We start from the raw sequence: 122,746 nt of genomic DNA, 5'->3' as shown, positions 1-122,746 counted from the left end.
TATAGTGCTGCCTCCAACACAAAAGATGGGCTTATAATGTCAAACACAGTTAACGCAACTACTTAAACATATGCAATGTCATTTCCTTTGTTGTAATCTCATTACTGTTTGGAGGTGTTTTATAATCAGTAGTGAAACAAGTTGACTTGCCTTCAAGCTTTTGATATTTTATGTTTCTTACCTGATCATTTTTTTACCATTTTCATTTAGATTTGATTAACTACTTACACTTTTCCAATTATTTATTTGTGGGTAATGCTGCTTCAACAGTCGCAACCTGCATTGAAATAGTAATTTTAACACAGTAAGACCTTAGTAACATTGAAGAGGTTAAGATAGGGTCTGAGTTTCTGAATGCAATTAAGATCTTTTCTTATGTCTATTTCCCCGGTGCCCCAAATTGGTGTTTTTTTTAACCATGATGCTTTGCTTGAAGCTCCTACTCACACAAGAGGGTGGTGGGTATAGGGAACAAATTGCTAGAGGAAGTAGTTGAAGCATGTACTATAACAGCATTTAAAAGACACTTGGACAGGTACATGGATAGGAAAGGTTTAGAGGGATATGGGCCAAATGCAGGCGAGCTAAAATGGGATATCTTGGTCAGCATGGACTAGTTGGGCCGAAGGGCCTGTTTCCATGCTGTATGACTCTAAGCACTCCAGCAGCCTGATCACTGAGGCACACATTAAATTTATCACGGTAATGTGACCGAAACAAAACACTAGATCATAGTTTGAACTAATGCCGGAACTAACATGAGTAAACCACAAAGTGCTGGAGGAATTTAGTGGGCCAGGCAGATCTGTGGAGGGAATGGACAGGCGATGTTTCAGGTTGAGACCATTCATCAGACTGACTCAGACCATCAGAGGTCCCAACCTGGAATGTTGCCTGTCCATTCCCTCCCCAGATGCTGCCTGACCCGTTGAGTTCCTCCAACACTTTGCGATTCTCAGATTCCAGTATCGGCAGTTCCTTGTTACTCCTGTCTATAATGTGGTTTGCAGCTGCCTCCTGAGATCTCAATGCCAAATATTCAACTGGAAAACACAAGGATTGCAGAGCTCCTATAATTGTGACTGCCAGCCAACAGTGGCTTTGTAGACCCAGAGACTCCAATGTATATCAACAATGCCAGAAACTGGCTTTGCATGCTGACTGAAATCATTAGGTCCCATTCCTTTGCCAAAACATTATGAGATGTGCCAGCATAGATCCCAACCAAAAATATTTGATTGAATTTTGCTGCTGGAAGAATTTGATTCGGAAATGGACAGAAATGTGATTTGCCCGAGGTTAAAGTGATTCTCATCCAACTTCTGAGCGTGCAGTCTTTTCAAACTGAGATATTCAGGCCATCCATTTAAAAGGGTCTTCTGAACAGCAGTATCTTGTTTCACAGTAACCAGCAGTGCTGTTGCTTGGTTGGTTACATTCCCCTCTTTTGACCCCTAAATGGAGCAAGCCACAGGCTGCCATAAACTGTTTTACAGTCAACACTCTTGAGGCATTCTCCAATATAATGCAGGAAATTTGGCAGTCAATTTGCATTATTCAACATGCCACATAAATCAATGTATTAGTAAGCAGATTTTCTGTGTTTATCAATCTTTTGAAGGATCAAGATTGACCACTGAATTGAATGAAGTTCCTTGCTTCTCTTTGAAATAATGCTTTGGTTCTTTTGTGTCTCTCTTGAGGAGAAGAGGGGCTTCGATGCACATCTTAGCTAAACGTCAACACCTCTTTCCCATTTCAGGCTTAATAACATGCTCAATAACATGCTCAAAGATCAGGAATATCGAGGTAGGCATGTTCTTGTCCAGTAAAGACTCCTCACTGTTGGTTGTGTTGTAGGATAACATATCTACCATATAGGGATTTATGAAAGAGCTCTCAGAAAGTTTAAGAAACTACAAGAAATGTTTGGCTGATCAAACAGTCTCTTCAAATCTTGGTGCTCTAGTTCAAAATTATTCATTATTATTATTAAATGCATTATTATTAACCTGGACCTTCTATTATTGAAGTTATTGCATTTAATTTCAAATTCTCTCAATTTAATACTTTTTCATTTAGTTTTACATGACAGGGTGATTACATAATATTTTTGAAAAGGAAATGTTCCAATTGCTGTCCCAACTGAAAATTAACAGTCATCCTAATACTTCAGCTAGCACTTCTCTAAACTGACGTACTCTACCTCCACACTTATAAGATTAATTCAAAGGCCCACCTTGGATCACATGGGAATTCAGCCACACAAAAGCTCTGCTGAAACATTGGGCATGGGCTTGTCAGATTTGGACATGCAGGGAATGGTTCAGATCCTATCAGGATTTCCAACCCCAAAATCATTTGCATAATTTCAAGTCAGGTCAAGGCTTAACCTACCCACTTTCTCTTCAGCAACTGTTTGAATATTCCATGTTTAATTAGCCGACATGGTCAATGCACAATTCCCTGAACTGTTCTTTCCTTTAAGTTTATTTAATATTACTTTTAAAAATTGTTTACCCTATGACTCTAAAAACAAAACAGTTAAGAGTTACCAAAACCTGCTGAATAAGGTGGAAGTACATGCTTACGGGAATATTGCTAAAGTTGAGGTCACTATTGCAGAATTTTGGCTGTTCAATTAGATTGAACTTCAAGGATGGTAATATTTTTGTACTTTTTGAGCTCAAGAACTTTCCAACTTCACTTAATTTTTGGTACAAAATGGATACAAATATTGCATTTGCCATAGATGTTTCCCCCAAATCAGTATAGTTCCAAATTAGGAAGGTATGTTAAAAAAAAAACTGAACTGAAATCCCGTTTTACACTTTTGCCAGAAGTTAAAATTATGCCTAATAAGGTTAATGCTTGGCTATCCGATGCATTCTGGACATGACAGGAGCCAGTTAATCAGATATGCTGGTTAGCCTAATATTGGCCTGCACCCTCACTCATCGCTGTTTCACAATCAGCTCAGGTGCCCCCTTAGCACACTCAGCACAGTCCCGATGTCAGAAATGCTGGGATCTGGAGCATACCAGTTAGCAAAGTGCCAGGTTACTGCCAAATCTGATGCAATTGCTAGCACTTTCCATTCTTATAAAACATTTGTTGCAGATCTCTGCTGCTGATTGATTTATCTCTGCCAATATCATTGACGGGAAAAAAACAACCCATTCTCTTTCGTACCGCCTCAGGGACTAATGCTTACTTCCCATCATTCAGCCTGCAGATCTTAACACACATTCTTCAGCTAAAAGGTTTGAATTTCTTCTTCTCTATTGATCCAGTTCTCTGCAGTACATTTAGAGCACTCCACTTGGTAATGGTGAATTAGAGAATAGCAACAAACGACAAGGGACAAATTATATAGCATTGATATATGGAAACAGGACATATAATCCAACCAGTACATTTTGGAGACACAAGTAACTGCAGATGCTAGAATCTTGAGTGAAACACATAGTTCTGGAGTGGTCAAGCGGCATCTCTGGAGGCCTTGGATCAGGGTTCTTCTTCAGACTCTGGAGAATGTTTTCGACCCAAAATGTCACCTTTTAGTTTAGTTTAGAGTAACAGCTTGGAAACTTGCCCTTTGGCCCACGGAGTCCACACCAACCATCGATCACCCGATACACATTAGGGACGATTTACAGAGGCCAATTAACCTGCACATCTTTGAAATGTGGGAGGAAACAGGAAAAACCTATGCGGTCACAGAGGGAATGTACAAACTCCGTACAGGCAGCACCGGTAGTCAGGATCAAACCCAGGTCTCTGATGCTGTAAGGCAGCAACTCTACTGCTGTGCCACCATGCCGACCTAAACATGTCCTCCACAAATGCTGCCTGACCTGCTAAGTTTCACCAATACATTTTGGTGTACATTGCCCACACAAGCAACATTTCCTTGTCCATTGTTGTTCACATATTATTTTATCTTCCTTCCTTTCACTCCCCTATGCAAATTATTTATATGCATCCACATTTGTTTCTGTTAAATAGACGCAATTTTAGTATGAGCAATTAAGAACTCTGTGAACATATTGCAACGCTTAATTTATAGCACATTGAAAATTCCCCCCAAAAATCATTGTTTTCATCACCAACTCCAGTAATGAATTCCAACACATCACAACTCTCTAATCAAAATAGCACTCCATTATCCTCCCAGACCATAACTACAGTACTTGCATTTGATTTTGTACCTGTGACCCTTTGTTACAGGCCTTATTAGTTATGGGGGGGCTACTTGTCTTTATCTGTAACAGCACTATGGAATAAAATTATACTCACCACAATCAGCTGACCAAATAAAAAAATAATCATCTTGTTTGTAATCTTTCTTCCTTGTGATTCTTTATGGTTTCTTATTCCAAACAGCACCCTGACAAATTTACACTTTGCTCTCTTCTTTGACATTAATATTCTTCCAACAGTCAGAGCATAAACTGATACCTAATGGCTTTGTCCAAAATGAATGAATGAATAAGTTTATTGGCCAAGTATGTGCATATACAAGGAATGTGCCTTGGTGGTCCGCTCACAAATCACCATTACAGCAAGACCTTGACTTTAAAACTAGGAGCTTCATTAGATTACATGATGCCCTTATATCGCAGGTCCTGCTTCGAACCAAAGAGCAAATCCATCTGCTTTACCGCACCCCCTAGTTGTGTCTGCTTTAAAGTCAGAGTTGTCCCTATTAATAGTATCCTTGGACCCTTGAAAAACAAAGACCTAAAACCTAGCTGAAAGCAAAACATGGTCCTGGTCCTGATAGCACAGGGAGGGGGGAGGGAGGGGGGAGGGAGGAGGGAGGGAGGGGAAGAGGGGAGGGGGAGGGGGAGGATGGAGGGGAGAGGGAGGGAGGGAGGGAGGGAGGGAGGGAGGGAGGGAGGGAGGGAGGGAGGGAGGGAGGGAGGGAGGGAGGGAGGGAGGGAGGGAGGGAGGGAGGGAGGGAGGGAGGGAGGGAGGGAGGGAGGGAGACGAGGGAGGGAGACGAGGGAGGGAGACGAGGGAGGGGGAGGGGAGGAGGGAGGGGGGAGGGGAGGGGGAGGGGAGGAGGGAGGGGGAGGGAGGGTCGGGAGGGGGGAGAGGGTAGGGGGAGTGGGGGAGGAGAGGGTGCTGCACCAATGCAGGAGAGGTTTCGGCCCACCGGGACCACTTGGTCTAGTTGAGTCCTAAAGGTAAAATTATAGAATGATTGAACATTCATGACACTGATGGAGGCCATCTGTGCTCTTGTATCAGTGAAAAATATATTTTCTAGACTAATCCCACCTTCCAACACTTATCTGTAGCTCTGCAGGACACGTACACCACACTTACACCAAAGTATTCCTTAAACAGATTGAGGGTTTCTGCCTCTCAGGCAGGGAGTTACGAGTTTTAGGGTAAAATATTTATTTACATTCCCTCAAAATCTACATCCCTTGGATTTTTTGATGCTAAAAGGAATAAAAAGGGGCAAATGAAATTCCTCATAGGTTGCAAAACATACTTAGCTAATAAAGTATGATTATGATTATGATTATGATAAGGTCATTACTGTTTACACTATCTAGGCCCTTCATAATTTAATATACTTCAATGAAGTCTTCCCTGTGACTCCTCAATTCTATGAGAAAAAACACCCTCAAATTTTGCTCTCTTGGTTTTGTCCTATCAATATCCTTGCAAATTTCTTTTGCGCCTTTTCCGGTGCAATTGGATCTGCAGGACACCTTCATTCAGTCTACATGGACTTACAATTGTCAGTCACTCTAATTTTTTATCACTAACTTTCCACTCTAACGTTTACAGTGTTCCAACATAGCTCAATATAATCTCAATATCATAAAATTAGCCCTTCATCTTTTGAATTGGCATATTATTCAACAATTTCAAATAAACAGCATTCAGTCTTGTATCTTGCACCTTCAGCGTTCATTTTCTTCTCTTTCCTTTTCTGTTGCTTCCAATGTCCAAGGTTAAAAACTTTAACCTAGTTTTTAACTTGGAAAAGTTACTACTCTTTTTCTAGTAATGCCCCTCCCAGACAGAGCTTCTGGTTATCCATTAGGATTCCAGCCAGCACCTTCACTAATCAATCACTCTTCATTTTCACCTATCATTGATTTTCTCTCTTGCTCTCTCCTTTCTCCTCTTTCACTACAAATTAAAAAGTCTTGGTTCCAACTTTCTTAGTTCTGATGAAAGGTCAGCTAAAATATTAATGGTTTCCTCTCCCCATACATGATGCCTGATGTGCTGAATATTTCCAATATTTTCTGTTTAATCACAAAAATTTTGCATTTAGAAATATGACTACATTTTTTTCAAGTATCTTACTGGAATTAATGGAAATAAATGATGGGGAGAATACATTTAGCAATGATGTTTTAAGTAATCCTTTTCCTCAGGAGCCATCCATTAGCTATAAAAATAACTATACACACTGAGCAGTTTTTCTTTCTGGAAGAACTCCGTATTAGTCTTGTTGTCTACTTCACAGTAATGCACATTTAATGTTTTTTTTTAAAGTTATTCTTCATATCGTTGCAGATTTACAACATTCAAGGAGGATTTTTGTCATTTAAAAAGTACAAATAATACATATTCTATAGTTAGCAATTAAGCAAACGACATATAATAAAATAGAAATAAAATAGGGCGGCACAGTGACGCAGCAGGTAGAGCTGCTGCATCACAGCGCCAAAGACCTGGGATTGATCCTGACCTTGGGTGCTGTTTGTGTGGAGTTTATATATTCTCCCTGTGACTGCATCGGCTTCCACCAGATGCCCAGATTTGCTCCCTCATCCCAAAGACATGCGGGTTTGTAGGTTAATTGGCCTCTGTAAATTGCCCCTCGTGTGTAGGGACTGGATACAAAAGTGCAATAACATAGAATTGGTGTGAATAGGTGATCAATGGTCAGTGTGGACTCAGTGGGCCATAGGACCTGTTTCTATGCTGCACCTCTAAACAAAATATTCATTTTGCAGTAACAAATGTTTTTTGTCCATTCTTCAGCCCAGCAGATCAAAATCCCACTTAATTGTTGATAACCATATCCACTGTCTGATACCACCTGTTTTCATGTCATGTGCAAACTTACTAACCATTCTTATACAAATCGGTGATTATAGATGACAAATAGCAATGGACCAAGCACCGATTCCTGGTACATCACTATTCACAGGCTTCTGAGAAACAACCTTCCATCGCCACCTTATGCTTCCGATTACAAAGCAAATTTTACACGCAGTTAGTTCTTTCCGTTTCCCAGAGATCAAAACTTCAAGAACTGCCAATTATCATAATCATAATCATAATCATACTTTATTAGCTAAGTATGTTTTACAACATACGAGGAATTTGATTTGCCATACAATCATGCCAATAAAAAGCAACAAAACACACAAAATACATTTTAACATAAACATCCACCACAGTGACTCCACATTCTTCACTGTGATGGAAGGCGAAAAAAAAAGTTCAATCTCTTCCCTTCTTTGTCCTTTATCGGGGGCCTCGAGCCTTCAGTTGACGGGACGATCTTGGCTCCCGTAGCCGGTGGTCGGGCCCTCCGCGTTGGGGCGATCAAGCTCCTGCATCGGGTGGGATCTCGGCTCCCCCGCGCCGGGCGATCAGACCCCGGGTCGGGACTGGTCGAACCTCCTGCGACTTTGGAGCTTCCCGACATCGGTCTCTCCCAAGACTGTGGGCTCCTCGATGTTGAAATCCGCAGGCCGTGGTTGGAGTGTCGATCCCAGGCAAAGGATCGCAGGCTCTGATGGTAAGTCCATAGCCCCATGGTGGGGCTCAAAGTCAGTCTCGAACAAGGCCTCCAGTTCCATGAAGTTAGCCCGCAGAGCGACCGGAGATACGATCCGGAAAACAATCGCATTTCCGGCAAGGTACGAGATTGAAAAAAGGATTCCCCCGACCGCCTCCCTCACCCCCCACATAAAACAAACCAGAGAACATTAACACAAACATTTTAAAACACACTAAAAATAACAAAAAAGACGAAAAGCCAGACAGACCGTTGGTGAGGCTGCCATCGCCATCGCCACCGGTGCAGAACCTTATCAAAGGTCTTGCTGGTCCATTGACAATGTACAGTACATTCAGAATTGTCAATAGACAATGTACAGTGCATTCAGAAAGTATTCAGACCCCTTCACTTTTTCCACATTTTGGTACGTTACAGCCTTATTTAAAAATGGATTAAATTCTTTTTTTTTATTCATCAATCTATGGGGAGTCGAGTAGGCATATAGGGAGAGGGCAGGAACGGGGTACTGATTGAGAATGATCAGCCATGATCACATTGAATGGTGGTGCTGGCACGAAGGGCCGAATGGCCTACTCCTGCACCTATTGTCTATTGTCTATCTACACACAATACCCCAGAATGAAGAAGCGAAAACAGGTGTTTAGAATTTTTTGCAAAGTAATTAAAAAGAATTAACTGAAATATCACATTACGTAAGTATTCAGACCCTTTGTTATGACACTCAAAATTGAGTTTAGGTTCATCCTGTATCCATTGATTATCCTTGAGATGTTTCTACAACTTGATTGGAGTCCACCAGTGGTAAATTAAATTGATTGGACACGATTTGGAGAGGCACACACCTGTCTATATAAGGCCCCACAGTTGACAGTGCATGTCAGAGCAAAAACCAAGCCATGAAGATGAAGGAATTGTCCGTAGACCTCCGAGACTGGATTGTGTCGAGCTGCAGATCTGGGGAAGGGTATAAAACAATTTCTGCCACATTACAGGTCCCGAAGAGCACAGTGGCCTCCGTCATTCTTAAATGGAAGAACTTTGGAACCACCAGGACTCTTCATAGAGCTGGCCGCCTGGCCAAACTGAGCAATCGGGGAAGAAGGGCCTTGGTCAGGGAGGTGACCAAGAACCCGATGGTCACTCTAATAGAGCTCCAGAGTTCCTCTGTGAAGATGGGAGAACCTTCCAGACGGACAACTATATCTGCAGCACTCCACCAATCAGGCCTTTACGGTAGAGTGGCCAGACAGAAGCCACTCCTCAGTAAAAGGCACATGCCAACCCTCTTGGAGTTTGCCAAAAGGCACCTGAAGGACTCAGACCATGAGAAACAAGATTCTCTGGTCTGATGAAAACAAGATTGAACTCTTTGGCCTGAATGCCAAGCGGCACTGCTCATCTCCTGGCCAATACCATACCTTCGGTGAAGCATGGTAGTGGCAGCATCATGCTGTGGGGATGTTTTTCAGCGGCAGGAATTGGGTGACTAGTCAGGATCAAAGGAAAGATGACCGAAGCAATGTACAGAGAGATCCTTGATGAAAACCTGCTCCACCGTGTTCTGGACCTCAGACTGGGCCGGAGGTTCACCTTCCAACAGGACAACAACCCTAAGCACACAGCCAAGACAATGCAGGAGTACCTTTGCGACAAGTCTGTGAATGTTCTTGAGTTGCCCAGCCAGAGCCTGGACTTGAACCCGATCAAACATCTCTGGAGGGACCTGAAAATAACTGTGCATCGACGCTCCCCATCCAACCTGACAGAGCTTGAGAGGATCTGCAGAGAAAAATGGGAGAAATGACCCAAATACAGGTGTGCCAAGCTTGTAGCGTCATGCTCAAGAAGACTTGAGGCTGTAATCACTGCCAAAGGTGCCTCAACAAAGTACTGAGTAAAGGGTCTGAATACTTATGTAAATGTGATATTTCAGTTATTTTTTCATTACTTTGCAAAAATTTCTAAACACCTGTTTTTGCTTTTTTATTATGGGGTATTGTGTGTAGATTGATGATTAAAAAAAAAGAATTTAATCAATTTTAAATTAAGGCTGTAACGTACCAAAATGTGGAAAAAGTGAAGGGGTCTGAATACTTTCTGAATGCACTGCGTGCAGCTCTGCTCTCTTCAACCCTCTTGGCTACTTCTTCAAATTTGTGAGACATGATCTCCCACTTTGCCAGAAGAATCCAATCACTGTGCAGTTGTTAACGAGAGCAGTCATACATAACAGATGTACAATATGCTATCTAGTTATAAAGCCTTCAGTTATAAAGACAGGATACAGAGGCACCGCCTGTCATCACCATCGACGACTATGAACTCGATGCCATCCATCAGTTCACGTACCTCGGCTCCACCATCACCGACAACCTCTCCTTGGACAGAGATTGACAAGAGGATCGGGAAGGCAGCTACAACTCTCGCTCGCCTCACAATTCGAGTGTGGACCAATCCAAAGTTGACAGTGAAGACAAAGATAGCAGTCTACATCGCCTGTGTCAACAGCACGCTGCTGTACGGCAGTGAGACATGGACTACATATGCCAGACTGGAGAGAAGACTCAACACATTCCACCATAGAAGCATCCACCGTATCCTGGGTATATCCTGGCAAGACAGAGTGTCCAACACCGAGATTCTGTCTCGCGCTGGCCTTCCGAGTATGTACACTCTACTCAGGCAGCGCAGGCTGCGCTGGCTGGGCCATGTCCACCGCACGGAGGATGGCCTTATTCCAAAAGACATCCTCTATGGAGAGCTAACATCTGGGAGGAAAACTATCGGCCGTCCCCAGCTACGTTACAAGGATGTCTGCAAGAGAGATTTGAAGGCGCTCGACATCAATGTGGAGTCCTGGGAGAACCTTGCAGCTGACCGTACGAGGTGGAGAGATACCCTGAACCAACATCTCAAAACGGAGGAAGAGAAACTGATGAACGCAGCAGCAGACAAGCGGGCACGCAGAAAGGAGCGCAGCAACTTCAACAGACCAGAGACCACACACAAATGTGACCTTTGCGACAGAGACTGTCACTCCCGCATTGGTCTCTTCAGCCACAAGCGACGCTGCTCTAGCCGAGGTGTGGAGCAAGCAGCCAACTAGGATGCATCACTCATGGTCAGCCATGACCGAGGGGGCTTAAGAAAGAAGTATAAAGCCTTCAAAGGAACTTTGATCTGTGGGAGAGAATTCGTAAAAGCATGATAGGAATGATTTGAGTAGGTAGAATCTGGATGAATTTTCATTATACACAAATATTTAAAGTTTTTGTAGTACTACTTTGTGTTGACCTATTCCGACACTTTTTGAGTTTTTCATCCACAAAATGCTCTCTGAATTTGCACCCTGGGCACCAAGTGAGCTATACCCAGCAGAGTTCTTACTGTTTGCTTGCTTCTGCAGCAGTTAAAGAACCTCAAGTCTCATTTGGCTGCTATCAATGCGTGCATCTATTCTAAGGCAACTAATTTTCTGTGGGTTTTATCTAGGCCCTTGTTGAAATGGCTGCCTCTCAAAGGCTGGAGAGAATTGACCTCTTGACATTACACTAGTTAGGCTGCACTTGGAGTATTCTGTGCCATGATATAAGTAGGCTGTGAATTGAACTGAAGAGAGTGCAGAGAAGCTTCACCAGGATGTTGTGTGCGGGAAGGAACTGCAGATGCTGGTTTACACTGAAGATAGACACAAAATGCTGGAGTAACTTTGCGGGACAGACAGCATCTCTGGATAGAAGGAATGGGTGACGTTTTGGGTTGAGACCCTTCTTCAGACTCTTCACCAGGATGTTGCTTGGTTTGGAGGACTTTAGATATGGCAAGATATTGGCCAAATTGAGTTTGTTTTCCCTGGAGCGAAGGAGCCTGAGGGGGTGCCCTGATAGAAACATATGATTATGGAAGGCATAGGTAGAGCAGATAGTCAAAATCTTTTTCCTATGTTAGTATTAAAAGCAAGATGGCATAGATTTTAGGTGAGAAGAAAGAATTTTAAAAGAGATCTGCAGGGTGTTTTTTTTTCACATAGCGAGTGGTTGATATCTGGAACTTGGTGGCAAATAGTGGTAGAATCAGGTATAATTACTACATTTAAGAGGCATGTAGTCATTTAAATAGGCAGTGCATTGAAGGATATGCTCGTGACGCATGCATATGAGACATGGTGGGGCAAAGGGCTAATTTCTGTGCTGTTCCCCATTTGGACTCCATGAGAGGGACATTGCATTGACATGCTGTGGGTCTGTGTATATCTAAGTAGCTCAGGACCAAGTATTGGGCAGCGCAATGGTGCAGCTGGTAGAGCTGCTGCCTCACAATGCCACAGATCCGGGTTCAATCCCGACTTTGGGTGCTGTCAGCGTAGAGTTTGCAGGTACTCCATGTGACCATGTGGGTTTCTGTTTGGTGCACTGATTTTCTCCCAAAGACATATGGGTCCGTAGGTTAATTCTATAAATTGCTCCTAATATGGCAGGAGTGGATAAGAAAGTGGGATAACATAGAGCTGGTGTGAACTGGTTGATATGGACTTGGTGGGCCGAAGGGCCTCTAAAGTATCTCTGAACTAAAGTAAGAAGCAGTACTCTTACTTCATGTTTGTAAAGGTTACAAATATTTTAAGCCATTTTTTGAGTACTCTTTGATTAGCATATCTATGTTCATGTTATAAAGCATCTCTCAAGGCACTCTTAAGGCCTTACCCAAGGAAGTGGTACCTGAGGGGTTATAAGAAATCTGGTAGCTTTTCCAAGCTGATACCATCTAATTTGTACCAGGCAACATTGTTCAGATCAGCCTCACCACTGTCTCACCAAAATATCAATTTGTTAATTGTAAAATGTCGCAAGAAGATTCTAAGTGCAAGTTCTTTCTTTAGTAATTGCAATTGAATTGTTTTTGTGGCTTGTAAAATTTATTTATGCCTCAAAATATTAAGATGACTAACCATGCAATTTTCATCCAGGCAATTCACTTTTGGATTTGAACCATAGATAATTGTATTCAAGTTGTATTACTTAAGGCCATATGGATTATAATAATTACAAGTTTGATTATCTGCAGTGTTTAGCAAAGACAGTTAATTTTGTGATCCTCGTGATTTATGTGCTTTGCACACAAATTAAATTTAGTAACATAATATTATTGGTATGATATTCAAAAGAGGCTTTTTTTTTAATCCCTTAATGCCATCTATCAATTCCTCCAAATCAATTAAGGTGGTGTTTTCATATAGGTCTTGGATAATTTTCTAGTTTTATAAATTTGTTAATATTCAGTGACACATTCTAGTTCGTGCTGCTACAACTCTACCAGAACATCAAATAGATTTTGGTACTTTGGGCCGAAGATAGACACAAAAAGCTGGAGTAACTCAGCAGAACAGGCAGCATCTCTGGAGAGAAGGAATGGATAACGTTTCGGGTCAAGACCCTTCTTGAGACTAGTCAGGGGAAAGGGAAACGAGAGATCTCGATGATGATGTAGAAAGATAAAGAACAATGAATTAACGATATGCAACAAAGTAACGATGATAAAGGATCGCAGAAGACCTTCACTCAGTCTGCCTGGATCTACCTAATCTCCTGGATGTTAAACAGTTTAATTCTCCTTCCCATTCCCACACTGACCTTTCTGTCCTAGGCCTCCTCCATTGTCAGAGTGAAGCTAAATGCAAATTGGAGGAACAGCCTCTCATATTTCGCTTGGGCAGCTTACAACCCAGTGATATGAAAATTGATTTCTCTAACTTCAAGTAACCCCGGCATTCCCCCTCTCTGCATCCCTCCCCCACCCAAGTCGCAACAGCTTCTCGTTTTCACCCAAGAAACAGCTGACAATGGCCTGTTTCTTTTATCTTCATTACTTTTTTACATATCTTTCATTCATCGAACTTTATCTCTCTACATCATCGTCTATATCTCTCGTTTCCCTTTCCCCTGACTAGCCTGAAGAAGGGTCTTGACCTGAAACATCACCCATTTCTTCTCTCCAGAGATGCGCCTGTCCCGCTGAGTTACTCCAGCTTTTTGTGCCGATCTTCGGTTTAAACCAGCATCTGCAGTTCCTTCCTATACATTGGTACTTTGGGCCTATAGGGGGAGATGTTTCTAAGGTTTTCAACGATTTGAATTGGCATCATTTGTGACACAAGTCTGCTTTCATTTCTTCAATGCTCTTGATACCTTCAATAAGAAAACAAATCAGAAGGAGCTGCCTGTCTCCCAACTGATCACAGGAAGAGAGAACTACAAGATTTACTTAAACCGAACAGCGGGATAATGAATATGATATAATAGATTTTAATAAGCCATGTCTCGACAATCAAGTAAAAGACCAGAAAAGCCAAAAATAGTAAGATCTGTCGTATTTTTCCTAATGTTTATATAGAGTTTATGCTTGCAAAATTGGAGTAGGAATTGGTTCCTCCACCATCTTCGTATGTTGTTTTGAGTAAGCGTGAAGCCTAAAGTAAATAATAGATATCAAGAGATTATTTCTACAACTAAATAAAATAAAAAAGAATTTCAACAAAGATATTGCTTGCCATAAAAATGTAAAAATATTTATTTTATAGATTAATAGAATGTGAAATACTGTTAAATTCTTAATTGAAGTCCGATGCCTTATATTTCAGAATGGTTTACATTATATACATATTTCAGAATGATTTATATTATATGAATAATGCTCTATTGATTTTTCTAGAGCCTATTTCCGATATTAAAAGCATGGAGTTGCAAAGGAGCTGGTAGGAGCGGTTTGTAATTTTGGATTAAGGAAATATAGAAATAATTGGTGGATTTGCATCAGCTGGACGTATATGATAAAGCTACTTTAATTTGAAAAAAAAATGGATAAACATTTTTTTCATGATAGTAATGTGGCCTTTAGTAGCTCATGCTTATGGAATTGAGACTTGGTTATTCGTTAGTATAAAGGCTATCAAATCTAAAGTCTGCTGCTTTTCTTGAACTTAGAGTGAAAGCTCCCAGTGAAATGTGCTTCACATTTGGAAAACTTCAGTTCTTTATTGAGATTTGATGAAAATGCATAATGACCTCGAGAATATCATACCATTTATTCACATCATAAATAAGGATGTACATTTTTTGCTGCTCTAAATAATATTTTCTTGCAGCTCTAACTGTGCACGGTGCATTTTTTATGATTGGTAAGAATGATACAGCATTAAGTGAAATTAACCATGTCTTCCGAAGTCCAACAGCACAGTATCAAGAAAGAGCAGCCCAATTTTTGTACCAAGCTCAAAGTCACCTTCCTTGTAACATTATCATATCACCTTAAAAAAAACCTTTATTTCCCTAAAATGCATCAACCAAATTTTAAAATGTAATATGTTACACTTATGCTTCCTCGGTTATGCTGGGCTGTAAATTTGTCATCCCCTGTTCTGGGCTTGACTTTCAAGTGTGCACTATGGACTGTAAACTGGCAGAACTTACTAGATGCTAATACATTTCTGTTCCATTGATTTCAGTGGCACTGTATCAAGTTACTTTAATAACAGATGGATTACATGTTCCATTAGATAACTTTCAAGCAGTAAAATGATCAGATTACAGCTAAATATACATTAACCTTTCATTATCTGTGCAGCATCCATGTATCGTGAACCTAAAACCCATCTTAATGAAAATCACTCTAGAGTAAAACATAATCTGGATGCTTAAATGTCTCATAAAATCTCATCTTTTTAGTCTCATGTTTTTCAAAAACTCATTTTAGCATTGATAAGTTTGAAATTTGAGCTGTTCATTGGGTTTCCCACAGTCCACTCCTTGGATTAAACAGATGTGAGAATAATTCCTGTAACAATACAATGCATGTACCTAATTCCAAGTATCAAAGAAATTCATTGCTTTAGACAATAGACAATAAACAATAAACAATAGGTGCAGGAGTAGGCCATTCGGCCCTTCGAGCCAGCACCACCATTCAATGTGATCATGGCTGATCATTCTCAATCAGTACCCCGTTCCTGCCTTCTCCCCATACCCCTGACTCCACTATCCTTAAGAGCTCTATCTAGCTCTCTCTTGAATGCATTCAGAGAATTGGCCTCCACTGCCTTCTGAGGCAGCGAATTCCACAGATTTACAACTCTCTGACTGAAAATGTTTTTCCTCATCTCCGTTCTAAATGGCCTACCCCTTATTCTGGACTCCCCCTGGTTCTGGACTCCCCCAACATTGGGAACATGTTTCCTGACACTAACGTGTCCAACCCCTTAATAATCTTATATGTTTCGATAAGATGCCCTCTCATCCTTCGAAATTCCAGTGTATACAAGCCGAGTCGCTCCAGTCTTTCAACATATGACAGTCCCGCCATTCCAGGAATTAACCTAGTAAACCTACGCTGCACACCCTCAATAGCAAGATTATCCTTCCTCAAATTTGGAGACCAAAACTGCACACAGTACCCCAGGTGCGGTCTCACTAGGACCCTGTACAACTGCAGAAGGACCTCTTTGCTCCTATACTCAACTCCTCTTGTTATGAAGGCCAACATTCCATTAGCTTTCTTCACTGCCTGCTGTACCTGCATGCTTCCTTTCAGTGACAGATGCACTAGGACACCCAGATCTCGTTGTACGTCCCCTTTTCCTAACTTGACACCATTCAGATAATAATCTGCCTTCCTATTCTTACCACCAAAGTGGATAACCTCACACTTATCCACATTAAACTGCATCTGCCATGCATCCGCCCACTCACACAACCTGTCCAAGTCACCCTGCAACCTCATAGCATCTTACTCACAGTTCACACTACCACCCAGCTTTGTATCATCTGCAAATTTGCTAATGGTACTTTTAATCCCTTCATCCAAGTCAATAATGTATATTGTAAATAGCTGCGGTCCCAACACCGAGCCTTGCAGTACCCCACTAGTCACTGCCTGCCATTCTGAAAGGGACCCATTTATCCCCACTCTTTGCTTTCTGTCTGCCAACCAATTTTCTATCCATGTCAGTACCCTACCCGCAATACCATGTGCTCTAATTTTACCCACTAATCTCCTATGTGGAACCTTGTCGAAAGCTTTCTGAAAGTCGAGGTACACCACATCCACCGGCTCTCCCCTGTTTTACATCCAGGATGCCAGTAATGTTCCCAAAACAATGTACTACTTGCAATTAAGTATTAGTTACACATAAGTAAACATCTCTTTAAATGCTAGCCGAAGAAATCGCACCTGCATGGCTAACTGCGGCAGATGTGTGAACTTGCAAGAGATCACTGTGTACACAGTGCTGGAACCACATACATCCATGTAACACAGCTAAACCAGAGAACACTGTTCTGGGAATTTTGCTGTTAAGATCTCAATCTTTATAAGCAGTATTAGGTGGACACATTGCACCACAATAGCACTGGTTACTGATAATCAAACTATTTTCTGGTCAATTATAGTTGTTAAAATTGAGATTGTTAATTGAGATTATCAATGCTCCTATGAGTTTTTGAAAAACAATATGCTAAAAGATGAGATTTTATGAGACATTTAAGCATGCTAATACAACAAATCCATACAATTTACATTTTGAATCATAAAGTTATCTTAGGTATTATCTCAATGGTGTCAGATTAGGTAAAGGGGAAGTAGAAACATAGAAAATAGGTGCAGGAGGAGGCCATTCGGCCCTTCGAGCCAGCACCGCCATTCATTGTGATCATGGCTGATCGTCCCCAATCAATAACCTCTGCCTGCCTTCTCCCCATATTCTTTGATTCCACTAATCCCTAAAGCTCTATCTAACTCTCTCTTAAATCCATCCAGTGATTTGGCTTCCACTGCCCTCTGTGGCAGAGAATTCCACAAATTCACAACTCTCTGGGTGAAAAAGTTTTTTCTCAACTCAGTTTTAAATGGCCTCCCCTTTATTCTAAGACTGTGGCCCCTGGTTCTGGACTCGCCCAACATTGGGAACATTTTTCCTGCATCTAGCTTGTCCAGTCCTTTTATAATTTTATATGTTTCTATAAGATCCCCTCTCATCCTCCTAAACTCCAGTGAATACAAGCCTAGTCTTTTCAATCTTTCCTCATATGTCAGTCCCGCCATCCCAGGGATCAATCTCGTGAACCTACGTTGCACTGCCTCAATTACAAGGATGTCCTTCCTCAAATTAGGAGACCTAAACTGTACACAATACTCCAGATGTGGTCTTACCAAGGCCTTAAACAACTGCAGAAGAACCTCTTTACACCTATACTGGAATTCTCTTGTTGTGAAGGCCAACATTCCATTAGCTATCTTCACTGCCTTCTGTACCTGCACGCCAACTTTCAGTGACTGGTGTGCAAGGACACCCAGGTCTCGCTGCACCTCCCGCTTACCTAACCTAACTCCATTGAGATAATAATCTGCCTCCTTGTTTTTGCCACCAAAGCGGATAACCTCACATTTATCTATATTATACTGCATCTGCCGCGCATCTGCCCACTCACTCAACCTATCCAGGTTACCCTGCAACCTCCTAACATCCTCTTCACAATTTACACTGCCACCCAGCTTTGTGTCATCCACAAACTTGCTAGTGTTGCTTCTAATTCCCTCTTTCAAATCATTAATATATATGGTAAACAGTTGCGGCCCCAACACCGAGCTATGCGGCACTCCACTCGACACTGCCTGCCATTCTGAAAAGGAACCGTTTACTCCTACTCTTTGCTTCCTGTCTGCCAACCAATTTTCTATCCATGTCAACACCCTACCCCCAATACCATGTGCTCTAATTTTAGTCACCAATCTCCCGTGCGGGACCTTATCAAAGGCTTTCTGAAAGTCTAGATACACTACATCCACTGGCTCCCCTTCATCCATTTTACTTGTCACATCCTCAAAACATTCCAGAAGATTAGTCAAGCATGATTTCTCTTTCATAAATCCATGCTGACTTGGACTTATCCTTTTACTGCTATCCAAATGCACCGTTATTACCTCTTTAATAATTGACTCCAGCATCTTTCCCACCACCGAAGTCAGGCTAACTGGTCTGTAATTCCCCGTTTTCTCTCTCGCTCCTTTCTTGAAAAGTGGGATAACATTAGCTATCCTCCAATCCGCAGGAACTGATCCTGAATCTATTGAACATTGGAAAATGATCACCAATGCATCCACTATTTCTAGAGCCACCTCCCTGAGGACCCTGGGATGCAGACCATCAGGCCCAGGGGATTTATCATCCTTCAGTCCCATTAGTCTACCCAATACTATTTCTCGCCTAATGAAAATTTCTTTCAGTTCCTCTACCCCCCTAGATCCTCTGTCCTCGAGTACATCTGGGAGATTGTTTGTGTCTTCCTTAGTGAAGACAGATCCGAAGTACCTGTTCAACTCCTCTGCCATTTCCTTGTTACCCATAATAATTTCACCCGTGTCTGCCTTCAAGGGACCCACATTTGACTTTGCTACTCTTTTTCTCTTAACATATCTAAAGAAGCTTTTACTGTCCTTCTTTATATTCTTGGACAGCTTCCCCTCGTACTTTATCTTTTCAGCCTGTATTGCCCGTTTTGTTACCTTCTGTTGTCCTATGAAAGTTTCCCAATCCTCTGGCTTCCGGCTACTCTTTGCTGTGTTATACACCTTTTCTTTTAGTTTTATTCCATCCCTAACTTCCCTTGTCAGCCACGGTTGCCTCCTACTCCCCTTAGAATCTTTCTTCCTTTTTGGAATGAAATGATCCTGCGTCTTCCGGATTATGCCCAGAAATTCCTGCCATTGCTGTTCCACCATCAATCCGGATAGGATCCCTTCCAGTCTGCCTTGGCCAGCTCCTCTTTCATGCCTTCATAATCCCCTTTGTTCAACTGCAACACTGATTTAACCTTCTCCTTCTCAAATTGCAGATTAATACTAATCATATTATGATCACTACCTCCAAGCGCTTCCTTTACCTCGAGTTCTCTTATCAAATCTGGTTCATTGGACAACACTAAATCCAGAATTGCCTTTTCTCTGGTAGGCTTCATTACAAGCTGCTTTAAGAATCCATCTTGGAGGCACTCTACACTCTCTTTCTTGGGGTCCAGAACCAACCTGATCCAAGAGTCAAAAGTATTTCATTGTCATATGTACTGACAAAGGAACAATGAAATTCTTGCTTGCAGCAGCACAACAGGCCTTGAAGCACAATACACACGGATGATATATAATACACAAAATTTTAATAAATTTAGAACCACAATACCAGTGTAAAAAAAACCAAAGTCTTAAGTACAACCAAAGAAGGTCCATAGAAGTTCATAGTTAAAGGTAGTGTTGTGTAGTATTTAAAGCCTGATGGTTACTGGGAAGAAGATATTCTTCAACCTGTTGGCCGTTGTTTTTGGATTCCATATAGTCAGAGTGGAATAAGAGTGTGGTCAGGGTGGTGTGGCTCTTTGATGATAACCTGTATGGAGATCAATACCTATCATAGCCTGGGCAGATTCTACCACCCTCTGTCCATCACAAGCTATACTTCATCAGTAACAGCACAATGATACAGCATGATCAAGTCAAGTCAAGTCAAGTCAATTTTATTTGTATAGCACATTTAAAAACAACCCACGTTAACCAAAGTGCTGTACATCAGTTCAGGTACTAAGAAATGAACATACAATGGCACACAAACATAACAGTACATACATAAACCGTTCACAGCGCCCCCTCAGAGGGCCTCAAACGTTAGGGAGTAGAAATAGGTTTGTACTAGGGAGTAGAAATAGGTTTTGATCATATACACTTTTCTCAGAAAAATATGGAGTTCAGAAGGATGGTATTTCTTTTGCTTTCCTGTCAGCCTGAAGTTCAAATGCATTGAATAGATCATAGCAGCCATGCAAGATTGTTAAACTTGTGGACCATCCCATTCAAACTGAATCCTGACACTTTAGTAAAATCATACGTTGCCATCAATTGTCAAGATGTCACATTTCAGCAATTGTTTCAACCAACAAGCATTGTCAAAAGTGAAAGAACGTGACTCACAAATACTTTGGCATTCAATAATAACTGACCAAAACGTTTCCCACAAATGAATGGAATTGCAGAAACTGTGATGGAGCCACTTACCAAATTGCCATCCAATCTTCTTCCATAAGACATGTGACTCTAAAAATGCACCGAGGTTTTGTGGCATTCCAGCTGTAGCTGTGGCAGAGGTTTCGTTAAAGGTATGTTGTACTTGCAGTAGCAGCCGCTGACCATTAGAGACATCTAAAGATTGTTATATCTCTTTTGATGCAACCCATAGAGTCATGCACTATGGAAATAGGCCCTTTGGCCCAACTCATCGTTGCTGATCAATACTAAGTCTAAGCTAGCCCCATTTAGCACAAACAGAGAACATAGAACAGTAAGAAGATCAACCACTGTACCTCGGTACATGTGACAATAAACTAACCTGTAAGATGGTGGCCTCTCCCCACAGTCTGCCCCACAGTTGGACTTACAGTTGGACATCTTTGCAATAGCAGATGTACCAAAACAGACAAATCCAATCCCAACTTTCCCCTTACAAGGACATGCATCAAAAGCTTGTCATCAGCACATCTTGTGGTCATATGCTCTTTCACAGATTTCAGGACACATTCCCCTAAAAAACAACAGTTTATAAAATTTCAACACAGCTTGTAGAAAGTAATACATTTTTAAAAAGAAGTTTCAGAACCTGGGTGCTTTACTGTTCTGGCCTTGAGCATTTGATGGCTGACATGAGGTGCCAATTCTTCCCATATCCAGCAAGTAATCCCCTCACCAAAAGCAAAAAAATCTTGGGCCGAATCATGCAATCTATGATCTGCAGCGCCAAAAGGATCTACCAGTATTCAGTCATTTGTACTGAGTTATTAATCTAGGACTTCATGGCTGCCAGACACCCTTGCATTGTTTGTGCAGTAATTGGGTTCCACATCGAGTCCAGCATTACTTTGAAAAACTTACCTCTCCATCCTATGCTGTGCAGATTCTATTTGCTTGAATAGAATTTTTTACTCTGTGAGTTCTCGGCACAGTGGTGCAGCGTGGCATAGTAGAGCAGCTGATAGAGGTGCTGCCTCACAGCACCAGAGACCCGGGTTCGATCCTGGCTTCGGGTGCTTTCTGTGGGGAGTTTGGACGGTCTCCCTGTGATGCATGAGTTTCGTCCTGTTTCCTCCCATATCCCAAAGACGTACGGGTTTGTAGGTTAATTGGCCTTTGTAAATTACCCCTAGTACAGAGGGAGTGACTGTGAAAGCAGGAAAATTTAGAACAGGTGTGAATGGGTGATCGATGGTCGTCGTGGACTCAGTGGCCCAAAGGGCCTGTTTCCCTGCTGTATCTTTCAATCAATCAATCAACAAAGTAATTGCTTTGTTCTTTAATTGTTTTACTTTAGATTATCATTTTTGATGATTTGTAAATGATTTAATGTTTACGTGATTTCATAAATAAAATTAAAATCTTATTAATAACTATTTACAGTAATATTAACAGTTTCTAAATATCTTAACATGATAGGAAAATGGAAAGTATTAAATTCATTAACTTGACGGGAGGCAATTAATGTTCCCCCTCTAGATTTGCCTTTTGCCAAAGCTGACCAAAGGCAAGCTGAGAGCAGTGGTGGCTGGATTCATGCCGCCTGATGCTTAGTAGTTGCAGAGGCCAGGTAGCAACTTTCTGTACACCTCCTGGATCATAATGCCTACTTGTGCATTTATAACAAGTTAATCTGGGTGTGGGAAGATGCTATGCGGCAAGTCCTGGCAATGGGCCATTTCCAGTACAGTTCAGTATTTCAAAATGTATTGAAGAATTGACTGGTAAAATGTGGCATAATCTAAATCATTTACAAAGATAATGAATCGATTGCTTCTACCAAACTGTCACTTTCCTAAAATGCTCTCATTACTCTTCAGGGCATTGAACTTTTTGTACTCACATATGGAACTGTTGTAGCGCAGCTGTGCAAAGACTATGAAAATGACGAGGATATCAATAAAGAGCTCGATGAAATGTGAGTAATATTTATAGCACTGTAAGACATTATTGGAGCAAGATTTTGGGTGTCACCGTGGTGCAGCCGATAGAGATGCTGCCTCGCAAGCCAGATACCCAGGTTTGAACTTGACCTGTGTGGAGTTTGCACGTTCTCCATCTGACCGTGTGGGTTTCCTCCCAGATTCCAAATAGTTATAGTTAATTGCCTCTGTAGGTTGCCAATAGTGTGTAGGGAGTGGATGCAAAAGTAGAATAACATAGAACTAGTGTGAATGGATGATTGATGGTAGCTGGGCCAAAGGGCCTGTTTCCATGCTGCATTTTTCAATTAAAACATTAGATGAAGAATTGCTTAGTATGATGCCAGTATAGTTCCCATGTAAATATGCACCACTTAAATGTCAAAGAAGAATCATAATCATAATCATACTTTATTAGCCAAGTATGTTTTGCAACATACGAGGAATTTAATTTGCCATACAGTCACACTAATAAAAAGCAACAAAACATACAAAATCCATTTAAACATAAATATCCACCACAGGGACTCCTCCATATTCCTCACTGTGATGGAAGGTGAAAAAAAAAGTTCAAGCTTCTTCCCTTCTTTGTTCTCGAGCCTTCCGTTGACGGGACGATCTTGGCTCCCGTAGCCGACAGTCGGGCCCTCCGCATCGGGGTGATCAAGCTTCTGCATCAGGAGGATCTCAGCTCCCCCGCACCGGGCGATCAGACCCCGCGTCAGGGCTGGTCGAACCTCTTGCGACTTTGGAGCTTCCCGACATCAGTTTCTACCCGAGACTGCGAGCTCCTTGATGGTGAAATCCGCTGGCCGCAGTTGGAGCGTCGATCCCAGGCAAAGGATCGCAGTCTCCGATGGTAAATTCATGGCCCTGCGGTAGGGTTCAAAATCAGTCTCAAGCAAGGCTGCCACCTCCATGATGTTAGGCCGCAGAGCGACAGGATATACGATCCGGAAAAAACAAAATCGCATCTCCGGCAAGGTAAGAAATTGAAAACAAAATTCCCATGACCCCCTCCCCCACCCCCCATATAAAACAAACCAGAGAACATTAACACAAACTTTTAAAAACATACTAAAAATACCAAAAAAGATGAAAAGACCAACGGACCGTTGGCGAGGCTGTCATCGCTGACCAAGCCAAGGAATGGCCAAGGAATTGCTCTAATTCCCCTTTACCTCTTTACATTTATTATCTCCCTTCTCCACTCTCAGTCCTGATGCAGAGTCTCAAACTTGAGACATTGACCCTCCTTTTGACTCATTCAGGACAGTCATTATGACACCATATCTTATCAGGAGGGTACTGTCTCAAAATGTCATCCATCCATTTCCCTCCACAGACACTGTCTGACCTGCTACATTCTTCCAGCAGTTTGATTTTTGCTAAGGATTCCAGCATCTGCAGTCTGTTGTGTCTTCCTATCTTAACAGAAACGTCTGTGGGTGTAGTGGTCCAGTATGGTGAATTGGATAATAGTCCAGTGATGTACCTCCAGCATCAATGAGGTCAATTATGTTATCTCCTTCCCTCGCTAGCATCAAAAATCCAAAGGTGTGAATTAAGGAAGCAATTGAATCAAAGTTTCTCATAGCTCCAATCAATCCACAAGACAAATTAGGATGCAGATGATTTGAGAATTTGTTCGTCAAACATTGCTCTAACCTCAAAGCTTCTAAAGTCCTAGCATGAATTATTTTCCAATTTAGTAAAGACTAGACAAAGTGGACCCGTTGGGCCCAAAGCTCTCCTGCATTGGTGCAGCACCCTGTCCTCCCCCCCACTCTCTCCTCAACCCCCCCTCCCCTCTCCCTTCTCTCCCACTCCCCCCTTCCACCCTCCCTCCTCCCTCTTCCTCCCCTCCTTTTAAACTTTAAAATGTGAATAACTGAAAAAATATAACAATTTCAAAACAATTTCAATAAAACTACTTGCATTATCACTAAAGTGACAATGATGAGTAAGGTGCGCCTAAAATTGTTGCGCTATCGTATACCGTTTTGGCTGAAGTTCAGTCACAAACAAGATAACAAACAAGAGTTTTAGTATATAGATGTTTTTCCTGAAATGTGTTCCAAGTTTACTTCTGACTCATTTCCATCTGTGCCTTCTGGATCTACTTTCTACGCACTTGTGGATGGAATAATCACTAATGCAATGTAGGGTAAATTATGGATGGTTCCATTGCAAGACAGAGGTGCAGGTCAGAGAAAGGACTATACCATCATTAGATATTTTTCAAAGCTGAGCTCCATCTGGACAGGATTTCGGACCACTAAATTAACCACGTACCAGTGCATAACACTTTATGCTCTTGGATAGAGTACTCCTCCTGCATTTTATGAGAATTTTTCTTGCAAACTGTACATTAACGTTTCTAAGAACCAGCAAAGACGATTAGTAATAAGTTTGCGAGTAGCTCAAGGAAAATTATTATTCAATAATAAATTATTTGATTGCTTAACAAATTTACTATTGAGATGCTTTATTTTTTTGTGAAATATTTTAACAACAATATTCATTTGACTCATTTTAAGACATTTCAAACACATTGTTATAATTTTGTTTACAGTAAATCATAGATGAAAGCAAGCCACAATTAAACCGTTTCATTTTACATCGGATTTCCTGTGATGAAATAAATTTCCTGCAAGTCATTTATAAAACATCTGTATGATAATGGTAGAGAGAAACATGCAAGACTGATTACCCTGGAGGTGGGAGATTATAGTTCCAGACCACAGTTAAGCTTATTTTCCGTTATTGGCAATGATAACTGCATCAAAGTATTTTGAGTGGCTAATTGGCACAACATAAAACAATTGTTAACGAAAGAATGGAAAGTTGGCTGGGTCTCTGAGGAGAATAAGGCTGGGGTTTGGAAAGGGCAATTTCTTTGTTACAAGCTCCCTTGAGCAGTGTTTGAATATACAGCTGAAATCTTTTCTTCTGAAAAGAGGATTTTAGATTTGTCTCCAAGGAAGACAAGCCTTTTAAAAAAAAGGTATAGATAAGGACTTTTGGCCACTTAATTAGCAAATTCATTAACATTTTAAGAAGACATATTGGCAGGGACCTCTGCCAGCTTAGTCCCAGAAAAGCAACCAATTGTGGGATGGAAATGTGATTTGATGATATTGGGGTATTCCTTCAGCACTGCTCTTCCCAACTTCATGCTGTGAATGTTTAAGTTGCTACTTGTGCATGGCACACGCCAACAACGCAGTGGTGTTTGGTGAGAGGTTTCAAATTGCAGGGAATTCAAACCATATATGTAACAAGCCTTGACCATGGTGTTGAGGTTCAGTGGAATTGTTTTGTGGGCTTGGCAGACTTTAAATGCAACTCCACAACATCAGCACCCAACTCACTCACCCCCACCATTTGAATAGCAACATTAATTCATCAAATTGTGAGACACCCTGATCAAAATAGCAGGGGGAGCATCAAATAGATTGATTTTTTTCAGGCAAAAAAAAATATATAGTTTGCTACTCCTCAATTTCTCATTATATAAACATTCAGAAAATGTAGGGATAGAAATTCAGTCTTACGACATAATTATTGTTGTATAAACAAGGAACTTCAGATGCTTGTTTACAAAAAAAGACACAAAAGTGGTGGAGTTAATCAATAGTATAAGAAAATAACTGCAGATGCTGGTACAAATCGAAGGTATTTATTCACAAAATGCTGGTGTAACTCAGCAGGTCAGGCAGCATCTCGGGAGAGAAGGAATGGGTGACGTTTCGGGTCGAGACCCTTCTTCAGACTGAAGGGTCAGTTCAGTTCAGAAGAAGGGTCTCGACCCGAAACGTCACCCATTCCTTCTCTCCCGAGATGCTGCCTGACCTGCTGAGTTACTCCAGCATTTTGTGAATAAATACTTTTGAGTTAATCAGTAAGTCAGGCAGCATTTCTGGAGAACATAGTGGATAGGCAACATTTTGGGTCAGGACCTTGCCTCTGACTAAAACAGGGTCTTCTTCAGATTAGTTTGGAGAAGAACCCTGACCCCCAATATGGTCCCAAACATTTTCAGCCTGTTACAGTTGAGGATGGTATTGATGATTCATGTTTTGCATTTGTATTTAAGGGCATGACTTGACCTCCCCTAATTAGAAACTGAAGGAAATTGTAGATTATCCAAAATTGTAGAATGCAGAAGCTTTGGGCAGATTGAGAGAAGAAGTGGAGATGTACCACTACACCATCAGTCTACATGGGTTAGCTGACTTCATTAAGTGTTTAGCAGGTAAGAGTCTGGGAATGGGAACTGAAACTATTGGTGGAAATGCTCTGGTTTTGAGACACAGGTAAGAATGGGATGTATTCCTAACACACTATACAGAGAAGATAGATACTTTGGTTAACCATGTCAAATGCTGAGAAATGAGGAAAATAACATTGTTTGCAGACACAGAAAATCCTTAAATTAGGACATTTCAATTATATGGGAGAGACAGAAACTTTCTAAAGATTTTAGACATTAGACAATAGACAATAGACAATAGACAATAGACAATAGACAATAGACAATAGGTGCAGGAGTAGGCCATTCAGCCCTTCGAGCCAGCACCGCCATTCAATGCGATCATGGCTGATCACTCTCAATCAGTACCCCGTTCCTGCCTTCTCCCCATACCCCCTCACTCCGCTATCCTTAAGAGCTCTATCCAGCTCTCTCTTGAAAGCATCCAATGAACTGGCCTCCACTGCCTTCTGAGGCAGAGAATTCCACACCTTCACCACTCTCTGACTGAAAAGGTTCTTCCTCATCTCCGTTCTAAATGGCCTACCCCTTATTCTTAAACTGTGGCCCCTTGTTCTGGACTCCCCCAACATTGGGAACATGTTTCCTGCCTCTAATGTGTCCAATCCCCTAATTATCTTATATGTTTCAATAAGATCCCCCCTCATCCTTTTAAATTCCAGTGTATACAAGCCTCCAAGAGGGCATGAAAGGATGTGAACAGAGAGGTAAGTGCCATTCATTTTAAGACCAGGATTGGAGGTATCTCAATGGCACTTTATTTAGGTACTGGGAGAAGATGGATGACACAGATAAGGAAACAACTCTAAAACAGCAGAGGCAACTGGAAAGACACCAGGAGAGGATGAGTGAGGCAGATAAGGAAACAATTCTGAGCAGCAGAGGCAGCTGAAAAGACACCTTAAAAAAATTGTAAGGAAGTCTTCCTATCAATCACAGTAATTTTGGGGAAGACTGGCAGAAGTATTAGAGAGAGACATGTAAATGAAACTTTCAAAAGTTACTAACACTGATCAAAGAAATTTTGAAGAACATTTTTTTTTTCTGAGGCTGGTACAGGGGGAAATGGGATCAGAAAAGAAATGGAGCTGTGATTGGAGAGGAATAGAAGCAAGTCGTCAGAGTTGGTCTTGTCTCAAATTAAAACTACAGGAAATTTATGCTCCTGCTTAGTAGGTCTGCCAAGTATTCATCAAGGTCTACAGTCAATATACAACAGACAGATGGGATAGGTACATCATGAATGTCTTCTCTGTTTTTTCTGCCTTAACTCAGCTTTTCGTTCCATGTTCTCTCATTTGCTGTTCCAGTATCCAAGCAGTTCATGTCATATCCCTTCCTGTGGTAGTGAGTTCTACATTTTGACCACTACTCGTGCAAAGGAGCATCTCATACTTGTTCTCTTTGTTTTCTTTAAAGGGGGCAAAATATAGGCTCAAGGCTGGTGGAAGATTTTCTAGCTCGCTCAAGCATCACGCAATGCCGTAATTTCCGTGAAACGGCAGATGTCATTGCAAAGGTAGCATTTTATTGCACTTAATAGAAGGAATTTTAACCTTAAACATGGGTGGGTTGGGGCCTCGTGAAATGTTAAGACATTAAAAATCTCAAACCCATGCCCAGCCTATCCTGATGTACTCATTCAGCCTATCCTGATGTACTCATTCAGCCTATCCTGATGTACTCATTCAGCCTATCCTGATGTACTCATTCAGCCTATCCTGATGTACTCATTCAGCCTATCCTGATGTACTCATTCAGCCTATCCTGATGTACTCATTCAGTTTTCCTGATGTACTCATTCAGTTTTCCTGATGTACTCATTCAGCCTATCCTGATGTACTCATTCAGTTTTCCTGATGTACTCATTCAGTTTTAAGGAAAGCAGCAAAGCATGACCAATATCTCTCATGAATTGAGAGCTTTGTGTAAGTTTTATAAGAGTCATACAACACAGAAACAGGCATTTTGCCACACAATGTCCATGCTGACTATCAAGTACTTATCTATACCAATCACACTCAGCAGCATGGACGAGGCTCCATGAATCAGATGTTATCTGAAGGTACCTGCCCAGCCTGGCTTCATAAGCCTGAAACAATTGAAGGGAAAGTTTCTGCCATGTGTAGATGGTAAGCCCCTATCCAATATTGCTTGTGAGCTGGTGTGATCCATGGTTCCGTGCACTAACCTACTTCCCATCCATTTCCACGGTACTTCAAACTGTTCCTCTGTCATGGTATTCCCTGCCTCGCTGATCTCTCGGTGCTGCCCCACACCATGTCCCTGATTCTTCTCCCTCCTTCCCTTCTCTGCTCTTCTCCTAACACGCTTCCTAATAATCTTTCTGATCTTCCTTAACTATTTCATCTTCCTTCTCACCCATCTGATTTCTTCCTCTATTGTAACCCTTCCAATTCCACACTGATATCTCTGGCCTAACAACTGTGCTTCAATCTCTCCACCCCACTGACCTTCCACTCTGACCTCCTCTCTCCAGCCTCTACCCCCAACTCCTATCAACCCCTCACACTGATCTCCCTACTCTTTGCCCTCTAATTCTCAGTCCACCATAACCAACCTGATTGTTGATCCCCTCCTCGTCCTTTCCTGCGTTGCAGTCTATTCACAGTGCATTTGCCGCTCCACCAGTCTTTATTCACAAAATGCTGGAGTAACTCAGCAGGTCAGGCAGCATCTCAGGAGCGAAGGAATGGGTGACGTTTCGGGTCGAGACCCTTCTTCAGACTGAAAGGGTGAAGAAGGGTCTCGACCCGAAACGTCACCCATTTCTTCTCTCCCGAGATGCTGCCTGACCTGCTGAGTTACTCCAGCATTTTGTGAATAAATCGATTTGTACCAGCATCTGCAGTTATTTTCTTATACCACAAGTCTTTATGTTCTGTTTGGCTGCATCAGGTTCTTCCATTAAGTTGGACTTCAGGTTCCCTAATGCAACACATTCCAGTCCTCCCTCCTCGAACCCCCTGACCAGTGACATTGGCCTGTTGCACATCCAAAAAATGCAAGATGTTATAAATCCTGATGTGATACATGGATCAGTTTAAATATTCATGGCTTCTGAATAGCATAAGTATTATTTCAGTCAATAAAGTACATTTGCATTAATAATAAGGCTGCAATTCCTGTACATTGACCATTGCGCAGAATGCCAAGTGAAAGTTCAGAAATGCTAATATCATCCCTTTCTTAGCTGACTGGCAAATCAGATCAGTAATGCTCTCCTAATACCATATTGATTCCATCACAATTTTGCACCTCTCGACCCAAAATTTGTTTTGTGATTCGAATGGGAGTTGTATCTGGTCTTTATCATTCCTTAGGGGCTTGTGAGAAGTAGAGTCAGTACTCATTCCTTCCAAGGTCAGTGAGGCCAGCAACAGAGCAAGTGGGATGGATTTGCCGAGTCAGGAATCCCCACTCCCTTGATTTAGTCAATGTTCAATGCAAGAGATCCTACGCCAAAAGAGAAAAGGCATGCCACCCTTTCTGGACAATAACCTTCCCCACTGAGGTCAGGAAGCAGAAGCCACCCATTCTTCCCAACCCTTGCACGGTGGTGAATTGTCTGCATATTTCAGCCAAGGAGACAGCCACAATAACCGATCTCCAGATTCAGGGACAGTCTCTTCCCAGCTGTTATCAGACAACTGAACCATCCTATCAACAACTAGAGTGGCCCTGAGCGCCTATCTAACTCATTAGTTACCCTCGGACTGTCTTTAATCGGACTTTACTGGACGTTATCTTGCACTAAACGTATTCCCTTTATCATGTATCTGTACACTGTGGATGTCCCGATTGTAATATTGTATAGTCTTTCCGCTTACACGTTAGCACACAACAAAAGCTTATCACTGTACCTCGGTGCATGTGACAATAGACTAAACTAAACTAAAAAGAGACCACCTGCTTCAACACATATAAAGTGCCTTCCTGATGGTCCACCAATCTCATTGACCTCAGTGATAGAAGATTCATGTCTGCATAATCTAGGGGGGGGGGGGGGAGGGGGGCACACCTCCACAGACTCTCCGTGTTTTGTCTTCTAATGTTCCATCTCATTGCTTCCCTTATGAAGGGATTGATTTACTGCTGGAACAGTTTCACAATCTCCAGTGGTAATTCCTTAACTCCCCACAAGAACAGGCTGTGTTGGGAGGATGGACAGCAAATGTTACAAAGCCAAATACCCAATTCTTTCAGCACATAAGAAACAGAATCAGGCCAAATCAGCTTTTCAAGTTTGCCTGTCATAAAGGTCATGGGTGAACGGATCTTGGACTCAACAACACATTTTTGTTCGCTCCCCAATGCTTTTATCCTTTGTACTTCAGGCATCTATGGATTTCTAACTTGAATATGACTCCACCTCCATTGTCCTCTGGGGAGAGACTTCCATGAATCATGAGCCTCTAATCAAAGATATTCCTTCTTTTCTCCATCTTGAAAGGGCAATGCCGAACTCTGAAACCATGCTCCCTAGATCTTGCTCTGCTATCAGCTGCCAACACCATTTATGTTGTACGTTATCAAATGACTTCATGAAATGAATCTACATTACATCTACTGAATTCCTTTCGTGTGCACTCTTTAATGTACCCTCAGAGAAGTCTAGCAAATTTTCCTTTTGTAAAACATTGACTCTGCTTGACTATCATTTGCTTTTCTAAATGTTCTGCTATTTTGTTCCTTATACTGTAATATTTCCAACATCTTCCCAATAGCAGATGTTAGGCTAACTGGCATTTAGTTTCCTGCTCTTTGACCCCCTCCTTTCTTTAATTATGATGTTATGGTTTCCAATCTTCTCCAGAATCCAGACTTTTGGTTGATTGCAGCCACAATCTTTGCTGGCTCTTTCTTTAAGGTCTAAGGATGCATGCAATTAGGTCTGGGGAACTTGTCAGCCTTTAGCTCCATTAGTGCGCTGAAGGCTTTTTTTCCCCCAAGTGATTATTTTGTGCTTCCCTCTACTTGGTCCCTTGATTATGTGTAAACTCTGCAGTTTTTTTTAGTTTTTATACAGTGAACACCAATCCATTTATTAGTACCACACTGGTCTCCTCAGCTAGTTACCAATAATCCTTCAATCTCCCAAATCATTGTCATATACCTTTGGGGAGATGTATTAAATATCTCCTTAAATGTCTACCACTGCTAATTTATCACCTTCCACTTTAATCTATTTCCCAGTCCTACCCTCTCCTTCTACCATTGGAAATGTATGTTAGTACATGAGTTTCAAGCACAAGTTTCTCACCTCAAACTGAATTGAATATTCTAGTATGCTGTGATCACTCTTTCCAAGGGATCGCTTACGATGAAATCATTAATTAATCTTGTCTCATTACAGAAAACCTGTTAGTTCCTCAACATATTGCAAAAAGAACCATCAAGAATACGTGCTACAAACTCTTCTTCAACGATATCCTCTCTATTTTGATTTGTCCAATCTATACGATAATTAAAATTTCCCATGACTATGACAGTATCTTTTATTCAATACTCCATTTTTATTTAAATTATACTCTGCCCTGCAGCAAAGCTACTGTAACAAGTCTCTATATGACTCCCACTAGTGACTTCTTAGTCATTTTCTTATTTCTACCCAAATGGTAGAAATAAGAAAATAAAATGTACAATATAATTTCTCACCATTGAATATTCGGCTCACAGCCTTAGTCATCTATCGGCAATGTTCCTGCAATGTCAAGGCTACCGGATCATTCCCATTTTTTTTCCTGTTTGTGCCATCTACTGATCTGCCTTGTGATGAATATTTCAAACAGTCAGATAAAGATCTTTTAATCATGCTTTAACACTTCCCCCTGCCCTTTCTGCTGGTTCATTGTTATGATTGCACACACTTCTTGGCACATTCTGGTTTCATTATCCGTGGTCATTACAATGGACAATTAACCTCTACGTTCTCTGCTTTCCTAAGTTCACCTTTGCTTGAACCCCTATCTTCTACTAAGCCACATTTCAGTTGAGAGATGACAGAAGAAAGTTCTGCAGAGGAAAAGGGTGCTGACAGCTGCCCATCAGCACCTGGAGCTTTCCAAAGATTAGTGGATTCCTGTTTGACAGAACGAGTATGGTTCTTGTCCGCGTCTTTGGAGTGGCCATTGGCCAGGAACTGGTGGGCGATGGAGTTGGCCGTGACAGGGCAATGCTTTGGGCAGGTACTTCGACCGGTGAGGCGATTGAAGGTCTTCCACGCCACCCTACTGGAGCGTGTGCCTCATCTCTCGCAATTCTTACTAGTTTGGCCTGTATCTGTCTCTGGTCCCACCATAAGATTGACTCTTAATTGCATCCTCACTCAGTTCAAGGGAATTAAGGATGGACAATAAATGTTGGCACTTCCAGCCAAAGTCCACGAATAGTAACTGAATAAATAAGAGAGAGCATTGAGTTCTGTTCCTCGGGATACCTCGGTTATTAATTTATTTACCCCACCCAACAGCGTACCCACCTGTTGTACACTGATTGATATTCAGCTTTGCCACAGTACCACTTATTTTGCGAACACAACTAGTGAAAAAAAAAGGAAGTCCTTTTGCCAAGTATATTCAAGAAAGAGATTGATACATTTTTAGATGTTAAGGAAATCAAGGCAAACTTACTTAATGCAGGAAAGGAAACACTGAGATAATTGATTAGTCATGACCTTACTGCATAGCACAGGAACAGGCCCTTCGGCCCACAATGTTTGTGCCAAACATGGTATCGTTAATTTCCTCTGCCTGCATGTGATCCATATCCCTCCATTCCCTGCGTATCCATGTGTCTGTCGAAAAGCTTCCTAAACACCACCTACATATTTATGTCCACCACCACTCCAGGCGACCACCCCACTCTGTGTAAAAAAAATTGCCCCGCACATCTCCTTTAAATTTGATCTGAAGAAGGGTCTTGACCCGAAACGTCACCGATTCCTTCTCTCCAGACATGCTGCCTGTCCCGCTGAGTTACTCCAGCTTTTTGTGTCTATCTTCCTTTAAATTTTCCCCCTCTGACCTTAAACTTATGTCCCCTGGTCTTTGGCATTTCCACCCTGTAGGAAAAAAAGATTGGCATAGTAATGGAACGTGCACATTGCAGGAGCATTTTTGATATTTATACTCCAAGTTTTTTTGGTTCCCTTAAAACAGACTAATATTTCTGTGTTTTCCGTCATCAGGTTGCTTTCAAGATGTATCTTGGGGTGACCGCGAGAGTGACCTTTTGGACTCTGGCCGGAGATGACTGCTCAATATTCCTGGAGAAGAATCCACTGATGGAATATGCGGAAGTACCCAACAAGCACTCCTGTCTGCTCTACTCCAACATGATCTGTGGGATCCTGCGAGGGGCACTGAAAATGGTACAAGCACCAAGGCAGCACAGAAAAGAGGAGTATAGTTTACACAAGTTTTATTGGTGCACAAATACTTTACAACTTGGAATATTCAAAACACTGATCAGTTTTTATAAGAGAGTTAGATATATACTCAAAGAAGGAAAATGATAACGAGAGATTAGTGTGTAACAAAGGGTAATCTTAAATACATGTTGGCACAGAGGCAATGAATGAATTGTTCGTCCATGTAATGTTGATTCAAATATAGTTCCAAAACAGAAGAAAGGGTTAAATATAAGGTTGGTGTCAGAGGACAGGAATATTGCAAACATAACATTCTTTATTGGAAAATGGGTCAAGATAATTTCAACTGCTGCCAGATAATTTAGATACCAGTGAAGTAGCAGGGGGACGGAATGTGTAGGAAGGAACTGCAGATGCTGGTTTAAACCAAAGAAAGACACAAAATACTGGAGTAACTCAGCAGGACAGGCAGCATCTCTGGTGAGAAGGAATGGGTGATGTTTTGGGTTGAGACCCTTCTTCAGACTGGTTAGGTATAAGGGAAACGAGAGATATAGATAAGGTATTTATTCACAAAATTGTGGAGTAACTCAGCAGGTCAGGCAGCATCTCAGGAGAGAAGGAATGGGTGACGTTTCTGGTCGAGACCCTCCTTCAGACTGAAGTTACTCCAGCAGTTTGTGAATAAATACCTTCGATTTGTACCAGCATCTGCAGTAATTTTCTTACACAGAGATATAGATACTGTAGATTGTAGAGAGGTAAAGAACAATGAATGAAAGATATGCAAAAAAGTAACGATGATAAAGGAAACAGGCCATTGTTGGCTGTTTGTTGGGTGAAACCTAGAAGCTAGTATGACTTGGGTGGAGGAGGGATAGAGAAAGAGAGGAAATGCCGAATTAAAGTGTTCAGCAACCGGGAGATCAGGCAGGTTCAGGTGGGAAATTGGTGAGGTCCGAGTGATAAACACAGACTTCTGAAAGTGCCTTATAATTGTCAGCAAAGTTTTAAACCAAAACAATAAAAGGATCAATGGCAACATGCAGAAGAACTGGGCTTATTGACAAGAAGAAAGAGTCCCGATGAATAGTTTTGTTGGATTGTAGATTAGACAATAGACAATAGACAATAGGTGCAGGAGTAGGCCATTCGGCCCTTCGAGCCAGCACCACCAATCAATGTGATCATGGCTGATTATTCTCAATCAGTACCCCGTTCCTGCCTTCTCCCCATACCCCCTGACTCCGCTATCCTTAAGAGCTCTATCCAGCTCTCTCTTGAATGCATTCAGAGAATTGGCCTCCATTGCCTTCTGAGGCCGTAAATTCCAAAGATTTACAACTCTGACTGAAAAGGTTAGTGGCTTCCTTTGAGTTACAGCTGAGACCACAGGTTTTTTTTTCTAATTTATGACTTAGATATGGATGTATAGGGGATAACTTCAAAATTTGCAGATGCCATAAAACTTGCATTTGCAATAAACAATAAAGAAGATAGTGAGATAGTGAAGATTGTAGATCAAAAAAGCTTTTCACTGTACCTCGGTACACACGACAATAAACTAAACTAAACTGAACTAAACTGGTGGAATGGATGGAATGTGGCAGATGAAATTTAACACAGAAAATTACAACGTCATTTAGTAGAAAGTGTGAGCAGATGGAACATAAAGAGTACAGTTCCCAAGAGACTGCAGGAGCTGAGAGACTTGGGTGTATACACTGATCAGCCAAAACATTATGACCTGATGAGCCAAAACATTATGACCACCTGCCTAATATGCTCTTGGTCCTCCGTGTGCAGCCCCATACGCAGCAGGGTGCGATGCACTGTGTATTGTGACACATTCCTCCTGTGACCACTATTAAAATTTTCTGTGACTTATCCACAGTAGACCTTCTGTCGGTTTGGACCAGGCGGGATAGCCTTCATTGTCCTCGCGCATCGATGATCCTTGGGCGCACAACAACCTGTCACCGGTTTGTGGTTTGTCCCTCCTCGGACCACTATCGGTAGGTACTCACCACTGCTGAACGGGAGCACCCCACAAGCCTTGCCGTTTCAGAGATGCTCTGACCCAGTCAACTGGCCATAACAATTTGGCCCTTGTCAAAGTCGCTCAGGTCTTTAGTCCTGCCCATTTCTCCTGCATCCAACACATCAACTTCAAGATCTGACTGTTCACTTGCTGCCTAATATATCCCACCTCTTGACAGGTGCCATTGTAACAAGATAATCAATGTTATTCACTTTGCCTGTCAGTGGTCATAATGTTTTGGCTGATGTGCGCAAATTATGATGGATAGGATAGGTTGAAAATTGTACTTTATGAAGAGAGACAGAGTAAAAAACTGAGGAAGTTATGATAAACCTCAGCAAAACAATGGGCCACAGCTGGGATACTGTGTCTAGTGCTAATTGCCACACTTTAAGAAAAATGTAAAGGTCTGGGAAAGGTTTTAGGTAAGATTTATTGCAATCATTCCAGGATGTAAATTCTCAACTACAGATTTAAAGATAACTGGGAAAGCAATTCAAGGTGATAAGAGTAAAAACTCCCTTCATGCAGCAAGATTTTAATTTAGAATGTTTTGCCTGACATAATGATGGAGATGAAATGGATAAAGATTTTCAATAGGGAAATAGAACTTGAAAGAACCCAGAACCAGCAATTCTGGGCAGGTCAGTTGTCGAGCATCAGAATTTATCTGAGGGTCAGGGCTCAAGTCCCTGTTTAGGTGCTGGTATGCAGTCGCAAAGTTTATGCCATATTTCAACCCTCATTAAACTTTTATGGTTTCCTCCGGGTGCTCTGGGTTTCCTCCGACATCCACAAAACATGTACAATTGTAGGTTAATTAGCCTCTCCAAATTGTCCCCAGAGCATAGGTAGTAGATGTGAAAGTGGAATACATAGAACGAGTGTGAATGGTGCATAAATTTGGTGGGTTGTATCGTGCAATTCAATCAAGAGAGAGTGGGAGTAGTTCCGTTTCTCTTGCCAAGAGCCACCTTAAAGCCAACTGGCCTCCTTCTAAGATACTAGCATTGTTTGATTGCATGCCAAGTTAGCTAATGCTAATTATAGTTCTTTGAATAGAGGAAAGAAAAATCAACAAGGATTCCCAGTTGTTGTCTTTACCGAATAGCATCTGCTTGAAAGTCCAGGCACGTGAAAATGAAGAGAGAGCAGGATCCTGCGTGGCTGCATTATACTCCATGCTCAAGTTACCAGTTAACATTCACATCCAAGTTTATGTCTGAGAATTAACCAGTCGGATAAAATACTTCATTTTATGTCCTTGAGTAAATGATAGGAATTTCCTTTGACTCTTTGCTCACATTTCCGAGAAACTCAGTGCAATAAGTGCCCAAAACTTAAATGAGTCATAGTTCAAACTCAAAATAAAATTCTGTCTCATTTACTTCACTTTAAATGTATGGAGGAAATTAGTGGGTTGCTGTATGGGTTTTATTTCTAAACATTTCTTAATCTAAGTGATTCAACATTATCAAGCTCAAACAATTTAATTCCTTCTGTCATTTGTTTTCTGGAGAGAATATTTGAGGGATAGCTAAGATTGGCAGATTGCAGTGAAATTCAATGAGATGTCATTCACAGTGCAAGGGGCAAATCCCACATCTGGGACTATTTATGTTCACTTACTCACCAACCATTACAAAGAATGTACAATCTCCTATTCTGATCTGCACAAAAATATAAAGAAAGAAAGGACAATGAAGCCCACTTTCTACAGACCCAGGGGATAGGACTGGCTGTTAATCCAAGGAATAGGAATCACTTAAATAAAATATGGAGATGCATCGACATTACAGATGCTTCAAGATGAAAACATGACCAATATATCCTTACTCTTCTGGGGAAGACGAGGAAGTGTTTATTAGGTCAAGGATTTAAGTTACCAAATGCAGGTAGTCCTGCAATCTGCAAATATTGAATGAAGAACCGTGTTCTCTTTAACCATTAGTGACTGCCAGATCTTTTCTTTTATCCAGGTAATGATTAAAATTATAGCATCCCATTCTTATGACCTGCTCTTGGAAAAATTCAAAATGCCTGTATTTGCATTTTTTGTTGTTGTAAATGTCCTTATATTTGTCTTTTATTCTCTACATGATTTAATATTATTTTTCTTTTTCTGCACTGAACCTGATTTGGCTTTGAATTCACCCAGTCTGGTTTACCTTTCTTCCTGTGTATTCCACATTTTACTTCTCAGTCCTTAAATCTCAATGCTCCCTTACTCTTCCACATTGCTACTTCTCATTGCTCTTGGCTCACACTTCCAACAATTTACAAAGCAAAAAGAAGGTGCCGGAAAATAATTGGCAGGGCATGTGCTGAACTAATCGTCTAGCTTTGTCCCACCCATTGTGTTCTGTTATTTTGTGTGAGATGCTATTAGGTCTGGCATTAGGGCTATTAGGGGAGCACGGTGGTACAGTGGTAGAGTGGCTGTCTTCCAGCGCCAGAGACCCAGGTTCGATCCTGACTACGAGTGCTATCTGTATGGAGTTTGTGTATGGGTGTTCTCTGGGATCTTCGGTTTTCTCCCACACGCCAAAGATGTACAGGTTTTTAAGCGAATTGGCTTAGTAAAAATGGTAAATTATCCCTAGTGCGTGTAGGATAGTGTTAGTGTGCGGGGATTGCTGGTCAGCGCATACTTGGTGGGTCGAAGGGCCTATTTCCACGCTGTATCTCTGAACTGAACTAAACTGATGTGTTGCAGCTAAAGTTCCCAAGTGCTCCTGCTTTGCCACAGTAACTTTGGCAGAAATCACTATTATATGTACAGTACAAGTTTCTGCTGAAGGTCCTGCAGCAAAATGGGAGAATTTTTGCCGAAGAATCTCACCATCACAATATACAAGAAAAACACAACAATCTCTGAGAGCAGTATTTCTGTATTCCCAGGTTCGTCTACAGGTCGATGTCCAACTTCTTCAGGACGCAGGGAAAGATAACAAGATAACTGAAATAAGAATGAGGCTCCTGAGAAGACGCAAAGTGGCTCCTGCTGTTGAGAAACAGAATGAATAGTACTTCAAAGAACCAAACATCTTTCAGATATTTGCCACCGCACTAATTTTGTAATTTGAAATAGATAACAGAGCTGAAGGAAGGTTGCAACAGCAATGGATGAAGAATATTAACCATTATATCCTGATGTGATTCCTGATTTATGATGTAAATAACACAGAAAAATATGTGTTAGGTATTAAAAAGCTTGAGCCATCAATACTGCATGAATTAAAGCATAGTTATTATTAATAGTGCAACCAACAAATCATTATTAATTTGAAATAAATGTTAGTGTGCTTTAATATGATCGTAGGATAACAACATTAACTGAATACCAACAGAATGAATTTAGAGTACTAATATTAAAACGATAGAACTGTAATGCATAGGACTATAATATAAATTTTAAAAACACTTAAAATGTTATTACTGTTTATACTTAATAATCAATAAATGAATCAACTTTAACCAAAAACCATTGTTAATTGTGTTTGCTCAGGGAAGTGGGACACCCTGACAGATGGGTTCCCCTCCCCTTCTAGCTGCCATTGCACCTCAACATTGTTGGACCTTGAAATTGGATACATCCTGATGGACCAGTGATGTGATGTTTTGAGCAGTTAATGGCTTGCCCCTCCCGTACATTGTCTCAGTGAGGTGGACCTCGAGAATGTTGTGCATTGAGAGTTAGACAATGAGGAGCTGTCTGGCACTTGGTCCTCCTTTGCTGTGGAGCTAGGAGCAACTCTCCTGAACTTTCTGTCACCATATTCAAAGACATTTGGTGGCAGCTTAGAAAACATAGAAACAATTAAAATGTGGATTACGGAAATGACCGAGACCTTGCATTTGGAAAAAATAAGGTTTGCCTTAATTGACAAGCCAGATCTATTTTTTTGAAATATGGTCTCCATTTATTGAATTTTTAAAAAAGTAAATGGGTTTGTCACAAAATTAAAATTTAAAACTAAAGTTAAAACTTGAGTTTAAGGTTGGATGTACAACTATACTCATTAACTCCCGGATCTATCCCCATAATCTTTATATTTGTAATTCTCTTTTTTTTTTGCTTTCTCTCTATTAGTTTATAGTCTTTTTTTTCAGTCTCTTTTCATCTTTATTTTTTCTTAAAAAATGTAAAAATTGAAGCTATGTAAGAATTCTATAACCAGTTTGTCATTTATTATTATTTGTACATATGCTTTAAAAAATTAAAAATTAAAAAAATATTAAATTTTTAAAAAAAGAAAACATAGAAACATAGAAAACAGAAAAATAGGTGCAGGAGTAGGCCATTTGGCCCTTCGAGCCAGCACCACCATTCAATATGATTATGGCTGATCATCTAAAATCAGTACTCCATTCCTGCTTTTTCCCACAAACCTTGATTCCTTTTGCCCTAAGAGGTAAATCTAACTCTCTCTTGAAAACATCCAATGAATTGGCCTTCACTGCCATCTGTGACAGAGAATTTCACAGATTCACAGCTCACTGGGTAAAAAAGTTTTTTCTCCACTCAGTCCTAAATGGCCTACCCCTTATTCTTAAACTGTGACACCTGGATCTGGACGCCCCCAACATCTGAAACATTTTCCCTGCATCTAGCTTGTCCAATCCTTTAAGAACCTTATATTTTTCTATAAGATCCCCTCTCATCCTTCTAAATTCCAGTGAATACAAGCCCAGTAGATCCATTTCATCATATGTTATCGACAGCTTCCAGTGTTCTCATCAGGATTGATAGTTAGACTGCCGGCAAACCATGGTTCCAGTCTGCTGTTAGAAACTGCCACTCACAGTATACATCCATATTCTCTTGCAATGGATTCAGGGGATTGGCTGCATTGATCCTCCATATCCAGGAGACATCCTAGGAAGCAGCGTAGGCCGTAAGAAACAAGAGGCATCAAGGCAGATATCCTGACTCCTTGTCCCAAAGGGCTTTCAAGCATTTCATAGTATCAACTATATATGTGAGTCACTTTTTTTTTTAAGGGACAGTTTGATGCTAACTATTTTAAGGTCTCTGATCACATATAAATAATTTTAAAGTAGAAAAAAAATGACATTAACAAAAACACAACCCTTAGAATATTACAAATTAATTAAAGATATAAAGATAAAATAAATTTAAAATCTTACCTGCACCTACTATTTTACTCAGAGTTGGCTAGTGAATGGGATTGCATTATCTGCACCAGAATGGCTGACATATAGCAGAAGGACAAGATGTACATTTGTTCTACAATGCTGGACTCAGTGGAATGGTGGCTGACCATCATCTTGTCTCCAGTTTCAGCTTTTCATTATGCAGATATAAAAATCAGAGAGCTGTTAAACAAGGAGTTTATAAAGGTAAAGTAGGATATAAAGGTGAACAAGATCCAGCCCTTTGTTTCTTTGCACAACGAGCACCAGCAAAATCTAATTTTGCGATAAATAAATGTTAAACATTTTACTTCCATTGACAGGAGACCTATCCCCTGCCTCATATGCAGATAGAAAGCAAAAGACATTGCCTTTGTCAAACCGATATGTTCCTCCATACACAATGATGAGGAAGGGGAAAATGGGTCTCAGCGTTGAAAGGTAATGAGGATAATGGAGAATGATCCATTGATTGTGTAGGAAAAGAAGGAGGAAACCGAGGGACATTTTAGGTTTTTAAATTTATGCTCAAATAAACAACCACTGGATTTCTTTCAAATTAAAGGGAGAAAACAGAGAGTCATTCTTCAATTTAATTACTTACAGCAAGTTGCTCGTTAAGTATTTAAGATCAGCATGGCACTATTATTCAGAACAAGTACTGTGTTATCTTCTGCATTGACTCATTGAATCTTGGCAGAGCATTTGCTCGATTACAAAATTAAACAATTCTGGCCAATTAACCATGAAATTTACACGCAAATTCTGAATGGACCATTGTTTTAATCAAAGCTACTCTTGGTTCGTTGCTGGTATTTATCAAAGTGAACGACGGGAAAGAACGAGAAGAAATGCTGAAAACATGAAATTAAAGCAGAATTTATGTGGTCAGTTCCAGTGAAGATTCGCATTGGTTAGTGTGTTTAATGGGATTTTCTTTATCAGTTAAGCCAATGCAAAAGCATAATAAACTGCAGATGCCAAAAATCTGAAATAAGAAACAGATCACGTTCCTCAGAATTGAGAAAATTTAGAAATCAAATCTGCTTTAAGTTGCAGAGAAGGGGAGATGTGCAACCAAAATGATGACCAAGAGAGACTGATTGACACGTTTGTGATTGAAACAACCAAGAGATGATGGTGAAGGCCTGTTATTTGGAAATTAAAGGAATTAAAACGAAAATTAAAACAATAAACAATGCTGGAACTGAAAAATAAACAGTAGAAAAAGACAGCAGAGAAGCAAAATATTGTAGATGCTGAAAGTTACAAAGTACCTAAAAGCCTTATCTACTGCCTGCCACTACATATGGCAGCAGCCTCTCTCCCCCCCCCCCTTTCATTCCGCTTCCCCGCAATATTCTCAACGGCCCTCCAACAGGCCCCCCTTTGTTCTTGGCGACTCTCCGCTGAGTCCCCCCATTGTCCTCGCCAGTCCACTTCGTTCTTGGTCCCTCCTCAACATTACTTTACTCTTAACTTACCTATGGAATCCCTTGAGATTTTCCTTTACCTGTTTGCGAGATCCATTTCACATCCTCTATTTGTCCTTGTGATTGCATTTTTTTGTGTACTGGTGAGTTATGACACAAAGTACAAAGGATGATGACCTGAAATTGTTCAAATCAGGTTGAGAGTGGGGAATTAAAATGTCAGATAACTTGAAGTTTAGAGTGACCTTACAAATTGAACAGAAAAGTGTTCTATTAAGCATTCATCCAATCTGCGCTGCTTTGTCCAATTCAGCAGAGACCACTCTGCAACTAGGAAGAAATAAAATTGAACTGTTGGTTTACTAGGAAGGATGTAAAAACAGGTTTTGCATCTCCTGCAGTTCCATTGAAAGGTGCCATTAAAAAGTGATTGAGCACAAGGTCATAAGTGATAGGAGTAGAATTAGGCCATTCAGCCTATCATCTACTCTGCCATTCAATCATGGCAGATCTTTCTTTCCCTCCTAACCCCATTCTCCTGCCTTCTGCCCATAACCTCTGTCACCTGTACTAATCAAGAATCTATCTATCTCTGCCTTAAAAATATCCACTGACTTGGCCTCCACAGCTTTCTGTTGTAAAGAATTCCACAGATGCACCACCCTCTGACTAAAGAATGGGGATTAGTGGAGGAGATGGGAGAGTGGAGTAAGAAATTATGGTGCTGAAAGAGGAATGGAAGATGAGTTTTGTAGCTGGATAACTTGGACGGTGGTGAAGATAATAGAAAATGACCCATTGATTGTGCAGGCTCTTAAGGCAGCTCTTAAGGTAATCGGAGGGCAAGGGGAACCTTGTGCGAGAAGAGAGCCAAACCAAAGGAAATTACATGAGGGAACATGGATGAGAAGGTCTCAACCACAGTAATGAAGAAAGCCACAATAAGGAAAAGGAAGAGATCTTAAGAGCATGATGTTGACTTAATCTTTTCATTTTTGCTTTGGACTAATTAGGTAATTGTTTCCAAAATGTTATACATTTTCCAATGGCTTAACATACTATTTTAATTAGATCCCCTCCTCAAAGACATGGTCATGTAAATAAATAGAGACCAGATTTTGCCAGTTCATGTCTCGATCAGGATGCCATCTGAAGGGAGAAAATTAGGCTCTCAAAAATACAAATTCACAGACATTTGTAATGAATAAACATTGCACAAGTAATTTTTTACAGGATTTTTTATTTACTAATAACACAAACAAATGAACATTGTCAGTAAATATTCATAAAATAATCTCATGGTTTGTATAAAATAAAATGTTTTGCCTCTGCATTCCTATATAACACTTGTAGTTCCATAAATGAATATGTAGCAAATTGATAAATAGAATGGCTGCCAAGCAATATAACTTATTTCAAAAAACATAAACGTTCTTATTCACATATGTCATACATTAACACATCAAATAATTATATTTTTAAATAAGCTTTGATTTTTTTTTTGCTTCCACACATTTATAAACTTTACCTTATCATCTGATAGAATAATATATTACTATCTTGTGTAATGGGAGAAAAGAAATGACATTGTAATTCACATTAGAATGTCAGGTTTATATCAGCATTACAGCCACATATTTTCAGGGCAGCTTTGGGCTGTTGCTACAATGTAATCCTTTTTTATGCTTCCGATGAGTTTAAGGTGCAGAGTAAAAGTGTGAGGAAATTCTCACCAGTTTTCTTCGGCTTGAAGCTTTTACCCGATAAAACTAAAATCTACTTTGCATTATAAATATATAAATTTCTGATTTTTTTCTCTCCTATAGTTACTACAGATATTAACAGTGATAGCATTTTGAAAAGTTTCTGCATTAAATTATAAAGTAATATGTTAACATCATATCAATAAAAATATTGTTGCAGTTTTTACTCAGTAAATTTATATGATAAAATATAATTTAATTCAGTATCAAATTTAATTGAATAAAATAATAGGAGATAAATGGTGCAAAAAAAACTTATCTGGCGAAAAGTGCTATGTACTTTTGGGTCACCTTTTATATTTTGGTTCCATCTTTTTTCGATATTTGGATTAAGATATTTTTGGACCTTTGAAATTATAATATAAATCTATTAAACTGCCTTTTTGTGTTGGCATAGTTAATTGCAAACAAAATGGTGAAATACAAAGGATCCTCAATTCTGCAATTTACTGTAGAGTTCCAAGTACTTATCCCAAAGGATAACATTTATTCACTGACTGGTGTGGGTTTCATCAATGGCCATTTGTCTAGTTATAAAACAGAGGTGATTATTTCAAGGCAGAAAGATCTTACCAGTGCACTGGGTCTCTTCAGTCCCAAGTATGAAAGACAATGGCTTTCTAATAATTTAAGGGATTGTAATAATAGATTATTTCCCTTTTGTAAAACAAAATAAAACCTTTAGCCTTCATTTGCAGAGAAAACAATTTAGCTAGAGATGTGGTTCCAGGCTGATTGCAATGCCATCTGTGCCCTTTGTGGCTATCTCGTTACAGAAATGCTATCAAATACATGCGGATTAACTGAATCTTGACATATGGTACAGTGAGTCAGTAGTCTAAATTACAGTTCATTCGATTTTCATTTCATTTGATCTCAACTGATGGCCACATGAGAGAAATTGGATTTCCATCCATCTCATTCCCTTCGATCATGATTCCTTGGAAACAGGAAATCTACACAACATATGAACCTTATTCATCAGATTCAGTGTGCAATCTAGAAACATTATTTTAGCAATTGCTATTCAGTAATGCACAAATTGGATCCGAGGCTTACAACCATTTTGCCTTGAGGGCCTCATACCTTCAAGTTTAGTTTAGTTTAGTTTAGTTTATTGTCACGTGTACCAAGGTACAGTGAAAAGTTTTTGTGGTGTGTTAACCAGTTAGCGGAAAGCCAATACATGATAACAATCAAGCCATTTACAGTGTATAGATGCACGATAAGGGAATAACTCAAGCTTGGAGTACATCTAATAAACCTGTTTACATGCTTTGTTTTATGAATATCCATCGACCTATCTAGCAGCAGTGGCAAAACCCTGATCCAAATGCATTTGATTAATAAAATTCAATCAGTACGTCATCAAATAATGTGCAGATAAGATTGATTTGTTGGTGTTACAAATGGGACTATCATTGACTCAATCTCAGCTCACTGATGGAAATAATGCTTCTCTTAAAGTATTCTCACTAGAACATTGAAGATGTCAGTGAAAGGAGAGTTTATGTATGCAATGGTTTGAAGCATTTAAATAAGTATATAAGTCATCCAATAATTGTTTACATCAAACATGAGAACTGGAAGATATGAAAATTCTTCATTTGACAATAAGCGCTCATGATGTTCTCTCTTTATAATTTTTTGTTTGAATTAACATATGATTGTAACCTTCTGGAACAGGGTGGAGGAGTCCTGCTTCTCATCTCTGGCAGCCCCCATTCAGAATCAACCCATATTCCATGGCAAAAATATTCCATGCATATTCTCAAAAGAAGATTTTCTATATAAATTTATGAATTGTTAAAAAAAAAGAATCCACATTCAAAGTACCATTACTTGTCTAATGAGAGGCAACATTTAAACAAATATTATTGTTTACATTTGGCATACAAACATTTGAGGCCCCAGTCAAAGCTTAAATTTACTGCAGATGCTCTCAGCTGAGCGCTAGTTCAAATATGGGAGTCAGCTGGATTTTTGTTCCCATCAACAAAGTCCAGCACAGCAGGTACATCCATATTGACAAAGGAAGATGATGCATGGGTGTTTTCGATCTTCTTTTCTGCATATTTATGTATGGTGCTGTAGTATTGGTCAGTTTCGCTGTAGGCATACAGCATAGAAATCTCCTCCCATGCCCCTCTGCTTGGAGTTTTGAATGCCTTTGGTGCAACGGATTCGAAGAAACTCTTCACATTTCTCTCTGCCATTTCTTTAGCATGTTCAACCGCTTTCTTCTCGAGAACTTCGTTCTCTTTTTCCTTGTAGGTTTTCCAAAACTGCAGCTGGAGGAAGCTGACTGGAGAGCAGCAGCGTACAATGCAGGTGGAGGCCAAGGCAAAGACAGTGATGGCTGCTATCAAGCTCCATCCAATTATCTGCAAATAGGAAAATATTTCTTACTTCATATTATCTCCACACACAATGCATATAATCAATCATTTTCTAGTGTAAAACATGGAAAGTATTTGAGACCGATTTCTGCCAAATTCAACAACTGAATTCGATGTTTGAAGGCAAGACAATTCACAAGGTATAAAAGATGAGGCATTAACGGTCAACTAAGCATATCCTTATGCTAAATTATAGAGAAGCTGTAATTGCTTTCCATTTTGTTGCTTAGTAAGTTTTTTTTAAACAAGGGGCCACAGTTTAAGAATAAGGGGTAGGCCATTTAGAACTGAGATGAGGAAAAACTTTTTCAGTCAGAGAGTTGTGAATCTGTGGAATTCTCTGCCTCAGAAGGCAGTGGAGGCCAATTCTCTGAATGCATTCAAGAGAGAGCTAGATAGAGCTCTTAAGGATAGCGGAGTCAGGGGGTATGGGGGAGAAGGCAGGAACGGGGTACTGATTGAGAATGATCAGCCATGATCACATTGAATGGCGGTGCTGGCTCGAAGGGCCGAATGGCCTCCTGCTGCACCTATTGTCTATTGTCTAAAAGGGTGACAATGTTGACTCTGGTATTCATAGAGCCCAGGATAACACAATAATTCTATGCATTCCAGAGGCCTTTGAAAATAAAAATATTCCTTCAACTGTTTCTGCACTTGTAGAGCCCTTGTAATCCAGTAATACTGTCTGTCGAATGACTTCACATTCTTTCCAAATTCTGCCCAATAAAACATACCAAGTTGTTTAGAAGTAAAATCTTGTGCCAGCTCTTACAATTTCCAAGCTGAAAGAGCACCCAGAAGAGTCTAGCAGCAGATCACCAGCCAGCGACAATAATTTGGAGATGAGGACAACTGACAATTGTGATAGCAAGGAATTTTTAGGTGTTTAAAACTGTTTTCAATGGAACTTTACAAAGAACAGCAGGACAAGAGCAAAACAAATAAAATACTACTTCTTCTGTGCTGCTTGTACAATCTTTAACTATTACACCTCCTTTAGTGCCTTGCTGGAATGAGAAACTAAATTCCAGATGCCCTTTTGCAAGCTATTTTTAAAGGTGTGATCTGATTTCTCAACAAACCCATGGCATTGAGTCTCCTTTATACACACCATGTGATAATCACACTCTTCAATAAAATTAAAGTGCATTTCAGGCACAATTTGGCCAACATTAAACCTGATTTTTCTGTTCATAGTTTTCTCCAACCATATCTATCTGATATTATTAGTAATTTCTAATATAATTATAATTATAATTTATAATATAATTATAATTGTATTTTAATAATTGGGAAACTAATATTCATTGATCATGGTGACAGAATGGAAACAGTTGACACGTAGTTTTAGTTACTTGCTGAATATATGTTTCCTAAATATAGTCGTCCTTGTCAGTTCTGTGACCAAAGTATTTTAAAATCTGTATGCACACTATTTTTTTTAACTGTACTAAGATAAAAACAGAATGTAACATCTGACTTTAAAATGCTGTTCAAGCTATCATGAATGTTTATACTGGGTGGCAGAAAAGTGTATGTAAATCAAGAATTTCCGTCCTAAAGACCAGTATCAGAAATAAGCAACTTCAATCAAGTCTCTTCCCAATTCCAAAATGGAAAATGTGAAATACTATAACACATTCTTAAATATGATTAGCAATTCAACATGGGAAGAATATATCCATTAAGAATAATCAAAGCCTTACTGCACAACAGGTTGAAACATGTTTTCCTCTAGTACACGCCCCCTCATCTTCAACACGAGCTCTGAGAATATTACTGGTGTGCTAAGTGTGTTTGGATATATACAGTAATAGTAAATATGATTAACATATTTCACTTGGTTCGTAAAAGCACAGGTTCTGCACTTCTACACAATATGGCAATTCAATCTGTAGAAGAAAGTACAGTGACAATAACATCTGCCACCAAATGTATTTCTTACCTGGGAATGTGCACAAAGTAGTCGGTGAATATCAGTTTGGATGGACTGAGGCAAAGATGAATGACCACAAGGCACATAATAAAGATTTTGATGGCAATTTTTGTAGGAAGGGTTACTGCAGAATTTGTTTAAGTAATTGTTGTAAGGGCCAGACATACCACATTCATAGATCATTCCATTCAGCAACGCAACAGAAATCCACGTTACTGGGGCTACGAAAGCTCCCATGGTGATTTGCACAAAAATCTTTATGCCACGAAAAGTGATCCTTTTAGAGCGCAGCTTTGCTTGATTGATGCAGCAGCCAGTACATAGCTTCCACGTTCGGTTGCTTATGAAATAGCCCAGTAAGAATAAAACCAGGGCTGGGATAAGAAGAAAAACCATGCTGTAGATGAAATTCCATGAGCTACAGGGACAGTTGAACACGACAACAGAGAATAGTTGTTCCCCTCCAGCAGTTGCTAAAGCCAGAAAGCTGTAGCCCAGTGTAGTGTGCTGCCTGAGAACAAAATTCAGCAGGGTCTTAAATTTCTCCATCTTCGGAGCTAGCAACGGACCTAATGACTGCTGTTGTAATTTCCTTTCAGCCTTTCAGACCTTCTCAGAGTGTTTCGTAAATAATTTATATCAAGCGTTTACTGGCGATAACCATTTATAGGAAAGGGGTTGGAAAATGAAACCAAATCTAATTAAAAAGCAGAGCCCTGCAGAGTGCTATGTGCCTGCCAATACAGCCTTTCAGTAACAGATTCCATATGTTAGTCTGAACGAATATCAAAAGATACTGCAGCTCTTGGCGTAGAAGCTGCAGTCATTTCTGACAAAGAGCGGAAATTCCGTCATGACCAATTATCTTTATGAGCTATCCGTTGCTTTCCCCTCGAAGCATGTTATCTTTTGCATAAATTTCTTGCAAATGAACAAGATCTTTAACATTATAACCCAGGCTGGCTGTTGTGGGAACATCAGCATCACTGAAATCAATATTTATTTCCATTACTAAAATTACAGTGCCCTCCATAATGTTTGGGACAAAGACCCATCATTTATTTATTTGCCTCTGTACTCCCCAATTTCAGATCTGTAATAGAAAAACAAAATCACATGTGGTTAAAGTGCACATGGTCAGATTTTATTAAAGGCCATTGTTATACATTTTGGTTTCACCATGTAGAAATTACAGCTGTGTTTATACATCGTCCCCCCATTTCAGGGCACCACAATGTTTGGGATACATGGTTTCACAGGCGTTTGTAATTGCTCAGGTGCTTTTAATTGCCTGCTTAATGCAGGTATAAGAGAGCTCTCAGCATTTAGTCTTTCCTCCAGTCTTACCATCACCGTTGAAAGCGTTTAGTGCTATTTGTCAACATGAGGACCGAAGTTGTGCCAATGAAAGTCAAATAAATCATTATGAGACTGAGAAACACGAATAAAATTGTTAGAGACATCAGCCAAACCTTAGGCTTACTGTTTGGAACATCATTAAGAAGAAAGAGAGCACTGGTGAGCTTACTAATCGCGAAGGGACTGGCAGGCCAAGGAAGACCTCCACAGCTGATGACAGAAGAATTCTCTCTATAATAAAGAAAAATCCCCAAACACCTGTCCGACAGATTAGAAACACTCTTCAGGAGTGCATTTGTCAATGACCACTGTCCACAGAAGACTTCATGAACAGAAATACAGAGGCTACACTGCAAGACCCAAACCACTGGTTAGCCACAAAAATAGGATGGCCAGGTTACAGTTTGCCAAGAAATACTTAAAAGAGCAACCAGAGTTCTGGAAAAAAGGTCTTGTGGACAGATGAGACGAAGATTAACTTACATTAGAGTGATGGCAAGAGCAATGTATTGAGGAGAGAAGGAACTGTGCAAGATCCAAAGCATACCACCTCATCTGTGAAACACGGTGGTGGGGGTGTTATGGCCTGGGCATGTATGGCTGCTGTAGGTACTGGCTCACCTATCTTCATTGATGATACAACAGCTGATGGTAGTAGCATAATGAATTCTGAAGTGTATAGACACATCCTATTTGCTCAAGTTCAAACAAATGCCTCAAAACTGGCTGGCAGTTCATTCTACAGCAAGACAATGATCCCAAACATAATGCTAAAGCAACAAAGGAGTTTTTCAATGCTAAAAAATTGTCAATTCTTGAGGTTCCATATCAATCACCCGATCATGGCTGATCATCTACAATCAGTACCCCATTCCTTCTTTCTCCCCATTTCCCTTGATTCTGTGGATTCTGAACAATTCTATTCTACAGCATGAATCATTAATCGTTTGAATTGAGATAGGAGGGCTAACACTAAATCTGGTCGAAATTAGTTCATTTTTCCTGCATCAATGATGACCAAACCCAAACTCAGAGGATGGAAGAGTGATCAAGGGAACATGAAGCTAACAATGTTGGAATTTCAAATATTAGACAAATAAAGTATAAGTTCAAAATGCATACTCAGAAAATTTAAGCCTTGAGTTCTTATGGGTAACGGTGGAGAATAATTGATAGGGAGAAAACGGGTACTGAACCAAATGAACACAAAGGTTGTACACCATTTGGTAGAAACAAGGAACTGCAGATGCTGGTTAATACACCAAAGGACACAAAGTGCTGGAGTACCTCAACAGATCAACCAGCATCTCTTGAGAACTTGGATAGATGACCTTTTCTGTCTCGATGCTGCCTGACCTGCTGAGTTACTCCAGCACTTTGTGTCCATATTCCATTTTTTCCATAGCATCTGCTACACCACTTAATAAGATCATAGTTTATTCTTACCGCAGCACCAATCTCCAGTGCTAACCTAATGACCTTTGATTCCCTATATGTTCAAAATTCTATCAACCGCAATCTTGTATCTGCAACAACTGAGCCTCCTTGACAGTTGATAATTCCAACAATCTACTCGCCTTATGTACAAAAATGTCTTCTCTCACCTCATGCTTTAACAGTTGTCCTTTTTTATTCTGGACAACCGAACTTTGGGAAACTTCATCTCCACATCCATCTAGTCAAGCTCTGTAAGTATTTTATGTGTTTCATTGAGAGAGCTTCTCATTCTTCCAAGCATGCCAGTCTAGGCCCAGTTTGCTTAATCTCTTCTCACAAATCAAACTCACCAAACTAAAAGTCAATCTGGTGACTCTTGCATACATTCTCTCCTTTGCATATGTACTTCCTCAGGTAGGGAAACCAGTCCTGTTCACTATATTCAAGAGGCAATCACACTAGAGTTCTGTAATAAATGGAGCAAGATGTTTCTGGTCATGTTCAGAAGAATCAGCTAGGATCTTATTAAATGGTGGAGAAGGCTTAAAAATTGTAGTAATCAGCAAAGCCTAGGCCATGTTTGGGCATATTCACAAAATGCTGGAGTAACTCAGTGGGTCAGGCAGCATCTCTGGAGAAAATGGACAGATGACGTCTCAGATGACTATTCTTCACACTTCTTCCCTTTTCTTCCAAGATGCTGCCTGACCCGTTGTGTTACTCCAGCATTTTATGTCCATCTTTGGTATAAACCAGCATCAGCATTTCCTTTTTATTCCATGATTAGGAATGGCTTGATAAGTAAAATTTGCACCACTGAAATGCCAGGTATCAATCGTATCCAACAATGTTACTATATAGGGGGGATCAGACGGTCTTGGTACATTGGATTATTATTTTCACATGTACCATGATCCATTGGAAACATTAAAACAAAATGCTAATGCAATCTTGGACTTTGGTGCAAGGGGTATTGAGGATGGAAGTTTTGATTACATTTTGCGGGGAGCTGTCGAGACTGCACACGGAGTATTGCATGGACTTCCCACAATTAATGAAGTATACACTTGTGTGGGAGGCAGTGCAAAGCAAGTTCACCATATTGATTTCTCAGATGAAGGGGTTAACGTAATAAGGGATGGAACATATTGGGCCCAAACTTATAGGAGAAAGGGAGGTGAAAAATAAGATTCTTACAGGGATTGGATGTAGAGAGCGTTTCACCCAGTAGAAGCATCGAGAATTAGGAGTCATCGTTTTCATATTCAGGCAAAAGAGTAATTTCATCTCTAAAAAGGTTATGAGATGTAGGCATTCTCTACCCAAAGAGTGGTGGAGACAGAATTGTTGCATATATTCAGGATGGAGAGTGATAAACATTTAGACTACAAGGGTCCATTGGAGACAGAAGGCATGGAGATAGAATGAGAAAGTGTGACAGAAAGACTGAACCATCCACGATCTCATGCAGAGTAGGCTTCAGGGTCTGACCGGCTTCCCCCTTCTCCTGTTTCTTACATTCCTAATTGCCTATCTTTGATACTCAATAGCATTACCATTCCCCCAAGTCCCAACAACATCAACATTCTGGGGAGGTCTGGACATATGGTTGTGGAAAGAAGGGTGTGTCTATTTTGCTTGGACTTTCTCTCCTCACTGGCACCTCATCTCCTAGCATCACATCTGATGGTCTGGCTCCCATATGTGAATGACTCTCTTTCTGGTGACCCGTAAGCCATTCCACAAACGTTCAAATCAACCATGATGAAATACTCTTTACTTGCCTCTTTAGTCCAACAACTTTCAAAAAGCTCAACACCATCCAGGACAAAGTAGCATATTTGACAATCTACCCACTCGAAACCTTCATTGCCTCCACTGGAAAATGCACAGTAGTTACCCACCTAGGTCGACTATTCCTACTGTGAGGAAAAACGTTTTCACCCAGAGAGTTATGAATCTGTAGAATTCTCTGCCACAGAAGGCAGTGGAGGCCAATTCACTGGATGTTTTCAAGAGAGAGTTAGATTTAGCTCTTAGGGCCAAAGGAATCAAGGGAAGCAGGAACGGGGTACTGATTTTAGATGATCAGCCATGATCATATTGAATGGCGGTGCTGGCTCGAAGGGCCTACTATTTTTCCATGTTTTCTATGTTTCCTCACAAACCAACAGCCTTTATAACCAAGAAGGACAAGGGCAGCATGAGCCTGTAATGTTGGTGCTTATGCATCATTGTGAGATGGAAGCATATCACTGTCTTCAGTATCACAGCGTCCTAATTCCTGGAGCTACCCTGACCAGGGGCACTGTAGATGTACCTTCACCAGATAGTCTGCAGCAGTTCACAAAGGTGGTTCACCACTGCTTTCTCAATGGTACTTCGGGATGGGAAATAAAAGCCAGTCTTGTTAACAATGGCCACACAGCGAAAAAAAATTGAATAAATCAAAAAATTCCCTCCTTATATTTTTCTACTTTTTCAGACTGTGGAAGACATATTAATGAATAATTTGAAAAAAACACATTTAAAAAAAAGGTCGGGGGCCTCGAGCCTTCCATTGACGGGACGATCTTGACTCCCGTAGCCGGCAGTCAGACCCTCTCGTCAGGGCGATCAAGCTCCTGCATCAGGGGGAAATCTCATCTGTCCCGCGCCGAGCGATTTACCCTGGGTCTGAAGAAGGGTCTCGACCCGAAATGTCACCCATTCCTTCTCTCCTGAGATGCTCCTGACCTGCTGAGTTACTCCAGCATTTTGTAAATAAATTCCTTTGATTTGTACCAGCATCTGCAGTTATTTTCCTACAGTACCCTGGGTTGAAAGGCTGGAGCGATTGGGCTTGTATACACTGGAATTTAGAAGGATGAGGGGGGATCTTATTGAAACATATAAGATAATTAGGGGATTGGACACATTAGAGGCAGGAAACATGTTCCCAATGTTGGGGGAGTCCAGAAGAAGGGGCCACAGTTTAAGAATAAGGGGTAGGCCATTTAGAACGGAGATGAGGAAGAACTTTTTCAGTCAGAGAGTGGTGAAGGTGTGGAATTCTCTGCCTCAGAAGGCAGTGGAGGCCAGTTCGTTGGATGCTTTCAAGAGAGAACTGGATAGAGCTCTTAAGGATAGCGGAGTGAGGGGGTATGGGGAGAAGGCAGGAACGGGGTACTGATTGAGAGTGATCAGCCATGATTGCATTGAATGGCGGTGCTGGCTCGAAGGGCTGAATGGCCTACTCCTGCACCTATTGTCTATTGTCAACCTGGAGCTGGTCGAAAAACTTCTGCGAATTGGAGCTCCCGACGTTGGTCTCTCCCCGAGACTGCGAGCTCCTCGATGTTAAAGTCCGCAGACCGCAGTTGGAGCATCAATCCCAGGCAAGGGATTGCAGGCTCTGATGGCAAGTCCACGTCCCGAGCAAGGCCTCCAGCTTCATGATGTTAAGCCGTAGAGCGACCGGAGGTACGATCCGGAAAACAATCGCATCTCCGGCAAGTTAAGGGATTGAAAAATAGTTTCCCCAGATTCCCTCCCCCACCCCCCACAGAAAGCAAACCAGAGAACACTAACACAAACTTTTAAAACATACTAAAAAAAACAAAAAAGACGAAAAAACAGACAGACTGTTGGCGAAGCTGCCATTGCTGACGGCGCCACCCGGTGGAAAATAAGCAAAAACAAAAGGACTCGTATAGGAAAATATTGAGGGCTAATTAGCATCAAGTGGGTAATCCATCTCGGCTCTCTGTAGGCGGTACCATCACAATAGTTAATCGTGCACCTAGTGACAACACAACAGCTAACAAGGACGGTGGAGCATAACGGCAATCACAATGTATGGGTTGTGTCTATTGTAATCTAGCTGCTACACCTCATTGCTTTTTAACCTAGTTCTGTTTTCTTAGTCAATTGGCATCATTTGCTGAACAATATTCACTGAGTCATTCACCCCCATCCATCCTCCAACAGATTGGCTGATGTGGTGTCGGTAGATACGCTGATAAAGAAATGAGTGTTGTATCAGGAGGGCACAAAGTTCCTCAAGAACAATCCAGGTGCAGTACTGATCTTACCTGTTGCTAGGTTGTTCCATCATAACCTCAACAGCGCACTTCCCTGACAATGTAAAGAAAATGTCCCAGAAAATTGAAAGATTGGAAAAAGTAGTTAGTATGCATCAAAATTTGTGCTAGCTATTCCTCATTGGTCAGACTTTTTACGTAACGTAGATTCAAAAATACTCAACCAGTGTCCAAAGTAAAGGATGAAATTGGTAAACATACAAGATAGTATTTAGGTAAGAAAAAGACACAAAATGCTGAAACAATTCAACGGGTCAGGCAGCATCTCTGGATAGGTGACATTACAGGTCAGGACTTCTTCAGACTGATTGCAGGGCGGTTGTCAGTCTGAAGAAGGAAAGAAAGCTGGAAAAAAGGGGCAGGCCAGAGCATGGGTGGTAATTGATTATTTAATAGGTAAATATATCCTTAATGACTGTTGCCTGACCCGCGAAGGTGCTCCAGCAATTTGTGCCTTTTTTTGGTATAAACCAGCATCTGTAGATTCTTGTAATTCTATTATGTAAAAGACAGGTTGTCTTTAAATTAATAATATAATTAGTTAAATACTTTAAATTAATTTAATTGACATTAATTATTAAGTGATTCACACGACGTAGAATCAAAATAAAACAGTGGGTGTGCATACATTAATTATCAATCCCCACTTACGTGTATCCATCTATCACTTGCCAGGCATTGTCCCACCCTGACCTTTTTCCCAGCTTTCTATCCCCTACTAAAATCAGTCTGAAGAAGGAAGCCGAACCAAAATGCCGCTGATCCTTGCTCTCCAGAGATGGTGCTTGACCCGCTGGGTTACTCCAGTACTTTTTGTAATTAATTATCTTAGGTAGCATGATGGATTTCTATAGGAACTTACTTTGAAAATGAAGTGAAAATGGGTTTTTCGTGGGCATTCATTTAGTCAAAGGATGGACATAATGATGTGTGAGAGATAATAATGGACTTTTCCAACAGCACCAATATTAGGATATGCTGATGTCCATTAGAAAACACAGAGAAGCATAATGCATTTCATGAAAAAAATATTGAAAGGAAGTATGGCTGTTTTTTTCTCACTGTACACATCCAGGCAGATGCGTACTGTTCTAACATGCCAGTGTATCATTTTTGTCACAGTCCTATATTTCATCCATTAAACATAAATAACAATAAATCATAACTCCAATGCCTTATTGAAAAAAAAATCCAAGTATACACTTTTTTAAAGTTTAAGGAGTGCTTTATAACATTTTTGTGCTTTAATGAGTGATCATGGAAAGAATGACAAACTGATTGATCCAGCAGGAATCAATAGACTAAGGCAATGCTTTTCACTTAGATCTCAATATTAGCCAGAGGAATTATGACAAAATACTAGAGCGCTTCAAATTATAGGTACAGTTCCACCTGAACATCATTTACACACAAATATATATATCTCAAAAATACATAACGATAAAAGTCAAAATCAAAAGAATGAAATAATATCGTTCAATACTCTGTACATTTTAGTTTGATGGTATGCCTGGAATTAACCCAATGAAATAAACATTCCTGGTGGAATATGAAGGCAGGCAGATGATCAAACCTCTTGACATTCTGGTTTTTACACTACAGAATGACAAGAATTAGGAATGAAAAATAGAGTACAAAGAAAATATATGATTCAATCCACTAAGTGGAAAAAGGTAAAACTCAAATTTAAAAATAGCTGTGCAATGAGACAATTTCACCCATGCCTTCTTCAAGGGGAATTCAGGTTAACAGGAGTTCAGATAACTTCAGTTAAGTTCAGTTTTCTTTATTACTGATGATCTCTCAAATCTTTGGCTTTCCTGTTAAATATTTTTTCTTTTCAATCTGATGTGCAAATCTGGTACTTGCATTAAGTACACCATTTAATAAAATTTCTGCATATACTTAATCTCTCAAGAGATAGGTTCCATGAGCTAGCACTGTGCTTGGGAACAAGAGGAATACAAGCAGAGAAGCACAAAGCTATCCAAAAGAAGGACTGCATATAGAAATCTTTGGGCGTGCAAGCTTGGTGCTTTCTGAAACCGAATTAGCTGTAAAGCTAATAGGAAAAAGAAAGTTGCAATATTTAATATTAAGAAGACTCTTGTGTAGGAAGCTGAAAGTGATTGTGCAGTGCTTCGAACAGTGGTTCCTGGTTTGACATAACCATGTTTTACGTTTTTGTTTATGCTTTGTTCTTGTTTCACATAAGAATTGTCCACAAAATCAAAAATCTCCCTCACATTGCCACTTTTCTCATCGGAGGTTTCATCATGCCTTTGCTGCAATAATTTCTGTCGCTCTCTTTTCTCAGTCAGTTCAATTTGTGCAAAAATATTTGGAAGGCTGTTGGAAACTTTGAGATTGTCACCTTTTCCTTTTTTTGCTTTTTTTGCTTTGTTTTGCTGAAGCGAGACAGAAAAGAATTTTTCAATGGCTTCTGCCGTCTTCCTTTTGTCTGATTGTTTTAAAAGACGCTCGGCAGTCTTTCGGAAGTTGTCAGTGTTCAAGACCCGAGCTAAGATCTGTTTCTCCAACTGCTGAAAAACTGGCTTTGCATGCTGAAGATTTTCCTCAACAACATTCACGTAATCCCGTGCCTCCTGCACTGAAACATCCCTGATTGCAGAAGCCTTGTCAAAAACAATTTTCTGGTGGTTAGCTAGTACCATAGCAAAAAGTGGTTTCACAGACGTTTCGCCAGTCAAGAGGTAAACTGTGTAGGTGTTTTCACTTGTTGATAGAAATACATCAATTCGATCCAAATCTCCCCGGATGCTAAAACTTTTAATCTCCACTGAAGGCCCAAAGAAGATATAGGCTGTTCTAGTCACTGGGTATCTCAGTGTGGTTGTAACATTCACATAATGCGTTCCATTGTATGAGTATCCACGAGGGTATGCCTTGAATGCCATTGAGGCCTTTTCACTTTTGCCTTTATCATCCATCCACAACATTGTATACTGCCCATCCTTTTGCTGAACGTATGCTCCATTCACTCCGTCTTTAGAGGTTTCCTCAAAGCCCACATCTGTATTATGGAAAAATGCGCTCATTTTCTCAAGTGGACTATCTTCTTCCAACTGGATTTGATCCACTAACAGTAAAAGCTGGGGTTCCAGGAGGAAAAGGTTCCTTTGGGAACTCTTCAGTTTTAGGCTAGGACTGTAAGCATGCACTGCCTCTCCACGGATAAAGACCACACCACTCTGCTCCAAAGCTGCAATGACTTGGCCACGGCAATCCGCAGAAATGCCATTTTTATATTTCAACCACTTTGAGTTGCATGCTTCTGTCACCTGCCCTTCCCAATGCTTGTAACAAGTATCTGAGGTGGCTGGAGAGAACATTAAAGCATTGTTGAGGAAAGTGTACTTTGGGCCATACAAGGCCTCTGTGATGAAAGGCACACCATTAGGCACAAACGTGAAAGAGTTCTGATCAGGATGTTCGTGCCCAGCATTAAAATTTGTCCATCCACGAATCCACTGTGAATATTTCTTCTCGTGAACAATGTCGTAGATTGCACGGCCTCCCAGTTTACCTGATTTGAAGGACAGGAAGGAGCGGTTAACTCCTGCTGGTAAAGCACCACCATACGTTACTACTCCCCAGTCTTCAAAATAATGTAATGTTGGTAACCCATAATCAGTTGGTGGGACTGGAGTCAAGGAACTATCGTACCTGACAATAAATAAAGAGGCAGCAGTAAATTAGCAAATCATGCAACAGAACCATTTTTCAAAACATGGACTTAACCTTTAAAATATGCATTAAAAAAAAATCTTTAATTAACAGATAGGTTTTCAAATAAATATTGAATTGCTGATTTTTAAATCAGCATAATCAGAATTAATCGAAGGTATCACAAAATGCTGGAGTAACTCAGCGGGTCAGGCAGCATCTCAGGAGAGAAGGAATGGGTGACGTTTCAGGTCGAGACCCTTCTTCAGTCCCAGGGTAAATCGCTCGGCGCGGGACAGATGAGATTTCCCCCTGATGCAGGAGCTTGATCGCCCTGACGAGAGGGTCTGACTGCCGGCTACGGGAGTCAAGATCGTCCCGTCAATGGAAGGCTCGAGGCCCCCGACCTTTTTTTTTAAATGTGTTTTTCTCAAATTATTCAGAGACCCTTCTTCAGACTGATGTCAGGGGGGGGCGGAACAAAGAAAGGTGGAGAATTAATATCAGAATTAATCAATCGTCTTTGAGTCGTAAATGTTTATTAGAACCATTCTTTTTCAAACAGATTTGACTGGTTTCTTTAAAGCTATCTTTTGTTCATTTGGCTGAATGATCTTGAAATTTGGCAATATGTCCGCTGTATCACATCCACAGAACAATATCTTTGTAAAGCATTTTCAAATGAAATGTAACACAGCCTCGTAAAATTCTGAACTCAATAAGTTGACTCAGCTGCACTATACATCACTTAGTGCCAGTGTACATACCACAACCACTTCTCACACCAACCATCTTGCAAGATCAGCAAACACTACCATCCAGTGATGTGATTGGGATCATTTTATGCAGTGTTGTCAAGCCCATTAAAACAAATTTGAGAAATCTCTATTAATTTCATGTAGAATGCTTGTGGCAATTTTGATGCCCAAAATAGTTATGAGCAGTCAACAAATAAAGAGAGATGTAAGAAAATAACTGCAGATGCTGGTACAAATCAAAGGTATTTATTCACAAAATGCTGGAGTAACTCAGCAGGTCAGGCAGCATCTCAGGAGAGAAGGAATGGGTGACGTTTCGGGTCGAGACCCTTCTTCAGACTGATGTCAGGGGGGGCGGGACGTCCTTCTCTCCTGAGATGCTGCCTGACCTGCTGAGTTACTCCAGCATTTTGTGAATAAATACCTTAGATAAAGAGAGATTATCGTGCTGGTGCTATGAGTTTTCTTCCAATAAGTTTTGAAATACTGCTACACTAAAAATTATTTCAAAAAAACAAAGTGCTGGAGGAACTCAGTGGGTCAAGCAGCATCTGTGAGAGGAATGGAGAGATGACATTTTGAGTTAGGACACTTCCTCAGACCTTAGTGCCTCAAGCATTTTTTTTTTTTGCTCAAGATTCCAGCATCTGCAGTCTCCTGCATTTTCAATTTATTTCAGTTCATTAGGAACTAGAAGGCCTGGGCAATTTAATTAAACTTTTCCTCAACATTAATGCCAATGAGTAATGACTACGTGACACAAATGCGTGCCCCCCCCTTCCCCACATACAGCTTGATAGTGCTTCACAATGCTGTCATATTTGCACATTTTGTTTTTATACTGCGTTTAGAAACTAAACATGCCGTAATAAACTATTTTATTCCCTGCCCAAATATAGCTTAAGTAAAGTAGTAGTGCTCTCATCTATTATAGCAGCTGGACCAAAGCCAGGGAAAGCCATAAACTGTAGTTCATTGGCAACATGTAAAAACAAACAATTCTAATGATATTTAACAGACCCATTTTCTCTGAAAGTAACTAAGGAAGTTTGAAATAAGAATGTTTTAAAAATGTACCTTATTATCTTGCATTGATTAGTTAGTCATCTTAAAAATATTGGCCTGCGCAGTTTACTGGTAAAAAGTCAACAGTTCTGCTCTAGAGTGACAGCATTTCACAGCATTGACACACCAACTAGCCATGTCCATGTCCTTGGCTGTGCTCCCTACTGCACTCAAACCAGAGTCAAACTATGGAAGATAGGCACAAAATGCTGGAGTAATTCAGCAGGACAGGCAGCATCTCTGGATAGAAGGAATGGGTGAAGCGTCAATGGGTGAAGGAATCATCAAACTATGGAACGCCACCTTGTGGAATGTCCCCAGAGTGCAGTTTAGCACAAATCATGAGAACATTGACTTGACAGAGCTTGGAGGGCAGTGAAGAAGGAGGACAAGCAGAAGACAAGTTCAATCTTTTTTGTAATATATGCCATCATATGCATTTGTTTATTATTTTTGTTATTTAAAAACTTTGCCATTGATTCTTTGTTTTTGAAAGTTTCCCAAATAATGTAGAACTAGGGTTGCCAACTGTCCCTTATTGGCAGGGTCATCCCATATTTTGGGCTAAATTGGTTTGTCCCATGCAGGACCACCCTTGTCCCATATTATGCCCGGAGGGGGGCGCTGTCAGCCGGATGCTGTTGGCCCCGACACTGTAGGTCCCGACAGTTTAGGTCCCAACACTCTAGGTTTCCAACATTTTAGCTCTGGACAGTCTAGGTCCGGAGGCCCGGGCACCGCCTAACGGAGGTTGTGTAACAACCCGCCTCCCGGCCGCCATTGGTGCAGTGGGAGCACGTGGCCGCTGGCTGGGTGAAGTCACATGGGGTGTGGGGGGTGATGTCACCTTGTCCCGTATTTGGGAGTGAGATAGTTGGCACCCCTATGTAGAACTAATAGACACATTCAAAATCGTTGAGAGGTATGCCAATAGACAAGCATGTGGTGCGATGGTTATGGCAAGAAGTGGAGTTGGCTTTTCCAGCTGTTGATGGGTTTTAGGGGAGCTTTATCACCTGTGCTTCTTCACAGCTTGGTTTGTAGCCTTAGTTCAATGCAGGGATTAATCATCATACTTTGGGATATCGCAGGAAAGCATTGCAGGGTAATGAGAGGCCTGCATCTGCACTGGTATAAATTCAGGAAAAAATACTGAATGCCAGCAGCAATATCCTGGCAATGTGGTACACAAGAGTTGCTTATATCACATTAATAACACAACTATTTTATTCCTGATTTTGTTTTTTTTAAATAAATCGTCTAGAAATTTATACCTGGTGCAATGGCTGCACATTCAACTCCACTTTTGAAATATAGTTCCACTGGTAATTTGGAATGAATTTTCATGCCTGTATCTTTTGTAAAATCATAAGCAGCTTCCAACATAGTACAGATTAAGTATGACTATTACATTTATTAACTGTTGTTGCTGCAGTTGAAGAGGAATACAGGATTGCATTCTCATAAAATAATGTACAGGTAATCCTCCAGGTAATTTAAATTACAGGTAATTTCCCCATGAATTCCTAATCAATAAAGTTGCCAGCGTGTAGCGGCTATTTGTAATGTAAAATGTTCTTTAGGTAAACCAAAGCAAGCTATTGCAAGAGCTTATCCAAAGCAGCTGAATGCTTCTCAAAATAAAATAATTCTGCCTTGCTTGATTATTTGCACAAACCTTCCTTGCCAGAAATCTCTCACAAATTAGGTAAACTCAATTTACTTCCCATTTCAGCAATCCAAGGAATGCAAGAAATATTTTTCTAATCCATTTATGAGACACAAGACCAAAGTAGGAGGTGGGATTAAAGCCAAATGTAAAAGTGATTTTTGGCAGTAAGTTTTCAGTCTACACTGACCTGCCATTGCATATCCCAGAGCTGAAATCAACCTCATACCAGGCATTTTTCTTCACACAAGAATCTGTACTGAGCAATGTGTGATAACTAAACCTGCTGCACAGTACAGCACTTGACCACCTCAAACATCAGTGTGCCTTCATGATGGAAATGGCATATATCCCCCTCCTTCTATCATGCTAAAAACAGAGCCACCGAGAACAATAAGGGACCCGGTGGGCCAATGTGGCAGCAAGCCTGGTTTGCCACTGTGAGAAGATAAGACTGTACTAAGAACTTTTGAAACTTTGTTGGCTTCAGAAACATGGCAACTCTCTGAGTACTGTCTAGGTGAAGTCTGCTGCATGGTTTTACTGGATTGTAAGCAAAAACAAAGAATTTCACTGTACCTAGCTAGGTACATGCAACAATAAAGTACCATTAAATCATTGAATATCAGATGTACAGAAGAAAGACCCAAACCTTGGAAAGAGCTGACAAATGTTAAGATACACAGTGCTTGAATCCCAATATTTACGGGAACTAGCGATGCTGGGGAGGCAGTCAGCTGCTGCTGAAACCCTACAAGTGAGGTTATCCACTTTGGTGGCAAGAACAGGAAAGCAGACTATTATCTGAATGGTGGCCGATTAGGAAAAGGGGAGATGCAACAAAACCTGGGTGTCGTGGTACACCAGTCATTGAAAGTAGGCATGCAGGTGCAGCAGGCAGTGAAGAAAGCGAATGGTATGTTAGCATTCATAGCAAAAGGATTTGAGTATAGGAGCAGGGAGGTTCTACTGCAGTTGTACAGGGCATTGGTGCGACCACACCTGGAGTATTGTGTACAGTTTTGGTCTCCTAATCTGAGGAAAGACATTCTTGCCATAGAGGGAGTACAGATAAGGTTCACCAGATTGATTCCTGGGATGGCAGGACTTTCATATGAAGAAAGACTGGATAGACTCGGCTTGTACTCGCTGGAATTTAGAAGATTGAGGGGGGATCTTATAGAAGCTTACAAAATTCTTAAAGGGTTGGGCAGGCTAGATGCAGGAAGATTGTTCCCGATGTTGGGGAAGTCCAGAACAAGGGGTCACAGTTTAAGGATAAGGGGGAAGTCTTTTAAGACCGAGATGAGAAAGTTTTTTTCACACATAGAGTGGTGAATCTGTGGAATTCTCTGCCACAGAAGGTAGTTGAGGCCACTTCATTGGCTATATTTAAGAGGGAGTTCGATGTGGCCCTTGTGGCTAAAGGGATCAGGAGGTATGGAGAGAAGGCAGGAACGGGATACTGAGTTGGATGCTCAGCCATGATCATATTGAATGGTGGTGCAGGCTCGAAGGGCCGAATGGCCTACTCCTGCACCTATTTTCTATGTTTCTACAACTTTGGAGCTGTAACTCACAAATTCAAAATAAGGGATAGGTCGTCTAAGTGAAGTTTCTTCACCTTTTAGGGTACTCTACACTGTTGTGCTGCAGAAACTCAGTCATTGGTTTCATTCAAGGCACAGTGGCACAGTGCCGGACCCTGACGTGAGAGGACGCTGGCGCTATTTGTTCGCCGCTTCTCCATCAGGATAGTTTGTCTGTTTGTTTTTATGTCTTGACTGTTTTTGTAAAGCGTCTTTGAGCATTTGGAAAAGCGCTATAAAAAATAAATGTTTATTATTATTATATTATAGCAGTAGAATTGTTGCCTTGCTACGTCAGAGACACAGGTTCGATCCTGACCATGGGTGCTGTCTGTATGGAGTTTGTACATTCTCCCTGTGACCTGTATGGGTTTTCTTTGGGATCTCTGGTTTACTCCCATACTCCAAAGACGTACAGGTTTGTAGGTTGATTGGCTTGGTATAATTGTAAATTGTCCTTAGTGTGTATAGGATAGTGTAAATGTGCAGGGATTGCTGGTCGTTGTGGACTCGGTGGGCCGAAGGGTCTGTTTCTGTGCTGTATCTCTAAACAAAATGTGAGACCTGTAGATTATTAAACATTAGACAATCATGAGATAGTGGGACACAGCAGAAAACATGTTATAACTGAGGATCAGTCAGTTGTATCCACAGTACAATAAAAATAATAGTGGCAGTATACTAAAACACTTTTAGAGAGTTCTGCAAGTCATACTGGCCATGAGGATCTCATAGAAACATAGAAAATAGGTGCAGGAGGAGGCCATTCGACCTTTCGAGCCAGCACCGCCATTCTTTGTGATTATGGCTGATCGTCCACAATCAGTAACCTGTGCCCAACTTCTCCCCATATCCCTTGATTCCACTAGCCCCCAGAGTATCTAACTCTCTCTTAAATTCATCCAGTGATTTGGCCTCCACTGCCCTCTGTGGCAGAAAATTCCACAAATTCACAACTCTCTGGGTGAAAAAGTTCCTTCTCACCTCAGTTTTAAATGACCTCCCCTTTATTCTAAGACAGTGGCGCTTGGTTCTGGACTCCCCCAACATTGGGAACATTTTTCCTGCATCTAGCATGTCCAGTCCTTTTATAATTTTATATGTCTCTATAAGATCCCCTCTCATCCTTCTAAGCTCCAGTGAATACAAGCCTAGTCTTTTCAATCTTTCCTCATATGACAGTCCCGCCATCCCAGGGATCAATCTCGTGAACCTACGCTGCACTGCCTCAATTACAAGGATGTCCTTCCTCAAATTAGGAGACCAAAACTGTACATAATACTCCAGATGTGGTCTTGCCAGGGCCCTGTACAACTGCAGAACTCCTGACATCTTTCGTATACCCTTTTAGAACTCAAATGTAGGTGTGCCAATTAACTAACGAACGGCTTTCAAAAGACATTTGGGCAGGGGCAGTAATAGGGTTGCTGCCTTGCAGTGCCAGACACCCGTGTTCAATCCTGACCGGCGGTGCGCACTGTACAGAATTTGTACATTCTCCCTTTGAATGCATGGGTTTTTTTCAGCGATCTGGTTTCATCTCACATTCAAAAGACATGCAGGTTTGTAGGTTGATTGGCTTCTGTAAATTTTCCATAGTGTATAGGATAGAACTAGTGAATGGGTGATTGCTGGTTGGCACGGACTCGCTGGATTGAAGGGCCTGATTCCACGCTGTATCTCTAAACTAAACCAAGATGTATGAATAGGAATGGTTATGGGTCAATTGCAAGTATATGGGATGAGCCCAGAATGCCAACTTGGTCAGCATGGACAAAGAGAGGTAGGGGTGGAAAATGAGCCTGTTTCCATTCTGTATAGCTCGAGCACTCTATAACAATTTATTAATGACTATCCTTTTTCTCAATACTCCAGATAAAGCCATAGAGATCTACAGCACAGAAATATGGCCCATCACATCCATGGCATGCTGAACTTGTTAACAGCATACTTAATCCCATTAGCTCCTTCTCCTTCTATGCTTTGTCTGTTTAAGTGATTGTCTAAATGCCTCTTAAATATAGTAAGTGAAACGGATTCTACAACCTCCTCTGGCAGCACGTTCCAGATATCAGCCACATTGTGTCTAAAAAAAACATCCCCCTTAGATGTGAACACAAGGAACTGTAGATGCTGGTTTACAATGAGAAAAGACACAAAATGTTGGAGTAACTCAGGCAGCATCTGGAGAATATGGATAGGTGACACTTTCGGTTGAGAACCTTCTTTGTGATGGCCAAGTTCTTCAGTAGGATTCTGACCTGAAATGTCGCTTCTCCATGAAACCAGCGATGCGGCCTGACCCAACGCGTTACTCTGGCACTTTGTGCCTATCTTTGCTATAAACCAGCATCCACACTTCCTTCTTATTACCTAACCAGAGATACTGCTAGACCCACTGAGTTACTCCAGCATTTTGTGTCTTTCTTTGATCTAATTGAATTAAAATTAGATCTTCAATTTTAATTATTTTTTATTATCAACTTACCAAAGAAACTCGGTGTGGAGAGTGCACCATCTCTGTGCTTTGGCCGGTGCACCTGGTCCCCGCTGAATTCGATTCTTTCTGACTTGCTCTGCCAACCAGTTGCCACTGCCATTACGCATGACATAGGTATCCAGAAACACCAGCTGACTCTCGGGCCCATAAAACCAGTTGTAATTTGAATCAGCAATAGCCACAGTTCGCTGAAAACCTAAAATGCATTGTAAAAATGAAAATTCAATTCCAATGAAAACTGAAAGAAAAGTAAATTGATAGTTTTCTAGAGCAGGATCACCAAACCAAATCTACTGACTCCCACAGTTATCTGGACTACACTTCTGCCCTCCCTGCCTCTTGCAAAGACTCTATCTCCTGTTCCCTATTCCTCCATATGAGATGTCCTCATTCTTTAGGGAACATGGGAACATCCACAGCTCTGCAATTTCTTGCAGTCTTGGGCAGAGCTGTTCCTAAACCAAGGAGGGTGGTGTTCAGGTACAGAAGGGTATTGATGAGTTGGTATGATGGAAAAGAATTGCAGATGGAAGTCGATCCTGCAAAGATGAGGTGATGCATTTTGGGATGCATAGGCTAGGATTAAAACAAAAAAATGGTAGTATTGTATTGAGGAACAAGATGTACATATCCAAAGACTCCTAAAGGCAGCAGCACAGGTAGATAAGGCAATTGACATTGGGTTCATTGGCCGAGACGTAGAATATAAAATCAGAGAAGATATGGTATAAAACATTAGTAAGACCGTAGTAGGTACACTGTGTACTGTTCCGGTAGAACACTATAGGAAGACATTATTCCTCTGGAGAGGGTGTAGAGGAGAATCACCGGGATGTTATCTGAGTTGCAATGTTTCCATTATGAGGACAGATTTACGACGTTAGGCTTCTGTTTCACAGAAGGGGATTAGGAATGATATTTTTCACCCAGTAGATAATCGGAATACAAACCACACACTATCTGAAGGAGAGGCAAGTGCTGTCATAGCACTTTTAGAAGTATTTAGATGATCACTTGAAGCACGTGGCATAGATGCCTAGAGACCAGAAAACGGGATTAGTATGAAGAGGTTCTTGATGGCCAGCATTGGAACTGTGGGCTGAAGGACTCGTTTCCCAGTTACATTATTCTATGACAATGATATGATATGATAACATTTTAATTTCAATCCTAGATTCTTACCTGGGAGCACAGTCCTATAATAGAATGCAAAATGTTGCTTAATCCAGGGGTGGTTGAAGTGGCTGATGTTGAAATGCCTTTGCACCAGAAACATATACTGAAAGAGAGATCTCGTGGTGTAAGTGCCATAAGCCACACCTTCATTCAAAGATCCATCCTTAATATCCTTCAGTAAGACCATCGATTTCTCCAGAATAAAGATAACTTGTTTGGCCCATAAATAAGCTTCTTGGAGGAAACCTGAAGGTCACAATGAGAAAGAACGCATTTGAGTAAAGCTAACAACAAAATACGTTTGCCCACTTCAAAGCATATGAAATATCATTTATGAACAGATCCCAGATTTTTGTTCAATAACGCTAATTAGAATCAGGAAGAGTGCCAGAAAACTGGGAGAGAGTTCATTTCACTCCTTTCTTTGAAAGAGGAGATAGAACAAGTCTGAGAATTTATTAATGTTAATGGCAAAAAATAGTGTGAAAAGAATTGCTTTTATGCAGTGCCTTTCATAAACTCTGGAAGTCCCAAAACACCTGGGTTCATCACTATGATTTAGTCAAAATTGGAGCCACATTGCTGACTACCATCAAATGTGACAATTACCTGACCATCTGACTTTTAGTGATGTCGGCTGAAGGTCAGGTCTTAGGTTAGAACACTGAGAGAAACGTGTCTGCTTTACTTCAAAATAATGTCATCATACTCTTTGTCATCTGATGGAGTTGAAAGACCTCAGTTTACCATCTCATCTAAAAGCAGCGCCTCTGACAATACAGTACTACCAGGGTGATGGACTGGACAGCAAGCCATTGATTCATCAGTGCAAGTGTGACCAACCGAGTCTCTCAGAAACTAAAGTCTCTCAGAAACTAAAGTGCAAAAAATGATGGAATCCTTCCTCAAAGATGTAATGGCAAAGTGTCCAGAACAGAGAACGTAACTTATTGAGCCCTCAGTTCAAGAGGGAAGATCACATTTCACCAACGTCATTGATATATTTGAAAAAAAGTTAAATACTTTCATGGATGATGTGAGGTATATGTTTGGGGTTTCAAAAGATCTTTGGTAAGTATCACATTGTAGATGAAAGATTCAAGGACCAAGCGTGTTATGGCAGGCTGGAGTTGATAGAACAGCAGTAGTTCAACTGTAGAAATAAGCTGAGCATGTGGATCAAATACTATTGTGGCGGCTCCCGAGGGTCGGGCCATACCACTCACGACCCCTCGGCACGGGAATGGGTCGATCCAAGGAGGCGGACTTCGGCCGGGAGTATAAAGGTCAAGGACTGCATGACTCTCATTCCCTTTTGGAGTTCCAGAGATACAGTAAACACACTTTCGTTAATCCTGACTACTTGTCGTTATTTCGGCTTACTTGGCCCACTACATTGGTGACCCCGACTTGGACATTGACCAGCCGGTGCGGGTTGCACAGCCTCGGCCGCGCGGGCGCCCCCCTTTGCAAGTGCCTCCAACACCGCACCCGCCGATCCCCTCATCTCGACCGGTATTTGTACCCCCTTCTCCGCCCCCGTTTGTCCCTCCAGCTGTGCCCCCGCCAGCCCCCCCGGTCGTCCCTCCAGCTGTGCCCCCGCCAGACCCCCCGTCGGACGGGTACCGTACACGGTTCGGTCGACTAGTGCGACCACCGGTGCGTTTCGTGCCTCTGGTTCTGGGGGGGGGTCCTGTGGCGGCTCCCGAGGGTCGGGCCATACCACTCACGACCCCTCGGCACGGGAATGGGTCGATCCAAGGAGGCGGACTTCGGCCGGGAGTATAAAGGTCAAGGACCGCATGACTCTCATTCCCTTTTGGAGTTCCAGAGATACAGTAAACACACTTTCGTTAATCCTGACTACTTGTCGTTATTTCGGCCTACTTGGCCCACTACACTATGCAGGTTTCCAAATGAGAAACTGCTCCACAGAGATTTGTGCGCAAGCAACTCAGGAAAACCAGTTGTTGAGCAAGTACTTACGACTGTGCACTCCCTATATTAGAACTCAAAGAAAATTATTTATTTTACGTCATGTTCTTTATTTTTGAAAAATATCCCCCAGCCCTCCTCCATCTCACAAGTTACTTTTTTGAGCTACAGTAATATAGAAAGAATGGTCGATTTCAACAGTTATATATTAAATAATGGCTGGCCCTGTACTTTTTAATAACCTTGATTCAGAGCTTGTGATTAGTACGGGTGTCAGAGGTTATGGGGAGGGCAGGAGAATGGGGTTAGGAGGGAGCGATAGATCAGCCATGATTGAATGGCAGAGCAGACAGAGTCAGATAGCCAGAGAGTGATAAAGTGTGGAAAAAGGCCCTTCGGCCCAACTTGCTCACACCGGCCAACATGTCCCAGCTACACTAGTCCTACCTGCCTGCACTTGGTCCGTATCCCTCAAAACTTGTCCTATCCATGTATCTGTCTAACAGTTTCTTAAACATTTGGATAGTCCCAGCCTCAACTACCTCCTCTGGCAGCTTGTTCCATACACCCACCACGCTTTAGAAACATAGAAAACAGGTGCAGGAGGAGGCCATTTGGCCGTTCGAGCCAGCACCATCATTCATTGTGATCATTGCTGATCATTCAGTCAGTAATCCATGCCTGCCTTCTTCCCATATTCCTTGATTCCATAGCCCCTAGAGCTCTATCTAACTCTCTTTTAAATTCATCCAGTGAATTGGCCTCTATTGCCTTCTGTGGCAGAGAATTCCACAAATTCACAACTCTCTGGGTGAAAAAGGTTTTTCTCATCTCAGTTTTAAATGGCTTCCCCTTTATTCTTAGACTGTGGCCCCTGGTTCTGGACTCCCCCAACATTGGGAACATTTTTCCTACTCTAGCTTGTCCAGTCCTTTTGTAATTTTATACATTTCTAAAAGATCCCCTCCCATCCTTCTAAATTCCAGTGAACATAAGCCCAGTCTTTCCAATCTTTCCTCATATGACAGTCCCGCCATCCCGGGGATTAACCTCATGAACCTCTGCTGCACTGCCTCAATAGCAAAGATGTCCTTTCTCAAGTTGGGAGACCAAAACTGCACACAATACTCCAGATGTGGTCTCACCAAGGCCCTGTACAACTGCAGAAGGACCTCGTTACTCCTATATTCAAATCATCTCGTTATGAAGGCCAACATGCCATTAGCTTTCTTCACTGCCTGCTGTACCTGCATGTTTACTTTCAATGACTGGTTTACAAGCATACTTAGGTCTCGTTGCACTAGCCTTTTTCCAAATCTGACATCATTGAGATAATAATCTGCCTTCTTGTTTTTGCCGCCAAAGTGGATAACCTCACATTTATCTACATTATACTGCATCCTCCATGCATCTCCCCACTCACTCAACCTGTCCAAGTCACCCTACAACCTCCTAGCATCCTCTTCACAGTTCACACTGCCACCCAGTTTTGTGTCATCTGCAAATTTGCGTTACTTTTAATTTCATCATCCGAATCATTAATATATATTGTAAATAGTTGCGGCCCCAGCACCGAGCCTTGCGGTACTCCACTCTCCACTACCTGCCATTCAGAAAAGTACCCGTTTATTCCTACTCTTTGCTTCCTGTCTGCCAACCAATTCTCTATCCATGTCAATACCCTACCCCCAATACCATGTGCTCTAATTTTCCCACTAATCTCCTGTGTGGGACCTTATCAAAAGCTTTCTAAAAGTCCAGATACACTACATCCACTGGCTCTCCTTCATCCATTTTACTTGTCACATTCTCAAAAAATTCCAGAAGATTAGTCAAGCAGGATTTCCCCTTCATAAATCCATGCTGACTTAGACCAATCCTTTTACTGCTATCCAAATGCGCTGTTATTACTTATTTAATAATTGACTCCAGCATCTTCTCCACCACCGATGTCAGGCTAACTGGTCTATAATACCCAGTTTTCTCTCTTGCTCCTTTCTTGAAAAGTGGGATAACATTAGCTACCCTCCAATCAACAGGAACTAATCCTGAATCTATAGAATATTGGAAAATGATCATCAATGTGTCCACTATTTCTAGAGCCACCTTCTTGAGTACCCTCGGATGCAGACCATCAGGCCCTGGGGATTTATCAGCTTTCAATCTCATCAGTCTACCCAATATTATTTCTCGCCTAATGCAAATTCCTTTCAGTTCCTTTGTCTCCTTAGAGTCTCTCTCCTCTAGTACATCAGGGAGATTATTTGTGTCTTCCTTTGAGAAGACAGAACCAAAGTACCTGTTCAACTCTTCTGCCATTTCCTTGTTCCCCATAATAATTTCACCTGTTTCTGCCTTCAAGGGACCCAAATTTGTCTTTACTAATCTTTTTCTCAACATACCAAAAGCAACTTTTAACTATCCTTCTTTATATTCTTGGCCAGCTTACCATGGCACTTCATCTTTTCACTCCGTACTGCCCTTTTTGTTACCTTCTGTTGTCGTTTGAAAGTTACCCAGTCCTCTGGCTTCCCGCTACTCTTTGCTATGTTGTACATCTTTTCTTTTAGTTTTATTCCATTTCTAACTTCCCTTGTCAGCCACGGTTGCCTCTTGCTCTCCTTAGAATCTTTCTTCCTCTTTGGAATGAAATGATCCAACATCTTCTGGATTATGCACAGAAATTCCTGCCATTGCTGTTCCACTGTTATTCCTGCTAGGATCCTTTTCCAGTCGACCTTGGCCTGCTCCTCTCTCATGCCTTCATAGTCCCCTTTGATCAACTGCAACACTGACACTTCTGATTCACACTGACATTTCTCCCTCTCAAATTGCAGATTAAAACTTATATTATGGTCACTACCTCCAAGCGGTTCCTTTACCTTATTAAATCTGGTTCATTGGACAACACTAAATCCAGAATTGCCTTCTCTCTGGTAGACTCCAGTACAAGCTGCTCTAAGAATCCATCTCGGAGGCATTCTACTTCCCTTTCTTGGAAGTAGAACCTGATTTTCCCAGTCTATCTGCATATTGAAATCTCCCATAATCATAGTGGCATTACCTTTGTTACATGCCAATTTTAACTCCTGCTGCAACTTGAACCCTGTATCCAGGCTACTGTTTGGCAGCCCATTAGTGTCTTCTTCCCTTTACAATTCCTCAATTCTATCCACAGCAACTCTACATCATCAGTCCCTATGTCACCCCTTGCAAGGGACTGAATTTCATCCCTCACCAACAGAGCTACCCCACCTCCTCTGCCCACCTGCCTGTCCTTTCTATAGGACGTAAAACCTTGAATATTCGGATCCCAGTCCCGATCCTCCTGCAGCCATGTTTCTGTAATCCCCACAATACAATATCTACCAACCTCTCACTGAGCCTCAAGCTCATCTACTTTACTTCTGATACTTCACGCATTCATATATAATACTTTTAATCCATTACTCACCTCACCTTTCACCTCAATTCCTATTTCACTTGGCCATACTGTCCTATCCCTTCGTGGGCTTTCTGTCCCGTTAATTCTGGTGCCTTTCTTAACTTTTCCAATACTCTCTTTCCCTTTAACTCCATCCTTGTCTTTCCAATTCGTCTCCTCCCCCACCCCTTTGTGTGAAAAAGTTACCCCTCAGATTCCTATTAAAAGATTACTTGAGGGGCCGAATGGCCTAATTCTGCACATGATATGTCTTGGAATAAGTCGATTTTAAAATAAACTAGGCCAAGTGGGCCCGTTGGGCCCATCCTCGTAGGGTTTCCATTGTAACCGGGAGGGAGGGAAGGGGGAGGGAGGGGGGAGGGAGGGAGGGGGGAGGGAGGAGTGGAGGGGGGAGGGGGGGAGGTGGGAGGGAGGGGGGGATGGAGGGGAGGGGGAGGGAGGGGGGAGGGAGTGGGGGAGGGGGGAGGGAGGGGGGAGGGAGTGGGGGAGGGAGGGAGGGAGGGGGAGAGGGAGGGGGAGGGAGGGGGGAAGGGAGGGATTGGTTGGAACCTCCCCTTTTCCCAGTACCCCTCTTTCCCCCACCACCAAGCCCCCTCCGCACGACCCCTGTTGTCCCCCTCCCCAGTCCCCATTCTCAGACCCCCCCCATTCTCTCTCCCCCAACCCCACTCTTACCCTCCCCCACCCCCCCTTTCCCCAGCACACCCCTTTCCCCTACTCTCTCTTGCCCCCAGCACCAACCCCCCAACCCTGATATTTTGAAAGGACTAATTGACACATTTTTGGTAAAATGCGTTCTTTGTTGATTGTGGTGAGAGGGTATATGATATGAAAATGAGGATGATTAAAAATGTATGCATAGATATGACAAAGATATTCTCTCACCAAACAACTGTCAGTGGGGTTAATGGATCTCCTGCTATGAAGCAGATTTAAGCAGTCCAATATGGAACTTCGTGGTAGTGCGATCCTAATGTAACAGCACCTCCTCTTGTGCCCTCATAATTTGTAAAAATCCCTTGAAAAGTAGATTGATTAAACATCTGCAAACGTGATGCCAGACTCAAATCATTAAACCAAGATTCTGATCAGACTCATTTAAATCATTTAACATGTCACCGTGCAATCGTTAGATGCAGAAGCACCCGTGGATCATACTGATTGACTGAAACACTAATTACTTTCTGTCCTGCTGCTTATATTTTAAGCCTGACTGCATTTGCATTCTTTGTTAGGCTCAGCTAGTTGCCTGCGATTATCTGCCATTTAACTCTCCAGCCCTGATTCGAGGCCTCCCAGGCCTGCTGAAAGAAGGATGGCAGAGTCTTAGCTTTCGTGGTAAAACATTTACTGCTCCGTCGCTACTCCTGATCCTCTTGTGGCATCAAGGAGATTGCATTGCTAGATTTGATACCTTCCCACTTAAGGCGGGACCCGACTAATAATACATCAAATGGAGTCAAAACAACTTAAACATATATCAACTCACCAATGCAATTTTGAGGCATCATTTGGCAGAATATGCACTGTGCACACCTTTTATGCACAGCTCATCTCAGACTTCCATGAGAGCTGGAGTCCAGATCCTGCTGTATCCAGACTCCTCTCCCATAGTTGGATAATTTGCTGAACACAATGGTCGAGCACCAAGGAGCTCAGGGAAGGGCTTGTCACAGCACTGTCACACTGAACATCGAGTCATACAGAACGGAAACAGGCCCTCCGACCCAACTCGTCCATGTCTTCAAGATGCTTCATCTAGGATTTGCCCGCATTTGGCCCACGTTCCTCAAAACCTTTATTATCCATGTACCTGTCCAAATATCTTTTAAATGCCGTTTCATTAACTCAACTACCTCCTCTGGCAGCTCATCCCACTTCAATGAATGAGGTTGCAAGCCTGTGCAACTAGATTAACTCTGCTAAGTGTTTGAATGATTTTTACTATTTTTTTAACCATTTTAATTATTTGTTCGCATTTCAGTGTTCCTAATTTTAAAATTATTTCAACATGATGAGTGTTTGAATAGTCCTGACTCTTGGGACACTATTATAAAAAGATAGTCTGAAGGATGGTTTCAACGCAAGAAAGATATTTCCCTCCATAAATGCTAACCTGCTGAGCTCCACCAGTAGTCTATTTGTTTAATAAAATTCCAGCTCCGACAGATTCTTGTGCCCCTCTTATAAAAAGTTCAATGTTTGTGCCAAGCTGTTAAAGGTCATCAGGTTGTTCTGGGGTGGGAGCTTCATCGATGAAACTTACTTGGCATTGCGGAATCCCTCTCAGCAGTGGTCGGTCAGCTAGTTTAGCCAAAGGGACAGGTCCAGCATGATGTGGCCCATTAACTGTCTTTTGTCCTATTGTGCTTTGTTTAAATATCCCTGGTATAGAAATCCTTGACTATGAAGTTATTAGCTTAGAGATACAGCATGGAAACAAGCATTTCCGAGTCCACGCCAACCATCGGTCACCCGTTCACAACATTTCTCTGTTATCCCACTTTCTCATCCACTCCCTAAGCACCAGGGATAATACACAGAGGCCAAACCCGCACATCTGTGGGATGTAGGAGGAAACCTACATTCAATCGGTAATAAAGAAGGCGATTGCTTTAAACCCATTTGGTGATTATTTTTAGGAAAACTGCACAAAGCAAAGCAATTCAGTCAGAAAATATATTTCCATCTCAAAGATGATGCAAGTGTTTAACTGTAAACTCCAGCGAGTTCAGGCCTAGTGCCGTCAAACGCTCATCTTATGTTAACTCAATCATTCCTGGGATCATTCTCGTAAACCTCCTCTGGACCCTCTCCAGAGCCAACACATCCTTTCTCAGATATGGGACCCAATACTGCTCACAATACTCCAAATGCTATCTTTTTATTTTCTAGTCCTCTCGAAATAAATGCGAGCATTGCATTTGCCTTCTTTAATAGCGATTCAACTTGCAAATTAGGAAAAATGCCATTAAACTGGAAAGAGTGCAGAAACGATTTTGTGAGGAGGTTACCAGGCCTCATTCCTAATCTATAGGGAGAGGTTGGACAGGCTAAGACTTTATTCCTTAAAGCACAGGAGGCAGGGGTTGATCTTATAGAGATGTGTAAAATTATTAGGGGAATTATTAGGCGTGAATGCACACAGGCTTTTACCCAGGGCAGGAGAATCAACAGCTATAGGTTTAAGGAGAGAGGGGAAAGATTTACTAGGGAAGGGACAACCTTTGGTGAGTAGATAGAACAAGCCGGCAAACGAAGGAGCTAAGGCTGGTACAATAACAACATTTAAAAGGTATTTGGACAGGTGTGTGGATAGGAAACATTTAGAGGGTTATAAGTCAGGCTAATGGGACTAGCTTAGATGGGACATCTTGGTCAGCATGGACGAGGTAGACCAAGGGCCCCTTTCCTCTATCCAACATTTCTTACAAACCATTAAATCACAAGGGTGTGCACATCCTGGTCACAAAGCATGTCTTGGCAAAAGCCACAAATAAATATTACTCCCTCTCAATGTCAAGTAGATCGTGTGTTAAACTGACATAATGCGAAGATGCAGTGAAAATGGCGGCGCTGCCCTAGCAGCTGCGGCTCACCTGCGGTCCATTTGTCTTTGTGTTTTTGTTGTTTTTTTGTCTTGATTGTAGTTGTGATGTGGTGTTTTTGTGTTTGTGTACTGTGTGTGTATGTGGGGGGGAGGGGGGGAACAGTAACATTGTAAATATGTGTCCCTTCCGAACGGAGACTCGACCTTTGTTTTCTGGGCCGTGTCTCCGTTCCTGCTGCGGCCTACCATCGGCCCAACTCCTGGAGCTGGCGGCCTCCAGGGCTCTGGTTCGCAGAGTCCGTGGATCGGACTTACCATCACCGGAGCCGGCCGTCTTCGGAGGCTGCGGGAGCGGCTGCGACTCGCCTTAGGCTCGGGCCGCGTGGATGCCGACATCGGGAGCTCCGGCAGCGGCAGCGGGTTCGCCCGCCCCGGATCGCGGGGCTTGGGGCGCGGACATTTCACCGTCCGGCGCGGCCTAAGATGGCCGCGGGATATTTCTCTGCTGGGCGGGGGCTTCAATGTCGGGAGCCACGACCGCCCCGACGTGCAACAACAGCGGCAGCAGCAGCGTGTTCGCCCGCCCCGGATCGGACTTATCATCGGCGGAGCCGGCCGTCTTCAGAGGCTGCGGGAGCGGCTGCGACGCGACGCGCCTTGGGCTTGGCCCGCTGTGGACCGTCCGGTGCGGCCTGCAACCACAACAACCTGACTGCGGGCGAGGACAGCAGGAGAAGGGAAAGACATTGTTGCCTTCCATCACAGTGAGGAGAGGACTGGAGGAGACTCACTGTGATGGATGTTTCTTTGATGGATGTTTCTTTTTTTGTGTGTTTTTGGGGTTGGGTAATTTGAGTGCCTATTTGATGCTTTTATTGTTGGACTGTGTTTTGGGGGTTTTGGGGTTGTGTAATTTGAATGCCTATTTAATGCTTTTATTGTTGGACTGTGTTTTGGGGGTTTTTTGGGGTTGTGTGGTTTTAATGCTTGTTTAATGCTTTTGTTGTTGGACTGTGGGTGACTGAATTTCGTCCAGTGTTGGATGACAAATAAAGCTATCTTGAATCTTGAATCTTGAAACCTCTTGGCTGAGATTACAGTAAACTAACATTAGATGGCGCCATCTGCCATTTATTTTGGTGATGATTTTCTAACAGTGAAGAATTTTACGTGGCATTTCCTTCTGAAAAGTAACTGCTAGCAGCTAGAAGAACTAATAAGTCTCATGTGTATTAACTGCACATCCGGAATTCAACGAACGCTTTTGATCAGCCTTTCCGTTGGTCTGTAGCCAGAAGTAAACCGAGAGCCAGTGCCACAGAAGGAGCTTGCACACATGATGTCATGGACAACAGGATTCAGGATATCTTTATTTGTCATCTAAAAAACAAGTTTTTTGGACGAAATTTAGCCACCCACAGTCCAACAATAAAAGCAGTAAAATAAGCAAATTACACAACCCCAACCAACACAAAAAAAAGAAACATCCATCACAGTGAGTCTCCTCCAGTCACCTCCTCACTGTGATGGAAGGCCAGAATGTCTTTTCTCTTCCCCTGCCGTCTTCTCCCGCGGTCAGGCTGGTGTCGTTGCCACGTTCCAGGCCGCGCCGGACGGTGAAAGGTCTGCAGCCGGCCGACCCAAGCCCCGCGATCCGGGGCGGGCGAACACGCTGCCGCTGCACATCGGAGCGGTCGTGGCTCCCGACATTGAAGCCCCCGCCGAGCAGAGAAAAATCCCGCGGCCTATTTCAGGCCGCGCCGGACGGTGAAATGTCCGCGGCGGGCCGACCCAAGCCCCATGATCCGGGGGGGGCGAACACGCTGCTGCTGCCGGAGCTCCGGATGTCGGCATCCACGCGGCCCGAGCCTAAGGCGAGTCGCGGCAGCCTCCGAGGACGGCCGGCTCCGCTGATGGTGAGTCCGGTCGGCTCCGCTGATGGTGAGTCCAGTCTGCGGGCTCTGCGAACAAGAGCCCTGGAGGCCGCCAGCTCCAGGAGTTGGGCCGATGGTAGGCCGCAGCAGGAACGGAGACCCGACCCAGAAAACAAAGGTCGGGTACCCAGTTCGGAAGGGACAAATTTACAATTTTACAGTTCCCCACTCCCCCCCACACACACATAGTACACAACCACAAAAACACGACATCACATCTACAATTAAGACAAAAAAAACAACAAAAACACAAAGACAAACGGACCGCAGGTAAGCCGCAGCTGCTAGGGCAGTGCCGCCATTTTGGGATCAGCAAGCACCAGTGCCCGCAACTGCTGCTGAGCAGGCAGCCTGAAGGAGGCCGATTGCTGTGGATTAACTTTATGCCTGAGATCCCAGAGATCTCTGGCGTGACTTTAATCGCGTACAACTGGGGAGTTCACCCGTTTCCCTCTTACGACCGGGCTTACTCCCAATTCCATCACCTTCATCTACAAAGATGTCAGAGGTTTTGGGGAGAATGCAGGAGAATGGGGTTGAGAGGGAGAGATCGATCAGCCATGATTGAATGGCAGAGTAGACTTGTTGGGTCAAATGGCCTAATTCTACTCCTATCACTTATGACCTTATGACCTAGACGCCTCTTCTGATTTCACAGCTGCAAACTAATTCACCCTGATGTTGCCTGGAATGGAGGGCTGTAGGTATAAGGAGATATTGGATAGGGTAGGTTTATTCTCACATAGGATGTTGAGGATTGACTTTATCAGGATTCATTAGATTTTGAAGGGCATATATCGGGTACATAGTCTTTTTTTCCTGGAGTGGGGGAACTTAAATCTAGGAAAACATAAGTTAATTGTGAGAGGAGAGAAATTTAAAGGGGATAGAGAGGTTGGATGTTGTATGGAATGAGCTGTCAAAGCAGGTGGTAAAATCAGATACAATTACAATGTTAAAGAGGCATTGGGACGGATACTTGGAAAGGATTGGAGACAAGGTTTGTGAGTTTAATGTGAGCTAAAGAGATTAGAGCATTAGTCAGCATGGATGAGTTAGGCCAAAGGGCCCATTTCGTGCAGTACAACTCTTTGATTCTGTAGATAATGCCACCTCCCCAAAACCTCAACTCTCACACCCATTATTACTGCACTCTTCTCCAACAAACCTTGATCTCTTCACGCACCCCCACCACCCAAATACAAGCAAAATTGCAATCAAAATATCCTTCCTCTATGATCACAATCACTCGATCCCTTCGTACTGGCTGAGGACTAGTGGTGCAGGTGTTTCGGTCCAACAGGCATTCAACCTGTTGACTGAATGGGAAGATTTGTGTAAATTTGCAAAATAAGGCGCTCAGTTCCGTTTAGTTTTGAGATATAGTGCGGAAACAGGCCCTTCGGCCCACCGAGTCCGCACTGACCAGCAATCCCCGCACATTAACACTATCCTACACTAGGGACAATTTTACATTTATACCAAACCAAGTAACCTACTAACCTGTACGTCTTTGGAGTGTGGGAGGAAACTGAAGATCTTGGAGAAAACCCATGCAGGTCACGGGGAGAACGTACAAACTTTGTAAAGACAGCTCCCATAGTCAGGATCGAACCCAGGTGTCTGGCGCTGTAAGGCAGTAGCACTACTGTTGCGACACCGTGCCACCCAGTAACATTTTTACACAGTGAGTGGTGGGTGCGTGGAACACGCTGCCAGAGGTGGTGGTGGAGGCAGACAATAAAGCAGCATTTAAGAGATTTTTGGATAGGCACATGGATTTTACCATGGATTTTACTGTTAATTTTACCAAGACCTCAGGGATCCCATGCTTACCATTTGGAACTTCATCCCCACCAACATTTCCCCACCACCTAAATCAGGTCATCATGTCTTTAGGTCAAATTCTTAGTTTATCTTTGGTTATATCATTAATCCATCATCAGCTCACACACAGCTATGAACAAGAGAGTCTCTCACTATACTACTGTGATATTAAGTGCTATTACTATTACTAAGTCCACCATCAACAATATCCTCAGGTTCACCATTGATTATATAAATACCATGTCTGCAAAATGATGGTCATACTGTATTGATGATGATGATATTTATTGTCACTTGTTCCTACGTGAAAAGTGAAAATCTTTGTTTTTGCATACAAAGTACACAAAAGAGTCGCCACAAAGGAGCTGACAAAGTTACAAAAAGTACTCTTAAGTAATGTTGGTCCCATCTTCATCCCCAACCGCCCCCCCCCCCCCCCCTCCCCCCCCCCCACCACTCCCGTCTCCAGATCCCCCTTAGTTGTCGGCAGCAGAATTGAACCTAGATATTCTCTGGCTAGTGGCACCCTACTGGCACCCCAAGGCCTTTTCACATTTACAAGACACGTCAAGAAAAGGGAAAATGCTTCCATTCCATTTGGAAGTTTCCAAGCCACACCCCACCCTGACTTGAAAATGTACTGCAGTTCTTGAGGGGGAGCAGAGATGATTCATCATAATGTTGACTGGGATGGAGCACTCCAGTTTAGAGGAGAGACGGGATAGGAAGGTTTTGTTTTCCTTCAAGGTGAGGGTGAAACTGATAGAGGTATACAGATTATGAGGGGCCAAGATAAGATAGAGAGGAGGAATTTTTTCCACCACAGCAGAGGTTTTAGAATTCATAGGTTTGAGGGTGAGGGCTAAGTGGTTAGAGCAGAAATGAGAAAAAACACATTTCACTCAAGAGGATGGCTGGAATCTGGAAAGTCCTGCCATTGTGGTCAGTGGTGGCAAGAGGTATCGTCACGGCATTTAAAAAGTAACTAAGCCAGTAGCTGTATACCAATACATTGAGAGTTACAGATCTTTTATGCCATAAAATGATATTAGCATTGGTACATCCTTGATGGCTGGCAGACACAGTGAGCCAAAGGGCCTGTTTCTGTGTTGTAGGTTTGTATGTCTCAATGACTTCATGAGTATTAAAAGGGCCCTGATGTCAATCATGCTCACTACAACAATGTGGCACGGTGGGGCAGTGGTAGAGTTGCTGCCTTACAGCACTTGCAGCACCTGAGACCCGGGTTCGAACCTACCTGTGGGTGTTGTCCGTATGGAGTTTGTACGTTCTCCACGTGACTGCGTGGGTTTTCTCCGAGATCTTCGGTTTCCTTCCACAATCCAAAGACGTACAGGTTTATAGGTTAATTGGCTGGTATAAGTGTAGATTGTAAATTGTCCCCAGTGTTAATGTGTGGGGATCACTGGTCGGTGCGGACTCAGTGGACCGAAGGGCCTGCCTACGCACTGTATATCTAAACTAAACTAAAACATCATTATTTTCCCAGCAATTAGAAGAAACCAAGTTTACAGATCTGGCTGTCCCTGGATGTAGATTTTCTACCATTTCATTACAGGCTGATCTTATGCCACAGACAGTGGAAGGTTTTCCTTGAATTCTGTACTCGTGGTTATATTTGGTAATGTCCTAATATATACAAGCTACCGCACCAAGCATTTCCTCACCGAATCTTCACCGAATCCCACAGAAGTTTTGCTTAAACTTCCCTTTTCTGCCAACGATCCATTCTAGAAACTTGACCACAAAAGTCTCAGTGCCAGTTCCTTTGTAGAACTGAAGGAAGTGCTGCATGTTTGTACGCAAAGTTTATTGATTGACACAGTAACCTGATGCCTGGTCGGTTTTCTCAGATTAACTATTTGAAGTAAAGCAAGGGAGTACTCCCTAGTGTGTGGGCCAGTGTAGAATCTGTCTTTCCACTTGGTTGATATATTTGGATATTAACAATGACACATGTACAAGGACAGCTGTGCTCCACAGAACACCAATATCATTCAGAATTTGAAATATATATTTTGCCTTTGTTTTTTTCTACCAAAGTTGATGATCTCAAATTTTTTCCATGTTATTTTCCATCATGTTTTCCGCCATTCACTTAAACGATTCATATTTAGTTTAGTTTAGAGATACAGCACAGAAACAGGCCCTATGGCCCACTGAGTCCATGCCGACCAGCACACTTACACGATCCTACCCGCCAGGGACAATTTACAATTATACTAAGCCAATTAGCCGACAAACCTGGATGTCTTTGGAGTGTGGGATGAAACCGGAGATCCCGGAGAAAACCACGCTGGTCACGGAGAAAACGTGGAAACTCCGTACAGACAGCACCCGAAGTCAGGATCGAACCTGTGTATCAGGCGCTGTAAAATCTACTGCTGCGCCACCTTATCTTTAAAACCTTTCTGCAATCTCCTTACGTTTGTTCCCAGGGGCAGGTAAGTCCAGAATCAGGGATCACAGTCTAATATTAAGGCATGAGCCACTGAGGACAGTTCAGATGCAATTTTGTCACCTAGAGAGTAGTGAAACTGTGGAATTCTCTGACACTGAAAGCAATTGAAGATAGATTATTAAATATTTTCAAGAAGGATGTTGTTTTTTGATGTTGTTCTTAGGGCTGAAGTAATCAAGGGATATTGGGTGAATACAGCGTACTGAATTTGGATGATCAGAAATAATCATGTTGAATGGTGCTCAGGCTAAAAGGGCCAAATAGCCTACCTCTGCCTCTATTTTCTGTTTCTAGACTGCCCCTCAGTATTTTAACATGAGCAAACTTATATAGTAGGTCCAATTTCAAATCCCTGATGTAAATTGTGAACAATTGGGTTCCCAGCACAGATCTCCATGCTGCCTCAATAGACAATAGACAATAGGTGCAGGAGGAGGCCATTCGGCCCTTCGAGCCAGCACCGCCATTCAATGTGATCATGGCTGATCATTCTCAATCAGTACCCCGTTCCTGCCATTTCCCCATACCCCCTGACTCCGCTATCCTTAAGAGCTCTATCCAGCTCTCTCACTAGCCATAGTCTTGCAATAAAAATACCCAATTCCTACTCTGTGTTCTTTCTGCAGCTAATCTATAATCTGCAACTGTATATTGCCTCCTACATTTCAGACTCATAGTCAAAGAGTGATACAATGGGGAAACAGGCCCTTCGGCCCAACTTGCCCACACCGGCCAACAATGTCCCAGCTATACTAGTCCCACCTGCCTGCACTTGGTCCATATCCCTCCAAACCTGTCCTATCCATGTACATGTCTAGCTGTTTCTTAAACAATGGGATAGTCCCAGCCTCAACTACCTCCTCTGGCAGCTTCTTCCAGACACCCACCACCCTTTGTGTGAAAAAGCTACCCCTCGTTTTCCTATTAAATCTTTTCCCCTTCACTTTGAACCTCTGTCCTCTGGTCCTCTATTCCCCTACTGTGGGCAAGAGATTCTTTGCATCTACCCGATCTATTCCTCTCATGATTTTGTACACCTCATCAACGTCTTACACAACTGCAACTGCGGTGTTGGCTCGAAGGGCCAAATGGCCTCCGCCTGCACCTATTTTCTATGTTTCTAACATGATCGCCCAACTTCTATACTCAATACTCTGACTGATGAAGGCCAAAGTGCCAAAAGCCTTTTTGACCACCTTATCTACCTGCGACTAGACCTTCAAGGAACCATGCACCTGTACTCCTGGATCCCTCTGCTCTACAACATTACCCAGAGGTCTACCATTTACTGTGTAGGTCCTGCCCTTGTTTGACGTCCCAAAATGCAACACCTCACACTTCTCTCTATTAAATTCCATCAATCAATCCTCCGCCCACCTGGCCAATCGATCCAGATCCTGCTGCAATCCTTCACAACCATCTTCACTGTCAACAAAACCACTCATTTTTGTATCATCAGCAAACGTGCTAATCTTGCCCTGTCTGTTCTCATTCAAATCATTGATGTAGATGACAAACAGTAACGGGCCCAGCACCGAATCGTGAGGCACACCACTAATCACAGGCCTCCAGTCCAAGAAGCAACCTTCCATCATCACCCTCTGCTTCCTTCCTTGGAGCCTATTTGCTATCCATTCAGCTATCTCTCCTTGGATCCTGTAATGGCAGTTTCTATACCATCTCGAAATCCCACTTCGATAGCCATTACTTCTCGGGGATGAAATGCAGTTATAGCTTACGCACACGTCGCACCCTGATATGACAAAACGAATCTTCCAAACTTCTTTTCTTCATTAATTGGTTTTATTAAAGTAGCACAAATCATAGAGTAATTCATCAGTTTCCGTACTTTATCAACTGTTTCTTCTTCAAACAATATCTAGAAATTCTTGCAGTTATTACCGTATGGTTCTTACAAATATAACCGGTGCGAGCGCATGGTAAAGAACTGTATGCTCACCATCCTCCGAGTCTAAACTGACCCACAACCTCTGTCGAACACACGAGCCACCTCCCATCTAGACACTCCCAATTACGCATTAAGTCACACCCACAAGCAGGCAAAAAATACATTAACTAGAAATATTAAAACATAGCCATAAAACAATGACAATAACTGAATTAAGCATAAATGGCTCCTACAGATCCCATGCGATCTAACCTTCCAGAGCAGCCTACCATGCAGATCCTTGTCGAATGCCTTACTGAAATCCATGTACACAAAATCTACAGCACTGCCCTCATCAACCTTTTTGGTCACATCTTCAAAAAAATCAATCAGATTTGTGAGACGCGACCTCCCATGTACAAAACCATGCTGACTATCCCTGGTCAGCCCTTGCCCATCCAAATGCACGGATAACCTATCCCTCAGAATACTCTCTAGTAACTTTCCAACTACAGATGTTAAGCTCACCGGCCTATAGTTCCCAGCATTTTCCCTCCATTTGCCACCCTCCAGTCTTCCGGTACCTCTCCTGTATTTAAGGACGACTCGTAAATTTCAACCAGGGCTCCCTCAATTTCCTCTCTAGTTTCCCGCAATGTCCTTGGATATATCTGATCAGGCCCTGTAGATTTGTCTACCTTCATACACGACAGTACCTTCAGTACTTCTTCGACGGTGACACTGACTGCTCTCAAGACACTTCCATTGACTGCCCCAAGTTCCTCCGTCCTACTGTCTTTCTCCTCGGTAAACACAGAGGAGAAATACTAATTTAGGACCTTGCCCATCTCCTGTGACTCCACACAGAGGTGACCGCTTTGATTCCTGAGAGGTCCCACTCTCCCTCTAGTTACCCTTTTCCCCCTTATGTATTTATAAAACCTTTTGGGATTGTCCTTAATGCTACCCACCAGAGCTATCTCCTGATCCCTTTTTGCCCTTCTGATCTCCTTTTCAGTTTACTCCTTAGTTCCCGAAACTCCTCCAGGGATTCAATTGATCCCAGCTGTCTATACCTATTAATTTATTGTTTCATAAATTCTTCTACAGCTGCTTCCTCAAGAGCTTCAAATACACCCGATAGCAGACTGGCTGTTTTGTCTGCATCTGCTTTGCTAGTTACAACCTAATAAATGTCTAATGGAATTTTATAAAGATGACGTCCTTTTTGTAAATCCATGTGGACTCTGCGGTCGCAGCTGCGGCTTGCCTGCAGTCCGTCTGTCTTTTGTGTTTTTTGTTGTTTTTGTCTCAATTGTAGTGTTAATATGATGTAGTGTTGTATGTTATGTTTTGGGGGGGGGGGGGGGTGGGAGGGAACGGGAACTGTAACTGTAACATTCTCTCTCCAGAACGGAGACGCGACCTTTGTTCTGTATCGTGTCTCCGTTCCCGTTGCGGCCTACCACCGGCCATGCACCTGGGACCACCTGGGTCTCTGGTTCGCAGAGCCCGCGGTCCGGACTCACCACCTGCGGCGCTGGCTGCCTGCGAATGCTGCGGGAACGGCTGCGACTCGTCTCCGGAGGCTCCGGCGCGGGCCGCGTGGACGTCGGAAGCCCGCAGGCCCCTGGATGGGGGCCGACATCGGGAGCTCCGGCAGCGGCAGAGGCAACGTGTCCGCCCGCCCCAAATCGCGGGGCTTGGGTCGGCCCGCCACGGACCTTTCACCATCCGGCGCGGCCTGAAATAGGCCGCGGGATTTTTTTTCACCGCCCAGCGGGGGCTTCAATATCGGGAGCCCCGACCGCCCCGACGTGGCAACTCCAACAGCCTGACCGCGGGACAAGACGGCAGGGAAGAGAAAAAGACATTCTGGCCTTCCATCACAGTGAGGAGGGACTGGAGGAGACTCACTGTGATGGATGTTTCTTTTTGTTTGGTGTTAGTTGTGATTGTATGTGTTATTGCATTTTTATTGATTAATCTTATTGGTCTTATTGTTCAACTGCGGGTAATGTTTCATTTTACTACACATTTATGTGTATGTGACAAATAAACGACTATTGACTATTGACCTATCATTATTGTTTTCAAAGAGTCCCATTATTTACTGCTTCAATAATGGATTCCAAGATTTTCTCTTGATCTTGATTTTCTTTCTTTTCTTTAAATAGCGGTCGATGTTGCATTCTGTTACTTTTTAACCTGTGGAAACCATTCTTGAATCCATACCTCATGAAAGATGACAAATGATCCATTCACTTATCCAGGGGCACCTCTTTTAAAAACCTTGGCATGTGGAGATGTATTGGTTTTCAATTTCATTAATTCTTCTAATACCTTTTTGGCTGATACTGATTTCTCTGAGCTTCTCGTTTACTCTCGACCAATTATTCTCCACTATTTCCAGCAAATTTTCTGTTTTCTTTGAGACAGTCACAAAATATTTGTCTATTTTCTTCCTGCCATTTTCTCTTTAATTAGCAGATCATCAATTAACCCTCTCTCAGCACAAATAGTTCCTGTTCCTGTATGACTTCCTCACCACATTGAAGAGAAAACCATGAATTTTCAGTTGAATCTATTGCTGCTCATTTGGTTTGCTCAGTCCATATGTAGCTTAAAGACCCCATGAAGATTGCACTGTATTACACTTTGTACACATGCCTCAAATTTCTTGATTATATTCTGCCCTGCATTGTCACTTGAGAGGGAAACAAGGTACTGCAGATGCTGGTTTACAACAAAAAAAAAGACATAAAGTGCTGGAGTAACTCAGTGGGTCAGGCAGCATCTCTGGAGAACACGGATAGGTGAAGTTTCAGGTTGGCACCTTCAGATCAGTTGAAGAAGGGTCCCGACCCAAAATGTCAACTATCCAGGTTCTCCACAGGTGCTGCCTGACCCACTGAGTTATTCCAGCACTTTGTGTCTTTTATTTATCACTTGAAGACTTCTGCAGAACTTACCCAAATGTTTTTAGTCATTCACCATTTTTTAATACTACCCAAACTAATTACATTTCTCATCTGACTAAGATCCTTCCTTTCTATCTCCTTAATCCCAGTCTTGATCTATAACAGGGGCCTCCCCTGCCTTCTTTTCCATTTTGTTAATAGCTATTAAATAGCTATTAAGCTGGAATATTTAATTCCCAACCTTGATCATCTTGTAAAAATGTCTTTACATCGGCTATTAAATCATATCCGTATTATTCCATTTGTCTCATTAATTTTTGTTATGAATGTTGCTCATATTCATATAAATAACATCGAGTTTTATCTTTGTACCATCTGTCCTTGATCAGACAGTGGTTGGCGGTACATTTACTTACCCACACTGGAGCCACTTGGGATTATATCCGCTGATTTGACCAACCAAGGATACAAATGCAAAACCAACACGTCCACTTTCATAACCGTATACTGGGTGCTGGGGAAATCACAGAAACCTGACTACAATGTTCATTTGCCTGCTTGAACAGGAATTCACCATACATTGACAATTAAGCCAACCTGTGAAGGGGATCGGACAAGAAAAGACCCAACAAATATATAAACAAAATGTCTGCACCTTTACTTTCGGGGAGTTGCCCAGCAGCATCTCTCTGTAAACGTAAGTGGCTATAGATGCTGAAATCTGGAGCAAAATATAAACTGCTGTAATAACTTTCAGCACGGCACAGTGGCGTGTAGCGGTAGAGCTACTGCCTTACAGTGCTAGAGACCCGGGTTCGATTCTGACTACGGGTGATGTCTGTACGGAGTTTGTACATTCTCCCCATGGCCTGCGTGGGTTTTCTCCAAGATGTTCGGATTCCTCCCACACTCCAAAGACATGCGGGTTTGTACGTTACTTAGCTTGGTATAAATTTAAATTGTCCCTCGTTTGTGTAGGATAGTGCTAGTGTGTGGGGATCGCTGGTTGGTGCGAACTCGGTTGGCCAAATGGCCGGTTTCCACACTTTATCTCTAAAATAAACTAAAAACTAAACTCAATGGGAAACCTCTGTGGAGGCAAAGGGGTGGTTGGTGTTTTGGGCCGAGACTTTCTTACCAGATGGAGTGTGTAGCGGAAAGAAAGCAGTATATAGGAGTGAGGGCGAGCAACGATACAGAGGCTGGTGGGTGACAGGCAGAACCAAATCATAGGGGATGTTGGGCACATGAAGCCAGATGAGGGTGGGGATTGGAAAGGTCAACCAAGGGAGAAGAGACCCAGGTGGAAAGATTTGTGAGTGATGGGCAGATGAAACCAGGTGGGGTGGGCAATATGTCGAGGTAACAAGAGGCAAAGAATGGAAAAAGGTAAACAGAGATCCTGCATGTGAGTGCGAATGGGGCAGGTACACAGTCAGTCACTGGCTGAAATTGTGGAATGCAAGGTGGAATGCAAGGTGTTTGTCTAATACCAAATGGGCCGAGTTAAAATACAGCCATACAAGGCAGATTAGGCACACTGCCACAAGTCTGTGTGTTCTATGGAATGATCTAAGCATCTCTCATAGTTTGGGGGGAATGACTGCCAGGCAGCCAGATTCTGTAATAGTGTCATGTGCAGAAAGGAACTGCAGGCGCTGGTATATGCCGAAGATAGACACAAAGTGATGGAGTAACTCAGCAGTCTGAAGAAGGGTCCCGACCAGAAACATCACCCGAGTCTGAAGAAGGGTCTCGACCCTGAAACGTCAACCATCCTTTTTCTCCAGAGATGCTGCCTGACCCGCTGAGTTACTCCAATAACTCCAGAGTTTTTGAGTCTATTTTTCTGTATCACTGTCAACCTTGAGGGCGAGGGTGGATTAGTTGACAACATCTGATTGAGACTCGGGTGCCAAAATTCTTGACGTCTCTCTGCCATGGCAGAAACTTCCGACTTCAATTTCTCACCAGATCCCAGAGCAATTGTAATCAAATGTGCACATTCACTGCACAACAGTGGCCACATCAAAACATTTCCCACACATTAGTTTATTGTACAAATCAACGTGGATTTATTACTGTAATTTCAATGCTGAAAAAATATATAGGAAACTCCTTTGAAATATTTCCATTCTACACAAGTTTACTCCATCTGTTTCTCATAAATAATTATTGCCATTAGCACTTTTATGCCAGTGATTTCAAAAGGAAGGGGGGGGGGGGTGGGGGGAGGAAATGCGAGACATTATAAGAGGTGGAGTAATCACTGCTTGGCAAGACGTTAATTCCCAAGATGTGTTTTCTCTTCCTCTCTTTATGAACAAAAGATTTTGTTTTATTTTTCTTATTGACAACATACAGTTGAAAGACATTTTTTACTGACATATCCCCCAGAAAATGGCTTTCTACTTCTGACTTCTAATACTGTTGTAGATAATAGGAAATAGTGCTGTTAAAAATAGTAAAAGTTTAAAGTTGGGCAGCTGACACCAGTGGAATCTGCTGAAGAATACTCTAGACACCCTACTTAACTTATTACTAATAAACTCCACAGCCATGATGCAAGCAAAGTGTGCATGTGGCTGGCACAGGATTGCAAGACCTTTTTCATAAATTCAATGGTCTTCCAACAGCACATTAGGAACTTAGTCAAAGGGGCAATGGTTTTCTATAGATATAGAACCAATTCCTGTGGGTTCCTGTAGTAACATTGGGTTCCTGCAATCACCACATATGAACCCCTGATGTTTCCCTGGATGGTATATTTGATGAGGAATTGAATAAACTGAGGAGACTATGGAAAATGGGTGGCAGAGATCAGCCACGATTGAATGGTGGAGTAGAGTCGATGGGCCGAATGGCCTAATTCTACTCCTATAACTTGTGAACTTGCATGAATGAAGAATGAGAGATCTCCCAAAAAATAAAATTCTTAATGTGCTTTCTAGGTTAGATACAGAAAGGATGTTTTCCCTGTGAGGAATGTAGGATCAGAAATCACAGTTTGAGAATAAGTGGTAAGCTTTTAGACTATTTGGACTATTTCTTCGTGAGTCTTTGGAATTCTCTACCCTCAAAGTAATGTTTGAGTTCATTCAAAAGAGAGATTGATAGATGTCTAGATATTAAGGAATCCAAAGGAAACAGGCATTGTACTGAAAAGGGACTGTTGAAGATGGGACATGAGCAGGCTTGGAGGAAATCCACGCAGTCGCAGGGAGAACATACAAACTCGGTCCAGACAGGACGTAGTCAGGATTGAAGCCAGGAATCTGGCGGTGTAAGGCAGTAACTCTACTGTTGTGCCACTATGCTACCCCTATGATGAATGAAAATAAATATCTATGCAAGTTATTGAAAGAGCATTTAACATAAGGACAAATTCTTTGGGCTAGACTTTGGCAGCAAGATGGCTGCATGGCGACAAGTACTAATTAACAAGGCCCATATGGTTTATCTACAGATATATGGATCAGTACGATTTAGAGAGACATGAGCCAAATGAGGACAAATGGGACTAGCCCAGAATGCCAACTTTGTCGGCATAGATACGATAGGCCAAAGGGACCTGTTTCTATACTGTAAAGCTCTATGTCTCTATAATCACTTTCTGTGCCTTGCCATTTTCCATAAATTGTGTGCATATACCTCCCAATCTCTCTGCTTGTATACCCTTTTTAGATTTATATTGCCTCTTCTCATTCTTACTCGCAAAATGCAACACTTTGCAATCCTCTGCATTATATTTCATCAGCTGCCTATCCGCCCATTCCACCAGCCTACCTATATCTTTATAAAGACTATTATTATCCACCCTACACTTCACTGTTCCTCCCAGTCTTGAGCCTTCTGAAAAATTGGAAATCGTGCCCTGCACAAATGTTCATGTTATCAATACGTACAATCTAAAGTGGTGAATCAAGTACTGATGCCTAGGAAATATAAGAACATACGATGCAGGAGCAAGAATAAGCTCCAAGGCTCTGCCAGTGAATAAGATTGCAGTTGGCCAACTACCTCATTTTCTTGCACTATCTCCACATCCCTTGATTAGTTTTATATCCAGATACAAGATAAAAGCTTGTAATAAAAGCTAACATACCATTTGCCTTATGACAACCATTATATGTTGGCTTTAATCATGGTGATAGGCTTAATATATGATATTTTATAAATGCTTTCCAAAGTACACATGCATGTCAAATGGACTTCCTTCATCAACTCTCCCTGCTATTTCATCAAAAACTCTATTATGTTAGTTACATATAATTTAACAAATATATAAGTTTTCTCCATTCAATTTACACTTGCCCAAGTGAGTGGTAATCAGGTTGGAGGTTAGAAACATAGAAAAATAGGTGCAGGAATAGGCCATTCGGCCTTTCAAGTCAGCACCGCCATTCAATATGATCATGACTCAGTGGGACAGGCAGCATCTCTGGAGAGAAGGAATGGATGATGTTTCAGGTAGAGACCCTTCGAGCCAAAACGTCACCCATTCCTTCTCTCCAGAGATGCTGCCTGTCCTGCTGAGTTACTCCAGCTTTTTGTGTCTATAGACAATAGGTGCAGGAGTAGTCCATTCGGCCCTTCGAGCTAGCAGCACCATTCAATGTGATCATGGTTGATCATTCTCAATCAGTACCCCGTTCCTGCCTTCTCCCCATACCCCCTGACTCTGCTATACTTAAGAGCTCTATCTTCCGTTTAAACCAGTATCTGCAGTTCCTTCTTACACATTGTCTTTCCGCTGACAATACGTGACAATAAATAAAACTCACTACTGAATTTGTCAATCCTTTGGTAACACCTCTAATCGACAGATATTTGAAAGATACCAGTACACTGTCACACAGCCTCTATTAAAATACCACTTGTCACATAACACAAAATGATTCCCAAGGCTGCACAATAGAGTTAATTACAAAAATTGGCAGCCAATTACTAAGATCTATTTGGACCGATGATGAAAAGCTTGGTCAAAAGAGGTGATTTGAAAGAAAGATTTTTAAGGAGAAAACATGTAGAGAAAGGCAGAGAAACCTGAGGGGGTTGGCAGCTAAAGGTTGAAAGATTAAATTCATTAAAAGGGCAAAAAGCCTGGATTAAGAGACCATGTGTTATGAACAGACACAGTTTTAGATTATCTCACATTTACAAGCATTATCAGAATTATGAACTATGACAGAAAGGTGCAATAATATGATGGATAATCTATCATTTCCTGAACTGACCGTTCTGGATATACAAAAGGAGGTAAAAAATGTTCTAGACTATACTTTTGTGTACAGATGTAGTCACCCACGCTATAGGAAGGATGTGATAAAGCTGGGTGCAGAAAATATTTACAAAAATGTTGCCTAGATTGGAGGGCTTGGGTTATAAAGAGAGAACTGACCTTCTAAACATTTATAAAATCACGAGAGGTACAGATAGGGTAGATAGTCTTTTTCCCCAGGGTAGAGGAGTCCAAAACTAGAGGGTAAAGAGTTAACTTGATAGGGGAAACTTTTAAAGGGAATCTGTGAGTGATGTTTTTCACACAGGGTGTGGTGGCTGTATGTAATTCGCTGCCAGAAGGGATATGGACCAAAAAGGGATATGGGATTTGCTTAGATAGGCATCTTACTCAGCTCAGCCAAATTGGGCCAGAGAGCCTGTTTCTGTGTTGTACTACTCTATAAATCAATAAATCACCTTTGTGTAAACCTTAAAATCAATGAAATTTAAAGATAATAAACCAGATGACAAGAATAAAAACAGGACTAAGCTATTTGATGTTTAAGCTCCCAGATATGGCAATTATACGGTAGATATCAACGTTTTAAAATTGACAGGAAATTTATAGCTCTTTAGATTTTTATTTCCATAGTTCATTTGAGGTTTTATTACCATTTTTGGGAAACATTTCATGCTTTCAATCACCAGCTTAACGTACCTTGATTTAAGAGAACCAGGCTTCCTGTCAACAAGGCCACACAGTTGGTAGGCTGATGGTTGTGTAGATACTGAAATCCCCATCCGCGGCTGAAAGACTTCTCATACATGTACTGAGAGACGTCACTGATGACTTCCAAATATTTTTCCTGTTGAGTTTTGTTCAGGTGGTCGTACAGGAAGTCATAAGCGGTGGCGAAACTCACTAATGAGTGAGCGAGTGGAACTTCATCCCATGCAGCGTCCTTGACAAGCCTTTGAAGAGGAAAAATACCGTGAACACAATGCGATATTAAAACCACTAAATTGATTAACCACTACGAAACCTGCAGCTTTTGTTCATTGCTACATCTCTTCTATAAATACCAGTCAACAGTAGGCTTGAGCTGTGTAGTCAGGGACTTGAAATCACAGTAATAAGTACTACTAGTTGAACATGTGGCACAGATCAGTTTAATTTGCTGTTGATGTGAGCCACATTAATCAACTGAATGTTACAAATGGAAATGTGGCTTAATTTCAATGTGCTGTCAAACCATGACCAATGCAGCATAGTTCTATCGTAATATTGCTAGCCTCCCTTGATCTACACTCTGGAAACTTAAGTTCATCTAAAATGTGATGCCACGACTTTAATAATAATCTGCCTCCATCACTTCTTCTGGCAGGTCATTCTGGCCACCCACCATTCGGTGTGCAACACTTGACCCTGGATCCCTTCAAACTTTCCCTTTTCACCAATAGGATAGAAAGGGATATGGGTCAAAAGCGAGCAAATGGGCCTACGGGTATCACAGGTTATGGGGGGGGAAGGCAGGAGAATGGGATTAGGAGGGAGAGATAGATCAGCCATGATTCAATGGCAGAGTAGACTTGATGGGCTGAATGGCCTAATTCTGCTCCCATCATCTATGACTTTAGATGGGACATCTTGGTCGCCTGAACGAGTTGGGCCGAAGGGCCTGTTTCAGTGCTGTGTGACTTCATGACTCTTGACCTGCTTGAAGTCCATCACCTGTGCTGACTGACAAACACTGACTCCTGGTTAAGCTGCACATCAAATTAAAAATTCTTCCATCCTTTTCAAACCTCTCCATGATTTTGCTTGCCCTTATCACTGCATTGTCCCCGAGCTCTGTAATTCTCTGAGATTTTTGCATTCCTCTGATTTCGGTCCTTCATTCAATCCTGCATTTAATCATTTCACCAATAGTACCAGTGCCATCAGTTCCAAGGCCTTAAGCTTGAGAATTCCCTCTCAAAACATGTTTCTGTTTTCTTCATTAAGTCAGGCTAAACATAAATCACTTTCACCAAGTCTTTGTTTATGTCCTATCACATGGCTAAATATCAGCCCCAGTTTGATAGCACATCTTTGAAACGTGCCAGATAATTAGTAGTTCTTCTGAAAATTCTCAAGTCATACATTGTTTACCCCAAGGCTAGAAGAGATAGCATTACAGAAATTAAATATGATTGCGTAAATCGCAGAAGGTTACATGGAATATATAGCAAAGTGTCCGAGAAGCAGTTTTCCCCAGAAACTCTGTTATCTCAAACTCCCTACACATCAGTTAAGCACTTAGCAAGGTTCTAATACAAAACCACAATTCTGTGCATTCCCATCAAGTGCTCCCAGGCACTGATTGTCTATCTTACCATATGTAAAAAAAAAAAACCTCATTCAGTTAAATCAAATCAGATTTACTTGATTTTTCATTTCCCCAGCAATAACTGGCACTGAATATTGCATTACCATGGCCTTCACTATGCTTCCTAGAACCATATTAATAATAGAGGGAATAACTTTCATAACAGCTTATACAGGCCCAAAAAGATAAAAATAGGAAGATCACTTTGTACTGAATATTTATGCAGCATAGTGTACCACCGCTACCTTCTGTCAGTACACATCTTTCCAGAATAACAGAAAATGGAACTCAGTTAACCTATCAATAACTAGAGAAAAGAAATAATTAAATGATTAAATGAGCAGCAAAAGAATCGGATTAAGAATTGGATTCAAGAACAAAAATGTATTATATAGATGAACTTGTCTCAGCTGCTGAACCACTGTTTAAATATTTTTGATTTCTTCTCACAAACATAATATAGGTATGACTTTTGCTTTTTTATTATATATTTTTGCTTTAATTTGAGGGTTTTGGTAGTTATCCAAGACTGGAGAATTCAATGTTCTTATTGTTGGGTTGTAAGCTACCTTAGGTATAAGAGGTGCTGTCTTCAATCGGTTGTCTTAAAGAATCCAAAAATACATGTCGTTGGTTGTAAGTTACCCAAGCATTGCATTCCGTTGGGTGGAAATTTATTTTTCATACCGTTGGGTGGTAAACTATTTTTTATACCATTGGGAGTTTGTTACTGTTGCAGTTGATGACCTTAGATCAGAACTGGAATTACATGCTGAACACAAATTGAAAAGACTAGTTAACAGAAATTATTTAATTCAGTGCAGTGTCCCAGGGGGATTGGAACATGCCTGGGTGGATGAAGAGATGCTGTTGCTCAGACTTGCACAATTCCAATGTAAGAGGTCAGAGTCCAGAATGCATAAGATGTGTTCTGCAAAACATTCAGGTACAATTTTACACAATGAATGGTAGGGCTCTGGGGAGTGTTGTGGAGCAGAGCGATCCAGGAGTGCAGGAACATAGTTCACAGGTAGATAGGGTGGTCAAAAAAGCTTTTGGCACATTGGCCTTCATCAGTCAGAGTATTGAGTATAGGAGTTGGGAGGTCATATTACTGTTATACAAGATATTGGTGAGGCTGCATTTAGGATATTGTGTTCAGTTTTGGTCATCATGTTACAGGAAAAATGTGTAGGATTATATATTATTTTATTGGGAGTAGGGATTAGAGTTTCCCCTCACCCTTCCCAGTTCCCCACTGTCTTCCTGTCTCCTACTACATCCTATATTTGTCCCGCCCCATCCCCTGACATCAAACTGAAGAATAGTCTCAACCCGAAACATCACCCATTCCTTCTCTCCTGAGATGCTGCCTGACCCGCTGAGTTACTCCAGGATTTTGTGTCTACCTTCATGTTACAGGAAAGATGTCAAGATGGAAAGAAAAGCAGAGAAGATTTACGAGGATGTTTCCGGCCCTGGAGGGCCCGAGTAAAGGGAGGTTGAGCAGGCTAGGACTTTATTCCTTGTAGCACAGGAGGATGAGGGGTGATGTTATAGAGATGTACAAAATCATGAGGGGAATAGGTAGGCACAGTATTTTGTCCAGAGTGGTGGAATCAAGAACCAGAGGTCATTGGTTTAAGATGGGGAGGGAAAGATTTAATAGGAGTTTGAGTGGTAACTTTTTTTACATGAAGGGTGGTGGATGTATGGGTTGAGCTGGCAGAGAGGCAATTTGAGGCAGGTACTATTACAATGTTTAAGAAACATTTAGACAGGTACATGGATCGGACATGTTTGGAGGGATACGAGTCAAATGCAGACAAATGGAAACTGGTGTAGATGGGGCATGCTGGGCGGCATGTGCAAGTTGGGCCAAAGGGTCTGTTTCCACATGGTATGATTATGACTTGCTTGTTCTAATTACTGCTAGCACAGTTGGCCTAGCTCATTTGTGCTTACTGACAAAGTGCCTCTCTCACTACTCCACAGCACTGTATTTCAACTGTGTTAAAAAATTCACAACTTCAATCAGCATTCATGCTCTTCTGCACAACTGTGACTTCAAAAGTAACTAATTAACTGTAAAGCATCTTGGGATATTCAGGAACTGGGAAAAACATTTGGTTTTCACCCATTTCAGTTATTCTTTTATCACAGCTTTACGATGAACCTCCTGTGATGAGGTGTTAATGCATTGGCAATTTATTAAAATTACAGTGTCCTCCATGCAAAACTGGACAAAATGGGCACATGCATGAGATTAATTCCAGGCTTATTGATAAGAGTGCTCATTCTGAAATGGAGACCATCTGTCATCAATTTTCAACAACATAATGAGGCTGAATCACACTCGATCTGATGTGCATCCCATGCTCATTGCATGCAGATCCTGCCTGGTGTATCTGGTGAGAGCCCATTACAGGGACTCTCCACATTCAGGAGATGAATAGGCCTCAAACACCACAGTCCCAATACCCCATCCCAGGATTAATGAGACAGCCTTGGGAAAAGTAAAACTGAGGACAGAGTTTTGCTTAGTTGTGGATAGGAGGGATATGGACCAAGTGCAGGCAGGTGGGACTAGTAAAGCTGGGACATGTTGGCCGGGTGGGCAAATTGGGCCAAAGGGCCTGTTTCCACACTGTATCACTATGATGCTAGTGTACTGTAAGGCTCTCTGCACTTCTGATCTTCAGAAACCCTGAAACATTATTAGAAGCGATGCAAGTAATTAAAATGATAAAAATAACATTAACATTAAAAATAAATCAATAACATTAAACATGTAAATCAATATTGGTAAATCAATAACATTTACCAAGGAAAATAATCTGAATCTCTTACTATCCCATCTTCTGAGCCAAGAATTCATATCAAATTGAATAAGTTCTCATCCTACACCAGCTCTATTATTCGCTAGTACCTATACTATCTAGAGATGCTGCGTGTCTCGCTGAGTTACTCCAGCATTTTGTGTCTATCTTTGCTATAAAACATTATTGATATTAAGCATGCAGGTACAGCAGGCAATGAAGAAAACCAATGGCATGTTGGCCTTCATTGCAAGATTATTTGAGTTTAGGAGCAAGGAGGTCCTACTGCAGTTGTACAGGGCCCCGGTGAGACCGCACCTGGAGTAGTGTGTGCAATTTTGGTCTCCTAATTTGAGGAAGAACATTATTGCTATTGAGGGAGTGCAGCGTAGGGTCACCAGGTTAATTCCAGGTCAGTAGGTTAGGCACTACATGTAAAAGGAGAAACAGAGTTGACATTTCAAGTTGGCAATCTGTTATCAGATGTTTTTAAGTTGCTGACAAGTTTAGGCAATGCCTAATGCAAGTTTCAGAAACTTCACCTCTGTTCAGCCACATTACAGTCCTCAGGATTCTACATGGATTTCAACAATTTTAGAAGACCATCATTTCCTGTCTCAGGACTGATCAATTCTGATGAGAAGTTATTCACTTGTGTTTCTCTCTTGGATTTGCTACCTGACCTGATTTTTAACATACTTTTTTTATTGCAACTGATGTGTTCTGCGTCACACAATTTCAGCAATTTTGTCTTTTCAATTGCTCTCATTCATCTCCCTCATTTTACACTCCTCCCGGCAGATCACCCACTTTAAAACAGCTTTAATAGTATTTTTGTCACCTGTATTCTCCTGGAATACATTCTATCACTGATATTCCCCGTGTTTTTCTTCGCCCCTCTTCTCTGCTGTACACTTATTTTTCTACTTTCTTTTGGTTCATTTCATCAACTTGAAATGTTAACTTTCTTCTTCTCCCACAGCTGACCTGCTGAGTAATCTTGGCATTTTCAAATTTTTTTTTTTTAATGCCGGAGAAGTTTCCTCAGGTGTGGCCAACTGCACACAATTGGGACCCTAATAGCTAATGCTGCCATAGCAGATTAGTTCTTTATTGACTAGAGGGAGTAATACTGTCACTTTGAGGTTTTTGACCATACCATCAGAAAAAAACATTTGTTAAAGAGGTGAAGAATGATTCAGCAATGAAAGGCATTTGGCAAATCATACTTGTGTGGAATATTTAGTAGAGCTAATTATTACTAGTTCCTTGCTCTTCTGATATTGTAAAAATGTTGATATGATTTTGCATTTGTTTCATTGGATTCAGTATTGTTACATGAGCAGGATTCATTACTCCTGGTTTGAAACCCTCCCCAAACAGTGGATGAGAAGCTATAGAAATACTGTCATTCATCTCAGCAATCATCAGAGGACAATTTATGTCATTGGGCAGTTTAAAGAGTTATACATAAGTAGCTCATTGCTATCTATATACTAAAACTTTCATTTGTTTGATTGTTCCTGAACTACAGCCAAATTGGTACACGATAGCGTGACAATTTTAGGCCGACCTTACTCACCGACTTCCCTTTGGCGCTAATCTGTTTCATTAAAAACGGTGTTATATTTTTTAAGTTATTCACATTTTAAAGTTTAAATCTATCTCCTAGGATCAAAATTGACAGCTGTACAGCATAAGGCAAGAATTCTATTCAATTCTGGGCACCAACAAAAGCAAACTTGATGAAACATGTTTTAAAAGAGTCCTTAGACATTCATGCGACATTTACCAATCAAAATTATAGGATTCGTTCTTTTTAGTGTTAAATTAACTCTCTCACATGTATTGCAGTCAATTGGTGTATGAATCTGTTAAAAATTAAGGAAGGAAAGTATTACCTGACCATATAGCTTTGACTTTGAATGTCAAATCAGGAAACAATCAGCTTTTATTTAATAATGATACAAACTTTGGTTCAATAAAAGTTACCTTGGGTATTTCTACATGGAATAAACATAAGTCTGTACTTCACAAAGGATGGGAGTGGACTGTTAGAGACTGGGATAAAGCAAGTTCCTATCCAAAGTGGTTTAGACAAATGGAAGGCCAACATTTTTTGACCAAACTGGGGAAGGAACAAACTAAGCATAAAGCAGTACATGGGTTGCTTACTGTTTTCAGAGCTCTGACAGAAATGAATAGCAGGGTTGAATACAGAATGTTAGTGGTTAAAGTCCTTCTCCAAGACGGAAGAGGAAGCCAGGGAACAATTAGTTAGGAATCCTATATAGTTATTTTGGATTACTCCCTTGTTGGTCAGCATGAAGGCTGATGTTATCAAAAAATAAATGAATTATGAACCAAATTACCACCGATAGTTGTCCAAATCTGAAAAGGGCAGGGAAGGAATTACTCAATACCCAATTTGTTGTAGTTGCTTTTTCCTTTATATATTAAACTTTTATTTGGTTAATGAATTTTCTTATATTATCCTTTCAAGCAGTGCTTGCATCCTATATTACAAGATGTGCAAGAATACCTCTTCATACTATGGCTGATTCTTACACCTTGAAATAGTGTCCCGCTGAATGACCTTTTTGTAAATAAAAGCACTTTTTGCCAACTTTACAGTCAAACCTTTTTAATGATTTAGAACATATCTACTTTAACAGCAGCACTACCTTATCTTTCGTAGTCCCTCAACTCAAAGACTGCTTCAGCAAATCATCCTTGTAATCTCCCCATGGCCATGATTCACTTCCTTAAAGTGCTCAGAATAGAACCCAGTGCTTCACTTCAGATCTAACCACTGCTAAATACAGACTCAATAGAATATCCTCGATCTTGTACTCTATTCCAGTATTAATAGAATTTTTCTTAACTTTACCTGACACCTTCAAAGATTTGTGCATCTGTACACCATCCTGTTTCTCAGTTTCTACATTTGCGTTTAAATTGTACCTTCCCCTCATTCTTACCAAATTGAAGCATTGCGTAATTCTTGTTAAATTTGCCACAGATGATGCCTGACCTGCTGAGGTTTACTTGGACTTTGTGTTTTATTTCTGTTTCCCAATGTCTCCAGTTTTCAAAATCACTTTCAAAATCACTCCCTATTTTCTGCACAAAACTGTCTTTTCTGTCATGCACTGTTTATCCACCAACATAATTAATTTTATTATGCCTATACTCAATAATGCAAGGTAATCCTAAAATCACAACCTGAGCATTAACTTTTAACTATTTCCCTAGCTACTAGAAGTGACAGCAAGGAATTTTCTTCCTTAGTTTGTCAGTTTAGAATAGTGAGAGGTTTGGATAGAGTGGATGTGGAGAAGATGTTTCCACTAGTGGGAGAGTCTAGAATTAGAGGTCATAGCCTCAGAATCAAAGGACATTATTTTAGGAAAGATGAGGAGGAATTTCTTTAGTCAGAGGGTGGTGAATCTGTGGAATTATTTGCCACAGAAGGCTGTGGAGGCCGTCAGTGGATATATTTAAGGCAGAGATAGATAGATTCTTGATTAGTACACGTGTCAGGGGTTATGAGGAGAAGGCAGGAGAATGTGGTAAGGAGGGAGAGATAGTTCAGCCATGATTGAATGGCAGAGCAGGCTTTTGATGGGCTGAATGGCCTAATTCTGCTCCTATCACTTATGATCTTCCCACATGAACCATGATATCTAGGCTGTTCCATCCCCCAATATGTTCTGCAGCCTCACCAGGTCACTGACTGTAGAATCAAGGGCATTGTTGCCTTCTCCTTCAACAATATCTGCTGGATTTGATCTGTATGATATTACAGAGCCAGTTTTAATTGATTTCACTATTGATAAACATTGATAATAGCTTCAAGCTGCAAGAAATTCTAAGCTGCCTTTACAACAGAAAAGGAAGTAATTTCTATTTTTGGAATTCAGTTATGAATCAAATGTACTCAGCAATCACGGTGCTTGGAAATCATTAAGCGTATCTTAAAATCTTACTCTTTCGACTATAATTATCTCTGGCTACATTCCGGAAAAGGTCAAATGAGTTTTGAAAATGATGGTACATATGACTTTGGCTGTATAGACAGTGTGCCACAATATTACATTTACACTTGTCCTTCATAACAAAAGTTCAATGGAAGTATTGAATGCAGAAGACAACACACAAAAACCACAACGTTGAACATTAGTATGTGAAACCGCGAACGAACTTCTACAACCATGTATTCCTCAAAAATCGCATTTATTTGTGTTTGTGACTGGAGATGTACATCTCATCGGACGATGTTCAATGCAATGATACCCTTCGGTATAATTTTCATTACTGATACTTTATGAAACTGGAAATAAGAAATGCATTGACAGCCAATTTTAAATGGAAACTGCAAATTTTATGTAATCAGGCTAGATTATTTAATGGACATTGCTACAGTTTCCATTTCTCACCATCCTCCTCCCCTATTGCAGGCGTTGATGCTACCAAGTGCACTGTTGGCTACTCTGTTATCAATTGCCTTGAAAAGATACCAATTCTGGTACAACATAGTCATGATCATCCACTCATCTCAACAGGCTTTTAGATAACAATAATGGTCAGATATATCGGTCATCTTGTGCAAGAATGCTCAAGATAGTTGCACCATCCATATGGGCACATTTTGATGAAACCAGCACTTTTCTAAATGGTTCACAATTTACTCATGATTTGTCAGTTACTAAGGGAATCAAAAAGCTGTATTTAATACAAACAAAATCAGGAATTGAAAGTGTTGTATGGGTGTATATTTTGCAGTGTATATTTTGTTTACGTTCATTATTGATTTAATCATTTTACATTGCAGACGTCCCTTCATACTTGTATTGAAAGCCATGCTGATCTTTAAGGTAGCCCATTCCTCTCCCTGGCCAGTTTTTTTTCTCTTCATTTACCTTTAAAATCTCTTGGGATTTTCCTTTACCTTGCCTGCCAAATCCATCTGATGTCCTCTTTGAGCTCCCAATTGTTCTTGTGTGTACTCCTGCACTTCTTATACCCATCAAGTGTTTGCTTGATCTCGACTATATAAGTAGGATATGCACTTCCTTTTTTCTGACCAGTGCTCACTACTACTAATCTGTAGAGGTTCTACAAACTTGCCCGTCTTCCCCTTGCAAAACATGCTGTCCCTGAATGTGTGCTATCACACTGTTAAAAGCCTTCCACTTGCCAGGTATTCCTTTACTTGCAAACAGTCTCATCTAGTTGACTTCTGTAAGTTCCTGCCTAATGCCTCCAAATTTATATTATCCTAATATATGGCCTTAATTTGTGGACTGGCCCTGTTTTACTATACAACTATTTTAAAGATGATAGAATTATGGTCACTGGTCCCAAAGTGCTCTGCCACTTACACTTCAGTCACTTGCTCTCCCTCGTTCCCCAAGAGGAGTTCAAGTATTGCACTCTTTCTAGTTGGACCCAAGATATATATATTGATTAAGGAAGCTTTCCTGAACACATTTCACCAATTGCATCCTGTTCAAGCCTTTTGCACTGTAGGCAACCAAATCAATATTAGGGATCTTTAAGTCTCCCACCAATACTACCCTAGCATTCCTGCAGCTATCTGCAATATATTCCTGTGCATCTGTTCCTTGAATTTCCATTGACTATTACAGGGGTCCTGTAATAGTTTCATCAAAGTGATCCTTTCTCGTTTCTAAACTCTACCTATATAACCTCACTGAACATTCACAAGAATATCCTCTCTGTTCACTATTATTAAATCCTCCCTTATCAAAAAGGCGACTCCACCTCTTACCTCTATCGCACCTGTAGCATCTGTACCCAGGAACATTAAGCTGCTAGTCCTGTCCTTCTCTCAGCCATGTTTCTGTTATGGCCATGATAACCCAGCCCCCCCTAGATTGATACAAAACAAAACAACAGCCAGCATCTCTGGTACCACAAACCCTTTTCTTCCCAAGTGAATCATGATATACTGGAGGAACATTGATATTAATGTTATCTGTGCCAACAATAATAAAACTATAAGCAAGCTCATTGGGTTACACTGATATCTTTGATTCAGAAATCCACAGATTCAGTTGCTATTCTGGGTAAGTTCCACATTGTTGATGCAGATACCAAAATATAGCCCTGCATGCTTGTCCAGATAGATACCAAACATGGCATTATTTGAAGAACAGACAAGTTATCTTAATGTTCTGGCTTGGTATCCTGCCCAGACTGGATATATTCCTGGGAAGTTTCATCACATGGCCTCCCACCTCCAATATTTAATGTATTTATGACACTGCTTTGCTCCATCTCAAAACACACTTAATGGGTGCATTTATCCAGTTAAAATCACTAATGTCATTTTCATATAAACTAATATATATGAAAGTAATTGAAAAAAACACAACTTTTAAACACATCTATATTTTTTCCTCTGGTTGCCAACAGCAGTGATATAGAGATTAGCCTTTAGAATGTACTAATTTATCACTTGCATAAGCCAGAAAAATGTCAGTATCTTGAGAATTAACATATTGGCTGGGCTTTGAGAGTAGCAGATAGAAAATTATTTAAAATATAAAATATGTGAAGAAATAAGCTGATGTCAATTCAAAACTTCCATCTATTTTGGCAATGCAGAATTTTTCTCTTGTACACAAAATAAAATTGGAGAGTGCGCATTAACAGTAGGTCAAGTGTTGCTAGAGCTGAACTTAAGACTAGTTTGTGCATGCAGCAAAATTAAGCCACTCGATTTTAAAAAAAAAACACATGCCACAAAATAAAAATAAAAACAAAAATCTACCAACTAGGCTGAGATGCCATCCGCGCCATGTAGCCCATGGCAAACTCCAAAGCATCTGTTCTTTCTGGAAACAATACACAGAACATAGAAAGTACTCCCAGGTTGTTTCCATAGATTTCATTCCATCGAGCACTAAAACGTTTGGGATCCCAGGGCGGTAGATATTCCTTTGGATTTGATAGCATGACCTGTACAGCATCCCAAATATTGTCCGCAATGTGCCGGTGAGTGCTTTTTGCCTTGAGCCGCAGATCCTCCACATCTCCTTGGCTGAAGTACAGCATGGGGTGACCATCATAATTCCCATTCATAAAGTGGATGCTGCCACCAGGTTTCTCACTTGCAGTCGGTGCCAATAGGGAGAAGAGATTTATGAAAAATATGGCTGGTACTCCATGTGTATATGTCTTCATTGTGGCATCAGGTCCCCAAAGCCCAATTCCAGCCAAATCATCTTCAACAACCCTGGAAAAGAAAAAAAAAGAAAAATACACATCACAAATCAATTACCATGACTCCAAACTCATGAATGATGGCAGGATTGGGATTCCACCCATGCTAAAATATCCTGACAACCATTGATGCTTAGAATCTGAAGGTCCCGACCCAAAACATCACCCATTCCTCTCCAGAGATGCTGGCTGTCCCACTGAGTTACTTAAGCATTTTGTGTCTTTCTTCGGTGTAAATCAGCATCTGCAGTTATTTAGAAACATAGAAAATAGAAAATAGGGTGGCCCCTGGTTCTGGACTCCCCCAACATTGGGAACATTTTTCCTGCATCTAGCTTGTCCAGTCCTTTTATAATTTTATATGTCTCTACAAGATCCCCTCTCATACTTTTAAACTCCAGTGAATACAAGCCTAGTCTTTTCAATCTTTCCTCATATGACAGTTCTGCCTTCCCAGGGATCAATCTCGTGAACCTATGCTGCACTGCCTCAATTACAAGGATGTCCTTCCTCAAATTAGGAGACCAAAACTGTTCACAATACTCCAGATGTGGTCTTACCAGAGCACTATACAACTGCAGAAGAACCTCTACTCCTATACTGCCGAAGAACCTCTTTACTCTTTTACTCATTATGAAGGCCAACATGCCATTAGCTTTCTTCACTGCCTGCTGTACCTGCACGCCAACTTTCAGTGACTGGTGTACAAGGACACCCAGGTCTCGCTGCACTTCCCCCTTACCTAACCTGACACCATTGAGATAATAATCTGCCTCCTTGTTTTTGCTGCCAAAGTGGATAACCTCACATTTATCTACATTATACTGCATCTGCCCACTCACTCAACCTGTCCAGGTCACCCTGCAACCTCCTAACATCCTCTTCACAGTTCACATTGCCACCCAGCTTTGTGTCATCTGCAAACTTGCTAGTGTTACTTCTAATTCCTTCATCCAAATTATTAATACACATGGTAAATAGTTGCGGCCCCAACACTGAGCCTCGCGGCACTCCACTCGCCACTGCCTGCCATTCTGAAAAGGACCCGTTTACTCCTACTCTTTGCTTCCTGTCTGCCAACCAATTCTCTATCCATGTCAACACCCTACCCCCAATACCATGTGCTCTAATTACATTTCTTACACGTTGATGCTTAGAGACTGAAATACCAGTGCTTTATATGGCACATTATTCAGGAGTAATCCGCTTCTTCATGTTGGGAAGGAAGAAAGTTGGAATGGGTTGAAAATTTAAGAAATACACTAATCATGAAAAAAAATTAAAAAATCCAGTTTTAAGCAGGGTGGTATAAAATAAATTGCTCTCTTGCATTGCAATTTATTACTTTAAGTTATATGGATTTATTTGCAGTCAACTTAATCTAAATCAAGTTAAACAATCCTAACAACAGCATGAAGAGAAAAGTGAGCATTAGTGCAAAATCATTACTCACAGTCAAGTATAGTTTCTGAGATAGAGGATGTTTCACATTATCAAAATGACAAGGATTTTTTTTTTCCAGCCAATACTATTCTTCAATTTGGTCTGACAGAATAACACAATTTGGAAGTTCTAAAAGCCTCTTAGCAGAAATGCACTGCAGAAAACATAACCAAGCCTTGTCTAATCTAACATTATAGCTCAAAACTGATTAATGTACATACTTTGCGGTGTTGAAAAACGAGACAAAGACATAAGAATCGATTTTTCTTTTGAGCTTATTTATTCACAACAAGATGAGAATTCTAAGTTCCAATTTTCAATTAAAAATGCAAATTCTCTTATTTAACTATGTGGATTGGATCGATTAAATTCGAATCCATAATCCAGCCATAAACATTAATCTCCTTCTGCCTTCCATTGACTAACATTCACAATTATCAGATGAAATCTTAAACTGAAAATTACTCTCACATGCTCATCAACTTCCCATTATTTATTTTGTCACTTAAAGTAGGCAGCGTACCAGTTGAAGATGGAAGAACACAGAGGCCCTGCCAGAAGATCACAGCAAGAATATGCAAGGTTCATCTAGACTTTAATCTCCATATAGATTGTGCCAACCAAATTGGTAACAGAGCTGAGGAGGATTTTATGGAATGTATATGAAATGCGTTTTTAAACCAATATGTAGAGGAACCGACTAGAGGACAGGCCATCCTAGACTGGGTATTTGTAATGAGGAAGGATTAGTTAGCGATCTTGTTGTGCAAGGCTTCTTGGGAAACAGTGACCATAATATAGTGGAATTCTGCATTTAGATGGAGAGTAACACGGTTAATTCAGAGACTAGTGTCCTGAACTTGAATAAAGGAGACTTTGAAGGTATGAGTTGGGAATTGGTTAGGATAGACTGGCAAATCTATCCTTAAAGGGTTGACAGTGGAGATGCAATGACAAAGATTTAAAAACCGCATGGATGAACTCCAGAAATTGTTCATCCCTGTCTGGCGGGGAAAAAAACTGGGAAGGCGGCTCAACCGTGGCTAACGAGGGAAATCAAGGATAGTGTTAAATCCAAGGAAGATGCATATAAATTGGCCAGAAGCAGCAAACAGAGGACTGGAACTTTAGGAGGACAAAGGGGTTAATTATGACCGGGGTGGGGGGGGGGGGGGGGGGTGGGGGGAAGAGCATGAAAGGAAGCTTGCAGGGAATATAAAAACTGACAAAAAGTTTCCTTAAGATTGTAAAAAGGAAAATATTAGCGAAGATGGATGTAGGTCCCTTCCAGTCAGAGACAGGTGAATTTATAATGGGGAAACAAGGAAATGGCAGAACAGTTAAACAAATACTTTGGTTCTGTCTTCACTAAGGAAGACACAAACAATCTCCCGGAAATACTAGGGGACCAAGGATCTAGTGGGAGGGAGTAACTGAAGGGAATCAACATTAGTCAGAAAATGGTGTTAAGTAACCTGTTGGGACTGAAGGCAGATAAATCCCCAGACCATCCTCATGCATGGCCTGCGTCCCAGAGTACTCAAGGAGGTAGCCCTAGAAATTGTGGATGCATTGGTGATCATTTTCCAATATTCTCTCGACTCTGGATCAGTTCCGGTGGACTGGAGGCTAGCCAATGTAACTCCACTTTTTAAGAAAAGAGGGAGGGAGAAAACGGGGAATTATAGACCAGTTAGCCTTACATCGGTAGTGGGGAAGATGCTGGAGTCCATTATTAAAGATGTTATAGCCGCGCATTTGGAAAGCAGTGACATGATCGGTCAAAGTCAATATGGATTTATGAAGAGGAAATCATGATTGACTAATCTTTTGGAATTTTTTGAGGATGTAACAAGTAGAATGTATAAGGGAGAGCCAGTGGATGTGGTGTATCTGGACTTTCAAAAAGCCTTTGACAAGGTCCCACACAAGAGATTAGTGTGCAAAATTAGAACACCTGGTATTGGGGATAGGGTGTTAACATGGATAGAGAACTGGTTGGCAGACAGGAAGCAAAGAGTAGGAATTAACGGGTCCTTTTCAGAATGGCAGGCAGTGACTAGTGGGGTGCCACAACCCCAGTTATTTACAATATATATTAATGATTTAGACGAGGGAACTAAATGTGGCATCTCCAAGTTTGCGGATGACACAAAGCTGGGTGGCAGTGTGAGCTACGATGAGAATGCTGTGAGGCTGACTTGGACAGGTTGGGTGAATGAGCAGATGTAGTATAATGTGGATAAATGTGAGGTTATCCACTTTGGTGGCAAGAACAGGAAGGCAGATTATTATGGTGTCAGATTAGGAAAAGGGGAGGTGCAATGAGACCTGGATGTGCTTGTACATCAGTCACTGAAAGCTGGTACAGCAGGCAGTGAAGAAAGCTAATGGCATGTTGGCCTTCATTGAGAGAGGATTTGAGTTTAGGAGCAAGGATGTCCTACTACAGTTGTACAGGGCCCTGGTGAGACCACACCTGGAGTATTGTGTGCAATTTTGGTCTCCTAATTTGAGGAAGGACATTATTGCAAATTTCCCCAGTGTGATACAAATAAAGGAATATATTTTATTATTATTATCATTGCTATTGATGGAGTGCAGCGCAGGTTCACCAGGTTAATTTCTGGGATGGCGGGACTGACATATGATGAAAGAATGGGTCGACTGGGCTTGTATTCCCTGGAATTTAGAAGGATGAGTGGGGATCTTATAAAAACATATAAAATTCTTAGAGGATTGGACAGGGTAGATGCTGGGAAAATGTTCCCGGTGTTGGTGGAGTCCAGAACCAGGGGTCACAGTTTAAGAATGAGTGGTAGGCCATTTAGGACTGAGATGAGGAAAAACTTGTCCACCCAGAGGGTTGTGAATCTGTGGAATTCTCTACCACAGAAGGCAGTGGAGGCCAATTCAATGAATGTTTTCAAGAACAGGATTCTGATTTTGGATGATCAGCCATGATCATATTGAATTGTGGTGCTGGTTCGAAGGGCCAAATGGCCTTCTCCTGCACCTATTTTCTATGTTTCTATGTAGACATCCATTGAAAAGGATGGATTTATTTTTTTTACAAATTTACAACAAAAAAATCCCTTATTCAAAAACTCTATCAAATCCATGAGGTTTGCAACATGTTAACTAAACTGGTGAAGCCACCTTTGATAATATTGTTATGTTCATCAATTCTGGCAAACATTAGAAAAAGCAAGAAAGAGAATGTTAAATATTATGGAATAATGCAGCACAGAAGAACTCATTCACTTCCATCTGGTCTCTGGCATCTCTTCAAAATCTAATTTTCCAGCACTATAGTTCTGTAAATTTATCCTTTCCAAATTATCATCCAATTCCACTCTGAAAATTACAACCATTACATTTTCAAGGTGTGCATGCCAGATCCAGTGTACAGTGCGTTTGGAATTCTGGTGCTCAGGTTAAAAAGGTCCTTCAAAAAACATTAAGGCAGGAACAGATAATTAATTGAGGTTCTTAGTGAGATGCTGTCAATGCAAAATAGTTGCATTGGTCCCGATGTTAAACTTTAAATAATAGAAATATTAAATATTTTCAGATACATTACTGAGAGAGTTGTAAATGAAAGTATTATGTATATAGAAATCATTTAAAATTATCTGTGTTTGGACGCCAATTTGTATACATTGACAAAGCTCTCATCTGCATCAAGAGGACAACACAACCTATGTGAAAGGTGAAGTCTCCAGAGAGCACATCATAGTGGCACAGGATTGCATAGTAAAATTGCCAACCTGGGAAAATGAAAAAAAAAGAACAATGCCAATGAACAGGTAAATAATTTGTTAATAACGTATGGAAGGTCACATTAAGTGTAGGCACACAAGACTGCAAATTGTGGAGCCTGCAACAAAAACAAACAAACGCGCAACTGGAAGAATTCAGTGCATCCCAGCATCTATGGATGAAGGATCCCAAGCTAAACTATCAGATGCCCACTTTCCTCCACCTGGCAAGTTCCTCCAGCTGCTCTATTTTTTTGGCAGCAGAGGTTTTTGCATCTGCTCATCATGTTATCTCCAACACAGATGTACGAATAAAACAAGCCTGCTTGCTTGAATGTGGTGCCAAGAAGTTTGATTTTTACCCCCACCAGATTTGATGAGCAAGTTGACAGCACATCATGGGAACAATGACATTATCAAGAACATTATTTTCTGTTCATATCCTTCTGCGGATCAATTTTACAAAGGGTAGGCCACTGCATTTCTTTTTAGCTGGTACATAAAATATTTATCCTTGGCACATATACTATAAAGTGAATATTCCAATAAAGTATAAAACTTCAAATCAGAACAAGAGAACATAAAACAAAAAATGTTTCCTTCAGTATTGGATTTCCCTTGCATGGGAAGAGAATGTAATTCGATCATGGAGCACTGTATGGCAGAAACATGTAAGGAAGTAAAGTTTACAAAATAACACAACTTCCCAAAAGCCTTCTGAATTTATCAAACAAGTAAAGATACCAGTTTTGATATCTGATCTGTGTTATCTCCAATCATAGCCAAAATAGCAGTAGAGATTTTACAAATGCACCAAATACCACTTGGTTCAGATAGAAAAATTAAGTAAAATGAACTCACATGCTGAGTGTTACATGGAAATGTACGTTCAACCATCATGACATTAATTTAATGCAAACTCAAATTTGAGAATGAGTAATGAGCGCCTGGATCTATTGAAAGGGTAACATTGTTTCTCAAAAGATCTTTCTAGAAAAATTGTTTTCTACACAGCTAGGTTTGTTTTGGAAAGATAACCCTCAACTTTTTCTGCTGCAAACTATTGTTAAATTCTTCACCATCTCCACTTTCACCTTCAACTAAATATTTCCCATGAGATCAGGACTGTCCAGTCTGCTGATTTGCATCGTTCCCATAAAGCCAAACTTGTGATGTTCACCACATTCTTGGCCCTTCGAGGAACTTGGATCTTTTTCATTTCTCTTCTGGCTCCCAAAACCCTCTGCAAGTTCCCTTTAATCCAAGATCTACTTCCAGCTCTGCCCACCCATATCTCACAAAACTACTGATTGCACAAGTTCTGTTCGGCTGCAATTGGAGTACTGCATGCAGTTCTGAATACCCCATTACAGGAAGGATGTGAAGGCTTTGGAGACTGTGCAGAAGAGCTTTACCAAAACAATGCATGGATTAGAGGGTATTAGCTATAAGGAGAGCTTGGACAGATGGATCATTTTCTTTAGGATGCTGGAGGTTGAGATGAGACCTGATAGAAGTATATAATGTTATGAGAGGCATAGATAGGATAGACATATCATTTTTACCAGAAGAGAAATATCAACGATTAGAGGGAATAGCTTTAAGGTGAAAGTTTAAAGAAGGTGTGCAGATAATTTTTCTTTTTCTTACACACCGGAGTTAGTGGCTGCCGAGGACATGCTGTCAGGGATGGTGGCGGAGCTAGATACAAGGGTGGCAGGCAAGAGATTTTTAGATAGGCACAGAGGAGGGATATGGATCATGTTCAGGCAGAAGAGATAAGCTTACGTATGGCATTACGTATGTCACAGATGTTTTGGGTCACAGGAACTGTTCCTGTGCTGTTCTGTGTTCTAATCCTGCCTCTATATTAGCTAATATTATAAAAGTATTTTTCTGCCCAGGTATTGTTCCATTCTCTTGCAAGTCACATGACAATATTCTCCTCAAAAATAAGCATGATCCTTCTATCTTTGTAAACTACTAGCTCAATTGCCAGCTTATCCTTTCTTCAGCAAAAAATCAGATTTTGTAAGCTTCCGAGAGTTCTCCCCATCTTTTTCAGTACTAAATTTAAACTGTCCTGTCAGAGTACCAAACGTCAGAATCAATAATGACACCCTGCACATTTGTAACAAGGTAATCAATGCAGTCCATCCATAACCTTTGGCATGACTGACTACATCCTCCTCCTTCTCCTCCTCTAGTTGGAAGAGACTGAACCCTCCTAGCTCCTTTTTTTTATAAACTTTGGTGCTTCCTGCTTCACAATTACACAACACGTTAGCTCTCATGGCTAAAGGGATATGGGGAAAAAGCAGAAACGGGGTACTGATTTTAGATGATCAGCCATGATCATATTGAATGGCAATGCTGGCTCGAAGGGCCGAATGGCTGACTCCTGCACCTAGTTTTCCCATGTTTCTAACACACCTCTGCAAGATCATTTGAAAAAAATGTTCAGTTTAGTTTATTGTCACAGTGAAAAGCTTTGTCGCATGCTAACCAGCCTTGGCGTACATGATGATGCTCACGTTACTTATCATTTTGTTCACTCTATTGGCCATACATTGTCCCCACATCAGGGTTGGAATGTGGAGATCTCATCCATTTGGTTCCAGTCAAAAACTCCATTCCTCGTTTCCTAACTAAATCTCACCCTGATAAATGACAAACCAGAGTGAAACCTCACATCACCCAGTGTTGACGTTTGGTCTCCAAATTCATGCCATCTCCAAGAACACCCATCATCTAAGAATCCCACAACATCTGGTAAAACTAGGCTTTCCCTAGAGCAACTGTTTTGGAAACTATATGTTGGCCATTTTAACATTCAAACATAACGACTTCAACTCTCCCAGGTGATCTTTCTGTTCCTACTCTCTATAAATGGAGATCTTATAAAATTATGCGGCCCAGTTCTAATTCACAGTCCTTTTTATCCAGCACTCAGTTAAATAGGAGCCCTGTTTTTGTTTTAAAGTGCTTTGAAATCCCTCCAAAATCTGATCCCTTATTACTTCCACAATCTTCTCCAACCCTACAATATATCACCTCTCCTCTCATTCAAGCTTCATGACCATCCCATTAACAGCTCCATCACTGACTGCCATGCCTTCAGCTACCAATGCCCCATCCCTAAGCCCTCACTAAACAGATCCATCTGCCTCCTTCTTAAAGGTATCCCTGAAATCCGACCTCTTTGCCTCAATGCATCTCAGTGCTAACTTTTTCAGGGTGGGGGGGGGGGGGAATGTTTCTACAAAACACCCAAGGGCAAGGGCAAGATGGAAATCAAAACTGTTCTGCTTATCATTCTGAACAAGGTAGCTGCCAGAAATAGTTAGTCTTAAAGAAGCACTTTAAATATCATTATGCTGTTTCAACAATAACATTTAACAAATACAGCCTTTGTCCATCTCAGGCTAATAAATGTCTTGGAAATGTCAACATAGTTTTGGATTTCATATGTGACTAAAACTGAAACAAATTAATAATTTGAAGACATGCAAAGTAACTGAAAGAGTTACCTCTCTCCCTTGCTGCTGCTCCTGTCTACTGAAGCACACTATTTGGACAGATTCCCAAGTGCATGCAGAGGGCAATATCTGAAACCTCCATGCAAAGCTCAGATGGTGAAATACCGGAGAACAGCCATCACATTTTGAACCACCATTTTCACAAGTACAAGTGCGAAGACTATAAACTTGTTCACACTTCCATGGAGAAATGATGGCAGTTTCAATAATGTGACACTCCCAAAAGCTGTATGAATAGATTACGATTTTAAAAAACTCACAATTCGGTTGCTGTGGCTAACTCCACCCAGTCAAAACATCTCTTTTCGGTTTAGTTTAGAGATAAAGCATGGAAATAGGCCTTTTGGCCACAGTGATCCCTGCCCGACTCGCACTATCCTGCACACCAGGGACAACTTGCAGTCTTTACCGAAGCCATTTAATGTGCAAATCTGTTCATCTTTGGAGTGTGGGAGGAAACCAGCGCACTCAGGGTAAACCCACGTGGTCATCCAGACACCACATCAAGATCTAACCTGGGTCTCTGGCACTGTAAGGCAGCAACCCTACTGCTGCGTCACTTTGTCACAGATTTAGAGCTCTTGAATATTTAAACTGGATTCTTGATAAGCAAAGTGGTGAAAGGCAGAAATGTAGAACAGAGGAGAATAAGATCAGCCATAATGTTACTTAATGTCAAAGCAAACTCAAGCGGCGAGTGGAATACTTTGCGTATGCATACGCACATGTGTGTATCGCCTCCTCCCTTGGATGCCACTTTGATCCCTTTCACCCCTTTGATCCCTTTCACCCGAGGCAGACCAGCCAGGAGGTCAATCCTCAGCATCATTGGTAATGGCCTGGTCCAATTAGCTGATATCAGATTGGCCCATCCAAACCACATCAGCCTATGCCTTACAAAAACCCACGCATTCCAGCCAGAGTAGAGAAGGGAGAGGGTGAGAGAAGGAGGGAAAGAGGAAGAAAATAGTAGGAAGAAAGAGAAAAGAAGGTGGGGTGCCTCCCTGCTAGCCGTGTTCTTCTGCTGCAGGTTCGAGGAAAAAGGAGCCACTGGAACAAACTGGAGACCACCAGCACCATGTGGTCAAGACTGGGCTGCCAGGAAGAACCCCTAAAGAGCCAGACCCTCTACTGAGGTTAAGTGACCCCACCATCGCAGCTTGCTAAATTACCATTCCTTCATTGTAAAAGGGTGTAAATACTGTAACCTGCTCTCCAGCCTTAAAGTTGCACTTTTGTTACAACTCAAGTGTTCAGTAGGACACAGCCATCTTCTTAAAGGGGATTAGTGATGGAAAATAAATACTGGCTTTGTCAGATGTATCAAATTAGTAAATACAAACCGTGGCAGTCAAAAGCTTAGGTACCAAGCCACAGCAATTAAAATTAGGAAGGTAGATGAGGCCAAAATTGATGGAACATAGGCAAACCAAAAATTGTCATGTTAATAAAGAATAGAGAAGGAGGGAGAGGCATTCCTAAACTGGGAAACAATTAGTGTGTCAAATATGCAAGTTATTTTGGGCTAACATTGTGCCTTCCCCTTTGCTTTAACTATTGTACTTGAATTTGATTTGATTGTATTTATGTATGGTATACCAACCTGTTTGGATAACATGCAACACAAAGCTTTTCACTTGAAAATAATAAATCTAAACCAAAACCAACTTGAAGACGGTTGACCAAAACTGGTTCAGGCTGACGTAGAGTGTGACAGATATATATTTGGAGTAATTGCAAACAGAAGGAAAATAAGTCTTAAATATCACAACGGGAACGAGAAAGTAAAACCTGAACAGTGGAAATTTGACAAGACTGCACTGGTTGATTTTCAGAAAATGTTGAATTCAATGTTGCGTCCCTCAGGCCGTCAGTTGAAAGATGAAACTGCTGCTCACTTGTGTTGAGCTTTGTTGCAGGATGGAGACGAGTAGGAAAGTTCAAAAGAGGTGGAAATTAAAGTGACAGTCAGCTATGGTTAATCTTGTGGAGAAAATGGGGGGATTCTGTAAAGCAGTCATCAGTCTGTTTCCTTCCCAAAATCTAAAGGGAACCATGTCTTGAGCACCAAATACAAATAGGCACGGCGATCGTTTCACTCAACACCTCCGCTCAGTCCGTCTCAACCAACCTGATCTCCCGGTGGCTCAGCACTTCAACTCCCCCTCCCATTCCCAATCTGACCTTTCTGTCCTGGGCCTCCATTGTCAGAGTGAGGCCCAGCGCAAATTGGAGGAACAGCACCTCATATTTCGCTTGGGCAGTTTACACCCTAGCGGCATGAACATTGACTTCTCTAACTTCAAGTAGTCCCTACTTCCCCTCTCTATCCCCTCCCCCTTCCTAGTTCTCCCACTAGTCTTCCTGTCTCCGACTACATCCTATCTTTGTCCCGCCCCCTCCCCTGACATCAGTATGAAGAAGGGTCTCGACCCGAAATGTCACCCATTCCTTTTCTCCCGAGATGCTGCCTGATCCAGCATTTTGTCTACCTTCGATTTAAACCAGCATCTGCAGTTTTTTTTCCTAAATACAATGCCTAAAGTGAAAGTACAACAAACAAATTATTAATTTATCTGAAATGTGTTTTGATCCTTGGAAGGATCTCAAAGTTTACAGCAGGATCTAGATCAGTTGGAAGGTAGGCTATGTAATTTAAATCTGACAAATATGAGGTGTTGTGCTTTCTTGTGTCAAACCAGGCAGGACATACACAGTAACTGGTAGAGTATTTTGGAACAGATCGAGGTGCATGGTTCCCTGAAAATGCAGTTGAGGTGGGCAGAGTGGTGAAGAAAGTGTTTGGCACGTTTGCCATCTTTGGGAAATGTATAGAGTACAAAAGTTGGGTCATAGTGATAAAGGTGTGCAAATCATTGGTGAGACCACGCTGCAAGGATGTCATTAAGTTGAAAAGGGTGCAGAAGAGATTCACAGTATGTTGCTTAGATTTGCCGGCTGCAGTTATATGATTGATAGGCTTGGACATTTTCCTTTGGAGTGTAGGAAGTTGAGGGATGAGCTTCTTGAAGTGTACATCATATGGAACATGGATACTGTAAACATGCCATCTTTTCCCCCAGGGTAGAGGATTCTAAAACTGGAGGGCAGAGGCTTAAGGTGAGAGAAGAGAGATTTATGATGGCTTCAGAGGCAGATACAGAGAAATGGGAGTATAAAATGGATGGCTGCAGAAAGCAAGATAAAAGAAAATATTGTCAAGCTATTTGTGGAACTCTGTGGGTTTGCATGGACACTGGTCACAGATCGATTCCTTGAATTACAGTGAAGCCAAGTAAAGAGTGAGAGGGATCTGGAAAAAAATTGGCAGTGGATGATCAGAGTTTTGTAGAAAACCAGACAGATTTTCTCCCCCTCCCCGTTTCTGGTGTTTCAGATTTCATTCTTCTTTTATTTATACCTACTCTAGACATGTCTTTACCAGTCCCTTTCCGTTTGCACCTCTATCTGCATCTCTCAATCGCTCTGCCTCCTTATCTTTTGTTCTCTTTGGCCCTCCCATTTTCTCTGCAACTTGTTTAACTTCAAATTTCTTTCCAATTTTAATGGTCATTGATCTACAAAGTCAGTTCTGATTATTTCCATGGATGCTGCCCGACCTGCCATCTTCAGTATTTTCTGTTTTTATTTCACATTTCCAGTGTCTACAGTACATTGCATTTGGACTACCACATCATCTAGCCCTGATCTATATTCGCTGCTGGAATACTACAGCGTGACAAGTTTTTTAATTTACTGTTTGAAAAGAGGTTTCAATCAAGCTCTTTCCTTGCGGCTTTTAAAAATATTTTCGAGAGGATGTCTGCCTTGGGCTATCGCTGTAAATGAAAACGTTTTACAGATTAGAAATGGGCGAAATGTGAATTCCAAGCAGCTTTCCTAACTTTTGGGATGTCCTTTGTACGTCTCAATGGATAGGCAGAAGTTTAAAAAATATATATCATCCTCAATAATGGCAAAAAGGCCATCGCGGATTACACAGTAGTGAAGAGCAGGCACTGGAATTTAGAAGGATGAGAGGAGATCTTATCGAAACGTATAAGATTATTAAGGGGTTGGACACGTTAGAGGCAGGAAACATGTTCCCAATGATGGGGGAGTCCAGAACAAGAGGCCACAGTTTAAGAATAAGGGGTAGGCCATTTAGAACCGAGATGATGAAAAACCTTTTCAGTCAGAGAGTTGTGAATCTGTGGAATTCTCTGCCTCAGAAGGCAGTGGAGGCCAAGTCTCTGAATGCATTCAAGAGAGAGCTAGATAGAGCTCTTAAGGATAGCGGAGTCAGGGGGTATGGGGAGAAGGCAGGAACAGGGTACTGATTGAGAATGATCAGCCATGATCACATTGAATGGCGGTGCTGGCTCGAAGGGTTGAATGGCCTCCTCCTGCACCTATTGTCTATAAGCACTGAGGGCCTGAACGTCCCCCTTTTAAAATGCAGATATCTGCAGCTCCAAATGCATCTGACGAGTTAAAGACATTTTTAATAAGGAGCAGATGCTACCATTTGTTTTGTTTCATTTATTACTGCAGTGAGACATAATTTCCATAATTGGGTAGAACGTGCAAACGGATTACTATGGGCTTAATTTTAAAAAAAGTAATGTAAACCGCAGAATAAAGTTTCAATCAAGAATCACATCAAATGAAATTTCATTTATTTTGGACTCAAAATGTACATGATGGTCGTCCCGGGACTCTTCGTGTCTTATGTCGCGATCAAATACTGACAGTGGTCGGGGAGCATGAGGATAATAACCCTGACAACATTTTTCCTTCACCGCCGCACTCTCCCGGGTTGGGGCTCTCTAACTTGCCGGGAGTTGCTCACTCTGCGAAGATCGTCAGCAGCGTGGAGAGACCCGGAACTTGAACTCTCTCTCTCTCAGCCCACGGTTAGAAATCAGACCTCCGAGCTCTGAACGAAATTCCCCTTCCTTTCCACCCACCACCAACTACATGCACCCTCCCCTTCGCAAGACCACCCGCCCGCACATGGTCTTAAATGGCAACAGTGGTTGTGGTACAAAAACTCCCCCCTCCCCTTCCCTCCCCACACCAGCGAGCAATGCAATGGGTCTCTCGTCCGTGTCCATGCATTCAGAGACTGTCTGACTTAACCCAGCAAAAGTCCCACAACAAAGTTACTCCACAACCCCAGCCCGGGAATCCCAAAGCAAGGGGCGGCTGGACACAGCAGATTCCTTTTCAACCTCCGTGTTAACCCGTCGTGCGTCTGGAGTTGCGGAGATTAAAGGCTGGCGGTGGGTGGGGAAAGCCCGGGGTGGGAGCCCCTCTGGAGCCGGTCCCAACCCCAGACTCTCTGGCAGCCGCTCAGCCGAGTCCCTGGGCGCCGGCACTTCATTCGCACTTGGAGAGGAGGGAGACTCAGGAGTGGGGAGAGAGCAGGGGGGAGAGGGGAGAGGGGAGGGGGGGGGGGGGGAGAGGGGAGAGGGGAGGGGGGGGGGGGGGGAGAGGGGAGAGGGGAGGGGGGGGGGGGGAGAGGGGAGGGGGGGGGGGGGGAGAGGGGAGGGGGGGGGGGGGGAGAGGGGAGGGGGGGGAGAGAGAGAGGGGGGGGAGAGAGAGAGGAGGGGGGGGAGAGAGAGAGGGGGGGGAGAGAGAGAGGGGGGGGAAGAGAGAGGAGGGGGAGAGAGAGAGGAGGGGGAGAGAGAGAGGAGGGGGGGAGAGAGGGAGGGGGGGAGAGAGAGGAGGGGGAGAGAGAGAGCAGGGGGGAGAGAGGAGGGGGGGGAGAGAGAGAGCAGGGGGGAGAGGGGAGGGGGGGGAGAGAGAGAGGAGGGGGAGAGAGAGAGGAGGGGGAGAGAGAGAGCAGGGGGGAGAGGGGAGGGGGGGGAGAGAGAGAGAGGAGGGGGAGAGAGAGAGGAGGGGGGGAGAGAGAGAGGGGGGGGAGAGAGAGAGGGGGGGGAGAGAGAGGAGGGGGGGGAGAGAGAGAGGGGGGGGGAGAGAGAGGAGGGGGGGAGAGAGAGAGGAGGGGGAGAGAGAGAGGAGGGGGAGAGAGAGGAGGGGGAGAGAGAGGAGGGGGAGAGAGAGAGGAGGGGGGAGAGAGAGGAGGGGGGAGAGAGGAGGGGGGAGAGAGGAGGGGGGGAGAGAGGAGGGGGGGAGAGAGGAGGGGGTGAGAGGAGGGGGGCGAGAGGAGGGGGGAGAGAGGAGGGGGAGAGAGAGGAGGGGGAGAGAGAGGAGGGGGAGAGAGAGGAGGGGGAGAGAGAGGAGGGGGAGAGAGGAGGGGGAGAGAGGAGTGGGGAGAGAGAGGAGGGGGAGAGAGAGGAGGGGGAGAGAGAGGAGGGGGGGAGAGAGGAGGGGGGAGAGAGGAGGGGGAGAGAGAGGAGGGGGAGAGAGGAGTGGGGAGAGAGGAGGGGGAGAGAGGATGGGGGAGAGTGGAGGGGGAGAGGGGGAGAGGGGAAGGGGAGGGGGGAGAGGGGAGGGGGAGAGGGGAGGGGGGAGAGGGGAGGGGGGAGAGAGGAGGGGGAGAGAGAGGGGGGAGAGAGGGGGGAGAGAGGGGGGAGAGAGGGAGAGAGGAGAGGGGGTGAGGAGAGAGTGGGATATTAAACTTTAAACGAGTGCACACTCCACTCTCACTCTCACTCTCACTCACACACACGCCGTGAGCTGTAAATGCTGGTTACCTTTTCAATTCTCCGCCGTGGGATGCGATGCGAGGCGGTGCCGGGTTTGCTGTTCCTGCTGCAGGGGGGGACTGGGCTCAAGGGGAGGGAGGAGAGGGCGCCCGACGCTGCCATTCCCGGGGACAATGCATCTCCCAGCTGATGGGCGAGAGCGGGACCTTCCAAGGAGAGAGGAGGGGAGCGGGGACGTCAGGCAAGCCAAGCCAAGCCAGCCTCTGGTGATTGGAGAGGGGAGGAGGAGCTGGGGGGGAGGAGGAGGACGCTCCCAGTAACACACCCACTCCGACCCGCGAAGTCCCAGGTTAAATCATACGCCGGGACTCGCCCACCAAACAGCAACAACCCATCCATCCATCCCTCAACCCAAAGCGCTGTGCATAATACAATACAATACAAGTCAAGTCAACTTTATTTGTCACATACACATACACGATGTGCAGTGAAATGAAAGTGGCAATGCCTGCGGATTGTGCACAAAAAAGAATCACAGTTACAAAAAAGAATCACAGTTACAAAAAGAATTACAGTACAATACAATACAAACGTTATTGTCATTGTGCAGTGTACAAGTACAGAGACAACGAAATGCAGTTAGCATCTTAACCAGGGTGCATGTGATGGAATAGTAAAACATATAATATATACATATATGCACAGTAGCGGTAGTGGAAATACCGGTGAGCGAGATCAGTCACGGATGGGAGGAGTGCCCGATGGGGGTGGGGGGGGGGGGGGGGGGTGGGGATGGCAGCAATCACCGAAGCGCAGAGTTAAGTAAGGTAACGACCGCAGGAAAGAAGCTGTTCCTGAACCAGACAGGTGTGTCAAGTCAAGTTTATTTGTCACATACATATACAAGATGTGCAGTGAAATGAAAGTGGCAACGCCTGCGGATTGTGCTAAACAATACAATATATCTTTATTGTCATTGTACAGGGGTACAACGAGATTGGGAATGCGCCTCCCATACGATGCAATAATTTAATTAATTTAAACAACAACATCCCAACGAAACAAATTGTAACAGTTTTAAGACAGAAGACTTAGAGGTGGAAGACTACAAAACAGAATAGAATTGTTTTTTTAACACAAAAAAATAAATTAATACATTAAATTAAATTGGTCCCTGGTGATATGAGAGTTAACAGTCCTGATGGCCTGTGGG

At 41.8% G+C, this 122,746-nt stretch overlaps 3 protein-coding genes across 3 annotated transcripts; 1 reads left to right on the top strand and 2 right to left on the bottom strand.

Annotated features, from left to right (window-relative positions):
• The first annotated feature begins 14,025 nt into the window (after window positions 1-14,025).
• On the top strand, window positions 14,026-39,546 carry LOC144593698 (trafficking protein particle complex subunit 3-like). Its single transcript, XM_078399655.1, has 5 exons — window positions 14,026-14,143; window positions 22,708-22,805; window positions 28,505-28,604; window positions 34,296-34,478; window positions 39,421-39,546. Exons 1-5 carry the CDS (start codon window positions 14,102-14,104, stop codon window positions 39,544-39,546), a joined length of 549 nt encoding a protein of 182 aa, XP_078255781.1. The 5' UTR covers window positions 14,026-14,101.
• Window positions 39,547-44,560: 5,014 nt separating this feature from the next.
• On the bottom strand, window positions 44,561-49,871 carry LOC144593692 (calcium homeostasis modulator protein 6-like). Its single transcript, XM_078399643.1, has 2 exons — window positions 49,220-49,871; window positions 44,561-47,256 (listed from the first exon to the last, which is right to left on the bottom strand). Exons 1-2 carry the CDS (start codon window positions 49,757-49,759, stop codon window positions 46,831-46,833), a joined length of 966 nt encoding a protein of 321 aa, XP_078255769.1. The 5' UTR covers window positions 49,760-49,871; the 3' UTR covers window positions 44,561-46,830.
• A 7,442-nt stretch (window positions 49,872-57,313) lies between these two features.
• On the bottom strand, window positions 57,314-121,718 carry dse (dermatan sulfate epimerase). Its single transcript, XM_078399624.1, has 6 exons — window positions 121,582-121,718; window positions 105,725-106,189; window positions 94,456-94,709; window positions 68,539-68,778; window positions 67,345-67,552; window positions 57,314-59,775 (listed from the first exon to the last, which is right to left on the bottom strand). The coding sequence occupies exons 2-6, from the start codon at window positions 106,135-106,137 to the stop codon at window positions 58,023-58,025; spliced, it is 2,868 nt and encodes a 955-aa protein (XP_078255750.1). The 5' UTR covers window positions 106,138-106,189; window positions 121,582-121,718; the 3' UTR covers window positions 57,314-58,022.
• Window positions 121,719-122,746: the final 1,028 nt, after the last annotated feature.

This window comes from Rhinoraja longicauda, chromosome 5, assembly GCF_053455715.1.
Source record: "Rhinoraja longicauda isolate Sanriku21f chromosome 5, sRhiLon1.1, whole genome shotgun sequence".
Classification (NCBI taxonomy): Eukaryota; Metazoa; Chordata; class Chondrichthyes; order Rajiformes; family Arhynchobatidae; genus Rhinoraja; species Rhinoraja longicauda.
This window is presented reverse-complemented; position numbering and strand designations above follow the sequence as displayed.

Coding starts and splice junctions, on each gene's coding strand:
- LOC144593692 (XM_078399643.1), bottom strand. CDS start 49,759: ATGGAGAAATTTAAGACCCTGCTGAATTTTGTTCTCAGGCAGCACACT. Junction 47,257..49,219: donor TACTTTGTGCACATTCCCAG/GTAAGAAATACA, acceptor TCCTATTTGCAG/ATAATTGGATGGAGCTTGAT.
- dse (XM_078399624.1), bottom strand. CDS start 106,137: ATGAAGACATATACACATGGAGTACCAGCCATATTTTTCATAAATCTC. Junction 68,779..94,455: donor CCTGGTTCTCTTAAATCAAG/GTACGTTAAGCT, acceptor TGTGACCTTCAG/GTTTCCTCCAAGAAGCTTAT. Junction 67,553..68,538: donor TTATAGGACTGTGCTCCCAG/GTAAGAATCTAG, acceptor AATGCATTTTAG/GTTTTCAGCGAACTGTGGCT.
- LOC144593698 (XM_078399655.1), top strand. CDS start 14,102: ATGTCTCGACAATCAAGTAAAAGACCAGAAAAGCCAAAAATA. Junction 14,144..22,707: donor GACCAGAAAAGCCAAAAATA/GTAAGATCTGTC, acceptor ATTACTCTTCAG/GGCATTGAACTTTTTGTACT. Junction 34,479..39,420: donor TGCGAGGGGCACTGAAAATG/GTACAAGCACCA, acceptor CTGTATTCCCAG/GTTCGTCTACAGGTCGATGT.